Here is a 142,568-nt window from a genome sequence, read left to right on the forward strand (position 1 = left end):
GACCTTAGTTTTCCATCTTGGAGATAGAGACAAGTGTCCCGCTTTTGACCTTGACCTTGACCTGTCTCTATATTAACTTGGGGGAAAGGACTTGCATTTAGGTTTTAAATGAAAAGTTTCTAGTAACATAGTTATGGGCATACCCATAACTAAAACAAACCCAAAGAGACATTACATTAAAGCACAGAAAGAAAGGATATTATGTGACTAGACAGTCGAGGATTTTCATTCCTCTTTTTTTTTTTTAATTGCTCTTCAGTAGCTAAATACAGCAGGCATGGTGTTTCCACTTCAGTGGGTGAAAATTTATTGACATCTGTCCCAATCCTTCATTAGTTAAACCCACACTAAATAGGTTGCATCATTTTGTCCATGAAATGGAACTTATAAAAATTATGCTAAGACATGAATCCTTCCTTTCAATACCATTTAAATTCAAGAAAAAAAGCGTTTACCAAGGAGTTTGGGGAGTGTTCATTATTGCTGGGATTAGTTATATTTCTAAAACTGGAGAAAGACATAATTTCTAGAAATTAAACCACGATTGGCCAAGTTTCCAATGGGAAGCAACCAAGATAACTCGCATCTGCCGGGGCTGGGGGGGTGTCAGCAATTGATTGGTGATGGCTCCATTTCAAAAGAAGTGGGAAACCTTCCATGTACCTAGTATGACACGGAACTCTATCCCAGTTGATTTTAGAGGGAAACAGTAAGAAAACGAGTGGCAGGGCGGGACCAGAACTGGGTGGACCCCTGAGCAATGGCCAATGAGCAATTAGCCATGACTTTGCACAGCCAGAACTGGGGAGTGACAGCATCAATCCTGAGTGATGAGAGCCTGACATACAGACACACTTACAGCCTACCTGGATCCAGCCCGTCCTCTGCCCGCCATGGAGTAGCAGGGGCCCTGGCAAGGGGCAGCCATTCCGAAGGTACAAATGGTACCCACCCCACACTGCAGTAAACCATCTACAACCCAGACTCCGAGCAGCCTGGAAGGCAGTGGACTTGCCTGGGGAGTTTTCTGGGTTTGTCCAGCGGAGCTAACAGACCCAAGGGCTCCAGCAATGTGACGGAAACGGGTAGCAAGCTATTAGATACACAGAAAATGGGTAATATGGGGAAGACATTTCCATCTTCGGAAGTCGGCTGAGCCTCTGAGACCTGGCTTCCAAAGAATGAAGGTGTTACCTTGACGCGATATGGACATCCTCCCAAGTCTTGGCCCGCATGAATCTTTCAACATGCTCTCCTCTGTCCGCAACCTTCCCTCCGTTGTCACCCTCCTCCTCTCGCTGGTCTCACATAGTTATAAATATTGCAGTTCCCGAGCACTTGGTGCCCTTCCACTGGCTGCAGAGCCCCTCTCCCTCTGCTTGCTCACCTCCACACACCTCCCACCACTTTCTGTTTGACCAAACACTACCTGTGGTTTTCTTGTAGTTTCCACCATCCATTTAGGTACTCCAAAGTGTTGGATTATTGTCTTAAATGCCTCCTTGAAATCAAGACCAAATTCCTTTCTGAGGTCAAAGCTCAGCTTTCTCCTTGCCCACGGTGACCCGTTATTTGGCAATCTCCTGTCCTCCATAAAAGCATGCTGCATGCACTAAAGTGGACCGCACAGTAATAACCCTTTCCTGCCCCCGAGCTACAGAAATGCTTAGCTAGGCTTTACCTTCCCCTCTTCTAGCCTTCACAAGATGCCAGGTACACACACTTCTTAAGTGGTCCTTCTCTGAAAATCCAAACAACATCAGTGTCACCAGCTACCCAATTGTCCCTTAAGAAAAATTATGTTCAACAAAAATCTAGGGCCACCTGGAGATCGCAGCTAAGGAAAAGCATCTGAGTACTTCCAGAGGATTAATTAGAAAACCTGAAGCACAGTATACATCCTTTACACAAGCAATAGCACGGACACTTATAGTCAAATTCTATCCCGGATGACAGTACAGATGTCTCAGCCTGGGAACCGGCATATCAGACTGGCAGATGTGCTTTGTTTAGCCCACCCAGGCTTGTTTGGTTTTTAAGTTAATTGGGTTGCCAATACATAGAAATCAGATGTCCTGACAACAGGAACCACACTCCTATGTAGTGACAGGATGGTCACTATATATCCTTCTGATAGAACATGCATTTTCCAAGGTTTCCGGAACCCACTTCATGTCTCTTAAATACATAACCTGTGCAACCCCCAAGGGTTTGAGTGGTCTACCCCTGATCGATAAACTTTTTTAAAAATCAAGAAAGTTTTGATGAATAAAAAAATCAATACCTGTCTACTTATAGTGTTTAATGTTTAAATTTTCAGCATACTTTTTGTACCTGCTCCTTATATCCTCATCAACCACATCCTCATCCAATGACTATACCTATTTCCCTTTTCTAATGATGGGAAGGGGTCAGTCCCTTTGTATAACTGGCATTGGAAAGAAACCATGAGCAACCATCAAGGGCATTCCATGTTAACCCCACACTTACTGTATGAAGCAAGGATCATAGCCTCATAGACTAACCCAACTGTTGATCCATAAACAGTGTCCTCATCTAGAAGATTATGAAGGGAGGTTTATCAAAGAAACCACCAGCAGCATCACCTTCAAATATTTACAAGTATCTAACACATTCATGTGTCTTATGTCTTGGTTAATTTATTTAATGGACGGGAGCTGTTTTTACGCGTTCAGGGTATTTCAACCCATGGGCTTTGTATTCACATCTAGAATATCTATCATCTATCTATCTATCTATCATCTATCTATCGATATGCATATATATATGCATATCTTTTCAGATATAACCTTACCCAACCTCCTCAGATATTACTACTAACAATTTCAAAAATACTCAAGCAATAGGGTAGGACCGGGGCTATCTGAGTGGCTCAGCAGTTCAGCATTTGCCTTTAGCTCAGGTTGTGATCACAGGGTCCTGGGATCAAGTCCTGCATCAGGCTCCCCACAGGGAGCCTGTTTCTCCTTTTGCCTATGTCTCTGCCTCTGTCTCATGAATAAATAAATAAAATCTTTTAAAAAAATAGGGTAGGACAGATTCCTCAGGAATGGGACTAAAAGAAAATTAATAATAATAATGAGACCAAGATGATACATTCTAACTGCCTTGTTTTGGGGAGGGTGCTTATATAGAGACTAAGTCATTCGTGAAGGAGTATAAACCATATTAGACATTCAATCATCCCAATCTTCAACTCATTGTTCCACTTTTTCTTTCAATATATTATTTCCATATGATGCCCTTTTGCCCCATCAGCAGGATTCACTGGGAAGGCATGTTCTTTGATAAAACAAGGTCAATAATATTGTCATTTTCAACTGTGCTATCATTTTCACAGGTCCAAGTTGAAACGAAATCAATTAGGAGAACAAATAGCACTGTTTTATCACTAATGAATGGATTTAGCATTGTTTTCCACATTCCCACCACTTAAAATGGAAGAAATAGAGCAAATGTGGCACAGAGAAAGCTCAAATAGTCCATGCTAATGGTGGAAATACTTAAGTATCATCTGTATACAGCTAATATAAACCAAAGTGGTTTATTACCACAGTTCCGTGATTTATGACTCACATTATGACTTTATTTTGAAATGGTCGCATAAAATATTAATGTGTGGTGAAAGAACACACAACAAGGAGCAGGGATCATGTTTTATCAGATGTAAGGCTGCTCAGTGATTTATTCCTCTTAATACACTGAACTCAAGTCTTCGTATCTCTTTGCTCTCTTATTATAATCAGCCCTTCATATTCAAGCTTTTCAAGGTGAGGCAGCCTTACTTTTGTCCCTAGATTATAGGTTGTGTACCGTTAATTTTTAAAGGGATGGAGTAGTTTATAACAAATGTGAATAATTTATAGCAAATGTTCTCAGCATTGATTAGTGTTCTTTTGAAATAGAATGTCTTCTTGATATGCATCATTCCTTTAATGCCTTATGAAAAGTCAGAAGACCTGTTACTGCACTGCTTAATGGACAAATCAACTTTAATTTTAGTCATATATAATATGAAAGATAAGTACCTATGTTTTTCCCTGTTTGGAATTTGCCAGGCATTAACACGAAACATTAGCTCAAAGCAATCTCATGAGAAGTTAACAATAGGACCGAGTTGCTCTCCCTTGGAATTTGCATTTGATCTGGTTTCTGCAAACTTTGGAGTTGGTGGTTTCTGAAGTCTTTCATTACACTGCATGTTAGGTGACTCCACACCCCACTTTACGAAATTCCAAATTCCACAACTTCACTGCTCAGAAAGTTGATGTAGACCGAGTTCCTTATTTCATTTCAGTTTGATCAATGTAGCTGATTCCTGAAAAACTGAATATCTTTTTGAATCTCCATAAAAGTTACTATGGCTTAATTTCTATTGTATGGAATTCACCAACTATGATTTTATCCTGCTGTTATATTATGTATTTTAAAATATCAACTGATATAAATTTTAAAAAACGTAAATAAGAATAGACAACACCGTGCTTTCTACATGTCTGATATACACTATCCATATATTCTCACTTCATTCTCCCAGTAACCTGTAAAATACTCTAATGCCTGTTATATAAAGAGGAAACTGAGGCACAGAATCAGTAAGTCATTTGCCCTGGAGTGACAATGCCAGCAGCAGAATTGAAATTAGGAACTTCCGTGGTTTGGCTTCGGAATCCACATTTTTATCATTACACTCTTCCTATTGCCCTTTGCTCAGAAACACTGACTACAAAGATTTTTATATAAAAACAAAAATTAAGAGGTCCCGTGATTTGAGCTTTGAGAGAACAAAACCTAACTTTAAGAAGGACCAATGTTAAGAATTAAGTTCAAATGATGAGAAGTGAAAGAGGAAGAGGACTGATTTTGCATTTGAGATTCCTTAACATGTCTTGAATATCTAGGGTCATTCAACTGGTGGGGTGGCCATCTTTGACATCCTCCACGGTCAGTACAATGTACAATAAAGAGCACTTGGTGGGGAGAATGGGGATATGGATCCATGCTGCACCGCTTCATACCTGAGTAATCCTGAGATTATTACGGAACCTCCCTGATCCAAGATTTCTATCTCCAAACTGAGATTATAACACCCACTAGTAGAGCAGTCATTACGATTAGAAATAACATCCAGAGTCTAGGATGTGGTAGGTATTCCATATGATAGATATATAGTATCTGTGATCAGTTTCTGTTCCATTAATTGGTATTCTTTCAACAAACCCAAGCTCAGAATGAGTCACTGCAGGAATGCAGAGGACTCTGTCCTTCAGTCATCTTAAACCTTAAGATCTTAAATAACTATCCTTCCCCTCACTCTTGTCATTCAAACTTAAATCGGAACTCACAGAGTTAAATACACGTGAATGCTTAATTTCCAACAGCCATTGAGAAAATCAGGAAAAAACCACTGTGCTTGCACAAGAAGTATTAGATGTTCCACACAGACACATCTCCACTCGGGGGGACACCCTTGCAGGGGCGACAAGTGGCTCTCAGCTGCGTGGTTCCACTGGTGGATACGTGACCATTGGCATTCCTTGTTTGCTATGGACCAGTCCTCTCCTCACAAAATAAGGGCTTGAGACAGTCAATCGAACTAAAAGGAAAGAAGAGAGAGCATCAGCATCCTTATGATTTGGGGAAAGAAGACAGATGGAAACCGAGAGAGACGAAATGAAGAAAGGAGAGAGAGGGAGGAAAAGTTTCTTCCAGAGAGAAAGGGAATCAATAGCAAACATTTCCACAGGAGCGGCTGTGGTGGAAAGAGAATGGACACTGAGCCAGAGTCGCTCAGTGTTTTGTGCATTCACTTATACAAAGTTGTATGAATAACAAAGGGTTCTGCCGCAAACACTGAATTTCCTCAAAATACTAAAGGGCCATTTCATGGAAGCAGACCATTGCTATAGCATACACACACCCTTTTTGTTAATAAAATTGTACATCACATTCCAGGCTCTGTTGGATTTGGGACTTAGTTGCCAAAAGACAAGGGTACAAGGTCTGACAACTGTTCCTCCTGACCCCACCAGAAGAGGATGGAAATATAAATTTTCATGCACCTGAAGGCATCATTCTCCAAAAAACGATTTCTAAAGTTGCCTCCATCTCTTAAGAGATGTGCATGCAGTGAGAAATGGCCTGTCTATTGCAATTATCAAATGCTGCTTAGTTTTCTCTTTATGTCTGCCACTTTTTTTTGACCCTCCTGTCTCACAAGGATCATGACATATATTTTTTTTAACTTCTGCTACTTCCTTTTTCTCATCTTTCTTCCTCAATTTTAATTCTTCCCTGAGAGCAGCTCAGAATCCAAGACCTATTACTTTGGTCTGGACCCTTTGCAGCCCTCCCCTTAAAAAACCCAGTGGCCTGACTGGGAGTGAGTCAGTGCCATAAGAAAGAAATCTGTACAAATAACTAATAACATGTGCTCTATGATGGAAATGTCTAAAGCCAAAAAGGACTATTTCATATGGACCACTGCACCACTTTAAAAAATCCTTTTAAACATAACCACTCATGTATCATCTCAAATATTACTCCCCTAGAGATGCTTCACAGTTTCTGGTTCAAGTGTTGTTGACCATTTGGCCAGAAGACTCTTAAATACACAAAGTTGTCCATGAATCACCCCCATGCACTAAAAGGCAGGAGTTGGCAAATGTACACATTATACTTGGGCTTATCAAGAGTATTTTTAGGCTATCACTTTTGGGTTATTAAAAACTAAAATTGACTTTCGTAGAAGGGAAAAACTCCCCAGGGTACTTGGAATATTATGCATTCCAGGCTGAGAAAAGAGTTTTAAGTTCCAATTTCAACAAAAATTTCCTTACCTAAATAGGAAGCTGGGAGGGTAAAGGAAGGAAGAAAGGAAGGAAGGAAGGGAGGGAGAAAGAAAGAAAAGAAATTTACTTTATAACCCAGGTCATTTTATTTTCCCAATAAGAAAACAAGACCCAAAATAAAACAAAAGAAAAACAGTTTCTAAAACTCATATGAGGATACAGAAATGTCATCCTCATTTTCAGATTTCCTTATCTATTCCTTGGGAGGTAACTGGGTCCTGTCTTCCCTCCAAAATTTTCTTTACAAGAAATTTCCAAAGACTCTCCATTTTGCGAATAAAAAATACACCTCCATTCATTTACTAGTTCATTTAACAAATATTTTTGGAAGGCCTACTATGTACCAGGCACTGCCAAAGCCGAAGATACAGCAACAAACATGAGATGATCTTTGATTTCATGAAGTTTACAAACTCTAGGGAAAAAGGAGAACATTTTCTTAAATTACTTGCAGTATATTTAATTTTTATGCATCCTTGTAGATGTGTTGTAATTCATATTTTTAAATGAAAAAAATTATGCCTCACAGTAAATGAAAAGATTTTTTTTTTTTAAAGAATTGCAATAGTGAGAATTCGTGAAGAAATTCAGAAGGCCGCTGGAGCTGAACAGCATTATTAAGCCATGCAAATAAGCTAAGAGGACACTGGGGTATGCATCTGCTTCTCCCAGGTGACCCATGGTTATTTACCAATGGTCTTTTCAAAACAACAGCTCTCATATTTGGTCCAACATAAGGAATGATTTATATGGTGGAAATCTCAGACCCAGTAGAGGAATGTCCTCCCCCACTGCCCCAAGAGAGGATGATTTTGGAAAGGCAGAGTTTTCAGAGATGATGGCATTTTATAAATAAGCCAAACCCTTTTCCCCAAATATAACTCAATGCCTCAATCTACCTCCTACTGAAACCACTTTCAGTACCACCAAAGCTTGGGTCTATGAAACAACTTAGAACTCATTTCTGAAAATTGTCCTAGCATAGAGATAATTTTATTTTTTTATTTAATTTATATTTATTTATGAGAGTCACAGAGAGAGAGAGAGAGAGGCAGAGACACAGGCAGAGGGAGAAGCAGGCTCCATGCACCGGGAGCCCGACGTGGGATTCGATCCTGGATCTTCAGGATCGCGCCCTGGGCCAAAGGCAGGCGCCAAACCACTGCGCCACCCAGGGATCCCAAGATAATTTTAAAAAGAACATACAAAATATCAGAAAAGCAAAAAAACCTAAATGAACAAAATATTTGGGGCTGACGTTTTCAAAAGGATGGGCATCTGATAGAAAAAAAAAAAAAATCAGCCAAAGCAATGTAGTAAGCAGCTCCTCAGGATTTCAAGAAAACAGAAAGATAAAATCATTATCACTGGCATCTGACATCACTAATGAGGGGGAAAAAAGAGTAAGGAAGTTCTGTTAATGGCTCTAAAAATTCCATTACTTGGACAAGAGTCACAACAGAAAAAGCTCTTCTTATTTCAGAGAATAGTAAGTATCAGACCCAAAACCCAAGATCTGCTTAGAACTCAGAAGAGGGTCACCATTGGTGTTGCCTGTTTAAGGAGGCGACGGTGGATGGCATTCTGTCAGATATATGTTGTTTCTTTCTTTTTCTCCCCATGGCCATCCTATGTCTTTGTAAATTCTTTGTAACACTCCCTTCCCACTACTATTCAATTAGCTTTCAAATAACTGAAGATGACCCATGCGCCAAGATTGCCACTTTACCAAGTATCATCACAAGGGTTCCCAACCAGCTGCTTTAAAGTAATTGGCATCATAATGTGCAGAAAAATTACTTTTCTAATGGTTGCCTGGAAGATTTATATCTCTAAAATGTAATTAAAAAGTAGATTTAGAAATATGCTCAGCAACCAAAAAGATTAAATATTAATGTGGAGTGTAATTAATAAATTATACATCTCTTGATTACTAATGGCTTATTGACTGTAAAAGCATAACATTATGGAATATTAGGCCAAACGAAGGCTTTTGGGGAATATTGTTCAGCTTCAAAGATGAAGCTGCTGCTCTTGAATTTTCAGAAGAAACCCTGATTTTGCAGATAAGATAAAAATTTGTCTAATTCTTCCCATTATCATTCTTCATTCTCTCTATGCATTAGAATGAAAGCTTGCCATTCTTTGTAAAATGAAAATTTGTAGTTCCCTGAATCATTTTTTATTGCATTAAATAACATCTATTGCTTATCTTATAAGCTTCCCAGTTGAAGTAGTTTCAAATTTGAGGCCTTTGAAAATAAAATGTCTAATACCATTACAAATGGCAGCTGAAGAGAAACAACTGAAATGAGGTAAGTGTGTAATGGGCAATCCTTGTAGGGCACTTAAAACTTCGGTGTAGGATAAAACAATAAACAGAAATAGTAGGCTTCCAATGGTTTCAATGACACTTTAGAGCTCCAAGTATTTCCTGGTCTTAAAATTTTTCAAGACATTCATCAGAATCTTAGGATGCGGGATCCCTGGGTGGCTCAGCAGTTTGGCGCCTGCCTTTGGCCCAGGGCGCGATCCTGGAGTCCCGGGATCGAGTCCCACATCGGGCTCCGGGCATGGAGCCTGCTTCTCTCTCCTTCTCTCTCCTCCTGTGTCTCTGCCTCTCTCTCTCTCTCTCTCTATGTCTATCATAAATAAATAAATAAATCTTAAAAAAAAAAAAAAAAGAATCTTAGGATGCAAGAGTTGTAAACAGTCCTGGAGGCTATTAGGTCTACCACCTTAATTTTTTACAGGAATTTGGTATTCTTTTCTCCCAGGCAGTAACATGATTCACACAGACTTCAAGGGTCACCCATGGCAGAATAGTAACAGTAACTCAGGTCTCCCCACTACACCAGCCCAAAGATTTTTTTCCTTTATTTCACATAAGTGAAGAATCAGAACAGCCAGATTTGTAAGGATCTTAACTTACAAGTCTTTTGGTTCTCAAGTGTTTCTCCAAGAAATTTCACAAAAATATACACAGAGGCAAGTCATGTCCAAACCACCAGAACCACACTTCAGATAGCTACCTCCCAGGAGTCCTTTCCAACTCAATGCCCACTATCCCTTGGTTTAAGGCAATTAATTCTTTATGATGGAGAATCTTCCAGTGGAGAAAACTTAGCAGAGAAAAATGTGACCAAGGACCTAGAGGTTCAGTCTCATTTAATTCTTCTGAATCTAGATAGCATCTTATATTCCTCAGAAACAAGAACAAATGACTCTCAAGTCAGCACTTAGAGCAATGAAAGAAGGACCTTGGCAAGAATATCTGGGTAATCTTGCTCAATAAGTTTTGCTCAAGAAATATCCCAGAGAGAACCTGATGAGCGCTAAGGAAAGTTAATGTGATTCCTGAAGTGGAGTGCTTCCTGGATCAGAGTTGATTGAGGACGAGAACTTCCCTCCCATGCTTCCAGAAACCTATGAGCAACTAGACTTTGGTTCTCATCTCAGATTCAATGTTTCTCCTTGAGGTCGGGCCTTTCCATCTGCACACTTTCTTCAAAGTACACATCATAATTATGCTTAACTTTTTGTCTAAAAAGTCATCTGTTGTATATATTTATTTCATATACATTTTAATCTATCAATTTATTTTATCTATTTATCTGTTTTCATGTTTGTTTGTTTTTAGAGTAGACGCCAAGTTGCATGAGGGAAAATACCTTCTTCACTTCTTTAACCACAGCAAAAGAAAGAATGTTCATAAATATCTGTTGAGAAATAGGGGCACCCACAAGGACAGAAAGTTTTAGAAAACCACCAAGCTGGCCTTTGCCCTTCTTGGTCTTGGCAAGCACTGTTCTTCCATTTCAACATTGGTGTCTCTTCCATTTTCCCTATGCAGCCAAAATACGAGGAAGGTGGAGGTCTTTCATCACTAGGAGGGTGGCCATCATCACTGTGGAAAACTCTGTGAGGATAGGAATTGGGTCAATATGCTCCAGAGCAGTACTTCATCACAAGGCCAAGTAGACAAAGCGGCAGAGCAACTTGCACAAAAGGCCAATCAAAGCAACTTCTAGAATGGAGCAGATGGTCTTTCTCCAGTGACCATGAGAAAAGGACAAAAACTATAGCTCTGAACAATAAATAAAATCAGAGGGGAAGAAAAAAGTAAATAGGCAAAACTTTTCCAAGTTCTCTTGGAAATTCAGGCATTTAACAGATACTTAGTTCCATTAACTTGATGTGAATTTAGTTCACAAGTTCTAGTTGATAGAGTTCTCCTTGTCTGCTTATAAAGATGCCATTCATATATTTGTACCAATGTCACTCTGTAGGATTCTTTGGTTGGATTTTTAAAACTTCAATGTAAGCCCAAAGATGTCATATTTGTTGACCAAACAAAACAAAACAAAAAAGGTCTTTAACATTTGAGACCATGACTTGACCTCCCTTGTTGAACAGAATTACATCTCAATCCATATTCTCTAAACTGTCATTTTGCTGTCATCACTTCAGTCACTGTCACCTCAGTAGCTAATGATGACAAAAACACAAAGTAGTGTATGGACAAATTGACATGGACCCAAAGACTCCAGAATACAAACTTATTAGCTTAGCTCTAATGAAATCAAATCACTGGAATTATTGTTTTTAATTTACAAATAATATTATCATCAATAAATCCTAATACTTGATTTCTTCAAGCTAACCACTTAATTTTCACCAGTAACAGTACCTATTAACAAAAATATTTCTTCATCACTTAACAATCACTAGCTTAGACATTTCAGAAAATTTCTAATTTATAGAGGAGAAAGTCAAGTCCTCGTGGGGTTCAGTGACTTGCTTTAAGTCCCACAGTCATCTGTTAAAATAAGTACATTACCAAAATGGTACTTATTTTGATGTTATAAAGTATAGCTCAGCAGGATCTTGACAATTATTTTGTTATTAAGAGCTGTATTTAAGCCATGTGACAGGATAGCTCATTTCTGTTGTGTTCTCTGTATTTTTGCATCCTCCCTCCAAGATAGCAGTGGAATGCCATGTTCTTTGAAATGAAAGTTATAAAGGGAGTAAAAATACAAAGAAAAATACTTTTTATAATTTTAAATTACAAAAGACAAAAGAGATGTCTAGATTGAGTAACTTACATGTACTTCTAAGGCCTAAAGGAAAACACAAAAAGATTTGTTCTGTTTACAGATTTTTAAAATTTCTACCAGTTTATTACTTATTCAAACACAAATTAAAATTTAATATAATTAAGAACACATTCCAAAACAACAAGTGGAGACTGATTGTTTATTCTGGATAGAGACTGCAAACAATTTCAGCAAGCGGCGTCTAAAAATACAAAATCCTTCCCAGGACGGAATTGTGTGGCATTTTATCAAACATGCAGTGGTTATCTGATTTGACTCTCCTTCACAGTTTCTATTGGTAACATGAACATTTTGAACCTTAATTATGCACATTCAACAATCCCTTATGACAATTCCAAGATCCAAAAGTTTCTGGAAACTGAAACTTTTACACCAACTCATTTAGAGCAAAACTTGTCCTGAAGTGACATGTGGCTGTGGGAATATTGATGTATTTGATTAAAGATATATTAACAGGGGCGCCTGGGTGGCTCAGTCTGTTAAGTGTCTGATTCTTGATTTCTGCTCAGGTCATGATTTTAGGGTCTGTGAGATCAAGCCCTGCTTGATAGGCAGTAGGGAGTCTGCCTGAGATCCTCTCCCTCCTCTCTCTCACTCTCAAAATTAATAAATCTTTAAAGATGTATTAACAATTTAGATTGGTAATGCCGCACACACTGTCAAGGCTGTTCCACAATGTGTGTCATGCATATTAAATTAGCTTCCCAAATCTGAAAACTTCCAAATTTCAAGACACATCTGGCTCAAGGGTTCAAGGGATGGATGGTGACTCTGTGATCTATCTTATTTTACTGTTTAATGTCAATACACTCTAACAACAGCATCAAAGTCCCTTTGCTGAACTGTCTGTCCTCTGTGATCATAAACCACACATGGCCCAAATTTCACAAGCCCTCAGTGCTAATCACCTGACAAAGTACCAGCAAAATCAGCACAGGGAAATTATCTTTTGTGGTTGTTGATGGCTTGTAGGAAATCCACAGAAACTCTGCAGACCTTAATTCACAAAAGTGATGACAACAGAAATCTTATTTATACCACTTTAAATACTCAGCTGCCTTATATATTCTGGAATCTCTCAACAACATATGACACGGATGACTCCAAAGTGTTTCCTATCTTAAAATAAATAAGTTTCTTTTATTTGGTTTTGAAATAAAATTATTTCCCAATAACCAAGCCACCCAAAATGCCAAATAGCCTAACTTTTCAGGCTTATACCAAGGTGCTCCAAAAGTGGGGAAATAGGTAAAAGAATGAAGCTTGACATATTCTAACTTGTAAAAAAATTTTTGATGACAATAGCATTGGTAAAAAGAGATGCCATTAAATGTTCAATTCTATGTGGCTTCATGCATGCCTGTTGAATACTGAATATTTACGTTGACTTGTACTTGAAATAAACCATTATTTTTTCTGCCATCTTATAAGTAAACCTTTTTCCACTTCTTCCTGTGTAAATTCATCAAGTTTACAAAATGAAGAGGCATCACGAACACAGACACTGAACTCCCAGTGATTAAAATACTCCCTGGATAAGTCGTATATTTGGGGTAACATTATTAACTCTTGGGAAGCTACTCAGGGGCCATTTAGCATATTTAAATAATAAGTAAGGAAATCAACATCAATTAATATTTTCTCTGTGCCCGCAGGGTACTTGGCACCGGCTGTTGGACTCGGTGGGAAACAGTCATTAACTGTCCCTGTTCTCAAAGGGCATTTTCTGAACAGACGGTAACACCAATCTCATTCTTGTACCAAACCGCAGAAAGCAAACAGAAAAATGTAATTTTAGCCAATTAAGAGACTTTGTTTTTTAATGAATACTTTACTTCAGCTGGCTTAAATCTTTGTCTCTGAGGTGGTGGAGGAGGGATTGGGGAAAATAGGAGGATAAGACGGAGGATTGATGGCAAAAGGAAGAAAGCAGGAGAGTGCTGAGTGGTCCTGCTGAGTGGACATGAGATGTTCCTTTCTCTAAGCAGCCAGCTACCCAGCTCGTCCATTCATTCAACTCCACACCCCGCAAACTAACTCTGTGTCCAACACTGTCCTGAGTTTTAGGGATAGAAGGGTGAATCAAGGAGCCCTTGCCTTCAAATATCCAAGGGGAACTATAGCGATTCCTTGCTCGGTGGGTTATTGTGAAGATAAAATGAGCTAACATGCGTGACGTGGGTTTTTTTTTTTTTTTTTTTTTGCGTGACGTGGTTTGAACAATGCCTGGCACGCGAGCGGGATGGCACAGAGGCCGTAGCAAATATATGCTGTACTATTGGGGAAAATGGGCACAGAAACAGACATTTTCTGTGCAGTTTGATAAGGGAGAGTAGAGGACACTATGGAAGGCTGCACAGAGTTTTGGGGTGGGTGGGGTGGGGGGTAAGCAGATTAGCTGGGACTCCTGAATCCTGTCCAGGTATCTGTGTGTTATCCAGGGAGCTGCAGCTGCACAGCTGGGCTGCCCCCAGAGCAGGCATTAATCCTGCCTCCCCAAACCATGTATCCTGGCCTGGAGCCATAGGCACCAGAATCAAGGGCATCTTCTCTTCCTCTCAGCAAGCATGGCATCCTCCGGGAGGGGAACTTCCCAGGCTTTAAGAGGGAGAACTGATCAGATCTGTTATTTTGAATAATTACTCACCACGGCCGACTCTATTTTATTCTATTTTCTGATCCTCCAGACACTCTTTTTTTGGTGTAGTTACTGTAGAGGGCTCTGCCCGTGACATTTTCTTGTCCCTTTTCACAACAGCCTTGGGGACTGAGAGAAGGACCCAACTCTCTGGCAAACTGACATCACCTAGAAAACCCACCTGGGCAGGGCCCTCCAGGAGGCACGCTGCCACTACCCGGTTCCCAGGTACCTGGATATGAACCACCTGTGGGCCAGTGTCTTGAATAAAGAAGGGAAAATGAGAATCTGGCTCTGACTCTAGAGTGTTAAATAAAATCGCTGATTTGGCTCATGTTCCATAGGTTAAAGTCTAGAGAGTGAAGGGGAGGACGGTGATCCAAAATGATTCACCTAGGGTATAGCAACGTGAGACACTTATTAGGCAAGATATCAGCAATGCAGTAAGGAGTGGGTATCACAGGCCGCCATGTTCCCCGCAACTGTTCAATGAGGGTCAGGAGCCTGCTGTGTGCCAGGCCTTGAGCAGGGGCCCAGGGAATCCAAACAGAGCATGGCTCCAGCCTTCAGAGTACATATTCAACTGCATTGGATGGATGCTCAAGGACTCACACTAGATAGTTGTAGGCACAGGTCACTACTAGTTGAGGAGGATATTCTAAGCAATTTATGGGACATTGGACATTGTATGTGATCTACTGACTTCACCGGAGAAGGAAGAGCAGACCTTAGATGATAATAAGGGTATATTTGGAACCGCATTTCAGAAGCCTTCTATGAATGGGCTTTAGGAAGTCAGGGGTAGGGATCCCTGGGTGGCGCAGCGGTTTGGCGCCTGCCTTTGGCCCAGGGCATGATCCTGGAGACCCGGGATCGAATCCCACATCGGGCTCCCAGTGCATGGAGCCTGCTTCTCCCTCTGCCTGTGTCTCTGCCTCTCTCTCTCTCTCTCTCTGTATCTGTCATAAATAAATAAAATATTTAAAAAAAAAAAAAAAAGAAGTCAGGGGTAGGTGTCTCCCTAGGTTCCTCAAAGCCTGTTCTAGAGTCACATGCCATCCTCTGCAGCATCTATTGGACCCCATCCAGCTCAGGCCTGGGGTCCTCACTCAATATCTCTCATAGGGTCTTCCCCAGCCTAGCGTGGCAATGTCTGGGCCACAGACCAGCTATGGAACCCCTTCTAGAATGGGGCCCTAAGTTAAATCCCAAACTCCAGAGCCCCTTCTTTCATTTCTTTCCTGAGTCTCCCTCCTACCCCAAAGTCTTACCTACCCAGTTTTAAACAACAAAAACAAAAAATATCTCACTTCAAAGTTCAGGGATTGGGGGAAGTTAATTTCAATGTCTCAGAGCATTTTAGAGGAAGTAAGAACAAAACCAAACCACAGGGTTTAATCTCTCTCCCATTTACCAATCATGAAATGAAATTCTCATCTGATTCACAAAGGTAGAGTGAATTAACCTCTGGGTTTTATTTATTTTTTTTTTTTTAACATTCAAGGGTCCAGAAGTCCATTTCCTTGAGAAGTTCTCCATGCCATATACACCAATGATTACTTTTACTATTTAAAGGAAAAGACTTGGAGGTAATCTTTGGCCCCATAATCCATAGACTGGGAGCCTGGATAATGGTAGGATGTGGATGGGGTTTGTTTTCATTCTTCAGTTATATACAATCAAGTAGAGAAAAATTATGAGTTTATAGACACTTGAAAGAAAAAAAAAGATGTCTTTGGTGCATAAATGTCAAACCACTATCTCCTGAGTATATTTGGGGGCCTCAGATCAGATTTTTAATTCCAATTCTAAAGAAAGTACTTAACAGATAACTTTGGCAAAATTGTTTAACCTCTATGAGGTTCCATCTTGCTCGTGTATAGAAAGTGTGAGGGAGTTACCTCTTTTGTGTACGGGCTCTCACGTGACAGCGTGGGTGTAGATCGTTCTACACTCTCAGAGCCGGGAGCGCAGAACAACACCCAGTTATTGGCTCCTTTCCTAATGGATGGAACACTCAGCATGAAAGCGCAAAGGCCCAAGTCCTTGCACATTTTCTAAAGATCTGCCTGCTTAGTGACCTCAGAGGCCAAGGTATAACCAAGGGGAAAGTCCAAAAATCCAAAATTAAGGTTTATAATCTTGTGAAGAAAACATCCTGGGGCTTTAGGGGATTTTGCATTAATTCCTTGTCTGCGCTTTCTCACAGATTCCAACCTGCAAGCCCAGACCTTCACCAGTTTTGTGCAGATGCTCAGAGAAACAGACCGGCAGATGGGAGCAGACGCACGCCAGGTTCCTCAGGGATGAGAGGGGAGGCATGCCCCTTCCCAGCATCAGCATCACCAAGTTCACATAATTGTCAGGAAAAGAACAGTCACGTAGCTCCCAGCTGGACTCATTGAGCACCAGCTATGGGCTAGCCCTGTGTGAAATACTGAAATGCTTTACTCTTCCCAGCATCCCCTGAGGCACTCAAATGCACACCTCTAATTCCTTAGAGGGAAGACTATAAAAATGTGTACACCGACTTACGCATATAAGGCATGGGTTAAGCCTGACTCTTCCTGAGAATAACGATGCCTGTTATCTATTAAGCACTGACTGTATGCCAGACTCTGTGCATATACTTTCCACCTATTAATTCTGATATTCCTCACCCAATTCCACGTATCAGGGATTATTATTATTCCCATTTTACAGATTAAAAAAACTGATTCTCAGGAAAGAGTTGTTTGCTCAAGGACATGGAGCTTGTGTGATTTAAGCCAGAATTCATCTTTTCTCTGCTCTACAATTTCCTCAGGAGAAAAGGTCCACGCGTTAGCATTGATGGGGCAGGGCATTATTGAAATAACCTGTAATTATTGATCTACATAGACATCGGAAATGTCCCAGGCAGCCACTTCCCAGCCCACAGACCCTCATTTTGTTCAGGCAGCAATATGTCACTCTGGATGATTTAGCTCATCTAACTGAACGGTGTGGCAATCCCAATCGATTTAGCCAGTGATTGGTTTAGTGGTTGCCATTTAACCTTGTTCTGACCAAAGAGATATAAGAAATCTGTTCTGGATTTCTGCATAAGATTTTCCTCCCTGACAAGTAAGATGAAAGCCCCAGAAGAGAAAGCCCCTTTGTAACAGCTCCTCCTACTGGTTGCAACACAATGTCAGCAATGTGAGGACCCAACGACTGGAGCAGGGGCAGCCATCTTGTGAGCATGAGTGAAGGTGGGGTATTTTTCTGAATGGGTAAGAAAAATGTTTAGGGACTTGAAGTCATTGTTAGCCATCAACCCTAACTCTGGGACCACCTACCTACAGAGTTTTTGTAATGTAAATAAGTGTTTTTATGGTTTAGGCCCCTGTTAATCGTTTCCTATTACTCTAAACACATCCTAACGGATACAGTTATGAAGTCAAACCAAAAGACAATTTGTCGTCATGTTAAAAATGAAATTTGAGCATGTTCAGTGACTAAATGAATTATTACCTACTCTGAACAAAGTTCTAGATCTCCAAATCACTTAGAAGGACAATGAATGACTTGGCATTTTGACTCAGTCATGGTTCTTCTGTAAGGGAAAAAGAGTTTTTCCTCTGCTCTTACCTCACTGGGACATGCAATTTTCTTAAGTTTATTTATTTATTCATTTTTAATATTTTATTTAAATCAATTTGCCAACATATAGTATAACACCCAGTGTTCATCCCATCAAGTGCCCTCCTTTAGTGCCATGCAAATTAAATGAACGACAGACTAACAAGAGAGAAGCATACAAAGTTTATGTGATATTAATATTTTTATGTGACACAGACGGCTTCACAGGCAAGAAGTGAAGAACCCCAAAATTCATTTAGACTCCGGAGCTTATGTACCATTTTAACAAAAGATGATAAATTTTTGGAAAAGCAAATAAGCAAAGAAAAAGGACTTGGCTTTCAGGGGTGGCTGTGAGAAAGTAACTAGGAAATATATGAAACTAATGGAAGAAAAAGTTGATTTTAGTAAAGCTTGTTTGTGCAGAATTATCTTGGCATCAGTTCCCCATCTCCCATGGTAAAAATGTTCTCTTCTTCCCTGTACCAAGAGAGTGCCTTCCTCATGGGAAATTTATGTCCTGCTTTTAGGCAGAAAGGGTTAGTGTGGAGAGTCTTCCTATACATGCTCTTTCTCAAATGCCTTCAGCCAAAAATGATCAATATATCAAAGTGGCATATTTTGGAGTGACACACTCTAATTCCCTTCTCTTTCAAATAAATGGTGTATATAGGGGCATTTGGTTGGCTCCATGGTTGAATGTCTGCTTTTGCCTCAGGGATCGAGACTCACATCAGGCTCCCCACAGGGAGCCTGCTTCTCCCTCTGCCTGTGTCTCTGCCTCTCTCTGTGTGTCTCTCATGAATGAATAAAGTCTTTTAAAAAATAGCGTATTTGTTATTTTACTTTTATATTTAAAATATAAATAACTTATATTCTGTGCTTGAATTATAAATATAATTAAAATACTTAATTTTACAGTATTATAGTATTAATACAAAGGCTACTGGCATTTAATCACAGGCTTACTGTACATCATATTTAAACTTTTAATATGAATATGTATTATTATAACTTAACCACTACAGAAACGCATAAAGCTGAAGTGAAAGTTGTCCCAGCATTAAAATGTACTAAAACTTCTTTTAATAGTTACAAAATTAACTGTAATTTACATTACACATCAACTTCATCCATATCATGTAATTAATGAGTGGCATTGTATTGTACAAACATATCATAGTTTCACTCTTTATTTTCCTGCTGATGGACATTTAGGATGTTTCCAGTTTGAGGCTGTTATGAATAAGGTTACTATCAACATTCTTGTACAACTCATTTTAGTGGACTTCCCCCCATTCCTTCACCCATTTTTCTGAGGTAGAGAAGAGGCAAAACCAAGTTACAGGGCTGGAAATCAGAACTGCACCCCTAGGGATGGCACAAAGGATCTTTCTGAGGTCATGTTCTGTATCCAGAGTAGGGCAGTGACTATGCAAACATACACATTTAACAAACGTCATCAATCCATACCCTTAAATTAAATGTATATATATTATATTGCATTTTTTAAAAATCATAAAAAAGAAAAAAGAAAATAATCCAAGAGTGTAAGATGACAATGAATAGAGAATCGACCTCAGCTACTTTCTCGTGTTCGTCCCTAAACTGCAGACAATGGGAAGCTAAGAATCCTGTTTCTCAGATTTTCTTGAAATGAGGAGTCACACTAAGCTTCCTCAAATAGATGTACTCCTGCAAGATTTGCAAAGGAGAAGGTAAGCAGAGATGAGGTGTACGCCTTCTTCCCACTACTTCAGTGTTGCAGAAGGTCTAAGTGCTGTGGTGGGCAGTGAAGGGGGATCTCTTGCAGCTGGGCCCTTCACCAGTGGCCAGGCCGGCTGTTCCGTGCCACCGCCACACTCACCATTCCAGAGTCAGTCACCAGACTCATGTATCCCAAGGGGTAGTCGGCACAGTAGTCAGCGCAGAGATGCCACATGTAGCAAGCCTGTTGTGTTTCTGTTTGTTCCTTTCATTCTGTTCTATGATGAATCTTTTCAAGCACACAAAATAGTTGCAGGTACCGTATAGTCAATGTCCAAATATCCGCCACCGAGATTCTACAATTGTTAACCTTTTGTTATAATTGCTTCATCACCAGATTTCACACATCACTCTTCATTTCTGAGAGTGCATATTTCACCCCAAGGGTTCTGCTGGTGGCCTCCTCGCTCCCTCCTGCCTGAGTGAGTGACTCCTCTAGAAAGCCAGGGCCCCTGACTTGTCTTCAGAGCCCCTGGGTGGCCAGCCTAGCACTCTCTCCTTCACCTCCCTCAAATTCTGTAGATTCCCCCACTTTCTGTATAGTCTCTTCTGCCACAAAGCATCTCTCTAAGATTCTGAAATACATTGCTCATGTAGGATTGGAAGTCGGGGGATGATCACACTGTAGGATGACAATTGTCTTGATTCATATACAGTTTTTCTTCCAGCAAAAAGAGCAGGGAAAGAAAAATCTTCAACTCAGCTGCAGGATGCTTCTCAGCCCTCTGCTAAGAAAAGTGAACACGACCGCCTACATGAAGGTGCCCTTCATGACAAGATGCATGTCTCAGTCTTGCAAAGCTTTGCACAGAATAGGTTGCTCTTTCTCCTGGGTTCAGAGCTTCCATCTGCACTTTCTCAGGCCAAAAGCAAATATTTTTACTCATTTGTTTCTGTTCATTTTTATCATCCCTGAGGCTAACTCTGGCCGTGTTCAGTTGCCTGTCCAAGATCCCTCTGAGGTTCCCAACCATTGTATTTGCTGGTGCTGTGGAGGCAAAATTATATAGATTTTGAATGGTCTCACTGAATCTGTATGCTCTGTTGTTAATTTTAAAGAACACAAGGTTTTTCAGGAACATCTACTGAGTTACAAAAGAAATAACGATTACATCGATTTCTGCTTAACAACTATAGTCACTCCCACTCCTGGAATTGAAACCTGACTGATACAGAAATAAAACAATTCTCCCATCCTGCTCCAGGGGTCCACATGAGGCTCAGAAATAAGGCCCCCCAAACAGGTTTTTGGATCCTTCCACCTATGGAACCATTGGACCTGCTGTTTTATACTGGACTCCTTTTCAAAGCATTAGCTGGACACGTAGTCTATCTCATTGTCTGATTTAGCGTGGTTTATTTAAACAACCTTCCACCTGTGACACTTCAGGTGTTTTGACTGTTTGTTATCATAAAACAATTCTGTAATGAGCATCTTTCAACATACTTCTTCATGGACCTAGCTGAGCATGGATGCAAAATGCATTGCTAAACTTCTAAAGGAATCCTCGCTGTCACCCTGCAAAAGGATGCTCCTCTGTGTCCACATCAGGCCGGTGTGTACAAGCAGCATCACTGGGCAGCTGAAAATTTGTTTTTGTCTTTGACAATCGGGTAGATTAGAAAAACTAGCAGCTTGATTTAATTTGGGTTTCTTACTATTGAAAAATGTTAAATAGTTTTTGTTTATTGGCTTTTTACCATTTCTTCCTTCTGTGGATTACTTGTTTTTAATAACCAGTTGATTTGTAAATATTTTGTATAGCAATGAAATTTACCTTGTTTTATGTATTTGAAAATGCTAAAAAAAAAAAAAAAAGAAAAGAAAATGCTATTGCCAGCTCACCATGTGTCTTTGGTTTCACTTATAGTAGGTTTGTCATGCAGAAGCTTTCAACTTTTAAGTAGTTATATTCATCACTTTCACGTTATTCTACTTCTGATTGCTGTACTATGCTTACAAATTCCTCTTCCTTTCTAAGAATACATACAGAGACATGTGCATACATAGATACACAGAAAGAGATACGGATTTAAAATTCTTTAGTAATATAGTGCTTTTATGGTTAAATCTTGGGTCCATTTGACATTTGTTTGATACTGGGAGTAGGAGGTTTTTATCCATAGGTAGAAACCCCTGACTAATCCATGATGCCATTTGTATTTAGGATCTGAATATTGACTTTCAAATATAGGTAGGTGGAAAAATATTTCCATACAGGCTTTACATTTTAAAATTCTATCAGACACTTTAAGGAAAAATGAATATTTTAGCAAAAGTAAGGATGAATTTGATATTAAAAATTTATGGTTTATGTTAAAATAATTATGAAAAAATATACTAATAGTTACATTAATGTGGAAAGCGGAAGATCTCATGGTACAGCTATTAAGAGAATGCTAGATGACATTTTTAAACCAAGAAATATTTATAGAAATTTAAGTAGCAGTGCAAATTAGAATATAGAAATCAAATGATATTGTAATTATAATCTATACACAATTGTTTAGTATGCTAGTCTTCACATCATTAAGTAAAATACCCATGAAGAACTGTATCGAATTTGCAGTTATTTGATTCCATTTAAGCCATGAATTTTTCAAGAAGAGGTCAATTTAGACATTCTTAATATCTGGTCAGAATGGAATGCATAATGTCAATTTTCCTACCTCAAAATTCCATGTTTTAGGGGGGAATCATACACATAATATTCATGAATAATTATCTCTGACTCAAAATAAAGATTATAAGAATATTTTTTAAAAAGAAAACACATCATAAAAGAAAAATCCTGCTCCTCTACAAAATTTAATTGCAAGTTAATGTCTGCTTTATTTGACAAATATGTCTTCTAGTGACGATAGGAACATCCAATCATTAACAGTGCCTCATTTCTGCACTATGTCAAACTTTTAAAATATGACTAAGACATATTTTTTAGGCTTTTTCATCTTGAAAAAATTTCAGACCTAGAGAAAAGTTTCCAGAACAGTACAATAAACGCTGATATAACCTTCAGGCAAATCCTCGTTTTCTCCCTCACCCCTTCCTCTGTCTCTCCATCCCTTCCTCTCTCTCGGAGTGACATGCCACACTGGGAAAAGCACCAGTCCAGAAATCAAGCATTCATAGGTTCCTGTTCTCAGTGTGCCTGAAAAAAGCAGGAAGACCTTGGCTGAACCTCCTTACCTCTATGGATCTTTATTTCTCTGTGTCCCAGATAAAAATGCTGTCCTGGAATCTCGCACACCACTTCACACCATTCTCCATAATCTGTAATGATTGTCTAAATAGAATAAAGGATGAAGGGGAAAAACCCAAAACCCACTGAGAAAGGATGAAGAAAGCAAAGTACAAAACAGAAAGCAAAGGCCTCTTAGAATAATAAGAAACAATCTTTTCGGAAAAGTGTTTTCCCAAACTTTGGGAAAGTTAGGAAAACAACTCTCTCCTTTCAAATCGACTTCCTTGGAAGGCACAAAGCCTGCCTGTCTGCTGCTGACTAAACATCAACACAAAGTGCAATAAACCTCATTAATTTTCCCTAATTGGGTGGAAAGTTTTGGAAAAGTCTGAAGTAGAGAAACATTTTCACAAAATTCAACCTAATTTCAAGTTCACATGGCAACAAGGATGACAGGGCCCCGAGGAAGGGAAACAGCAGAATGTCTTAGAGAATTTTTAAGAGTTTTAATAACAGATCAAAAAAATACATTAGCAATTAGAACATTCATGGTTTCACAGAAGCATTTAAATACCAAGTGGTTTTACACTTTAGTTTTGCACTTTATGAGGCCTTCAGCCTTATGAAGACTATATATTTCCCTTGTTTGTACTTTTCATTTGTTTGGCACAAACCCTTCCCCCCGCCACTAGCCCTATAATATATCAATGCACTTCAGCATTTTAAATTTATCCCAGATTCTGAGTTAGTGGATTTCTCAATGGCCAGGGTCATACTGTTCTTTTCTAAAAATCTCAATACTTTTATGCTCCCAGGAAATGCACCTGTCAACATGGTATGTGCGTTCTCTCATTTTCTTAAAAGCAGGAACTAGGTTTCATTTTTCACCCTTGATTTTAAAGCATTTGGAGAGCTTGAAAGAGAAGGGGGCCGTCAACGCGGGAGCAAATAAATCTAATCGTGGTGAAAAGGTGATGAAAGCCTTGCGCTTACATTTCCTCAATTTGTTCTTAAAATAATCCTTGACACACTCTTTGATTGAAGACCAACTCTTGATTTTCCAAGGCTGGGGTCACAGAGATCAGGAACAAAAGACACAGTTATTTTAAAGCACAAATTTGAGCAATTACTTCCCACCTTTTCCTCTCAATATTTCCAAAGATGTTAATAAGTAGCTAAATTGACTTCTTTGAATTCTGTTTTGCTCCTTTCCACTGCCTACCATATAACAGGTACACTGTTCTGCAGGACGTTGGTTAAGAGAAATTGACAGAAGGGAAATCTAACCGAGACTATCACCACCAGCCATTGAAGGCCTATGGACGTTTCTAGTGGGCCTGACAACTCAACTGTGGGTTGAAAGGAAACAGAATAAACATGGGTAATATTGGGAGGAGAAAGGACTAAAACTGGGGAGTGTGGCAGATGCTATCAACATCACACCAGTGTCCCCAGGCACTCCCCGGGTATACCCTCATCCATACATGATACTTGATTCTTGCTGTAAGCACCTGCAGCTCTCACCATCTGCCCCCATGGGTTTCTCTCTGGCAGTGTAAGGGAGGCTGGAGGTACTTGACGGTGAATGCCCCTGGATCAGCTCTCAGACCATAATGAAGGAATTGTTGGAGAAATAGTTACACTTCTTCTCTGTAGGGTGGAATAGCTCTGAAAGCATCTTCCACCCTGTCTCCCAAAGACAAATCTTGCAAATGAGGCACTGACCATTCTTTGCTCTGGACACATTTTTGAGGATGTTTGTGTAGCAAATAGCTTTGTATAGCAAATAGTTTCCCTCAGGAGCAAAGGGCAAGAATCTTACTGTTGATTATGCAAGATTTAGGTTCCCTAAGCACAGAGTTCTAACCCACTACCTATATAGGCAAAGTCAAGGCCCATCTGGACCATATCTATGTGACTAGGATCAAGGACAGTCAACACACTAATGCACACACTGACTACAGAACCATAAGTAATAAAGTCCTTTGCTTTTGATACAGGGATCTCATATCTTCTATCAGCACCTTTGAAATTGTGTCAGGACAATCTGTTAGCTTGAAAGTATGGTGGAGATCTTGGACCCCAGTGATCTCCCATCACAGAAAATGACCAATTGTGGATTGAATTTGAATTTGGCCCAAATTAGAATAATCATTTTCTAATAATGTTCGTTTTAAAACTGCCTTATTGTTTAGATAGGATCCTAATTAAAATGGAATATTTTGAAAACTAATCTCCAGTGTTTTTCTGGCCACAAAACTTGGAGTTGAACCATTCACGCCCCCAGCTGTTACCAGGTTTATGACAGGCTATAGATTTAATAAGATTTAATACACTGATTCTCTCAGAGAATGAAGTTGTTCAAAGATCCAGGTGACAAGTACAGCTCCCTCCCTTGAGAATAATTGCAGCCTTAGGAACTACCAGGGTAACCATCAAATGCTCGTTACTTTTGCTTCTTACTTATGGAACTGTGGGTCAATATGTGTTTGTTTGTTCACTTCTTTGTGACAGCATCCAAGAGTCAATCTCATTAAGCATATGCATTAAAATAGCAATGGAGGAGAACATATAATTAATGGTAGAAAGAAGAAAAGTCATTAAGACTTTTGCAGGTTGGGATGGAAGGCAAGCACCAGGCTGACACTGGGATGGGCAATATGCATGAAGTTCAAAAGGTTTTCCCGTTCATTCATAGGAGGACAAAGGGTGTGAGAGCCCCATATAAAGAACAGAAGGAAAAATGGTTGAGAACTTTATCAGCTTCCTGCAGCTCCATGGAGAGTAGTTAGGTTTATTTTACAGGTCATTGGAAATGCATCAGGGCTGTCATGGCTTTCAAATACACACACACACATATACAGGAATTATAACACATACAGGAATCATTACATTATATAGTTACATAATTGTGTAATGATATACATTAGAATTATGTGTAAGAATTATATATGACACACACATATATATGACATATGTAGTTTACTTCAGTGACATTAGTATAGTCATTTTAGAAAAAAAGCTCTTTCTAGACTGCCCGTAAAAACAGAGACTTTCTTTACTGTTACTCATTCTCCATTTGTATTTAAACTCTGCAGTCACATGTCAGTTATAAAATATACCGTTAAGATAACATCAAAAAGGTTAGATTAGTTAAACTGCTCTATAGGTATGATAATCTACATTTCAAATCAGAGACCAAAACGACTCAAAACTGGGGAAATAATTTCTGCCTTGCCTAATATGCTTTTCAGATTAATCTAAGAATGACACCAAAAGGCCAAGATAAGAAATGCAGGCAGCGAATGCAAGCAAACTCCTTTTTAAAAGAGCATCTTAATATTAGAAATGAAAATACTCATGTAATAAAATGGTAGGTATTAACAGTGTCCTAAAACACTTCCGTTTTCCACCATTTTATTTGTTTAAGAACTTTCAGTTTCAAACAGAAATTAAATGAGCTTTTTCCTCTGCAAATAGAATATTCATTGCCCAACCTAATTTGGACATTGATTTTGTAAGTTATTTGGAGAAGAACAAATATTGAATACACAGTTGCTTACTTAGCACCTGTAATGTACCAGGTGTTGTGCTGGTACACGGATTCAGAGGGATAAACACAGCTGATGCCCTTAAGGAGCTCAAATTCAGGTTTTTCTTTTGAGATAAAAAAATAAATGCGTGACTTGGTCTTTTCTCCAGCAAAGCTTAGACAAATCGGAATTTGTTCCAAATTTTCTGCAAAATAGAAAGCAAGGAGGAAATTGAGATAAGTTTTACTCAGTATATTACCTATTTATTCTACCTATGGTAGGAGTCTCCACTTTCCCTGCTGAGGAGGCAAGGGCAAAGATGTGAAAAGCTCTTACTTCCATAAACTTCTTTGAGGGTCTGTCTTTCTAAATTTAGGTGCTTGGTTTCTTAAAATTCCTTCAGCCAGGGGTAATGTGATGATCCTGGGTCTGCTCGGGCAAATGGGCTTGGCTGGGGCAAATGAAGGCCAAGGCCAAGAGCATCTCCAGATGTGATAAAAGGAGGGAATCTAGACTTTGTAACCCAGCTCAGATCCTCAGGACAGAAGACCAACTAAGGATTGAAGGCCAAGCCTCAGCTAGCCATGAAGTGGGCTCCTTTGCTTACAGTGTCCTTAATGCTAAAGACAGACTGTGAAGACCTAGATGATTTTGTAAATATATTCCACAAACTGTCCTCTCTTACGCAAATGATTCCAAGGAAAGTATTCCACTTCAATTTATGAGGCTGGTATAACCTAGACTAGATATCAAAACTGGGCAGGGACATTACAATTAAAAATTGCTATAGGGAATTCATCTTATAATCATAAATACAAAATTCTAAGTAAAATATCGGTAACCTAAATCTAGCAAACTATTAAATAAATACATTATATTAGGTTAACATTAGAAAATCTATGCATATAATTCATAACCCAATACAAGAGAAAACTATATGAAGATAACAATATGTAGAAATACACGAAGATTCAATATCTTTGAGGATAACAAAACAATTACCCTAAACAAGTCAAGAATGGAGAGAACTCTTTTAATCTGATGAATTGAATCAATCTAAATCTTACATAATGGTGAAGAATCAGTGGCACTCCTTTAAAAGGAACATGTCAGGGACAAGAAAGAATGCCTTTTCTCACTGTTTTTATTTAATCTTGTACTAGAGAGCCTACCCAGCACAATAAGGCATGAAAAAAAAAAAACTGCTATAAGCATTAAAAAGAAAAAATAAAATTGTCATTATTTGTAAACTATAGGATTTTTTTTACATGAAAAATTCAAGACGAACTACAACTTATTAGTGAAAAGAAATAGAAATAGAGAAATAGGTCAAACAAAGTGATTAGGGAAATTTACAATAAACCAACATGTCCATGTGCATTTCATATATGATCACAGTGATGATATAAATCAGTAAGAAAGATCAGACTATTCAAAGAATGTTTCTGTGTTGATTATCTATTTGAAAAAAAATAATCTTTGCTTCATGCCAGATACAAAAATAAATTTCACATGGATATAAACTTAAAGATTTTTTAAACTTAACGTTTACAGAAGGAAACAATATAGAACAATTTTAGAACTCCAGTGTACAGAATCATTTCTAAACCAAGGCACAAAAATGACAAGAGGAAAGAGTGATACATTTTTGGCTGTCTTAAAAATTTAAAACTTCTGTATGACACCATAAAAGTCTATAAAGCAAATATTGAAGAAGACATATGGGCACAAAAACCCACAAAAGAGATTTTCTTTCAGGTCCTGTTGGCCAGAAATGTGTCAGATGATTACCAATCATTACATATTCACAGAAGCTTAGGGAAGACATGTCTTCCTCTCTTAAGACATTGTAGTCTCACACCTCAATCAAATCAGGATACTTTTAACAAGAAAGAAGGTAAATGTTGGTTGGGTAGACAATCTACAGCATCTGCCAAAGACAGTTCGCAAGCATTTGACAGAAGAATCAATCAGAATGACTAATAAACCAATGAAAAGTAGTGGACTTCACCAGTAATCAAAGGGATACAATTTAACTGGGGGTGAGAGGAAGAGGAGGGCAAGAGAGAGCACCATACAGTCATCAGATTGAAAACATTCTAAAACATAATAACACCAAGTTTTATTGTTTTATGAGGCCCATCTCCACTTGGATGCCTCTCAATTCAATGTACTCAAAACAAAAGTCCTTCCTTCAAACTCTTTCTTCTTCCAACCAAAGCCAAGGACACTATCAACAACTTAAAGGTAAAACTGAGATCATCCTTATCGAACGCCATAGCTTCACCACTCATATCCAGTCACTCTGACATACCTGTAAATCCTTCCTTTCTCTTTCCACACCTCTGGAATCCATCTCCATTGTCTGGGAGATGTACACATCTTTTCCTGTATGGAAAACCTCTTAGCCCATCTTTCTGCCTCTTACCTTGCTGTCTTCCAACCATTACTCAGCAGGTAGTGGGGCTGTCTCTCCCATGCTTAAGTGTAGCCAGTAGCCTTTGTTATAAAGATCAAGTTAAAATTCTAAGTGAGATGTCCCTTAATGATCTGCCCATATCTCTTGTAGCTTCATCTACCACCCTGTCTTGTATCCCACACATTCCTATTGGCTTCAATTTTCTTTTCCTCAAGTACACCCATCAAGAGTTATTTTAGTGAGGGTCTATAACCAGTAAATTTATCCAGTATTTATATACAATAATTTTTATTTTGCTTTCATCTTTGAAAGCAATAACTTGCTTTCAAAGCAAGTTGATAACTATTTATTCAAGTTGCCAGATACAAAATGCCAGATACAAAAATAATAATAATCCTCCATACTTTGAGTCCAAGAAAGTTCATTAATCATGGTGCCAAGGACATGGACCAATGATGCAGAGCCCAACAAAAGACTCAGCTTCCTCCTCATTTCTGTCTGGGACCAACTTTACTCATAAAACTGGGTCTTTTTTCAAATTTCTCCAAAAAAGTCTAATCAACTTCTTTCCTTTTTTTTTTTCCTTTGACTACGCTAATGTTCCTCCAAAAACCAAGCCATAGAGGCACACTCATATCTAGCTTTGTAAAGTAAGAAGAGCTTAGGAGAATTCTTGCACATTGCCATACTTCTAACCAAAGCCAGCACTGTTATGCCTAGCTTCTAATTTTAAAAATCCATAAGTTAAATAAATATCTTATACTTTCCATTTTAAATCCACGTGTCAAAGCCAGACATGGGACTCAATGCTTAGGACACTAACCCTAAGCATTATTCACAAACTGAATCTAGCAATGTATACAAAAGGAAAATACATTACAGTAAATTTGGGTTTAAGAGGGCAAAGTTGGATTAATATTAGAAAATCAACTAATGTCATCAAGTGCATTAATTATTTTTATAATTTTGTCTTTTACTTCCAGCTAGTAAACTTAAGTACCTGTATGTTATTCACTAGATTACCAGTACCTCACTTTGGCAAAGTTGGGTAACTCTCTTTCATCTCTAAATCACCAATATTTGCGGCTAACTGAATTGATTTATACCAAAAATGTAAATGGAAACTGCTCTGAGTTTTATTTCATCACAAAACGATTACTTTAGTGTTTGGAAGCGAAAGAAAAAATGTTTTTGAGAAATTAAAAAGGAATAAGGGATCCATTAGCCCATGAAAAACATACCAAGGAGGGCATAAACATACAAACTTCTGAAAGAGTATGAATTTAAATAAAATTTCCTTAAGAGAAGTAGGTATTTCCTGTTTTTTGTAAAAGATATATTTGATTTAGGGGTGCCTGGTGGCTCAGTTGGTTACACATTTGACTCTTGATTTCAGCTCAGGTCATGATCTGAGGGTCATGGGATTGAACCCCACACTCAACACTGAATCTGCTTGAGATTCTCTCTCCCTCTCACTCTGCCCACCCCCCACACTCACTCACTCTCTCTAAAATAAATAAGTAAATCTTTTTGAAAAAAGATATTTGATCTAAAAATACATAAATCATAAATATTTACATTCTAAGCAACCTAAAAATATTAATTCATGTTCTCCCTTATTTGTCATTTCCTCTGGTATTCTTGCATGCAGTCTGAAATCCACCATATGGCATAAATGCAGTCTTAGAATTGCCATCTTGAAATCTGAATGTGTAGAAGACTTGTCTCAGTATAAACTGACTATACATTGATTTTTGTTGTTGCTATTATTCTTTCATTATTAGGAATATCTCGTAATACCTATTTTGATATTGTGTTTAGGTTTACACAATGGATTGGAGTTTCCCAAATGCTACACTTCCTTTTACCATGCAGTATTCCTTCTTTCTGAAATAAACCAATGAAATACTCCTCTCATGCTCCAGGAAACAGATATTAAAAATATGGTAGAAAGATATTATGAGAAATGTTATGCCAATAAACTCAACAATTTAGATAAAATGAACACATTCCTTGACAATCACATCTTACCAAAGCTGACACAGGAAGAAAGAGAAAATATGAATAGCTCTGTATTTATCTTAGAAATTATATCTATAAATAAAAGTATTCCCACAAGGAAAATTCTAGATCCAGATGGTCTCATCTTTGAATATCTTTTAATTATGTAAAGAAAAAATAACATCCCTTGTACACAGAACCCTTCAGAGAATAGAAAAAGCTCAGCTTAACCATGTTACCAAAGCCTGCCAAACTTACTTATTGGATACGAAATCCTGGAGAAATTATTCACAAACTGAATCTAGCAATGTATACAAAAGGAAAATACATTACAGTAAATTTGGGTTTAAGAGGGCAAAGTTGGATTAATATTAGAAAATCAACTAATGTCATCAAGTGCATTAACAGATTAAATGTGAAATCATCATATGATCTTTCCAATAGAATCAGAAAAATGATTAAACAAAATTCAATGTTCATTTGTGTTTAAAGAAAAAAACTTTCAGCAAACTAAGAATATGAAGAGACTTCCTTAAGCTATAGAGAAAACTGTGACAATAATCACACCTCTTGGTAAAAACTAAAAGCTCTCCTAGTGGAATCAGGAACAGGATTCAGATGAATGTTACTATAGTTTCTATCAACATTTTAGTGGAAGTTCTAGCAAGTGCAAGAAAACATAAACACATAAGGACTGTTATTAAAGAAACAAAACTTAAAAAAAAATAAAATAAAGAAAGAAAGAAACAAAATTTTCATTATTCACAAGTGATCCATAATATTTTAACATCTACGTTCATGGGTAATTTTGCATTGTTACTTCCCTTTCCCATTCATATCGGGTTTAGTCAAATTTATGCTAGACTTTTTCAATATTCTGGAATAGTTTATGTATATACTAGTCATGTCTCTTATTTTTCGGATGCTCTGACATGGAGGGTGTTTGTGGGGAGCTTGCTGACCCTGGAGGGACTGCCCTTCCCCTTCTTCCCTGGGTTAGCTAATCTCAGATAGTAAACAACTCACTCCTGAGAGTGTGTCTTTCAAATGCAAACCAACAATCCACAGCCAGCCCTCACCCTTAACCACCTTCCTCAACATGTTTCCACACCCCAGGGTAAGGTATCAAACAATAAGGACATCTCCTATGCCCCAGAGCCTCTTGGAATTATTCAAACTAGCCAATCTTAAACCTGCTTACCTTGCCTCACGCCTTCCTTCCTGAGATGTCCCAATAAACTTTCTGGCCATAGATCCCCTTCCCTCTGTCTCCTGACCAAACCTGGGGCTTCTCCATGCTCTGCTCCTCCCCCGCCCCCCCATGGTATGGCATGCCCCCTCCTTTTGGGATCCGAGTGTGTGTAACAAGGCATCTTTTCAATGGCAGTTATCTTCAGATCTGCGAATGTTGCCATATCTAAATAATAATAAAGTCTATATTTTAAAGCAATACAAAGAATTATTTGTAGAACTTGCCAGTAAGTTCTGCAAATGAAATAACACATTCTTTGAAAATCACATCTTATTTGTAGATTATTCTACAAATAATCTGAATATTTTCTTTGTGGGAAGTTTTGTTTTTTTTTTAGGACACTTGGCTTAATATTGAAATACTAATAAAATGATCTGTTATGACTATTTTCAGTAATTCAACATTTCTTTTACAAATGCCTCATCTACTCTGAATTTCTCCAACTGCAGTACATGGTGCACTGGACCATAATGAGGATAAAAACAGTTACCATTTATTAAGCACTGTGGGAAGTTTTTTTTAACATTCTTTCATATTTATAGAATTATTAATAGAATAGGCTTCCTATTTCTGCAATTTATATTATGAGCTATTTTTGTTTTCTAAATACTTTTTCTAATATTTTGGTAGGTTTCTTTTTAATTTCTACCACTTTTTTTCCTAAACATTTTCTAATTGCTATAATCATTTCCTCTATACTCCAACCCTGGGTAGTTTCATTTGCCTTGACTTTAAACACTTTTCTATTTATTAATTATTTCAATTATATATCTTCAGCTCCTGACTCATAAGCTGACCATCCTACTTGATGTTCACATCTCAACATCTAGTAAGTATTCTCACACTTGATTTCAAGCAACAGTCTTTATTTTTACTCACAACATACTTTACTTCACACTCTTTTTTTCCAGTTGTTAGAAATAGAGTCATCCTCGATCCCTCCATCCCCTTCCTCCTCATGACTAACCACTCTCAAGTCCTATACACTGGAACCTCACGGGACCTCCCTTGCTGGATCATTTCCCTTCCCCTCTGCTACTGTCTAAATTATGGTCTCCCTTTCTCACCAGGATGCTGGTGAGGCCTCCCAGCTGGCATCTTTCTTCCCTTCTTCATGCCCACAATTCACTCTGCATGGAGCAGCCAGACTTATCAGATAGGTCTCATCCCTCCCCTGCCTACCTGTTGAAATGTCACCCATTACCAACAGAGTAAAAGCACTTTTCCCTTTCTTTTTAGATTTCATGGTCTTCTTCCTTGTCTTCCCAGGGCTCCCACTTTTCCTTCTACCTGTAATCTCTTTCCCTAGAACTAAGCTGGCTCCTTCACCACCATCTCAGACAAGTCTTCCCTGGCTGCTCCATCTAAAGTAAACCCCTTGCCTGCAGCCTCCTTTCTCTACTTCATCACTACTGTTTTGTTTTGCTTTGTTTTGTTTTGTTTACTGTTTTATTCCATTGTACTTATTGCAACCCCAAATTACCTTATTTCTCCTTGGTTTACTTTCGTATAGTTTATTTCCATGAGAGCCAGAAATCTTGTCTGATTTTTCAGTGTTTTAGCCTAGGATAGTACTTGGCACACAGTACATGCTCCTTATAGGGGTTTGAATGAGAACACGAATATACTCAAAATAGACCATGGCAGAGAAAATAGTGAGGAGACCATACCCCTTAACGGCCAGTGTTGAAGGGATGATGGGGAAATGATGGGGAACCCTGCCCATCAGTGGGATAGTCAGACAGGTTGGAACATATACCCTGTCAACAACCTTTCCTGCTCCAGCCTTTGCACTGAGACCCAGCATGTGCCGGAGGCTTACAATGTATTTGCTTCTTATCTGTTCAGTCCTCAGAACTGTGGGGCTCAAATAATCGATAGGGAATTTTCTGCTAAGTGACAATTTTTAATTCTAGGAGACCCAAAATGGAATTCTATTCTTCCTTAAACTAAAAGGAGACATCTCAGAAAATGAGGTATTTAAGATAAATATCACCCAGCATCAATTTGAGCATTATCTGAATTCTGACATCACAAGCGAAAACAATTTCAGCTCCACTTAAAAAGATGTCAAATTCAGTCAGTTTTACAACAGGAAATGGAAAAAGGTTAAGGCTTTAACATGATTCAGGTGTCATTTGATATATATACATAGGAAATTAGGTCACTGAAAATAATTTTTTTTAATCAAGAAATTCACAGCTCAGAATAAAATGTTTCAATCCATTTTAACCAGTGTTTCTACTCATTCTCACGACATCCGTGTCTCTTAACATTACCCTACACTGATCACTTAAAAGATACGAACAATAAAAAGTTCAAAGACTTCTGTGCTTCTTTTATTGTTACTAATATTTTAATGCTAGTAAGATTAAAACTATTGAACACAGCCGTTTTAATGGAAAAAAAATTGGAGTCAGCCATCTGCTAAATCCTGAGTGACTAGAATAACACAGGAGAGATTCATTAGCATCTACATCCTTGATTCATGCAACAAACAAGAGCAAGCCAGGAGGGTGTGGAGGAGCCTCACCTACTTTTGCTATTTCTTTATAAATATCTATACAAGTATTCAGGACCCAACTCAAATATCCCTTGTGTGTGAACACTTGCCTTTCCCTCTCATGCAGGCTGGATCATTCCCTCTTCACTTTTCAATGTATGAATCCCTCTATTCTTATATATACTTTATGACGTTGAGACATGTCTCTGACACTTCTACTTTCTTAAAAATAGGAATCCTTTTTTTGTCAGCCCTGAATCTCCAGCCCCCAGCACAAGGCCAGCATTCAAGAAAAGCTTATTGGTGGAACAAAGTTAAAAAGTATTTAACTGAGGTCCTCCTACGCATACTAAGTGATGATCATGGTCACAGCTAGAGTAATTTTTAAAACTCTGATCTACCCCTGCCCTCGTACTTCGTGTTCTGCTTGTGGAGTTCAAAGAGAAGAAGGGCTTGCTTTCTATTTATCCCCTTGCCTTCACTCATCCAGTTTGTCAGGAGCATAAGGGCAACCTGTTTTTTTCTGGTACAAGGGGTTTATACTCCAAATCAACACACATGGTCATAATAATAAAAAAAGATCAGAAAATTGTTTCACATCACTGCAACTAGCATGTGAATATTCATAATGCTGTCTTCTAAGTTAAGGGAAAAGATCCACAGCATTCCAGACTGTTTTCTAAAGAGAAGCTCCAATTTAAGAAATGTTTCAGAACATGTTTGCAATGTTTTTTTAAAGAAATTTTAAATATAATGTGTGCAAGTCACTATACTAATTTATTTATAAAATATACCCAGGAAAGAGCTCCTTCTAGGCATAACTTAAACATTGAATGTCCTGCTATAAATCAAGAGCACTCACCATGGGGTGTTTCTAGCAAAATTGTCCCACTCCCCATTAATTTTGCTGACTGGAATTTCACTTGAAGATTAAGTAGTTGATTTTTCAAGTGGTAGCACAAATTCTCCCTTCTCTTAATGGAAGATGGCAAGAAGAGTGTTTTTCACATTTGTAGTCCATGTGGGGAGACAAAACTATTTTATTGTATCTGATTGCAAAGTAATGATCCTATTTGGATAGATTTTTTTAATCACTCATTCGTGTAGTGTAGAAGTTGAGAATTTTCTTATTCAAGGGAGTTATAAAATATATTTTCAAATGGAAAAAATCTGCCATACTAGAGATATAAAAGCTATGTCATCCAATGTGTGAAATAATGGTGACTTAAAATATTATGTTCCATTATCCCCATAAGAACCCTTACACTTACCACACGTTAGGTTTGATTTGAATAATATGGATGTTGTAATGTCCCATCACACCAGGTCACCCAAAATGATATGTAATAAAAGCGTACTGTAACTCAGTCTTCTCCATGGGAATTAACCCCACTCTACAGCTCTGATTTTATAAGCAGACCTCAGTCTAATTTCACTCTTTTAGAAAGCTCCTTGCTATAAATTTCCCACCAGATAATCTTTAAAATTATTGTGAGTTTATCCACAATGTGAAATTCCATGGAGTTAGTGATAGATCTTTCCTAAATCCAATAATCAAGTGTCTTTGAAACACTGTTTACTAAATATTAATCTCTGTGTTTAACACTAGCTTTTCTAAATTGTTTTCCTAGATCCTGTGGAAAGCATTCCAAAATAATGTCTTATGCAACACAAGTGCAGAAGTGCAGCTCATAAACAAAACAACTAAGTATTTATACTCTGCTTTCAATTTATTCAAAATACATGGTTCTCCCCTAGTTAAAGGAGAAAATGATTACATATTCAGTTATCTTGAAATAATTAAAAGGTCATCAATTTCCTGTCATGGAAGTGATATGGTTTAATTACATTCTATAAATGTATTGACCGGGCCATCAGGGGAGACTATCCTGCTGAGAGATTATTATCTTAATAACAAACTGATGTCCATAGAATGGGATATAAGTATGTATATAGAGACTTGTGTATTTGTGGAGATTCAAAAATGACTGTAGAGACTATGAATGGCGAGAGTTGGTTGGAACCAGAGTGAATTTAAGATTTGCTCATATTATCCTAAGCGAGAGTATATATTTATTCATAAAAATAAAGAATGTACTTATATTAACATAACATATAAAAACATTTCCCTAGCAAAAACTTTGAACCACATCAGACTATCTTTTTTTTAAGATTTTATTTATTTATTCATGAGAGACACAGAGAGAGAGAGAGGCAGAGACACAGGCAGAGGGAGAAGCAGGCTCCATCCAGAGAGCCCAACATGGGACTTGATCCCGGGACTCCAGGATCACGCCCTGGGCTGAAGGCAGCGCTAAACCACTGAGCCACCTGGGCTGCCCAAAACACATCAGACTATTGAAGTTGGGTAAAGAAAATGGCACTGACCATCTAGAACATCAAAATGTAATGTTTCTGCCCAAAGGTTTCATTACAATGAAGGGTAGCATACTGTTATTAACAATGGATTAATAATTCATAAAATGGACTTTTATTGTCCCTCTCCTCCACATCAATAGTGCTGAAATGTACCAGGTTGCTTGGATCCCTCTACAAAAGCGTCACTGCTCCATTCATCTGAGCCATCCACTGGGTATGTGTCCCAAATGCTATTTTGTCCTCTTTCCTAGCCCCACTTGGTAAACAGACTTAACTCAGACATCAAAGTTCTTAGTAAAGCTCTCAGAGCTGGGCATTTCTTCCACTGCTTACCTCAATCATACAAGGTGGCCCAGTATATGGAAACACTGGACAAGGAATCAACTCTCTCTCTGAAACTAACCAGCTTTGTGACCCTGAGAAAGCTTCCAAACCACCCCAAGCATTGGGTTCCTTATCTGTAAGACTGGAATAATGACACATAATTCAGCAAGTCTTACAACCAATGAGAGAATATGTGAGCCAAGTACAGTGTATGGTGCACAGAGGCATGCAGCAAATGGTAATTCCCCGCCCCCCCACCGCCGTGCCCCATGCCTCCACGTATTTCTGCTCCCCTTCAAGGCTCCAGGGTTTTCTCCAATAAACCTTCAGCCAACCAGAGTGGAGGCCGTGGAGATGAAGCAGCCTATGTTAGGTCAATACCCTGTTTGCTGCTCCCTAAAGTCCTATGTATACATAGGATCCCTTTTGTGTGTTTCATCCTTCTCTACCTCATCTCTCTGCCCAACTAATTCCAGCTTCCACCCACAGAGACTGCAACTAAAATAGTGCAGGGTAGGGTCTACAGCTGAGTATTTTGTTTTGTTTTTTTTAACTTCTAGGGATTATTCTAATGTGCAACCAAGGTTGAAAACCAGAGTACCCCTCCATGGCCCTTTATGTACCTCCCACTAAGTAAGACCCTCCCCAAATGAACTGAAAGTGTTTCCTGGCTTGTTCATCCTGCTTTCTGTGATAGACTTCAACGCCAATGCTATGTCTTGCTCATCTTCAAATCAATTGAAATGTAGCACAATGCCTAGCCTTTTCCCAATCCTCTGAATCTTGATGAATAAATAAATGAATAATATATAGGATAAATGGCTTTCCCCTATCTTGTCTTTTTTATTCAGGAAAATGTGTATATTGGTTCTTCTCCTATCTGCAAAGATATTGAATGGATAAATTGAGTCAAAGGAAAGCATCTGTTTAAAAAAATATATACCACACTAAATTATAAACACACACACATATATATACCACATAAAGCATAGTATTGCTAAACTCCAATAAATGTGTTCAAATTCACTTGATACAATAGGTAAGCAGCAAATAAGAATGTTTAGTGAAAACTTCTATCAATACAGTCATTCAGCATTCACTCTTGAATTCATTTCTTTTTTAACTTGAGACTCTCAGGGGTAATCCTGAAAGTAACTCCTATAGAGTAAAATTAATTCTTGGCCACCGTGATTTTGAATTCATCTCCCAAAGACTGATAAATGATGAGCTAAACTTCATTTGCAGACAAAACCAGAACATGAAGCTGTGGCCTTAGAGAAAAAAGGATTATGTGTGTAGGAGGTTCTGCTCCTGGATCCAGAACTGGACCAAATTCTGAAAAGCAGAACAAAACCAGAAGCCACTCTCTTTGCATCACTCTCAGGCAGAGTTTGGACAGCTCCCACCCTCATCCTTTGGAAGAGAGTTCTCCATACCATACCTGACGGGTGCTCTGGTTAGGTATGTTATTGTCTCTAGATGTGGGGGAGACCAGTCTTACTTTCAGAGTGCTGCTGTAACAATTTACCACAAACTTAGTGGCTCAAAAACAAAACAAAAACATTCCCATAGTTTGTTTTTGTTTTCACAATTCTAGAGGTCGGAAGTCCAGAATGAGTCTTAAGTAGCTAAAATCAAGGCGTCGACAGGGCTGACTCCTTCTTGAGGCTTCAGAGGATAATCTGTCCCTAGCTTCTTCCATCTTTCAGTGGTTCCTGACTCCATTACTCTAATATCTTCCTCCATGGTCATATCTCCTTCTCCAGGTCAAGTTTCTCTTTGTCTCCTCCTTACAAAGACCTTTATGAATACATTTAGGACTACCTGGATGACCCAGGACAATCTCTCCATCTCAATATCCTTAATCACATCTGCAAAGTCCCTCTTGCCATGTAAGGTGACATTCACAGGTTCTGGAGATTAGGATATGGATATCTTTGGGGGCCATTATTCTGTATCTATTACAGATATAGAATTAGATGAAATGAGATTTGTCCACAAACAACTGTAGTACAAGGAAGCAAGTGAGTAATGATGAAGAGAAGTACCAGACATTGCCATGCAGGAGAAAGAAAGGGAGTAAAGTTCTTTCCACCCAGAAGGACCAGGAAAGACTCTGTGTGCTGCAGAAATGGGAAGAATTTGGAAAAAGTAAAACTCAAACTATGTCAGTATAAAAGTCAATAATCTATACTCACTCCTCCCATGGCGTGCACACACACATACCCAAAGTAACATAAAACAAAACACCTTCTTCAAAAAGATTAACGTTGGGAAGATTCTGCACCAGACAGCCAATGACCAATGGTACAAACTGATAGTAAGTGAAACACTGAAATTCTGGAACAAGCTTAAAGTGAAAATTACCAGAACATAGTATCAAGAATCAAACTCTCTCATAAATTAAAAATGTGTCTGTATATAATAGTATAAGAAACATTTTAAATGAATGAGGAAGGGTAAGTGATTTCATGGGTAAGTCCCCTTGGTACAGTTGATTATTCCATGAAAAAAATCTACTAGATGCTCACCTGAAATTATTCACCGAAATAAATTCCAGGAAATTTAAAAATTAAATATGAAGTGTCAGTATAAAAAAATCAATGAGAATTTTTTTTTTAATTTACCATCACTGGAGGAGATACAATTTACTGAATGTAGAATAAAAACAATCTATTTTACTAAGTTAAAATTTTAAGCCCGTGTTCATCCAGAATAAATAAATAGAACAAAATTAAAAGACAAGCGTTGTATTTGGGGGAAAAGAGTCACAGGAAATACTATATAGACAAAGTACTAATATCCTACATACAAAGAGGTTAATCAGATTGAATTTTAAAATACTGAAGCTCTAATAGATAAATTGACAAAGGATGTGAATAGGCAATTTCCAGAAAGGAAATATAACTAATCAACAAATGTGTGGAAAATGCTTTCCTTCACTGGTAATCAAGGAATGGTGCATTAAAATAACAATGAAGTCACATTTGACCCCTATCAAATTAGCAAAGATTTTTTAAAAAAATAATAGTATCCATTGCTGATGTGGGGACTGTGGAAAGGGTACTCTCGAATATTGCTGATATTTTGGGATAAGCCTTTTGGAAAGCAATTTGGCAAAGAGCCTTATAATGTTTATACTCTATAACTCAGGAAGTCCACTTTTGAGAATGGAGCCTAAGAAAATAATCCTGAATATTGAGAAGCATTCAATAGCACAAAAAAATATTTCAAAAGTAATCTAAATAGCAGACAAAAAAATATAGTATTACACAAATATGTGTACTCACTTCACTTATTATGACGTAACTTCAAAAAATTATGTTTACAAATAATATGCAATATATGGAAAATATGTTATGTTGAATTGAAAAGTGGGATAAAGATAGTATATGCATGACATTTAGATTGAAAACAGAATAGGATTAGAAAGAAATACAAGAACATATTAACAATGTCTGTTTTTGGGTAGTAGAACCATGGATAAGATACATATACATTTTTTTTTTAATTCAAGGACCTCCTCATTATGAGATATCCCTTTTCTGTCACTGTCAATTTCTTATAATATATCATATAAAGCTTTATTAAAAACCATATTTTTAAATACCCAAAATTAAATTGTTTTTCCTACTTAGGATTTTCAGGAAAAAAACTTTTTCCATTCTTTTAAAATAAGAACTGTCTTTTTTGTTGTTGTTGTTGTTTAATTTTGTTATTGTTGTTGGAAGGAAATGACACAAGAATTATATGGAATTTCCCTCAAGAGGGTACCCAGACCCTTTCCTTCTAGGACAGTAATGTGTACAGCATTTTAAATCTCCATTGATTATAACACAGCCCTCATAAAATATTTCTACTTGCTCCTAATTTCCCCCCACAAACCTTGAAATTCAAATAAATGATGTGATTTTTTAAAATTTCTAATCTAGCTTTTGACATATATTTACCTAGAGATAAAAGCTAAATTAAAAAAAAAAAAAAGCTAAATTGACTTCATGTTTTTAAAGAGACTCCCAAATATCATATATAGTTCTAAGCTTCAAAGCAATTAATTTTTAAACTATTTGCTCATTGAATGTAACGTTTTAAGAAGTGATTTTTCAAATCATCTTAAGAAATCCATCAAATGACTCCCCACTGTTGGGTTTGGCAGAAATGGAGTTTGAGGTTGAGGGAAGGGGAGAAAAAAAAAAAAAAAAGGCAGGGTCCAGGAGCCCAGTCAATTCAGGAACCGGAAGTCTTCATCCCCGAAAGGGGTCTTGTCATTCCTGGAAGCCAAGAGCTACTTGCCATTGTGAACCCAAAGGAAACCATTCTGTCTTGGAAACCAGACCTGGGATGCAGCCCAGAGTGGAGCTTGCCTTGGGGTACTTTTAGAAAAAGTAACCCACTTCTCTCCTACACCACCCTTGGATGGTCCCTTCTCATGTTGGAGCTTTATAGTGTCCTGGGCAGGAGCCATCCCCGCAGACCAGCATCCAGGCCCTCTTGCCACAGAGGGGAACCCCACTTCCATGGACCAGGAAGGGTGCCCTGTTCAGACACGATGGTGTCTTTAGGACATGGGCAAAACTTTGACTAATTCTCTTGAACTTCTCTGGCTTGGTTTGTGTCCTCATTGGATCAGGCCAGAGACTATGACCTCCTGATACACAGTGTCTTGACAGAATGACATTCTAAACGGCATTGGCAAACCTCACCTGATCACAAAAATCTCAGTGTTCTAGAATTGAGCTATCCAGTATTGGAGCCACTACTCATACAAAGCTACTTAACATCAACTTCAAATGAATTTAAATTAAATAAAATTAAAAATATAGCTCCTCAGCTACATAAGCCTTAGTTCAAGTTTAGCCACAGGTGGTTGGTGGCTTCCACATTGGAAAGCACAGGTATAGACCATCCCTACCTTCCCAGGAAGTTCTCCTAGACATGCTATTCCAGAAGATACTGGTTCTAGCAGAGTGAATGGGCCTTGTTTCTCCATTTCTAAGACAATAAAACTTAGACGATCTGACTTTTAAAAAGAACAAACAAACAAACAAACACCCAGGGAACAGGCTTGCAGGCTGTTAGCATTTAATTAATTAATTAATTAATTAATTAAAATTTGCCTTCAGCCCATATAAAATATACCCCTGACTGTGGTCAGTGGTTACATGCAGACTTTGTCATTTTGCTTACTGACCACACATTCTCATTGATCAATTCTAAATTGGATTATTGTTAGTTTTAAAAGCGCCTGAGCAGCAGAAAGTGGCTGTGGTGGCAGGCAAAGGGGAGATTGATAGCAGAATAAACAGGGAAAGTGACAAGATTCGGGGCTGAATTGATCACTGTCAGCGGGTCCGTGGTCAGCTGTCTGCCCTTTAGTGCCCAGAGTAAACATCAGAATAATGTTTAGACAAACACATTTGATTTTTGAGGTAATGGGTATGTCAACTAAATGACAAACCTTAGAAAGGTCAAAGGGATATCCATTTTTCAGACTTTTTCAACCATTAATCGTTGATTTTGGTAACAGTGCACTTGTAGGCAGAGCAGGGAAAGAACGCCAGCTGGTGTGTGCACTGCATGATGTTCAAGGCAAACCTCCCCAGGATTCACTTGGACATCAAAATTTTCCATGATCAAATTACATCCTTTAAAAATGGCACCCTCGCTGGTGCACAACTATAGTTGTCTAAAGACAATCCAAAATGCAAAAATTCCATTAATCTTCAGAAGGGACCCAGTCTGTTAGCATCCACTCGAATCATATTTATGTTGCCTGTTATCCATAATAAAACAAAGCACAGCCAATCTATTCACAGTTGTCCATTAGTCTGTGAGAAATTTATAATGTTGTCCCAAAAACAGAATATCATTGGTGAATAACAAGTACCCAAAATTACAGTTTGGTACAATTCACCATTTGCTGGGTCATTTTTTAAGATTATTTATTTATTTATTTATTTATTTATTTATTTATTTATTTAATATATTTATTTGAGGGAGAGCAAGAGAGAGCACAAGCAGGGGGGATGGAGCAGCTAGAGAGGGAGAAGCAGGCTCCCCATTGAGGAGGGAGATGCATGCAGGACTTAATCCCAGGACCCCAGGATCATGACCTGAGCCAAAGGCATATGCTTAATTGATTGAACCACTCAGGTGCTAGGTCATTTTTAAAGTGATTTTTTTTCCCTTTAAAATATCATACCTGGGTGGCTCAGCAGTTGAGCCTTTGCCTTTGACTCAGGGCGTGATCCCGGGGCCTTGGGACAGGCTCCCCACAGGGAGCCTGCTTCTCCCTCTGCCTGTGTCTCTGCCTCTCTCTCTCTCTATGTCTCTCATGAATAAATAAATAAAATATTTTAAAAAGTAAAATATCACACATTAGCTATGACTTGGCAGCCCAATCAGCATTGATGGTGACAGGTACTGAGAGTCCCAGAAATAACCTGGTTCTCCTGACCACACAGGCATTTTTTTCCTCTTACCTGGAGGGATGACAGATGAAACCAAGTGGGAATGGAATGTGGTATAGAAATTTGCTTACCTCCAGAAGGAGCTGAGCATGACTCTGCTTCTCACAGAGGAGACCCATAGTATGCTGGCAGTTGCCTCCTGCATATCATACTTATCAATCTACTGAAGTCGTGTCATTTGCCAAAATGCTGGGGCCCTCTAAATTCATCAAGTGCATCAATGTGTTGAGGAGGCAGATGAATGTGAAGTATGTACTTAAGTTCTACCTGCAAATCATGCTGCGGCACAGGATGCATATCACCCAAATGAAAGAATGTAATGAGAGAAAGCACAAACAATACAGGTTCTACTTCCTTTGCTGTTTAAGTTTCCCAGCAAACTTACTGGGAAAGTTGAGTTCTTAGGAAATAAGTCTTAATATGTTTGCAGTGTGGGCTTGCAGTCGGCTCCTGCTGCCATAACATACGCTGGGTTAGACAACTGAATTTCATTGTCTCTCAATTCTGGAGTGTAAAAGTCCAAGGTCGAGGTACCATCATGGTCTCTCCCTAGCTTGCATACAACTCATTTCTCACTGTCTTCACATGGCAGGAGGAGAGAGAGAGAGAGAGCGAGTGCAAGCTCTCTGGTGTCTCTTCTTACAAGGGCACTAATCCCATCATGAGGGCCTCACCCTCATGACCTCACCTATCTAAACCAAATCACTTCCCAGAGGCCTTACCTGAAAAACCAACACAGTGGAGGTTAGGGCTTCAGCATACAATTGTGTGACGGGCACAATTTAGTCCATAGTATGAGGTATGGGGTTTCCAATGTTCAGAGGTGGATGTTGCTGATGTTCATTAGTTTCCAGTTCTGGTCTATTTCTGATGAATTGCTAATTATACTTCTCCACCCTCTTGAAATTAAGGCTGCATATGTGATTAGTCATGGCTATTGAAATATGAACATGTTACTTCCAGGCCAAAATGTTTCATTGCTGTGTCTCAGCTCTCCTGCTGTCTTTTATCCCGTCAGCAAGCTCTGAACCCATCAGGGAGGAGATGGTGTATACCAGTTACCATTGCTGCAGAAGAACTAAGCAGCTTAAACCAACCATCAACTTCTGCTCCTGGATTCTGTGGGTCAAACATTTGGACAGGGAAAGGCAGATGACTTATCCATACTCTGTAGTGTCTGAGACCAGGAAGACTCAGTGGCTGAGGTCTAGAATCATCTGAAGGCTTGTTCACACACATATGACTCAAAGGCTAAGACTGCCCCCTGGAGTGCCTGCTATAACCTCTGCAGGTGGTGAGGACTTGTTCACAACATGGTGACATCAAGGTGTTGGATTCCATCTGTGGCCACCAGGGCTCTAAGCAACAGTTGTCCCAGCAAAGGAGGCAGAAACTGAATGGCTTTTCTTGAGCCAGTTTGGAAGCCACGCAGCAGGACAACTGCCATGTTAAAGTAGTTAAAGTAGTAATAAGCTGGCTCAGATTCAAGCAGAGGGGAAACAGATGCTATGTCTCTGTTAGAAGAGTGTCAAAATATGCATGCAGGACTTGGAGAAGGCATTTTAAAACCACCAAGGATGGTGTGGAGTGACTGTGGGGTGCAGAGCCCCCCACCTCTCACCCCACCAACCTACGTGAAATAATAGTAAACTCTGTAAAGCCATTAAGGTGTTAGTAGCACTCGTCCCGGTCCAACTCAAATAGAATATCTCTTAAGACCTTAAAGAAAAAAATAAAAATAAAAATAAAAATAAATAAATAAAAAAGACCTTAAAGAGTCAATGAGCATCCTCTCTAAATATCAAATTGACCAAAGCAGGAAAGAATTCTACGTTAGGGGAGTATATCTCCAGTACTAGATGAATGCTTCAAAAGCCATCAGGTCACTTAACTTTTAGCCAACATTCCCCAACCTGTGTTTAGAGGAACACTGAATATATGTATTCAGTCTTTTTTAGCAGGAAATTGGAGGTTCCCATTTGTACCATGATAGCAAACACCTGCCCCATGTCCCCACTGCCCACTGAGGAGCCACGCCAAATACTGCTGACCAGTCTCAATACCAATCAGTGAGCCATCCACCTGACTCCCCAAAACTACTCCCTGTAAGAATCTAGTGCAGTTCCTTTCCAAACTCACTCTGTGTTTGTATCTTCGTATTTTTAAGTTCCTGGCTTTGGTCAGCTTTGGTTCAGAAGAGGTGGTGCAGAGTCGAATGCCACTATTTTATTGGTTACTTCCAATTAATATTTCAAAGTATAACAATTCTTTAAAAATAAAGCTGAGATAAAAGCTGGGGGTGGGGCAGGGGTCTACTGAAGAAATGTAAAGCAAAGACTAAGATCTGAAGTCCCATTCCATCTCCCTGGTGAGGCAAAGTATGCACACAAAACCATAGTTAATAATATGACCATTCATGAGAAGGGCCTGAAGGCAAAGCACAATAAAGCCTGTTGTCAGAATTGTGAGCAAGGAGATGAGATTTGGTTGAAGAAAAAGAAGACTTTCAGGAGGGAAGTGGGTTGAGCTTGATTTTGAAGGGAAGACAGATTTGACCAAAAGGAAAGGAGCAAAGAAAGTGCAGAGGCAGGGATGCTAAGGGCAGGACCTAGTGCAATGAAGAAACTGGACAGGCTGGGCTCTGCAGTGTTCTCCAGAAGCATCAAGCATTGAAGGCCATTCTAGAGACGTCAGTGTGATCTAACAGTCAGTCTCACTCAGCTCACTCCCTGAGGACTTCAGATGATGAAAAGCAAGGTCTTCTCTTAGTCTCTGATCTGGAACAGCTTGAAAGAGGCAAGCCAAGTCAAGAGCCCCTGAGAGGTTAAGCTTTGAAGCAGGGAATCTTGGGCACCAGTGCAGCTCTGGCTTTCACTCGCTGAGGACACCGGATAGGTTAACTACTTAACCCATCTGTATCTCTGTTACCTCTTTGTCAAATGGCCCTGAAATTCGAATTAGCATGACTTCTCTGAGAATTAGATTTAACAGTGGGTGTAAAGTTCCAAGCACTATGATGGTTACCCAGCAGGTGCTCAAGATATGTACCATCATCACCACCCCCATTGTCATTGTTGACATCATCATCATCATCATCATCATCATCATCATCATCATCATCTCATTAGTAAAATGAAGGCTCCCAAGGATAATTCCAAGATATGCTTTGGAAAGGAATAAATTAGGATGCTAGGGATCTGTGGAGAACACAGGGCCTATGGGTACTGAGTCAGTAATAGAATGTGCTTCGATTGGGGTGACTGGGTGGCTTTGTTGGTTAAGCGTAAGCCTTTGGCTCAGGTCATGATCCCAGGGTCCTATAATTGAGTTCAGCTTTGGGCTCCCTGCTCAGCGAGGAGTCTGCTTTTCTCTCTGCCCCTCTCCCCCTGCTCATTCTCTCTCTTTCTCTCTCTCTCTTTCAAATAAATAAATAAAATCTTTAAAAGATATATTAAAAAATGAAATAAATTTTTTTTCAAAAAGAATGCTTCAATTAAAAGCTTGATGTAGGGGTACTTTAGTGGCTCAGTTGGTTAAGCTTCTGCCTTTGTTTCAAGTCATGATCTCAGGGTCCTGGAATTGAGTTCAGCTTTGGGCTCCCTGCTCAGCAAGGAGTCTGCTTCTCCCTCCCCATGCCCTTCCCTACCCCCTGCTCATGTGTGCATGTGCTCTCTCTCAAATAAATAAATAAAATTGAAGAAAATAAAATAAACTTAAGGTGTGATTATTATTTAGGTGTCATGCTTTGACATGAATAAACATTGAAACAGTATGCTAAGTGAAGGAAGCTAAACACAATGAGCCACATATTTTATGATTCTATTTGCAGGAAATGTCAAGAATAGGCAAATCCATGGAGACAAAAGACAGATTAGGGGTTGCCAGGGGCTGGAGAGAAGGGATAATGGGGTGACAAAGTATTGGGTCCAAGTTTCCACATGGGGTGATGAGAAAGTTCTGGAACTAAATACTGATGATGGTTGCAAAACATTGTGAATGTAAAATGCACCGAATTGTCCACTTTGCAATTGTACACTTTTAAGATGATAGATTTTATATTAGGTATATTTTACCACAATTAAGAAGTGTGACATCCAAACCTATGAACAGAAAAACATCATCTGAAATCCAGGCACTAACTCCCACCTGCTGCTCAGAATTTAAAACCCTAAGTAGATTACGGTACAGTGTGGATCCATCACATTAAAAGTAACTGATAGGGAAATTAAAGAGCAATGAAAATAATAAAAAGCCCAGATAAGAGACACTGTGCCAATAAGTGGCTGGAGATGGAATGACTAACATGGACCAAGGGCAGCAATAACACAAGGAACAGAAGAGGTTATCAGAGATGACCTGACCTATTCAGGCAGGCTCTTAAAATAACAACAAAAATGGTGTTTTGGCATAAATCCTCACTCTAACTCACTTCAGCCAGTCTCATCCCAGAACCTCAGGGACGCTGAGTGCCAACTACACATAAATCGTGTATAGCAAAACCTGAATCAATTTTCATTGTTTTTCCAAACTTCAATGCATGGTGAAACTCTCCTCCTGGTGTAATATTTCCAAACCCAGAGAAAGCTGATAGTTTCACCACTTGGAAGGTGGGGAGCAAATCAGTGTTGATTGGAGGAGGAAGGTGAAAGACACCTTCCTGTGAGCAGGAGGAGAGCCATGGTGGGCAAGTACCTCCATACAACAGCCAGCCACCTGCCAGAAGCAGCGAGCAGAAGGGCAGATGTGCAATCTAATCTCTGTATTAGGGAAGCCCTTCACTGGGGAGGAAAACTTTGCTGACATGGAGCAACCAACGAGCCACACCAGAACCGTACCTGAGGTGACCCCGAGAGCTCTGTAGGGAAAAGGCACCTGCCGTTAGGCTCAGATGAGAGTCAGCAAACAAATACATAATTTTCAAGTTATTTCTGGCATGTCCCACTGTAATAATTTTGTTTCTATGCTTATAAGGTTTTCACTTTGGAATTTGTGGACTATCAGGCAGCGATAGCTCCGTGGATCTGGCTGCCTGAGTTCAGTTACAAATATTTTATCTATGGTGGCAGCAAGTTGGTATGAGGTTCAGCTTGGAGGGAAGACTGGAAAAGTTTCATCTGGACCACTAGCCTTCAAACATGCTCCTGAAAATATTACCAATGATTCTGAAACATTCACAGACATACACATTTCACACTATGAGCTTCTTTTTTATTTAAATTCTAGTTAGTGAACATATAGTGCAATACTGGTTTCAGGAGTAGAATTCAGTGATTCATCACTTACGTACCATAGCCAGGACTCATCACAACAAGTATCCTCCTTAATGCTCATCCCCCATCCACCCTATCTCCCACTGACCTCCTTCTATCAACCCTGTTTGTTCTCTATTATTAAGAGTCTCTTGGGGATCCCTGGGTGGCTCAGCGGTTTAGCGCCTGCCTTTGGTCCAGGGCGCAATCCTGGAGTCCCGGGATCGAGTCCCACATCAGGCTCCCTGCATGGAGCCTGCTTCTCCCTCTGCCTGTGTCTCTACCTCTTTCTCCCCCTATGTCTATCATGAATAAATAAATAAAATCTTTTAAAAAAAAAGGGTTGTAAAAAAAAAAAGAGTCTCTTAAGGCTTGTTTCCCTCTCTCCCTTTTTTCCTTTTCCCCCTTCGCATATGTTAATCTATTTTCTTTCTTAAATTCAACATATGAGTGAGATCATATGCCTTATTTCACTTAGCACAATATACTCTAGCTCCATCCACATCATGGCAAATGGCAAGATTTCATTCTTTTTGATGGCTGAGTAATATTCCATTATACGTATAAACACCACATCTTCTTCATCTATTCGTCAGTCGATGGACTTTTGGGCCCTCTTCATACTGTGGCTATTGTTGATAATGTTGCTATAAACATCAGGGTGCATGTATCCTTTCAAAAATGTATTTTTGTATCATTGGGTAAATCCCCAGTAGTGGAATTGCTAGATTGCACAGTAGTTCTATTTTTAACTTTCCGAGAACCTCCAAACTGTTGTCCAGAGTGGCTGCACCAGTTTGCATTCCCACCAACAGTGCAAGAGGGTTCCCCTTTCTCTATATCCTCGCCAACATCTGTTGTTTCTTGTGTTGTTAATTCTACCCATTCTGACAGGTGTGAGGTGATATCTCATTGTAGTTTTGATTTGTATTTCCCTGATGATGATTGATGTTGAGCATCTTTTCCTGCGTCTGTTAGCCATCTGGATGTCTTCCTTAAAAAAGTGTCTGTTTATGTCTTTGCCCATTTCTTAACTAGGTTATTTGTTTTTTGGGGTGTTGAGTTTAATAAGTTCTTTATAGGGCAGCCTGGGTGGCTCAGCAGTTTAGCGCTTGCTTTTGGCCCAGGGTGTGATCCTGGAGACCTGGGATCGAGTCCCACATCAGGCTCCCTGCATGGAGCCTGCTTCTCCCTCTGCCTGTGTCTCTGCCTCTCTCTCTTATGAATGAATAAATAAAATTTTTTTTAAAAAGTTCTTTATAGATTTTTGGATTCCAACCCTTTATTAACCAGGTTATTTGTTTTTTTGGGTGTTGAGTTTAATAAGTTCTTTATAGATTTTTGGATACTAACCCTTTATTAGGTATTTCATTTGCAAATATCTTCTCCCATTCCATAGATTGCCTTTTAGTTTTGTTGTTTCCTTCCCTGTGCAGAAGCTTTTTATCTTGATGAAGTCCCAATAGTTCATTCTTGCATTTGTTTCCCTTGCCTCCAGAGACTTGTCTAGTAAGAAGTTGCTGCGGCAGAGGTCAAAGAAGTTTTTGACTATGTTTTCCTCTAGGATTTTGATAGTTTCCTGTCTCACGTTTAGGTCTTTCATCTTTTTTGAATTTATTTTTTACACTCTGAGCCTCCTAAGGAATCTTTTTGGGAGAGGGCTTATTGCACACCCTGGATTTGGATTGCAAATCGCCACCTGCAGAGGAAGGAAGAAAGAGATCCATTTAAAAAGCAGATTACCAGAAAAAGAGTGGGAGAGAGGGAGAAACAACAGGGGGGAAATGGGATAAAGTGATGGGGTGAAATAGGAGGGACAGAGATGGAAATAAGAAAGGTCCTCAAAGTGATAGTTACTTCATCTCTACAAACTCGCTGGTGCCCTGATGGAGTTATGAGAGATCCAACCATGAGGAAAGAGTCAAGACACATGCATTGGCTTCCAGATTTGTCATTCTGGATTTGGGCATTGTCCACCTCTCAGCTGACATGTCACTTGCCCACAGGCTTCCCCCAATCTGATACAGGTGTGAATGCTTGCTGGCCAGCACATCAGCATGTCTGTAAGAGCTTGCCATGGAAAAATGAGTGATAATATGCAGAATGCTCATGGACAAAGAGTCACTCACTTACCTGCCCCGATGACATAAATTGCACAAAAGGATACTTTGTCATCATAGAGGAAGAACATCCGCAGCCATGCTGATATATGAGCTTGACCTACCTACCTAGGGCTTGGAAAACCAGGAGCCCCACGAGGGCTCCAGCCCTTGGCACCAGGGTACATCATTAACACTCTCATCCACTCACTTATTTCTGAACTCCCAAATATTCTGCAAACCTTCCTAAGTATTAGCACCATGGGAAATACAGTGAGCACCTTGAGAAGAGAAAGGGTTTTTGTTTTTATTAAGGTTTTCTTTTTTCAATTTGTTCTGATTACACTTATTTTTCAGGTCTGCTACCAACTCTTCAGAATGGAATCAGACTTCCTTCCATGTACCACAAACAGGACCCTGGCTTTACCCTCCCCCCCAAAAAAAAACTTCTAGAACTTCTAGAACCTTCCTGACACAAGTTGCAGGCAGGAAGTTAGAAGCACAGAGCTCTGGAATTATGAGGATGGAAAAGACATAAAGGGTGCCAACCTGGGGCACCTGGGTGGCTCAATAAGTTAAGCATCTACCTTCAGCTCAAGTTGTTGTGATCCTGGGGTCCTGGGATCGAGCCCTGTGTCAGGCTCCCTGCTGAGCAGGGAATTTCTCCCTGCTTGTGCTCTCTCTCTCTCTCGCAAATAAATAAATTAATTCTTAAAAAAAGAAAGGCCCAACTTTCAGTCTTCTGGACTATAACTTAAATTTAGTGCTTAAAACAGCAACTTCATCCCAGAAAGAGGAGGCTGCTGCTCAGGGCAGTGGGCCATTTCCTGGCTAGAGCTGCTCCTTTCTGGGCTAATGCCAAAGTGCCTGCTGTGTGAGCCCCAGCTAGACACTCCTTTGTGTTCTACAACTGTCTTTTTTAAAACTGGCCACAGCTGAGGTCCATCCACTCCCCCTATTGTACCTGTTTTGTTGGCATCCCGGGTTTCTATTAGAGAGCTATCCCCTCAATATATTACTTTTTTTAAAAAAAAGATGAAATAACTTAGTTTCAAGAAATTTAGTAAATGTCCCTAGCTGAACCAAAAACGTAAAAACCAAGGAGGATATAGAATTATCTATACAATTTTACTGTTCAGTGACCAAATGATGTATTGTTTGCTTATTGTGACAAGAGGCTCTTTGGCTACATATATAAATCTCCTTAAATGGTCTCAGTGATTTCCAGCTTCATAGGAAATCATCTAGACGTATCCTAGTGCAAATTAAAAAAAAAAAGTTTTAATTAAAAATAAACTAGAGAGAGTAAACGTAGAGTTAGAACGTCCCAGGAATCAAACACTCTGGAGACCAGTCCCAGCTACTCTGCCATTGATGATCTGAGACCAGTTTCCAACACTTCCCCTACCTCAACTTCCTATGCCCATGAGACTCTGGTAAGGAATCCTGCCCTACCTGCTTCACAGTGCTAAAATGAGGAAATGGGAAAGTGCTAGGAATTATAAAGCACACAAATGTGCCCTCCGATTGCTGCTAAGACAAGCTGGTCCAGTCCACAATAATCATTGGGAGACTTAAAGGTTATGTGTGAGTCTGTGAAACAAAACATAAGCAACCTCCTAGCTAAACTACTATATGATCTCCTCCATAACCTAACCATGCATGTGCTTTTAGTATGCTGTTACATGGGATTTTATCTATGATATTTAATATCTGTTTTTGCAGAAAGATAATAGTAATGCACTCATTTCCATCTTTTTTTTTTTTTTTTTTTTGAAAAGTCAAGATGGGGCACCTGGGTGGCTCAGTGGATTAAATGTCTGCCTTTGGCTCAGGTCATGACCCCAGAGTTCCAGGGATTGAGCCCCTTATCAAGCTCCTCACTCCAGAGAGTCTGCTTCTCCATCTCCCCTTCCTCTTATTCATGCACTCTCAATCTCTCTCTCTCTCTCTCAAATAAATAAAATATTTTTTTAAAAAACAAAAAGTCTAGATAAGAGCAATTTAAAAAATTATTTCACTTATACAGTAAAGTTAACCTTCACTTTTTGATGTACAGTTCTATGCATTTTAACACATGCATGGATTTGCCTAACACCATCACAATCAAGACACCCAACAGGTCTATAACCCTAAAAATTCCTATTATAGTTACATTCTACCCCCCACCCCAGCCCCTACACCATGGATCTGTTCTCCTGGTCTATTCTGTTCCTTTCCAAAAAGGTCCTATACATGGAACTATATGATATGTAGCCTTTAAACCTTTTTTTCTTTTTTCATTTCAGTGTAATATCTTTGAGAATCATCAAAGTTATTGTCCATTCCTTTCTTTGCTAAATAATATTCCATGGCTTCTTTAACTATTCACTTGGTGAAGGACATCTAGTTCATTTCCAGATCTTGGTACTTATAAATAAAGAGGCTATAAACATTCATGTATAGGTTGCTGTGTGACTATAAGTTTTTGGTTCTCTAGGGAGAACACCCAGTTGTGGGCCTCCTGAGTCATTCAATTTTGTTTTAAACAAACTGTGACTTGCAGATGTCAACATCATTGTAAATCTCCAGAACTGTTTTTCAAGTCAACCTTTTAAAATCAAAGACTAGTACCACTATTAATCTACACTCAAAAACTCATGTTTTAATACTTTGGGGGAACTACTGTTTTCCATAGATAGTAACAAAAAATGTCATTGTAGCACTGTTGCAAAAAAGAAAAGAAAAAAAACTTCAGTGATTCTATCAAGAGTTATTTTTATTGGCTAAGAAATGGTCCCTCCATTTTCCAAAATAAGGTAAAATAAAATAAAGCTGAGTCGAAAGGGGTTTTAACATCAGGCATTGAGTTAACACACACCAGGTCTGGCCCGACGTAAAAGCCAGGTGCTAAACTGGAAAGGACACACCATCGTCCCTACTCACCTTGGAGTGTTTGAAGAGACTTTGGGGTGTGGCCCAAAGGCCTGTGTTTAGCATTTGTTAAACAGTCTAGAGGAAGCTGCCTTCACTGGGGTTCTGTGGGCCAATCAGTAACTGGCACCTCTCACCCTGTGCCTCATGGGTCCCGTGGGCCCCAGAACAATCTATATTCCCCCGGTTGAAGATGATAGCATAATGTCAGTGTACTTAAAATTCAATTTCACTCTCCTGATCTATGCTCCATTATGCAGGCCTTTGAAATAGTCTCCAAAGAAGGTAAGCCTTCTATTGATTCCCATTCTCCTACAGAGCAACTGGTGTGTAGCAACCCATAGCATAATATGAGGGGGAGAAAATATTGATTCTAGGAAACTTAATATTATTAAAAGACAGTTGTATTAAATCTCTTTCCTGGACTTAGCTGAGCGCTTTTTTTTTCTTTCCCATTTTCAGAAAATCAATGAAGCTAATACCCTTGTTAGTTTTAGAGTTTCTACTACAGCAGTTTCATGTCATCGTAGAACCTACGGAAGGTTTGTAGGCTCAGCATTTGAGGCTGGCAGTCCTTCACTGATCATAACCACAGTTCTCTCTTTAGTGATTCACTCAGAGGGGGCAAGTTATACTTAAATCACATGTTCCACATATTCGTTTTCATCAGTGTGTAAAAGTCTCAAGACCATGCTTAGTCTTAGCTACAAAATGCCTAAATTCTTAAGATAAAGTTCATTGCACAAATGCAATGTTCAGGTTGGGAGGAGTCTAAAGAAATAAAAGCAACAAGAATCCGTGTGGGGAGAGGGTTGTTTGATGGGGAACACCTGCCAATTGAAAACCCCAGAATCTGCTATTTAAGACTGTAAGTCACATTTGCTTTTCTGTGGATCATCCTTGAACTTTCCATTTTATGAGGAGCAGCTGCTTCTGATTTGTGACAAGATTAAAGCATTTTGGAATCTCTCTCCATATAGCCAAGTTCTGATAGAATGTCTGCTATGTCATTATCAAATATAACAAGACTGTAATATGGCTCCAGAGTCAATGAACCAAGGACCGGAATCTTCTTCTAATTATATAATATGAAACTTCTTGTAATTCTGATGCCATGAATTTGGAATTTGTGATTAATATGGGTTAGACTGCTAAGCAAGCGTTTTCTTCACAGACCCTGCAAACAGTATTTTAAAGAGAAGATAGCAAGAATAATGCTGAAACTATGTGAAAAACAAACTTTTTTCAAACCCCCTCAAAGATTTTAGAAGCCACAATTAACATGTAAATACTTGTGGGGCTTTTTATTGTTATTTTATACCCTTTCTTCTGGCTTCTCTTGAGAGTGGTATTCTCAGCTCCCAATTGACCAAGTCCACCTGCATATTCCAGACAGCATGAACTTATTTGTCCCAAATTGGATCAGATATTTGTATTCTTGCTCACTCTCCATCTTCCTGTTTTCCCAAGTACCACTACAAGGCTCTTCATTTCCATCTTCATTTCCACCACCATCTAAAAGAGCAATCAAGGACCATTGGTTGACATTGTTTTTGATTCCTTTCCCCAGAATCCAGCCTGTTGCTGCTTCCTCCTCACTCATCTGAACCCTGCAAGCCCTCCTTCAAGCCTACCAGTATCTCTTGCCCACCCTCTGCTACTGGAGAGACCCTTCTGAAATCAACAAAATGCATTATGTCCAAGCATATTGAAAATTGCCGTGGGCTTCACATGACTGATCAGATAGCCCACCAAGTCATCAGCACTGGGTACTGGGAAAGCTCTGCAGATGATGCAGACAAGCCTGAGCAGGCACAGGAGCAAAAACACCTATGTCATGTTTGGGTGATGGCAAGAAGACATAATTGGCTTAAACAGGAATTTTTTATTAATGATAGCTATATAAGACTGGGACATAAAAGTGAAGGAGGTTCAGACCTGAGACTTGAAAGTCAGGCTGAGATTTCTGAGCTTTATCCTTCCATCCCTGGGGAGCCATTGTGCATCATGACCAGAAGAGGCAGATAAGGCAAAGTCCAGTTGGAAACAACTATTGCCTCCCCTGCTGCCAAACTGGTGGATGATACCATTAGGCTGCTAATTATTTTTGCTAGTGACAAACTTTGTCTTTCACTAGGAAAAGGAGAAAAAGGAGAAATTTATTGATGAGTAATTCTTTAGGTGTTTCTCTTTAATACACTTTGAATTTTTAAGTAACATTTCATACTGGCTTTGCAAATATAAATACCAGTTCAGAGATTCACAATATGGTAGTAGTAGTAGTAGTAGTAGTATGTAATTAAAATGCACTAATCCTTTTTCCGAGGCTAAGAAAATAGAAACAAAACACATCACTAGATAAAGTACTAAGGCATTCATGAGCCGACTTCATTTCTTTGAACCAAAGAAAACAAAAAATATGATGAAGAATGCACTCTTGAGGATTTCAAGTGCAAGTGCCAGAAATTCAAATGTTGTTCCCAAATATGTTAATTGCTTAAGATCAGAATTGGATATGTTAAAACCTATAGATCATCGGAGCTGCCCTCTATGCTGACCATGAGAGTGCAACCTCAGTGCCGACCAGCCACCTCTCCCAACATATCTTTGGGGCAGCTCCAACTTACCATGGCCAGACCTGAATCCATTACCACCCACTCCAAACCTTCTTTCTCTCCATCAAAGGTATTTGTGTCCATCTGTCCACCTAAGCTCGAAACACTGTCATCATCCATACTTCTCTCTCTCTCTCTCTCTCTCTCTCTCTCTCCCTCCCTGGACCTCTTCATCCATGGGGCTCCCCACTTATCTTCCGAATGTCTGCCTGAATCAGCCCCCCTCAACGGTCACAAAATCTTGCCTTACCATCAGTCTGCCAAGATTTCAGCTACCTTCTAAATGGCTCTCACTACCAATCTGACAGCCGGTGGTGTCTTCTCTTTTGAGCACTCCTGGAATCCTCTCTCCCTCTTTCTTCTCCACCTGTCAAATGCCCCTCACTCTTTTAGCTTGAGCCAAATGACATTTCCTTGCACTCTCATTATTTCCTACCTCTTTCTCCAAAAGTGAACAGTTTTCTCATCTAGATTCCCTCTTATTTTTTCTCTTTGATTATAACACACATCCAGTTTCTACTATGATTTGATGCTTAAGACTCTTTCTCCTCTGATAAATGTGTATTTCTTCAGGTTTGGGACCACATGTTATTCTTTGAGTCTCTGGGGAGTGTAGCACTCTCCGAGAAACATGGTACACTCTCTCGAAATTGCTGAATTCATGCCATCTTCTCTCTGAAAAGTGACATATCTGATCCAAAATGTGATCATTCCCAATTTAAGCTTTTATGATTTTTCTGGCTGCAGATCTTGCCTCACTTAAGTTATTCTTGCTCACTCTCCCCTGTGGCTATGTCTATTTGGTCTTTTTAAGAGCAAATCACTTTCAAGCAGAACTTGGTATAAGATTTTATCACTAGCTAGATGCCTACAGGAAATACAGATGAAAGAGTAGGTACAGTGAAAGATCTATGTGTACCTCAGCACTTAGTTTAAAAATACCCTATACATATACCTATAGAGATAACCCATGCCCCAACCCTGGCCTTGACATCTAGAGAAAATAGCTGCATGTAGAGAGCCACCTGTGTGCTCCAATGAGGAGACTAGAGTGTTACATGACTGATAATTATCTGTGGGCAAAAATAACAACATGGTCCCTGCAGCGATCGTTCCTCATGCCAACTAAACAGCTTTCTCAAACCCACACCTGCCTTGAATTAGTCAATTACCAATGTTGAGAAAGCAGGAAATGAATGGCTCATGGTTTTAAGCATCAATAATTAAAATAAAAAAGTCATAAAGAGTCATTCTTCTTCCTGGAGTGTAAATGAATGAGACTCTAAGTGTATGGTAAAGACACTATAATTGCCAGCAAATTAACTCCCAAAGAAAATGAAGAGGGAAATCTGTCTCCTTGACTCTTGGACTATTTCCTTCCAAAGGTATTTTATTGTTCCACTTTAGGAGTGGGAACTCAACTCAGTATAGACAACACTCCTGTAGTGTGATCACCAGGCAGCCACATGGGAGCATCTTCTATCCACGGCATCACTTGTATCCACTTGGGCCTGTTAAGGTTATGCGCTCTGCAACTGAGGTCCTCATCCAGTGAAGACTTGGTCCAGAGATGTGCTGGATAAAGAGAAGGCAGGCCTTCTCTTGCCCAGATCCTCTTTTAGCACTAATCTTTGAGAATAAGGGGTGTGTATGTTTTGATTCTACACTCAGCAATGCTATGTTACATTTAGTCAGAGAGAAGCCATAGGAATCATTTCCTAGAACTCAAACCAGAGTCAGACCTCTACTAAATTATATGTGGTTCCACCCCCCTCCATCCCTCCATCACTTCTCTGTAGTTTGAGAGTCCCCTTTCCCAGGCAATTTTCCCTGGTCCTTTTAGTCCAAAGTAATTGTATCAGATAAGCTCTTTCAAAGAAATATATCAGTAGTTGTGGTCCTATGCGTTATCTGCTTATTTGAGGAGATCATTTAAAAATAATTTTAAAAGGACTTCATATATATATTCCACAGTCTATTTATCCAACCATCTATCCACTGATGAACATTTGGGTTCAGCCATAAAAAAAAAATCTACAATATGAATGAACCTTGAAAACATGATGCTAAGTAAAAGAAGTCAGACACAAAAGACCGCATGTTGTATGATCCCATTTATATGCAATGCCCAGAATAGACTAATCCATAGACAAAGAAAGCAGAGAGTTGGTTCCCAGGGGTTGGAGAGAAGGAAAATAAGGAATGACTGCTTATTGGGTACAAGGTTTCCTTTTGGGGTGATTAAAAATGCTTTGGAACAAGATATAATTGGTAATTATATGATGTGCATGTACTTAATGCCATTGAATTCCCTTTAAAGTGGTTAATTTTATAATATATGAACTTCAGCACAGTTTTTAAAGGGTGGAGGAATCTGTAGATGGTCATCCACGAGTCTCTCTTGGTGAAATTCCAGATATAGTAGCAATAGGGTAGAGCTCCCATTAAAGAGCTTTCTCAGGGTCCTTAAATCACAGGAATTTGTTTGCTTTGTCCAACACTGAGCCTGCCTCAGATGGGAAGCCCTCATTGTGGCCTGTCTGGGAAGCCAAGGTTAGCTCACAAGGAAGGAAGCAGAGTTGGCCTCAACCTTTCATTGGAATAGATCCAACCTCTATGGAGAAAAAGAAATAATAAGTAGCTAATGCTGACTGGAATTATTATTATTATTATCATCCTTCTTCTATGCTGACCTTTATATTCTGTGACCTAAAATTAGATTGTGTGTTGTTTATTTAACTTTTTCTTGGGATTTTGTGGGGAAGTTTTTTGTTTTTTTGTTTTTGTTTTTGTTTGTTTGTTTTTGTTTTTGTTTTGTTTTAGTTTGTATTGATTCCCTACTGCTGTGGCAGCAAAACCAAGCCAAGGCAAAAGAGCTGGTGGTTACACACAGTTCACTTTCTGGTTTCACCCCCAGCCAGAGACTGAGGCAGCAAGACTGTTTTCTGGTTACTGATGACACGTGTGCTTCCTCTTTCTTTCCCATGCCCCCCTCACCCACTAATCCGGGAATCCTCCCTAGGGCCTTACCCACGGAGTCCCTGGTTATTGAGGCTCAAGATTAGAAAGTCTAGAAGTCTGAGACCTGAAGACCCCCTCAGCCTGTTCCCATTGGATCTTTGATAAGAACACCGGCCTTTCTCAGGACAAGAAATTAACATACTAGAGCTAAGAATAAAGAAGGGGATTCAATGGAAGTGAACTTTGAGTAGGTATGGTTTTGCTGTCCTACTTTCTGATTTGAAAGGATGGACATTTCAACTTTGACTTTCTACAGCAAAAACTACTAGAAGGAGGTCATATCCATCAGGGTCCAGTCAAAAGAAATCACTCTAGTTATTTTAACAAGGAAAACGTGATATAAAGAACTGTTAATTATAAAAGGTGCTTGTCTATGAAAAATGACTAAAAATGGACCCCAAAGAAGTAGCATGTGTGAAGAGTAGCTCTTATCTCCAGGATGAGAAAGAACAGATAAAGGGACTAAGGACTAGTTGCGAAACCTCTGTCCCTAGGCTTGGCCACCCTCAAAGCTGAGACTCAGACCTCATCAGAGAGCCTAGCTACTATAGGAATTCACAACCCACTGGTGAGGTTAAAAAAATAAACCTTTCTGGAAGACAAAGGCCAGAGATGGCCTGGAGAAGCAGCCTATCATTGCAGGAGGTATGGTGGGAAAAGCTTCTGGGAAGTGGCCAGCAGTGGAGAGAGTATGGCCTTGAGGGCACAGCTGAGCTCAGCTCCATGGGCCACTGGACTACTGGAATGAACAATAATAGTGGGGGCCCAGAACTCAAAAACAAAGTTCCTTCACCTTGCACTGCACTCTAGAACCTTCCAGTGATGAAGTTCATATTCAGCAAGTGGACAAAAAAAGGCATGTTTACAGGGTCCAGTTCCAGCATTACAGATCAGGGTGGAGAAGGGTGGATCTGGAGCTGAGAGACAACAAATTGAAACTTGGCCCAGATGGAGATCCCCATTCCAGATCTGGCTTGGCGTCCAGGGCAGACAAACCCTTCACCTTGGTGAACTGTTATCATAGTGTCTTCAGCCATGGGAGGAACACAAACAACATGATTCACCACTCCATTAGCTGGTACTCAAGAATATGTCCAAGAGGGTCAAGGAATATCATTCAACTTTCAAAATCATTGACTAATAAATAATGTCACAGTGTCTTAGGAACAGGAAAAAAGTAAAGAGAACTTTCATAACTTAGGTGTGGCAAAAAATGGCTGTATTTTCATTAATCTAGTTTCCTTGTCCTCCTGAGGACCCAGATGGACTCTGTTCCCAGCTTCCTTTTGCAATTAAGTAGAGCCACATGACTGATCCTAGCCAATAAGATGTAAGGAAAAGTAATACATCCCACCTCCAGGCCTGCCCTAGAGCCTTCTGACACAATTCTGTGTGCTCTTTCTTCCACAACCTACTAGCCACCTACAGACCAAGAGTCCATGGTCTTTGAACCTGGCAGAGATTCTAGGGAAAGAGCCTAAGTCCCTGACTTACCATTTGGAGGAGAGCATTCCCAGAGAGTTGCTCAACCAGAAATACCCCCACTGGACTATGATGGTAGCAAGAAATAAGCCCATAAGGCACTGATTCCTACAGTATGATCTCCAGGAAAGCAGCATTAGCACTGCCCAGAAACTTGTTAAAAGTGCAGATTCTCAGGCCCCAGTCAAAACTCAATCAGAAACCTGGAAGAGTAGACCAGCAGTTTGTGTCTTATTTGTCTCCTTATTAAAGGAGATCAAAATGCTCTACAGTTTAAAAACCATTGCCATATTGTATTAAAAAAGGAGTTTACAGTTTAAAAAAAAGGAGTTCTACAGTTTAAAAACCATTGCCGTATTGTATAAAGATACTGAGATTGGGAAGCTCTTTGTTAAGGCACTTGGATAACAATCCAGGGAGTTCCAACACAAAAACCATAAACCAAGTCTTCAATAACCTATTAGAACTTAACATCACCTCACTAGGAACCTTTGACATGGCTCTGTCACCCATGAGGCTCCTGTAAGTTCCATCAGGGGGTTGATCACACTTGTGTTGCAGACTTTTTGCTTTTGAACATTTGGCTGTTCTGCTATTCTTATGACCTACTTTGGATCTGCCCATTTATCCCAAACTGGGACCAAATTGATGAGGTCTTTGTAAAGTTGAAGGTTTACCAACCTCAGGTATCACCTGTGACATTTGCCAAGAGCCAGAAAACAAGAACTGCATTTGTTGAGTTCTTCTGGACAAGTCACTTAACCTGCTCACCTTATTACCCTCTGTGAAAAGTTTGATTAACTCTAACCCCTTTACAAGTCACCTGGAGGAAAAGTCTTCAGAAAAGCATAACCCATAGATTATATGTCCATGGTTAGAGAAATTCCATATAACTGTATATCTTTCAAACTTTACACAACAGAAAACAAAAAGCAGCCCCTCTTCACTCTGTATACAACAGCTGGAAACAAGAAACTGTGGAGAAAGAAACTCTAGATTGACTCATTATAAGTTTAGAACTATTCAAATGCAAAATTTTCTATTTCCTTTTTTTAAATTTTTTTTTTAAGTTATCTCTACACCCAACTTATACCTGGAACTCACAAACCTGAGATCAAGAGTCACATGCTCTACCCACTGAGCCAGCCAGGTGCTCACAAAGTTTTCTTTTTCAATTGTTGACCAAAATGTGATATCACCTCTACAAAATTTGAGTTTATTTGCCAAATATGAAGTGCAACTAGTGTGTGTGTGTGTGTGTGTGTGTGTGTGTGTGTGTGTTTAAGTCAGATCTCCTGGCGGGGGCGAGGGGAGTCATCATTTAAGGAAAATGCGAAGCTTGGAATGAGCATCTGTTATCAAAGCAATGTGTTTAATTAGCCACATGGGTAAACAAGTGTTGCCAGGAATGTGGTGGCTCAAAAGATGTGGCATTTAGCTCCAGCTCCATGCAAAGCCACATCTTCAGCACTTAGTTCAAAAGTAATTACCATCTCACTGGCACTTGGGTAGAGAGAGAAAAGAAATCACTATATTCATCTTGTGATTAAATGGCAATTAGCAACTAAGTGCCCTGCAACAATGTGGCACTAACCACCTCATCACAGCATCAGTAGCTTCCCCGCCAATCCGCCAGTCCTCTGGGCATCAGAGCCCAGCGCACCAGGAGGAGGGTCCTGGGGAAGACCCACACACCAGCCCACGCAGGCGGGAGTGAGGCACAAATGAATGGTTAACAAATGAATACTTCAGCTAAGCTATGTGGGTTCCAAACACAATCCCATCACTTATTAACCTGCCAACTTGGCCAATTTACTTAAACATTTCTTGTCATCAGTGTCCTCACCTGTAAATTGGGAGAACTAGTTGTTCTTAACATATAACATGGTGTGAGGCTTACGTGAGTTAATAGGTGCAAAGCATATAAGAGAGCTCTTGGAATATGGAAAATCCTCAAAGATGGCTAGTGTCTCAATGCTTCAGTTACTTCTCCCACCAGGCGAGGTAGATTAACTCTTTCCTGCCATATGCCATTTAATGCTAAAAAAAATCATTTAAAACGTATTGTACTGCCAAAACCCAAACCCAAACACAAAACAAAAAAACCCTCTCTATGCCAGCACGCCTCTTCAGTCATGAATTCTGGTTCATGCGGTACCTGAGGAACAACCCCCAAATTCCAAATTGTGAAACAAATAGAAGCAATTTCTGGGAAACCATGAACAGAAATTGTGTATTGTCCAAGAAGAACAAGCCTACAAATTCAGACAAGAAACTCAGAAGTCCAAACCCTGCAGACAGAAATGAATGAGGATGGACCAAAGTAAGACCAAAAGGATGATGGGTATGGCCAGCTCTTCATTATGAACATTTATGGTCAAAAGGTTGCTTCTCAACTGGCATCTCCACTCACCTTAGTTATTGTGAATTTGGTGCACAAATTATTTCTATATTAGCTTTAAAACATAAACAGGTGACAAAGCTGTTGTAAAACCATACAGCTTTTTAAAGTCTATCCCTCTGTGGTGGCAGGTGCCCATCTATTCTCAGATGCCTTCCCAACCTTTGCCCTGATCTGTTCTGTGCCACAGGAATCTGCATCTCCTGTGCCCCTTGCCAACTGACTTCTAATGAATTGGTCCAATAGGAGGCAATGGTGAGACTTGAGAGTCTTTCTTACTCCTCTTGTAACAGGGCTTCCAACTGTATCTGAGTCTCCTACCTAATCGCCTTCCACATTGAGTTTCCAGATTCAGTCAGGGGCCCCAGTTTGATATCAGATCCTCCCAATGTCCTTCCAGCCCAAGAGGCGGAAGTGGAATGTTCTTAGAGCTAATCACTGATTGCTTAATGGCTTTCTAATGGTTTATTAGCTCTTATAGCACATGTGTATCCAATTCCCTTTCTTAAATTCCCTCTGAAATACCTAGACTGGATTTTAGGAATCAAGGGACTCTGACTGGTAAACCGTTGCCTCATTTACATAATTTTCCCTTCCATTATCTTAGTAGGAAAAGCACTGAATAGGAATCAGGAATGCAGAGCTCTGAGTTCTGATCCCATTTCAGCTGCTAATTGACTACATAACCACAGGCATTTCTCAGTGCCTCAGTTTCCTAATACATAGGAATATTGGACTGGGGGACTTCTAAGATCACTTTCAGTTATAATATTCTGGGACTTGACATTATGACCAATGTCACTGGCATCACTGTCACCTGGCACTTGAGAATGTGCAGTGGTGGGGACTGGGGGCATGCACTTACTGAGCTGCTTCAAGCACATGTGCTGGCAAGCCATTTTAGATCAGTGGCTGAGTTCAATCAAGGTGATCCAATCTGTTTCATGGGTAAGAGTAGGAATCAGGGAGGGCTGGGGTAGATGGGCTGGGTGCATGGATGGTGGGCACACGTACGCTTGTATGTCTTACACAAGTGTGTGATTGGCTAAGAAACTCATCAGTACATGAATCTCTATGTGTTGTTCCCACCCTTTATCTTTTACATTTAAAATTATAAAGAAAAACAAGTACAAAAATGAAATTATAAAGAATTTAGCACTTTAGCATCACACGATGAGGATCAGTAAGGATGATACTATCCAAATTAATTCCCCATCCAAATGAATATAAAGCCACTAGATACTAAGCATGACTATGTGATAAATTCATGGCCTCAGTAAGCAGATTTCCATTCTCCTTCTCTTCCCCAAACTTCCCCAAATCTTTTTTCCCTCACAACATGACAATGTATGGGTCACACATGAGCAGAGCCATGCAAAACTCCCGGTGTGCTGTCTGTACTCTGACCCTTCTTGCTTTTTCTAATCATTATGAAATGTGCCTATAACATTTACATTGTTAGCCTTTAATTGGTTTTGGGCTCAAAGTTGTGATCAGTAAATAGTAAAGCGAGTTATCATGTTCTTTATTGATAAAACATTAAATATAAGCCTCTATTGCACATCACATACACAAGTGCACACTCAACCTTGAAGATATTTTTACAGTAAAAACTCCCAAAAATTTTTTCTTCTCAAGAAATATAGTCCTAAACTTCACACAAAATAATCCAGTTTAACTCCTCAGGGCTTCTTTAAAAAGATTGCTCTATCCTTTTTGTCAAAAGCAAATGCTGATATATTCCTCTATAACTAGTTGCAATTTGCAATGTGATAACCACTAAACACATGCTATTGAGCACTTGAAATGTAGCTGGTCCAAATCAATTTATGCCATAAACGTAAAGAACACACTAGATTTTGAAATCTCAATGTGAAAAAAAAAAAAGGCCTAAGACATCTCAGTAACTTTGAATATTGGTTGCATTTTGAAATTATAACATTTTGGATATTGTGTTAAATAAAAGATACCATTAAAATTCATTTTATCTCTTCATTAGACAATTTTAACTTCCATTGCTCCATCTCTCTACTGAGCAGCACTGATTCTAGGAGTTAAAGGAAATGCAAACATACTTCTTCCACGTTTTTCTTTCTTACTAGACGATCTTGATGAAAAGCAGCCATACTGACTACAATTGATGGGGGGGGGGCACCCAAATTTACAGGAAAGATGGATGTGCTGTAGTTTCAACTTGATGACACCCAAATCAAACTTCAGTCTAAAAAAAAAAAAAAAGCTTCAGTCTATACAGAAAATAGCAAAGACTCAGTTAATGGTGCTGTTCACTGGAAAGAGCATCATTGTGTTTAAAACCTTGTGCTTCAAAAAAATAAATAAATAAAAAAAATGAAACCTTGTGCTTCTTTCAAAAAACCAAGGGAGGGGAGGGCTTAAGGCAATTATTCGTATTAATTGAAAGCCAAAGAAGGTAAGGACCCCAAGTTAAAGTTTCAGAGGATTGACTTCACCCACAGCTCCTCCATGTCCTTACTATTCCAAAGCACACATCAAAAATAAATCTTACGGGGGTGCTTGGGTGGCTCAGTCATTTAAGGTTCCGACTCTTGATTTTGGCTCAATCATGATCTCAGGATTGTGAGATTAAACCCCATGTCAGGCTCCCTGCTGGGCAGGGAGTCTGCTTAAGATCCTCTCTCTCCCTCTCCCACTTCCCCTCCTCCTATCTCTCCTCCTCTCTAAAACACACAAAAAAATAAAAATAAAAATAGATCTTATGGACATGCAGGAGGCTTTAAAGCTTTAGGATGTTCAGAGCAGAGGATCTCATATGTTCCGTCTTACAACTAAATAATTTTATTCAGCATCTTAATCCCTGGCCTGAGCCATGGAGCCTGGTATACAGTAGGTGCTTAAGGATATTTGCTGAACTGAACCAAGCAACTGAAACACTGCAGTAACTGAGAGCTAGGGCCAGTCAGCTGTTGATAGCAAGGGAACAAAGACACAGCTCCAGAAATTGAGAAACACAATTACAGAAATTACCAGGAACATGCCACAGTGATTACAACTACGAAAGACTGAGTGAACCATTTTCCGAATACCACATTGTCACTCTAAGGAACTGAGGACCTTGGTTTTTCTTCTGGGTCACATAATAATCACCTTGCTAGCTTCATATTAGTAAAAAAAAAAAAAAAAAAAAGCCAGGACTCTTTGCCACCTCTGCTTTGTATTCTTTTGTCCAAGCATTCACACTTACAAAAAAAAAAAAAAAAAAAAGAAAGGGAAAAAAAAAATATATATATATTTATATTTATATATATTTAAACTTTGCATTCTTTTTCACCTAAATGGATCACGTAGGGACTCGGGTGGACCTTGGGGGCTTTTGGGGGGATAAGACCAATAACAGGAATTGCTAATGTAGTTTCTATTGAATGTGATGGATTCATTATGTAGAATCATTTGATAAATCAAGAGTACTACATTTTTACTCCATTCATCTTTGTCTTTTGGATTGCAGGGTGACATTGCCCACAGTCCCACTTTGAGCCTTGCTTGAAGCAGCTGGCCTCAGGGGTGAGCGCGGCCATGCCTCAATTCTCGTGAGCCTCTGCATTCATAATGCTGGTCTCTTGCCTTGAAGTCACTCTGAAGCTACACCCCACAGAAGTGCCCTCTTTTCTCCCAGCGAGTACAGGGACAAGCCTCATGCCTTGGAGATTGTCCTCGTCTCTCTGCCACATACTGGATGCAACCAGCGTGATCTTTAAAAATCACAAGGGTTATTATTTATCAGGTGTAGTGGGTTGAATAGGGCCACCTTTTGGGCTCCCCCAAAATATATGTCTACGTCCTAACCTCCAGAATCTGTGAATGTGATCTGATTTGGGAAAAAGGTCTTTACAGATATAATTAATCTCAGGATCTCAAGATGACATCATCCTGGATTTAATGTGATCCTGCCTAAATCTGACAACAGGTATCCTTATAAGAAAAAAACAGAGCGTGTTGACACACAGGGAAGAAGGCATGTGAGGTGGAGGAAGAGACTGGAAGGCTGCAGCTGCAAGCCAAGGAATGCCAAGGATTGCGGAAGCCACCAGAAGGCCAGAGAGAGGCATGGAAGAGGTTCCCCCTCCTCATGAACTTCCAGATGAAACCAACCCTATTGACAGCTTGATTTTGAACTTCTAACCTTTAAACCTATCAGAGCATGAAGTTCTGTTGTTTTAAGCCACTCCATTGGTGGCAATTTGTTACAGCAGCTGCAGGAAATGAATATATCAGGTAAAAATGTTCAACAGAACCCAGGGAATAAATGAACCTGATGGTTTGCACAGGGAGGCTAGAGGCAAGTTTACATTTGCAAAGTCTATGAAGAGTGTAAATTCTGCTCAGCACGTTGTGTTTTCCATGAGACTAAAGCCTAAGTCGCCCCATGTGTCCTAGCTCCATTATTGCTGTTTATTCATGATGTCACTCTCCCTATTCGCAGCCACATACCTCTGGGGAATTCACCTCCTCCTACAAAGTCACCCACCTTCAGGCTCCCCTCTGAGCCTCTGGAAAGCAGGCTGTATTCTCAAGCTCCTTATGGCCCCAGCTTCCAAAGCCATGTCCATCACAAACAGGAACTTGATAAATGTCTGCTGAGTGGACAAATGGAACCAACCTTTGATTTATAATGTCCTCTTTGTATTGAGCATAAATGGACCTCCCCAAAACACCTGTCTCCATCCTAACTCCTTTCTGCAATACCCTCGCCAGGTGAGCTTTGTCATGGTCAATATGGCACTGCTTTCCTGGCCAGTTTGACTAACAGGCTTCCTCGTGTAGACCCTTTGCTGCTGAGCAGAGGCACTAAACACACGGTGTTCTCCTCTATCTTTTTGCCCTTATAAGGCTGCCTCTTCTTTGTTTTTGTTTGTTTTTTTTTTATTTTATTTATTTATTCTTGAAAGACACACAGAGAGAGAGGCAGAGACACAGGCAGAGGGAGAAGCAGGCTCCATGCAGAGAGCCTGACGTGGGACTCGATCCTGGGACTCCAGGATCACACCCTGGGCCAAAGGCAGGTGCTAAACCGCTGAGCCACCCAGGGATCCCCGTCTTCTTTGCTCAAAATCCTATTCCTTCAAATCTCAACTCAAAGGCAGTGACCTCTGGAAAGCTTTTCTGGATTTCCCTAAACAGTTTAACTTTTACCTTCCTTCTCCACTGCATTATGGAAAACCCTTAGCATTGAAACCCAGTAGATTTCAATTGTTGCTCCGTACCCTTTGGTGTTGGAAGGGGTAGCATCAAGATGAGGACCCTCTGCCGGGTGTCCTCCCCTTCATTACACCAATTATCTTGTTTTATTGTAACTCCTTGCATGTTTGCCTCTCCCACTATGGATTTCTCCATAAGCCATTATAAATTGAGTCTACTGTTTAAAAAATATTATCATCTCAGAGGAAGGAGGGCTGCCTTCAGTGCCCATGGAGCCAAGCCACCACAAAAACCCTGGTGGAAAGTTTTCTTAAAGACAAACTGACAGGCAGGCTGAGTCTGTAGAGGAAATGAGCCCACGGCATGAGCATGGGAATGCAACTCTCTGCCTAGACCCTGTGGGACAAAATCTGGAAATCTGCCCAAATGAGAAACCCCAAGTGCAGTGTGCAGGGGATTTCACACAGAATATAAGCGATACCCTAACTAGTCAGAACTGCGCCCTAGGGTCAAGTAGTTTCATTCTTCTTCACAGGGGAAAACTTGGAAAATGAGCCCTTTCACCTTGCCTAGCCTTATGTTTTTATTGCTTCCTTGTTACCCCTTCAGAGAAGTCAAACTTTTCTCTGATGATGACGGCATCTTCCTAAAAGCTTCTTCTGAGTTATTTTCGAAGAAGCTGGATCCATCTTAATATTTTCCTGCCATAATTGCCTCAGGCCAATTTCTTCTAAAGGAATTAAAAATGCAAATCTAATATTCTAATTGCATAATAGGATCATCTTGGCAGCTCGATCAATACTATCTCCCACTGTCAATAATATGGCTGGGCTGCGTGGATGTCAGAGCCCACCAGTCTCACTTTATCACTGGCCCCATGGCCCATCCACATCTATAAGATGTGACATCTTCTCCGTGCCCTTCTATCAATCAGCTTTAATTTGTGCATCACAGAGATGCACATTGTCATCTTCACATCCACATTGCCTTGGGCACCAGACAGCCCGGAGTTTGAGCGTTCGCATTTCCAAGGACTTGAGTTAAATGGCAGAAAGAGCGTGGATGACAACCTCATATAGGATCTTTTTTTCTTTCTGGCTACCATCCAACGGAATTGGAAGCACAGGACCTACAACAACAGGTGACCCCAAAGATCCCAGATCTGTCAGTGCAGCTACAGATCATTGCAAATGGCATGGGCCTGGAGCCCAGAGTCCCTGCTATGAGCTCCAGCTTGGCCGTCCCTCAGTGAGTCCAGTTGAGCAAGTCACCTAGCTTCTAGGTGTCTCAGTTTCTCCTTTTATAACAGATGGTGTTAACTTAGGTTGAATGCTGAAGTCTCTCCCAGCCTAAAACTTATTTTACTTCTAGAAGAATAAAGATCCTACTCTGTGTAGCAAGGATGAAAACTGTCAGCTTGATTGAAATAACTGACATTGTCACTACTTCTGGGCAATTTGCCAATTAACAGTAGCAATATTGTAATTAACACCTATTACACAAATTCTATTTCCATTGGGAAATGCTTTTTCAATAGACGTCCTTCACCCTTTCAATATTCCTTCTCTGGCTGAATTTGTTTTTCCAGGTTTCAAGTACCGTTCTATTTAATCCAAAATGCCATCATTCAATTTATCCACTTCAGCCCGCAAAAAACACCGGTGCAAACTATATCAAAAATCTTAAATTTCCTGAGGTAGAAATAAGCAATGGGGGTATACCAAATTGAGGTTTTTAATAGAAACCTTTACCTTTAGGTTTCTATTAAGTCCGATTTTAGGGTAAGCTAATTTTGTGGGTTGTTTTGTTTTGTTTTGTTTTGTTTTTTAGGGTAAGCTAATTTTGAATTGGCAATCAGGCCAAAGATTTTTAGATTCTTTGAGGAACATCTTTCTGAGATTATGACAGCACAGTGAAATTCAAAGTAATTTATTTGGCTTCCTAGAGAAGTATTTTGTGGGCATCTGTGAGTACCTCATGCAATTATAGTAAAATTCCTTATTTATATGGTTCTTTTTAGTTCATTCAATCACTCTATGCTGGGCTTGGGTAAAGAGCTTTCATACATATTTTCTTATCTGGTGTTCAGAGTGACCCAGGGCTTAGATGAGATTGGCATCATTTTCCCCAGAGGAGGAAATCAAGGCTGCAGGACAGTAAGAGATCCCCAGGAAATATCAGGAGACACGAAAGTGACAGAAGACACAAGGATTATTCAAGAAACCAGGAAGAAAAGAAAAGGTTCCTGCAGACTTAAGGCAGGCAAAGTGTTCCATTTTCAAAAGAGCTGGCAGAGGTCTTGAAGTTAAGGAGGTAGAGAGTGGAAAGGAAGGGATATTCTGTGAAATACAGACCAGCGAGCTTAATATTGATCCCTGGCAAAACACAAGAACTAATCATTATGGGTTGATCTGTGCGCTCAGGGACAAACAGTGACTGCCAAGAGGCTGGCCGCTCTTAGACAAGTCACCCCAATCTAATCTCGTTTCCTCTCTTGATACGGTTATTAGCCTGGTTGATCAGTGGATCTGGATTTCAGCAAGGCACTTGACAGAGTTGCTCAGGATATTCTTGTGGACAAGAGGGAGAAATGGGAGTGGGACTGGAGTATAGCTAAGTGAATTTGTAGCTGGTCAGACAAGCGTATCCAAAGTGTTGATTAATAGAGTGATGTCAACCTAGAAAGAGGACCATAATCATGTGCCCTGGGGCTCTGTTTTTTTGGCCTTGATGTGTTCAGCAAGCTCATCAGTGTCTGGAACAGTGTTGTCGGAGGCATGCTTGTTAGAACATTGACTGACACGAATGTGGGAGGGATGCTAATACGTTAAATAAAAGAATCAGGATCCAGAATGCTACCCCGCTAGTCCAATGGCCCCAGAACCATCCAGAAGAAATGTCATAGGAATGAATATAAACTCCTCTAATATATTCCAAAATGAGGAATAGAGAATGTGAGAATCTTAGCTTATGAGAAAAGACCTGGCCCCACGCATCATGTGCTTCCATGATTTGCTGTAGCCAATAACAAACCCAAGGGATTTCGGGCTGCCTTGGTAGACACTCAGGGTTCCCTCAAAAAGTAGTTCTGACCCTGCTATGTGGTGGGCTGGGAGAGACCCGGGTTCAGGTCAAGCACTGCATTTGGGAACAGATAAGAGATGATTCACTTGAGGGGAACAATACCCGTGACAGATGTGGCTGCCCCAGTAAGTGACAAATAGTTGACATAGTTGGGGATATTTACCCAAGGAAAGGCAAGGATGGCAATCTTCTAATATCAGAAGAGTGACGCAGGAAGAATGAGAAAACACAGTCTCCACTGTTCTGTGAGGGCAGAGGACATTATAGAAGCTGAGAGTTTCAGGCCATGGATGTTGCCCCATGAGCAAAGGAGTTCCCAATATTGAGTTTACAGGCTGGGTTTCTGGAGTGAGAAATTGCTCTGTGTAGTTCTACAGGGCAAGATTTTGGTGTGTAGAGATGTGTTAACAATCAAATTGCCATAAACATGGCCAGCTGGTTAAATCCATCACATAAGCACTAGCCAGTTATTGCTTCAAGGTATTTTGTGTACATCGGGAAAGTGTGACGGAAGAATAAAAATGAGCATGACGCATGGCTTTCCCTGGAGGAGCTTAAAATCTAAAGTCAGTAGTTGACTAAGTAAAAAGCAATGAAATCAGTTGTAATAGAGGCACAAAGAAAGAGCTGCAGGATGAAGAGAGGGTGATGGCTAACTTTAGGTTGGATTGGAGGCCATTCAAAGAAAGCTTCGCAGAACAGGAAGCATTTGACCTTGGTGGATGCTGGAACTCCAGCCCAGGCCTCCCAGAAGTATGACCAGTGCCATTCTAAAGACTCCCAGTCCTGCAACTTTCCCCATATGTACCCTTTTGAGATTTCACCTTCCCTGTCATTTCTTTGACAAGATGTTGTTCTCTGCCCACACTTGGCAATGCCGCAGTTTAGATCTCCTTGACTTGCTGACTTCCTCGTCACCTCACTGTTTCAAGGGACCTGACATGTGCCAGCCCTGCCTGCTTTCACAGTGGACAGAGTCCTGGGTCAGGAGTGGCATTCCATCACCTTTACCATGTCAGGTAACCTGATCCCAGGAGCGTCCCTTTGTCAGCTTTGCCATATTCTGTTGCTCAGAAGTCAGAGGCCCCTCCCACACTGGGTGGGCATACAAAGGCCACCCAAAGGTCTGTCTGCCACAGGTGCTGGACAAGAGTCAGCAGTCTCCTGGAGCAAGGGGATGGAAAGACGAGGCAAGGGCAGAGCTGCATAGTCAGTTCACAGCTGGGCTCCTGGCCCCGAGGGAAGCCTTTGGCATGCTCTTACTTTCTCACCTCTCTTGCACAGACAAATGGCTTGCTATCCTGTGAGTGTCACGGGGGTGTAGTTTAGGCACCAGGTCACCTCTGGAGTCACCTCTGAAGACTTGGTTAATTATTGGTAATTAAAAAGCCAGCAAATACTTTCAGAGCATGAACGAATTCCCAGCACAGCAGGTGAGATGAAACTGATCTCAACCAGCCATCTTGAGTTCTTCCCATTCTGGAAGCCCCTGTGCCCTTAAGGGCTCCACCAACCCACCCAGCCATGGTGGCTGACACTGCTGGATTTAGAGGGCTTGGCCATCGTACAGGCCCCCAGCCCGTGCCTACATGACAAGCCCAAGCCCAGCTGCCCAGATGGAACATTTCCTTTCCAGCAGTTTCAATTCCATGGAGCACTCAGAGACTATTGCTGGAAGCATCCCCTCAGCTTTCTCATGATGCAAGGTGTCACCTCCCCTGAGAACCAACCATTTAGAAATTAATCACCATAATGTTTCATTCTACAATAAAGATCCTGTTCTCTTTGTTTTTTGTTCTTAAGACCTGCCCCTAGAGATCTCAGGGGAAGATTGATTTGTATTTTCTCCTTCTGTCAAATGGTGTGAAACTGCATAGGAAATCATCACGCGGCACTTCCAATCCAAGCCATTTGCTCCATCCAGACATGGTGCCTTCCTTGGGGAGATAGTGTTTCCAACAGTGCGTAACCACCACAAGTCTGATGCTCTTTGGGGAATTGACTAGTGCAAAGAATGGCTCTGTGATAGACTGAAAAATGGCCACAATCCTTTGATCCTTACGAGAGTCACACCCTTTGCAATGTGACTTGGTGACACTTCCCATCAAAAAGTGGAATCTACTTCTTCATCCCCTGAATTTAAATTGTTGTTATAACTTAATTAAGGCAAAAGGATGAAGTGGGAAGGACAGTTTGGAAATCTGGGGCCCAGGTATCAAAAGGCTTTTTATTAAGTCCGCCTCTCAGAATCCTGCAAAAAGCAAGCCCAGGCGAGCCCGTTGGAGGATGAGAGACAATGTGTAAGAGAAGCTCGTTGCCTCATCTGATGCCATCCTGGACTGGCTAGGCCCCCGTCAACCCAGCCACTAACTGCAGACGGAGTGAATCCAACAGACACAGGAAAAACTGTCCAGCTGAGAGCCCAGACCAAGCTACAGACACCTGAATGAGCCAATTGGCTATGATTTGTTTATTAGTTTGTTATGCAGTAAAAACTAACTGTTGCAGGCTCCATAGTTTATCAGCATAAATATCAGGGTTCCAAGTTTGAACGAATCCACTCCTTAGCTCGTTCTTAAACACCCAGTAGGCTGGGGATGTCCCTGCTCCTTCTGCCACGAGGTCTTTTGGTACCATTTTCTTGGGCCACCAGGACCTCACATTGAAATGAAGGAAAAACCTTGATGGTGAGGCGGGAGGTTTGAGCTGCCATGTTTTCCTTTCACAAAAGCCCTTGCAAAGCATATTTCTTTATTTCAGCCTTGGATGATTGCCTTCAATTCTTTGTTTCATAAGCTTCTATTCTTCCAAAGAGCCGTGACAGCATTGATTTCAACCTATGATTACTGGTGAAATATTAAACCTTATTGATTTGAAACTCAGGATTAGTTGCAAGTTGGATACTCTGCATATTCTGAAGATGGGCAATTTTATTTCTTCTAGTTGAAAAGTAAGTGCAGCTCCACGATATGTTCTGGGGGATGTAGCACGTCAAGTCAGCTTTCTTATTTTGTCTGCCCCCAGATTTCCTAGGATAGGAGAATCCTAGCTATTCCTAGGCATTTTCTCATTACAAGTATTTTTGAAACTTAGTTCATACCCTCCCCACCCCAAATTAATGAATAATTCCTTCTATGTGTCAGTAGCTACTAAAATTAATTATTCAAAATAAATCACACATCACATTCAAGATTAAAAATGGAAATTTAGTATTTTTTGATCAGTTGGGGAAAATATTATTGAGTTCCAATTCCCCTGAAATTAGATACTTTATTGCAAAGGATGCATATTTATTAGCAAATATTTATATACCACAGTGCCTTTTTAATAGATGAGTAATTTTTTAAAAAGTAATAAAAATAGAAACATAACAAACATAGAAACATAGAAATATAGCATTACTAGTATGTGGACATCTCATTCATTCTGTAACGTTTGGTCATGTGTTACCCAGAAATGCTACTGAAAGTAGCTAATAATTAGCTATCAGAGAATGAAAGTATGGTCTTAGAAGACAAACGAATACCCAGAAAATTTTTTTTTAATTATTTGAAGACTTTTGAAATACCTTCAGTTCACTGTGTAAGGTCCCCAACGGCAAGAAGCACCTGTGTTTTATTCCCTGAGACATACCACTTGGCAGAGTGACCAGCATAGAGTAGGTCCTCAAGACACATTATAGTTGAAAACATTTGGCCACGAGTAGTAGACATCTCTTTAATCTGAGCATCGGAGTTAGGGCATTTAAAAGAAACCTATCTGACAAGTATGTAATCGATATTTCTGATGGGAACTCAGGGCTGCTTTTATATTTTAGTGCCTCATTAAGTTTTTCAACTTTTAAAACTTAATACATCAAGGTTTATTGATACCTTATATATCTTTCCATCAATCATAATACAAGACTAGTTTCAATGCTGGGAGCCTACAATAATCCACGTTCCAACTAATTCATTAAGAAATTCCCAAGGTTGGGTGAAATGAATAAAAGCAGATATATTTGCTCCCCCATTGGCATGGCTGTGGGGAGAGCTCTTCTGAATGGACGTGGCATTTGGTCTTTCCCTTTAGGACAAGCTGGGCTGGACAGCTGATCATCTTCTCTCCGCCCATCAGTCAGCATGGCCTGTGTCGGCTGAGGCTCCTGCTACCTGAAACTTCCAGAGACTTTTTCCAGAAAGGGACTCTGGTCAACTCCAGCAAAGTGTGGGATTCTAGAAAAAGAAGCTGAAGGCACTCACAGAATCAGGGGGATGAAGAAGGAACCTGGAAAGACCAGCTCTGGTACCAGCCTTGGTACCCCATGGGAAGCCCTGAGACATTCTCTCAGACATGGAGGTAAGATGACACAGCTCTCACAGGCCTTCTGTCACAGCGTGTGGCACCTTTGCACATTTAAAAAAAAGATTTTATCTATTTATTTGAGAGAGAGTGAGACAGAGAATGGGCAAGGAAAGAGGCAGAGGGAGAGAGAGAAGCAGACTTCCCACTGAGCAGGGACCCCGATGCCAGGCTGGATCCCAGGACCCTGGAATCCTGACCTGAACCAAAGGCAGATGCTCAAACAACTGAGCCACCCAAGCACCCCTCTTTTTATTTTTAAGATTTTATTTATTTATTTGAGAGAGAGAGAGCACAAGCCAAGGAGGGGCGGCAGGAGACTGAGAAGCAGACTCCCTGCTGACCATTGGGGCTCCATCCCAGGAGCCTGGGATCCTGACCAGAGCTGAAGGCAGTTGCTTAGATGCTTAACCGCCTGAGCCACCCAGGCACCCCACACACACCTTTTCACATTCTTAAGAGAGTCAGACAGCCATCAACCTGCAGCCACAACAGGGTCACGTGTCCACTTCCCAGTGGGAAGGAGCCCAGAGAAGAAATCTCAACATGCACAACTCACATTGTCCCTAGAATAAGGCACTAGAAAAATGAGCTCAGGTCACATATCAGCGGGGTCAAACAGGCGCTGGCTCAGGGTGTACTCCTGCAGAGGATGGATGCTGAGACTAGTAATGATGTTATTGTTAACTATTGTTATTATTAGGGCTTCCTATGTGCCAGGCACCCTTCTATTTTTCTCTGGTTACTAAACCCATTGCTCACAACAACCCATGAAGTAACTCTTTGACAAATGAGGATGCCAAAGCAGAGAGAAGTGAAATAACTTGCCGAAGATCTCACTGCCAGTGAAGAGAGCTCAGACTCTAACCCAGTCACCTCATCTCTAGAATTATTCTCACAGTGAGTCACACCTATAGGTGCTGAGGAACTTCAGCCTACTGACGTCCCAGCTGACTGAGTAACCCCAGAAGCTCCAGAAACACCTCTCCAGAGAGACTGAAGAAGCTCTTACACTGGTTAAGCCCAGATAGTGGCTGTGATCCCCACCCCTGGTGTCATGCTTCATGCAACCTCTTCCTCTTGGCTTATAAATGTATATGTGTGTGTGTGTGTGTGTGTGTGTGTGTGTGCTGTTGCAAATCCTGCTGGCCTTGGAGGAGCTAGCTGCCTCAGACCTACACATGACACACTAAACTCTACCAACCTCCAGTGAGCTTGGGAGAGCCCCAGCCTCAGGAGAGTGGACATTCCAGTGAGCCTATGAGAACCTGAGCAGAGATCCCAGGTAAGGCATGTCCAGACCCCTAGCCAATGAAAACAGTGAGATAATAAGTATGTGGTTTGGGAGGGTTTTCTAAAAATTTTATTTACTTATTTACGAGAGACACAGAGAGAAAGAGGTAGAGACACAGGCAGAGGGAGAGGCAGGCTCCTCACAAGGAGCCCGATGCAGGAATCGATCCTGGATTCCCGGGATCACGGCCTGAGCCGAAGGCAGATGCTCAACCGCTGAGTTACCCAGGTGTCCCACAAGTATGTGTTTAAACCACCAAGTTGGGTAATTTGTAACACAGCCTGGAAACCTAATGTAGACACCGATAAGAACAGGGGCAGCCCCACCAGTAGGACCATTCCTGTGGGGTACTTCGGAGGAGGAGAGAGTCCACCACAACAAAATGCCCCACCAGGGGGCTCACTGTGTAGCTAACCAAGACTTTGGCGATTGATCTGGGAACCCTGTTGCTTTCAGCCTTTTCATAATCTTAAGAACACTAGAGATCACTCCAGAAAAATGCATTTACGGGCAATATTGTGTACACCTCGGGTGGGCATTCGGGCAGGTCCCTGAAATGTCCCCTTGCATCTTCTGCATTCATACCCAGAACTCCTGCTCGAGGGCACACCTTCCTGATGAGGCATGTTGTTTCCAGATATAAAGTGGTTCTTGGGGAACAAAAAAATATTTTTTAAAGCATAAGGTACAGATATACATATAGGACATAAGCAGATTTACAGATTCTCTGTGACATTATAATTTGTTGGGAGACCATTAGAAAATGTCTTAAAAAGCTCTACAGGGGGATCCCTGGGTGGCGCAGCGGTTTGGCGCCTGCCTTTGGCCCAGGGCGTGATCCTGGAGACCCGGGATCGAATCCCATGTCGGGCTCCCGGTGCATGGAGCCTGCTTCTCCCTCTGCCTGTGTCTCTGCCTCTCTCTCTCTCTCTCTCTCTCTCTGTGACTATCATAAATAAATAAAAATGAAAAAAAAGAATTAAAAAAAAAGCTCTACAGGGAGCAGACAATGAAAAGACAAGGTGGAGAAACAGTGATCTACAGAATAACAGTTCGGGGCCAGAACACAGCAAGGCTTCCGAAACGCTAATAATTCTACATCGTGTCCTGGCTGCTGGTTACATGGATGCGTTCACTAGTTAAAAAAAAAAAAAATCCGTGAGCTGCTGGCTAGTGACTGCACACCTGACTCTATGGGAGGCAAGAGGCCAAGTTTACCCCCAGGAAACTACAGTCCAGAGTCCCACTACCTCTAGCTGAAGATGCTTTCATGCCAAGGTCAAGAGTAAAGACTCCAGGCAAAAGCCTGGGCTCTGTCCCAGCTTCCCCCTTTCCTAACCGTGTTACTTTGGCAAAAAATAACCACCCTGGCAAGCCTCAGTGTTTTCATCCAGAAAATGGGCTTAATAACACAACCTACCTCAAAGTGCTCCAGTGCGATTGACGGAACGTGTACCTGAAAAAACACTTAGGACAGTGTCTGAAACAGCCAACAGCCCACAAGTTTTGCTGGTTTGTTTTCATTGTAGCTCTTTCTGCCTTGTCCTCTCTCTCTCTCTCTCTCTCTCTCTCTCTCTCTCTCTCGATTTTAGGTTTCTGAAAAACAGCAAAACAGAACAAAACGAACGAAAAAAACCTAGCGATTCTCCTTCCCCACTGAGCCCTCAGTGTGGCGCTCAGCAGAAGCTAGATGCTTCCAGGGTTGTGGTCAAAGTTGTGGAATCATTTACTTTCTTGTGGCATTTTGATACAGTTCAGAATTATTGATCTTGGTTTCTGGGAACAATATGGTTACATATTAGATACTTTCAGACCAAATTTTGTTTTCTCCTACAAAGATGGGGTAAAGGGTCACAGCTTCCCAGGCTTGACACAAAAGAATGATCCTCTGGGACCCAGGAGCCCGGTTCCATTTCCACCTCTGCTGGCCACCAGCTGGGGGATTTTTAAAAATAAATCCCCTTGCCCACACAGACCCAGGCTCTCCCATCTGGGCAGCGAGAAGGGCTCCCTCTGCGGGGCTATAGGGTGAGTAATGACAGCAATAGCAAACTCGCCTCTCCTGTGTGCCAGGGATGAGTTGGAACGCTCTGGAATTACTCCTTTTGTCCTCATGAGGGAGCACTCTTGTCATCCCCATTCAACAGCTGGGGAAAGTGAGGCACGGGAGTCCCACTGTTGGTAAGTGGTAGAGTCAGCAGCTGGCTAGGAGCCTGTCTTCCCAACCATTACCCAGTCCTGCCACATACAAGTTCATTAAGTTCATTAAGAAATACTTAAGGTGGAGCATTTGGGTGGCTTAGTCAATTAAGCATCTGACTCTTGATTTCAGCTCAGGTCATGATCTCGGGGTCTTGAGATTGAACCCCATGTCAGATTCTGTGCTCAGTGGGGAGGCTGCTTGAGACTCTCCCTCTCCAGCTGCCCCTCCCCTCCTCAAATAAATAAATGAATCTATTAAAAAAAAGAAATACTCAACGTGCCTTCCCTAGAACTACATGCATTTCAACCCTGGGGCTGGTGTGGTGGTCATGGTGTCTTGAGTTGGCTCCTGTTGCTCTATATGAATTGTCTCATCTCCCCGGGCACATGATTGGCCTCTGGCATCAGAGACTGTCTTCCTGTATACGGGCTCTCCCTTGCTGAGACACATAGTGGGGTTCAGCAAATACTGGCATGGTCAGAGTGTCCCACATAGGCAAATCCATCTACTGATTTAGCTGAGAGGGTGCTGGAGGGGGAGAGAAGAAAGCCTGGTGCTCCCAGGGGTCAGTAGTTTGGTGAGACAAGTCTGGCACCAGAGGAGGACCACAGGTCCCCAGGGAAGTCAGGACACGCCTGGTACAAGGTGTGGTGAGGACAGTCGAGGCTGATTTCGGCGGCAGGCTGTAAGACCGTGACACCAGACAGACACCAACTCGCCACAGGAACTTCCTGAAGGACCCTTCGCCCGCAGCCTCCAAAGAGTTGCCCGGAGGGACAATGCATCATTCACAATGCCATTTCCATGTTCACCTTTTTGAAATATTAATGGACCTGGCTGGCCTTTGTTCTGCTGACCATGGACACAGCACCTGTCCCTAGAGAAGATGGACTCAGAGGCCAGGATTGAAATTCCATCAAGTCTTTGGGTCAATGGAAATCCTTTATGCTGTGACAGTGACGCAGGCCCACTCCTTCCCTTCACTTAATTCCAGAGGCTTCAAGCAAGATTTGCTCATGGGATAGAATAGAGTTCCATTTCAATTATAACCCCAAACGCTGTGGTGAGGAGAGAGAGGCTTGCCAGCAGAATCAAGGGTCTGCAATGAACAGCCCACTGGCTGCTGGCAGGTGTAGGTACAACCGTCATGCATGGATCCCCCTGGACGTCAGCCCTGCAGCCTGAGAGGAAAGTTCACTCCAGGATTTATACTGGGAGTACACACGCGGGAAGAGGCTCAGATCTTTCTGCACTTCTGATTTGAGGCTCTGTGTCCGCACCCAACTATTAATATCCGAAACACACCTGAATCACCTAGGGTTGTGTCTCGATGTCAGCATTGTCTGGAAGGGCCACGGGAGGCTCAGGGCTCCAGGTTGCAAAGCGGTGGCCAACAAATGCGCATCCGACTCTAGAGCATTCAGTAGTTTGCCTGCATCCTGCCCAGTGACCAACTATTGTCTATCACAGTAGACTCTGTGGTTACAGGCCACCCGGTAATTCTAAAGCCAGCACACACTAGCGCTGACACACACACTGTGGCAGACGCTGAGGGCACCTGTCCATATCCCCTCACCCCTCCCTGTCAGTGCACTCCAGCCCAACTTCCAACTCCCAGCACCTGTACTTATTTGCCTGAGGGCTTTCTGTGGCCACTGGAGCCTGATCGCCACATAGAGGAGGTTGGAATGGACAGAAGATCAATGCCACCAGGAGCAGCTCTCACCCACTGACTGGCTGGTGGGTATTGGTGGGTATTGGTGGGTACATACACCACAAGGCGGGAAAAATCTAACATTCAACATTGACTCCTAGAGTTCCTGAGTTATCAGGCTCTAGTTTTCCACAAAAGTAATTTATAGACTTGAATCTTTGTCTCAGAATCTGCTTCTAGAAGGACCTAAACTTAGATGTCTATCTTACACACACACACACACGCATGCACACTCACATGCATGAACACACGTGCGCACAAGCACACACACACATACCACTATTCACGGAAGGGTTTAAATTGTACAACACTCTGATTACATTACCTTATTTATTTATGACTGTTCTTATTTCATTTTAGAAATTGGGAAACGAGTCTAAAGAGGCTAACAGATCACCCAGAGTCAAGTATTGGGCTCAAACCATTTCTAGCTATTTCCAATGCCTTTGGTTTTTCTATAGCATAGTGCTGCCCCAATGCAGGTGACAAACAAAGAAGACTTCCAAAAATCTCACTTATGGTCAGTGTGTCTCTTGGTAAAATCTAAAATTGGCAGACTAAACTACTCTAATATTTGGAGTGAATCAGTGCCTACCCATTCCCGGCAAGGCTTCCCCTATCATCTACTGGCGTGTACTACAAACTATAGTGGTGTTCAATAAATACATGGTGGATAGATGGATGGAAGATAGATGATGGATGGTGGATGGATGGGTGCATGGATGGATGAATGGGCAGATGGATGGATGGATGGACGGATGGGCAGATGGGTGGATGGATGAATGGGCAGATGGATGGATGAATAACTGCCTATTATCAGTCCACAATGAATGCCTAGATCTCTTGCATTCTGAGCAAGGACAAGGGTGAAGTTACAATTTATGAAATGTGATTTGCATGTAACCTATTGCCTATGTTCTGTCCTAGCACCAAAGACATCTGAAAGGAGGTATATGAGGATGTCGTCTATTGGGAGTATCAGAAAAAAAAAAAAAAAAAGTTTGAGAAAAACAAGTTTCAATCGTTCACCAAAAGCTGGGGGTGAAACAGATCTTGAACCTGAAGCAGTGGTTTTTATGCCTAAGTGAGAACAAAAACCCCCTGGCAAACTCGTTGGAAATGCTAATTTCCTGCTATACATCCAAGGTTCTAGTTTAATAAGAACCCAGGATCATGTATATCCTCAGGTAATTCCAAAGACATCACAGGGATTGTGATGTCCTGGACTGGAATGAAGGGACCCTCCTCCCTTCACAGAGATCTCTTCTTCCCTTTAGTTTATTGTCGGGGTTTGCCTTTAAGTATCAGCATCACAAATACACCTGTGACTTGTAGAAGTGGGATATAAAAGGCACTACTCCCGCCCTGGGTATTCACTGAAAGTGGCAAGGAAAAACACAGAAGCAAGATCTTAGGGTGAGAGGGGAAATTGGGGGCTGGGAAATTCAACCCCAGACCCAGAGTATCAATCCCTCATAATGCTGCCCACAGAAAGCAGTCTAGCTTTTGCTTGAACACTTCCTGTAAGAGGAGGCTGTCTACCACCCCAAACTGTCCATTTATTTTTTAACTGTTTGGTTACAAAGTTCTCAGTGGTTTCAGGTGTGTTTGCTGAGGCCACAAAGATTAGGTCCAGTCCCTGTGCACCGTGGCAGCTCATGGAATATTTAGGGACAAATGGAATGGCTGGTCGTCCAAGATGAGCACCACCCTTATTTCTTAAGCATCCATGTGATAGAATATGATCACTGTCAACACCTGGGTGATGCCCTCAGACCTGCCTTTGAATTCGGCCTTCCAGCTGTGGTCTGATAAGCACGAGGAGAGAAGGTCTACACACCCTTTATTATGGACACTCTACCTCCATTATTGCCTTCTGAAATCACATTAGCTGATCTAGTAGCCACATCCTATTGAGCCAAAACTCAATTAAAACCCCCAAAGTCTTTTTTCACTGAGAACCTCTCTGTGTGTGGCCATTGATCCAGTTATCAGCACTCTCTGAGTAAAGCTATTCAACCATGTTGCGAATCAGAATCTCACTACTTGGCCTGTGTTTCCACATCTTTCCATCAGCTCCACGTGGGAGGAGGCCCATTGCTTCTTCAGTCTTCCTCCGTTTACTAGATCTGGGTAGAGTGACCAAAATCACCAGAGGCACACCGACCGTCACGACACCAGAGGAGACTTTTGGTCTGGGATCTGATCACACCCACAGAAACACACGACAGGTAACACTTCATTTCCAAATCATCAAATGAAGTGCTCTTGTCATGAAAAAAAATTCTCTCTTCCCATGCTGATGGTGGAAAATAGGCTAACACGGGGCTCTCTGAGAGTATCCAAGGAATGAGGGAACTTGTGTCCAATCTGAAGCTCAGCTGGTATAAGAAAAGAGTTTAATCCACTTTTATTTATTTTAATAGCTGATCACTCATTTGGATCTATTTTTGTGGTCACTTCCCTGGCTTTGTTTCTTCTGTCTCCTTTTTTTCCTGCCTTCTGCTCTGTTTTTGTTTCTTTTTTTTTTAAAGATTTTATTTATTTAATAGAAAGCACACACGTGTGTCCGAGAGCAAGAGGAAGGCACAGAGAGGGAGCAGCAGACTCCCTGTTGAGCAGGGAGCCTGAGGTGGGGCTGGATCCCAGGACCCTGGGATTATGACCTGAGCTTCAGGCAAATGCTTAACCAACTGAGCCATCCAGGCTCCTCTATTTTTGTTTTGTTTTTGTTTTTTTTTATCCCTTTTTCCTTTCTATTCTTTTGGAATCATATATCTATATTTCTATATTTGCATTAATATAGTATTAAGTGTACTAGGCTATCTTTTTTTTCAGATTGTGATGCTAACCAATACCAACAAAATAAGGATTTTAGAACTCTTAAATATCTCTCACAAATTCTGTCCTTTTATCATCCATCATGTTGTTGTTCGATATTTTCATTCCTTCTCCTTTTAAATAGCCTCTCACATATCATTCATATTATCTTTATGGTAGATTGGCAAAATGTTTTTACCAGTTTCTTAACTTGCCCTTGCTTCTTGCAGCGCAGATTCCTTACAGCTTTCTTTCCTTATTTTCAGTACTGCATTACTTTATTTTCTCTTTCAGGTTGTAAGTCTCTTAGTCTTTGTCAAAAACACCTCTATTTTGCTTTCACTCATTATAGAGCAATGGGTGAAACCATTATATCTGAGAGGGTTTTAGAAGGAATGAGATAAGAGGAAGTGAGGAGAAGAACCGTGAGGACCCTGCCAGCATCTCAGGCTCAAGCTGCTAGGAAAGCTCCCTCCCCTGTGAACGATCATTGAACTGAGTATAGATATGAAGCTGATTATTACTTTTCTTTTTTTAATTTTTTAAAATGTATTTATTCATAGAGAGAGACAGAGACAGAGACAGAGACACAGGCAGATGGAGAAGCAGGCTCCATGGAGGGAGCCCGAGGTGGGACTCATCCGGGGTCTCCAGGATCACGCCCTGGACTGAAGGCGGCGCTAAACCTCTGAGCCAACAGGGCTGCCCTAATTATTACTTTTCTTTAGCGGTTAGGAAACAGTATTTGATCATCTTCTGACATCTGTTGCTGCTAATGAAAAGTCTTCTTTTCTGACTGCTGCTCCATTGGAGGTGCACATTGTAAAGATTTTTATATCACCTTACACGTCCCGCAGTGTCACTGCAGTGTGTTAGATAGATGTGGGTTTATGTTATGTAGCCTCCTCAAGGCTTCAGATGCTATTGCAAACTGATCTAATGGTTATTAGTTACAGAAAATTCTCCAGCAATGTTTCTCTATCGTCTCTTCTCATTCTTTCTAAAACTGCCTTCTGCAACTCCAATTAGCTAGAGTTGGAGCTTCTTGATTTGTGTTCATTGTCTCAACTTCTGCTTCATATTTGCTATCTCTTTGTCTTTTTGAGCTGGATTCTTTTTCTTTTTAAAAGATTTTATTTATTTATTAATGAGAGACACAGAGAGAGAGAGAGGCAGAGACACAGGCAGAGGGAGAAGCAGGCTCCCCACTAAGCAGGGAGCCCTATGCGGGACTCGATCCCAGGACACTGGGATCACGACTTGAGCCAAAGGCAGATGTTCAACCACTGAGCCACCCACGTGCTCCTGAGCTGGATTCTGAGTGTTTTATTTTTTCAGTGTTATCCTCAAAATTACTTATTTCTTCAGCTGTGTTATCAGTCTACTTTTCTCAAACCCACCTGCTTTGCTCTCATTGTGCATTATAAAGTCAATTCCTCACTTTTCTCTTTGAACATCTATATCATGCTCATTTTCAAATTCTTTGGACATTTGTCTGCAGTTCTTTGTGAGGGCTTCCACTTGCTGCATCTGTTGACCCTCACTCCAGGGGTAAATATGTCTGTGTGTTCTGTAATCCTTTTAGTTGCTTGGTGGGGGGGGAATCAGAATATACAAGCGTGCACAACGTGTCAGATGTAAGCTTGTCTTTGGCATATTTTGGCTCCTGAAGGAATGTCACCAGCATACCCAGGGTTATGGAGGTGACCCTCGACAACAGTGCAAATGTGGTTCCCGCAGACCCTGTGGAGTTCCAGGCTGTTTTTAATGGGACTTGTTTTTAATGGGATTTCTTGGCTTGAGACCTGGCTGTGAGCATTTAGTCTCACACTCACACTGTGCTGACTGATGTTTTCTGCTTTCCCTCAAGCAACTCTTTCTACCCAGGTCCAGAACAAAAGTCCATAATTGGTGCTGATGGTTGGAGCCTTTGATCCCATTTCAGTGACAGGATGGTTCTTATGACTGTGGGTTCAGTCTCACCTCATCCCTCACAGATCTTGACACCTGAACACATTCCCCATCCACTGATACAACCCAGGCTTAGGGTATGCCCACGTCCAGAGTCCCCAAGCTTCCTTCTGTTCCAAATCTGGCTTCTTATTTCTGGCACCTGGAGATCTGCCTTTCCAGCTTTTGGACTCACCTGTGGATTTTCATGTTATTGTTATTTTTGGAGTAGAAGGGGGAAGACTGCCGCAATTACCTCACTTGGCGATCTTAACCAGAAGTTTAAAGGACCTTTCCAACTTTAGAGGAATTAACTCATGGGTAATGCTTTACCCTCAGCCTCTAATTCATTGTCTTTCTGGTCATCCACCTCTGCATCCACTTTGCATCCGAGTCCTACAAGAACAAACAAGTGGCTTTATAGCAAGACAAAAAATCCCAACACACTCACTAAGGCAAAAGCTGAACCTCACAGAGACTCATCTGAAACCAAAAGCACCATATGCTCAGCGAACACTCGTCTTGGTATCCTCAGGGTGCTGACCAACTAAAGATGTTAGCGAAGCAAAAGGGAAGTTTCTACCCAGTGTGCTCCTGGCTCAGAAGTGGAAGGACCCATATTATAAGAAGCAACATTTACCAAATACAATTTTGACAAGAAGACTTTTTGCAACTCCTCATCCTCACCCCAACCCTGGTTGGAAACTCTGAGCAGTCGCACGTATATGCAAAGCTGAATGAGTCTGAAGCAGAGCCGTTCAATAATATATAATAGAAATGTTAACTGCCGTATTGATTTTTTATTATGTTTGTATTGCCTGTTTAATTTTATTTCCCTTACAGGAAATTTTTTAATCAAAAATCCAGTTATTGAAAAGCCCCATAAGCTAACAGATAGTAGCGAGATGCGAGGAAACACAGGCACTAAATCACTCCTGGTTATTCCCTCCTCCACCTTCACCCACCCCCAGCAAGAGTTCAAAACCGAAAGCTCCTCCATTTCCAACAGAGAGTAAATGCGTGTGACCTTCAGTTCCACAGAGGTTAACCTACTCTGATTAACTTTTCCATGTTATTCCATTAAATAAAAACAGTTTTGACACCCAGAGACTAAAGCATCCTAGAGATAATACAATAACCCTATGCAATCATTTCAAATTGGATTGTAATAATTCATTTAGGTGACCATACATATTTGTTATATGTAATATGAAACATCGCAAAATGAAATCAATAGAAATGTTTCTTGTTAATGAAGATATACTGGGCTGTTATGTGTGGGTTGCGGACTCAATACCACAGAAATCTTATTTGTATTATAAATTTCAGGGTATCCTGAGAGTTACAAATGAAGATAGCATTTCTTAAAGAAGCGACGGCTGGTCATTTAGAAAATTATATCATAAATTTATGTCGTTTCTGGGTCTTTCAAGTCTTTGCACAGCAACATAGTCTTGTAATTCAGGTAAAAATTCAAGCGGAGTGATTATATTCAACTATCTGCAAATGAACTTTTACCCAAACTTCCATTTTAAAATAACAGAATTCAAAATAATTTAGCTTTGGTGAGTCTAAAGATGTCACCCCAGGATATTTTAATGCACAATCTAGGGTATAAAAAATTGCAGGTAACTGATATAGAAATAGAGAGATAGGTGTAGGTCTAGATATATAACCATACACACATCCACCGATGTGACTGTTACGAACTCCACTAGAATGCTTTCCTTAACCTTCTATATGAAATATAACATACTATAATATTATATAGTATGATATAGTATTAATATATTGTATTTAGATATATTTATTTAGACATATAGATCAATATAATATGATTGTTTTCAAATTCCCATTTTAATAGGAAGTCTTGCATTTTGAACAATATTATGGTGACATTTCAGATGCGTAGTTAGCCATAAAAAATTAGTGAGGTCACGAATTATGAGTCTATTTACACTCCTCTTGTCAAAGCTCGTATGTTTACTGCTAGTGAGACCTTCACCGTGAACAAGACCCATCAGAACAGCACCTGTGCCTTGGGGAGAAAGGAGAGTCATCAAATGCACAGAGTTCTTCACAGCAAAGAAACGGTCACCCTGGTTAAGTACAGTTAAAACAGATCCACAAAAAATTAGTGTTGTCATTGTTTCTCCATTGGCTGTCCTTTTTCCTGGCGTCCCTCTCGCTCCCTTATCTGCTCTACCTGCTGCAATTCCTCAATTTTAGAGGAATATGGGATCACAAGGAGCAGTTCCCCTAACCTGCTTTCACTGATTCACAATTTTCAACTGACATCTGGATTGACAGCCCCCTCCCCGCCCCCGCCCCCGCCGCGTGAGCCTACTGGGTTTGGCAGACCCCCAGAGGACTGTCCAAATGGACTGCCTTTCCTTCCCGCTTTCCCAGTCTTTGAAGTACTTTGAGTCTTGGGCCTGTAGGCTCTGTGGCCTCCTAACTTACCCCTGCACCATTTCTACAGTCCCCTCTTTCAACTCCCCACACTCACTGGAGACTTTGGTTGGCATGTTTGGCTGTGTTAAGAGTCCATATGGACACCTCAGTTCCTTGAGCTTCTCCATGCTCTTCCACGAACCACACCTGAGACTAACACCGCTCTGATCTCACTGCTCCTACCTGGTGTTTGTTTCCCCCTTCCTCTGCCTCTGAAATTGGAAACTCTGGGATCTTGTGCTTACACTCTCTGCCCCTCACCTGTTCTTCCTATCTAGTATCACCCACCTCCTCAGGGGCTCCACCTTTGCATCACCACAGGCATCTGGAACCTCTCCCTTCTGACTCTACCCACATACTGATAATATCCTAGCTCTGCCTGCCTTAAAAAAAGAAGAAAGCCAATTGTCTGGGTCTAGACTCCAATTGCCTCCCTAGCTACTTATCTCATTCCTTCACTTCCCAGGAGGATTCCTTGAAGGAATAGCTCACACTTCTCTCTGCTTATACCCCTCCTTCTCACTCCAAAATCCCCACTACCACCACCCTATGAAACTGTACTGGTTGGACTCCCCAATGCCCTTTTAATTTCCAAATCCAATTGAATTATTTCTATCTTTATTTATCTCTATCCCCTGTGGCCATGAGTTCCTATTTTCCCAACATTCTCATTCCACGAGCTCATGAATTCCCAGACTGATGGTTGGCTGCATCTTTATCCATGGAAGTCTTCTCTTCCTCCATCTGTGGGTTGTTTTTTTTTTTAATGTTTAAATTTTATTTTTTTTTAAATGATATACCCTTTCAAACATTCATAAAAGTACAGAGAATAGTATGTTCATCTCGAATTCTCTCATTTTCTCACCCCCTGGGTTGTTCTCGGTGATTTCATCCATTGTTCTCTACCCCCTTCCCCTGGAATAGTGTTAACTGCAAAGTTTTTTTCCTATGATTCGGTCCTTCTCTGCATGTCTGTGCATCCTCCACCTCCAGCCACAGACAACTTGGATGCCCTATGGATGGCTCAACCACACTGATCTCTTCTCCACCCACTGGATTGCTCCCCTCTTTTACTATTTGTACTAGTGATTCTCTGTCTCGCCAACCAAGTTGGAAACATCGGCAGGCTTCAGGCAACATTCTGTTATCACATTTCACAGACATTGTTTTTTGTTTTTTGTTTTTTTTAATTTTATGATAGTCACACACACAGAGAGAGAGAAGCAGAGACACAGGCTCCATGCACTGGGAGCCCGACGTGGGATTCGATCCCGGGTCTCCAGGATCGCGCCCTGGGCCAAAGGCAGGCTCCAAACCGCTGCGCCACAGACATTGTTATACTCTATCCCTCCTCCCATGCCCCAAACATGGCTTTAATCCTGGCTCTTGCATTTCTCACTGGATTTGGTCTAATAATCTCATAGGCCTGGCCCTCAATCTTGCTCACCAGACCCCAATCCAGTCTCCACCCATCTCTACACTCTACTCTCATTTTTTTTCTTTATACAATTAAAATCCTATTGCACTGTTTCCCTACTTGGAAGGTATTGAGGTCCCTCCTTGAACTCACCATAAGGTCTAGGCTATAACATGGATAACAGCTCCTCCTGAGCAGTTCCTGGCCCCCTACTCACATACTCTCTGCTCCTCCAACCTGTCCCTCCCAGAAGACCACTCCTCTGCTCCCCTCTCAGTCACTGGGCTCACTCTAGGTCTTCCTTCAGGAGTTAAGGACTTTGAAGTGTTTCCTTTCCTGGGTCACCTTGTGGAGGTCTTGATTCCGGGGCAACACTGCTCCTCCATGAGTACGTCTAACACCGCTCTGATCTCACTGCTGCTACCTGGTGTTTGTCTCCCTGACCCATCTGTGTGCACCCAGAAAAAGCAGGGAATGTGATCTCTGCATAACCAGGATTTAACACATTTCCTGGCATCGAGTAAGTGCTCCCTAAGTACCCAACATATCCTGACTCAAGAGCTTGTTCATATGCACACAGATGGTGTGCTGGAATTTAATAGAAAATCAATGAAACAGCTAATGATTGTAAGAACCCCACTGAGGGCACACGTTCAGTATAAATTAAACAAATCTTTCTATTCAAAAGCTATCATTTCAATTGCTTTAAGGCAAGTCGCGTGCAGTTAGCATTATAAATCACTCCCAAGTCCTGGAAAGCTATTACTTAGGAACCCATAAGCATATAATCAAATGCTCACTTAAAAGGCTGAACCCTTGTCTTATCACAGGAAACTGAATGCATGAGGTGATCCACTGATGATAGCCCTTCATCCCCAGGCATGACTACAGAATTGTTTGCTTTGTGCTGCCAAGGGCAGGAACTGGGGCCTGGCTTTTTAGATGTGTGTGTGGGGTGGCGGGGGTGGGGGGGGGGGAGGAGAGAAAGGAAAACAGGTTCTAAGTCAGGAGGCCCCATCCCAAGGGGCTGAAAACCGGGAGTCACCTGAGCCCCAGAGTTCAAGGAGGCTAAGAATTCTTTTCCCCCATATCATGGAACATATATTTATATCTCCCTGCTGCCTTGCTGGATAGAGGAACTACATTGCACCAAAACAACTTGTTTCTTTTTTTAAGTGACAAGATCAAGCTTATAATTTACCAAAAGTGAATAAATTATTATGAATTCTCCAGAATGGATTCCTACCTAATCTGGTTATTCTTTGTTTCTCCAGATCCAGTCTCTGTCCTTTTCTCCCCTGTTCCATATTCCAAGAGGCTGGTCCTGTGAACGTTTCCAGTGATGTTCCTTGTGCCGTGGCTGTGGGTTGGTCCCACAATGGGAGGTCCTGGCAAGAGACTGGGGTTGGAGGAGACCAAGACCAGGATGCTTGTTCCCTCCACACCTTCTTGGCCAGCCCTCAGTTTTGCCAATGGCCGCACTCCTCTGCCCAGGTCCCCAAGCTTCATCAGGGGAGGTATCCCCCATAGATCTCATTCCTTGCCCTGCTCCTGTAAGCCTATGGGCACTAACAGATTCCCACTGATGCTCACTCCTGGATGCACCACCTTCTTGATTCCTTTACCCTTTACCTTTCAAATGGTCTCTTCAATGGATGCCTGGAGTGCGCCATCGGTTTCCTGCCAGGAACCTGATGGGGAGAACTTCCTTGATGCTCTCCCTCACCAGAAACCTGACTATAGAGCCACACACCTCTCCAAGACAGTCGTGCTTGGCGCTTGAGGTCACTAAGCAGACAGATCTGTGGTGGTCCACCTCGATGTCCAAATCTTTCCCCAACTCTATGTTAGTCAGGTTTCTCCAGGGAAGCAAAACCAATAGGATATTTTAAGGAATTGGCTTATACAATTGTTGTGACTGGCAGTCCAAAATCTATAGGGCAAGCTGGCAGACAAGAGATTCAGGTCAGAGTTGATACTGCAGTCTTAATTTTCCTACATGACAGTCCTGAGGCAGGATTACTTCTTCTTTGGGGAACATTAGTCTTTGCTCTGAAGGCCTTTGATTGATTGAGTGAAGCCCACCCACATTATGGAAAGTAATATACTTTGTTAAAGTCAATTGATTACAGATGTTACTCACATCTAAAAATATCTTCACAGCAATATCAAGCGAGTGTTTGACCAAACACCTGTGCACCATAGTTCAGCCAGGTGACACAGAAAATCAGTCATCACACCCATCTACCGCAATAGATTCAATTTCCTTCGGGTAAGGAGGTTCCTCTTTATCTCAAAAGCGAACGGGGGTGTAGAACAATTTGTACTCACCTCTATTCTCTGATACAAAAGATAAGGAAGTGTCTAATGACATAACAAAGACAAACACCTCCATGCTACCATCCAAACACCATCCAAAAAGCCATCAGGCTCTGCATAGAGTAAACCCTGTTACGGTTTTTTATTGACACTGATTGGCTTGTGCTTGAAACTGCCCAAGAAATTTAGAAATATGGACATTAGGATTAGAAGGAGTTTGAACTCTGACCCCAGAGATCAAAGCCTGACAGCTTGGTATGCTAAACTATATTAAAATGTATGACTGAAGGAAGAGGTCAATATTTTTTTTTCTGTTTGTAAAAAGCCTGCAGTAAATGATATTGGGGAATAAGCAGCCTGAGAAGGTAGACATTTCCTAAGGATTCCACAACTTGTAGTCACACAAGGAGACCATCTATAGAAAGGGAAAACATAAAGTCTTCTAGAAAGAATAGCTGAAACATTTGCTTGTTTATTTTAAAATCAAAAAGTATTTATAAATTATTTATGCTTTAAAAACCACATGACTGCCACAATGGACCTGACCCAACCCTCTTAAACACAGTGCAATACAACCCTAACTTTCTCTTAGCCTGTGTGCCATGGAAGGTGCCAGCAGGAGAATGGGGGTTTGGGGAGCAAGTCCAGGGCATTTATTCCTTCCATGCTGCAGTTTTGCAATGGCTGGGCTGTAGCACCCCTACCTATAACCACAAATCCCCATCAGGGACCCCTCTCACCCAGGTAAATTCTTCCTCCCGTAGCCCTCCATGCCTAAGGGAGGTGCAGTCTTGCTGCCAAGCACCTCTCCACCCTTCCTTGCAACCAACAGAATCTAGGAGAAACGACATCCCAAGAATGGGAAAGTACGTAAATCCTAAGAGAAATATCAATACCATTAATCCCATAAATTCTTCTATCTTCTTCCAATACGAGGTCTTTTTTCTTTCTTTTTTTTTTTTTTTTTAACGTGGTCTTTTTTCTAGAGCAAGCGCATTAAGGAATTGGTCACTCTAACAGTGTCCCTTTTTGAACCTGTATCACAATTCCCTTTACACTTGCTCGTCTCTACCTTTATCATTCTGTCTCTGTGTCTATTTGTCTCTCTCTCTCTGTCTCTCTCCTCTTCTCTAGTAGTTACATGCTTGAGCCCAAAACCTAAATTTTCTTATTCATGCACTATAAGAAGAAGGCTTTTTGTGTAAGAAACAAATATGAAGGGAACTGTCAGACGTATTAATAAAAGTCATTTGCTTGATACTGTGATTTCTTTAAATATATCTCAAAACGTTCTTCTGTGAAACATTTTTCTTTCATCCTTTTCTTTGATTATTAAGTGCCCTCACATGGCTTTGGCTCACACAGTCTTCAACTATGGTCTCACACTACAAGGTGATGTAAGGACTGCCTACACCTAGAGCATCTGAGCCACCATGAGATGGAGACGGATTTTTCTTCCCTTCCTCTATGAGATCTCTATGCCGACTTAGTAGATTGAAGCCAACAAGAGCCAGAAACTGGGCACATAAGGCAAAATGCTTAAAAAATATCTTGGAAACAAATACTTTCCTTTCTCTTGATAGAGAGATGCAAGCTACCTGGTATCACCAGGTGTCATTGACAGACAGGTGGGGAGAGCGTGCCTACTGGATTGCACCAGTGTCAATTTCCTGGCTGTGATAGTTTACGATAGACAGGCAAGGTGTTATCACTGGGACAGGACAACTGGGTAAAGGGTACACTGGATCTTCCTGTATTGTTTCTTACAACTAAATACGACTTTACAATGATCTCACAATAACAAGTGTAATTCCAATAAATAAATAAAATCAAAAAGGTAAAATACTAAGAACTGAGCTTATCATGGCAAAAGGGAAGGTAGGCAGCAAAATGGTAAGCCCAAGAGTAATTAAAAAGCACAGAAACACAAGGCCATCTCCTTCTGCAGCTGTTGGCAGTAGTCTGACAGCTTGACCTAAGCTTCCCAGTGACCATACAGGGAATCAGCTGCAAGGATCACAGCGTCCATAGGTTTGCTTTTCTGTTTTTGTTTTGTTTTGTTTAGAGACTGCAGTTCTGATCCTGTAGCCTGGGAGGAGTTTGCACCTCAAATTCCGGTGCTGATATGTTGTATTACAGCCAACAAAGTGCCTACAAGAGTTAAAACAGAAAAATCCATAAGACTGTCTTGTAACTCCATGTACATCACAGGAAAACAAAAATTCTGAGGGGCCAGTAAATTTCACCTACAAGTAATGAAAAGAAACATGATGACGTCAAGTGACCACTTTTCTGCTATCATTATTCACAGTTATTGAATTACATTTTCATCCTGACACCATGAAATATACGTTCTTTGGGATCAGTGGGCAAAGGTGATGCTTCGGTACATTTTCTAGGATCCTTCTTTTAAGCAAAAATTAACTACTTGCCAGCCATTGCCTGTCCTCCCCCATTCTCCCTGGCCGTCCCCACCCCCAGTGCCATCTCCAGCGCTATTTCCTGGCCACGTGGCTCCAAACACAGCTCATACAGAAACTGGTCAGAGCCCTGATCAGTCTCTGCCAGTCCCTGGCTGAGGAGCAGGGTTGGTGCTGCAAAGCTCTCTCTCTCCTGTGAACAAAAGCAGAACTGGGAATTTTTAAAGCAATCCTTGAGCAGATGTTTCCATGCTGGTTACTACTGCACTTCAGACAGGCACAAACCCAGCGTGTCCTCTCAAGCACACGCTGGAGAAATGGGAGTAGAAGGAACACCTAAATGACTTTAATAAGCTCAAATTCTACTGGTTGGTGGGGATCAAAAGGCAAAGAATCAAACTCATGATCTCTTAATATCTGAAGTTGATTATTTGTCCAATACTGAGCATCAGTAAAGGTCCTGGAGAAGTTACACAGAACAGAATCACATGAAAAGCAAAATCCTATAGACTCAAGATGCAAATGCTCGGTTGGAGAGAGCAATCTGGACAATGAAACCAGGAAGTGAGCTTTAAATGGGGTCTTGGAAAGAGGAATATATACAGGCTGCCAGAGAAGAAAGGATGTTCCTCAAGTGAAGTATAAGAGAGACAGGAACGTGAAAGTGGGGTTTGCAGCTTATCCTTGGGAGACATGATGCAGATTGACTTGGTTGGTAAAACAGGGTAGAGAGTAACAGGGGAGAAAGTCAGAGAGAGAACCAGCTGACGTCTTTGTGTACTAGACTATGGTATTCAGAGGGCTCCCAAAGAATGATATCAGCATGTATGTGCTAGCCTAACAAAAAGTAGAAACAATGGAATGTCTTGTATATCAGAGGTACTCTGCCTAAATTATTTTTGATCTATTGGCACATCTTTTATGATCTACTAAAAAATTTAATTTTTCATTCATCTATTGTAGTCAACAAGCACAAGTTGCAAGCCCAGATTATTGATGATGTCAGATCTTGTATTACTAAAACAAATGCATACAGGTTCCATTTCTGATGACAAAAAGAGAGTCATTTGTTTCAATCATGGAGGACAATCTTATTAAACATTGCCAACTTACTGCCAAGCTGGCTGGTCACCAATGTGCAGCTACAGAACAAATGGAATGTGGAGGACTGTCAATCTTCAGACAGTGTCACTGCCCCCAAAATAATAAACTTAGGAGGAGATAAATCTGTTGTGACTTGGACACTTTTACTTCTTAATTCTGGAGTCTTTCAAGTTCAGCATTTTCATAATCCTTTCATGTAGCAAGTAAGCTGTTTGGCAAACGCTAGTGAGGGATGGGCTAAAAGGGTCTTATCCACTCTAAACCTTATACATAACTTGGATAGACTGACTTAAGCTTTCAAGAAAATAATTTAGTAAAACAAAAAGCCTCTAAAAAATGTTAATATCCTTTGACCTAATAATCCTACTTCTCAGTCTGGGGAAATCATCTGAAATGCAGAAAAGGCATTGCACTCAAGAACGTCCATTACTCTGTTGCTTCTAATGGCCAAAAACGATAGAGCCAACCAATTTTCTGACAGGAGGAGCATGATTTAATAAAGTATGGCCCAGTCACAGAAAGAAATGCTCACAGAATGTTATGCCGTACACACTACGCTTCCAAGTATATAAACACGGTTCCCAGAAAGCATATAAACACAGTTCCCAGAATGAAGACTAAAAGATAATTGCACCAAAATTTGACAATGGTTCTGTGGGTGTTGAGACAGGATGCATTTGTTTATTTTTTCTATGTTCTTTACTGTATTTTAAAAACTGTCCCAACAATCATTTATCACCTTTAAATGCAAACAGGACTCTTAGAATCTTTCTGAACAGGTTCATCCCAGAAGGTGTCTGAGTCATAAGGTAGCAGGAAGAGTGAACAGCAAAGCTGAGGGCAAAATGCAGAGGTGAGAGCAGCTCCCATTACATGAGAAGGATAAATGCATTTGTTCTGGGCTTGCTGAAAGGAGCTCAGAGGGGTTCACGGGAAATGAGGCCAAGGTCAGAGTGCTGGCCAGGTCCTAGAATAGGTCTAGCTCCTACCTAGGTGGCCTTGAGGTAGAAGCAATAATAAAAATGCCAATTAGTTTGAGGGGGTCCAAAAAAAGAGAGGATCTTGTACCCCAGTTTCTGTCTGGAATTCTGGAAGGAGAACATGTTGTGGGATGCCCAAAGGCAACATGAGGTGGTTCCAGTAAAGTGAAATGATACAGTGGGGTCTGGAGGCTCTGAAATAGTTCCCACTCCAGATCTTTAGCCTGAGCAGCAAAGCCTAGAAAGTTCCAGAAGTTCCCATGAGTGTTAGTGGTGGAACTGGGCAACAGACTGAAACAACCTAGAGTTGGGAAAAAGAAAAGCCAAGTAAGGACATTAGTGACCAAAGGGCCCTGGCACCGGCAGCAGATGTTGGCACACACCTAAGACCAGGAAAGATTCACTGTGTTTGTTTGGTTTTAACCCTTTGAGCCACGGATGCACAGAGCTGAGTTAAACATCCTCCTAGTTAATGGTAGGCCATCATTGGCTTGTGTTGGATTGGTAGCTGATTAATTGATTAGTGGGTTGTCTTTTATTCCCATTCCCATAGTCATCTCTCTCTCCCACCGTGGGTGGTCACCAAATTGTGTTTGACCAGTGTTGAGTTTGGATGTATCCTCAAGAAATATATACTGTTAATCTACATAAATGGTAATGCCCTAAAGATAACATTCTGGTTTTATTTTCTTCATGCTGCTTTTAAAGTCTATTCATTCCATTGTGTGTCCACCTAGTTTGGCATCCGCATAGTATTCCTTGCTTTATTTATACATTCCCCAAGTAACAAATACCTCAGATGTGTTCAACTCCAGCACAAACAGTGCTACAGTGGAAACTCTTTTGCATATCCGCTCATGAGCCCTTAGGAGAATTTCTCTGATATTTATCTCCAGAACTGGAATTTCTGCATTATAATAGACGCACCTATTTAACTTAAGGACTTCTCATTGCTATTAAAAATGGCTCCAAAGGGACGCCTAGGTGGCTCAAAGGTTGAGCTTCTGGGATTGAGTCCCACATCCAGCTCCCTGCGTGGAGCCTGCTCCTCCCTCTACCTGTGTCTCTGCCTCTCTCTGTGTCTCTCATGAATAGATAAATAAAATCTTTAAAAACAAATAAATATATAAAAATAAAAATGGCTCCATAAGTCTTCATTTCCATTAGCAATATTTGAGGGTTGCAGTTTTCCCCCAGCTGCATGGTCACGCACACTCATACACATAAACACACACACGTACACATACACACACATCCATGTTGGACAGAGCTGTACTGCCCACATCTTTGAGAAAGGACCCACTGCCCAGCTGCAGGGAGTGAGGTCAACTGTCAGCCCCCAGCTGTCAGCTCCTGCAGGGTCTGTCTCACTTGCAGAACATCTGATCTCCAACCTCCTGAAGTTCATTATCTGACCGAGGCCAAATACAGATAATGACCTAGCCCCAGGTCTCACCCTTCCCAGGGCAGCTCGCAGCTGGGGGTGTGAAGGGCCAGCTATTTCAGCTGGATGCTGGCGACCCTGAAGGGTAATTTCCACTCCAGAGACCCTGGCTGGGCTGCCTGAGGCTTTGCCCTGCCTCCATCACACCTCAGCTTCTCCTCCTGCCCAATCCTGCACCCTCCCACTCCTGTCTCAGCTGTGGAGCTCTAATAAACATCTACACAAGCTCTGTCTGAATGTCTATTCCTGAAGAGCCCAACCTGCAACAGCACCAATCAACTTCCTGATTTTGCCAGTCGGTTATATGGAAAACACTATCTCACTGCTCTTTTGACTTTCATTTCTCTGCTTTCTAGTAAGTTGGAACATTTATTAATATACTTATTAGTTGTTCAGATATCACCTCCTCTTAATCAATGTATTATATCCCTTTTTCTTGATTTTGCTGACTTTTTCACACTAATATGTAGGAATTCCTTGATTATCCCTTATAAGCCTTTCAACTTTAGAGTCACAAATACCTTCTCCCAATTTGCCATCTGACTAATAACAATGTCTACAGGAGATTCTACAATGAGTTATATTCTTAAGTTTGATGCAATAAAATCTACCAAGTTTTTACATTACATTGTGATATCAAGGTCCAGTTTTAGAAGGCTTCTCTTATCTCTAAGGTATAAAGATATTATCTCTTTTTTGGGGGGGCTATTAAAAATGGCTCATGTTTCAGTTTCTAATTTATCTGGAGCCTACCTTTGTATATGAAATAAGGTTGGGATTCAGTTTTATTTCCACTCATCCAGAGAAAATGTTTTCATAGCAGCAATGGAGGAAAAAGTAGTAATCCAGCTGTACGGGGTAGGGGGGAGGTGGGCAAGGTGCTGACAGCAACCAGTACCATTTAGAGATATGGGCTTGAGCACCAAAAGTAATTAAAAACAGAAGCAGTTAAAGTTTGTAAAGCCTTGGGGTATAGGGAGGGGCAGACTGGGACTAGGGGGTCAGTGGGCAGACCAGGAACTACCACTTGTCGTATGACTTTTCTTGCTCTCTCTTTTATCACTTCCACAAATTTGTGTAATTATTATTGCACTTAAACTTTTCAAAAGTCCTAATTGTTACGAATCCTTTGCAAGCAGACTCTGATCTCTTCACCCCAGTCCCCACCAACTCCACTACATGTCTTCATTTTAGAATGAATTCTCAAAGGCGAACACCACCCTAGGCACTTTCCATGATACCACCCATGAGGATGAGATGTCCATGGACAGGAAAGAGTGCTGATTGTCCCTGATGGGAAAAGAAATTGACACACTGTGGGGTAAGGAGGCCCAAGGTCTTAAAAGATGCAGGTTTTGGGGCAGAGGGCTGTGAGCCTTTGTCATTTCCCCCCAGTACACGTGTCCTTTCTGAATAGAGGATATATTCTTAAATTTTCTACAATAACTTATCTGTGTATATATGATACTCCTCCCCCCCCCAAAAAAATTTTTTTAAATAGCCCTTGATACTGTCTAGTAGGTCCAAATCACCAAGAACTGTCATATATTTTGGCACAGGTATTTTATTAGAACACTCTTGAAATGCCTTAAGGTGTATATAATCACTCACCTGTGTTTATATAAGAGGAATTTTGGTACTTTGGGAAGAACACTGGACTGAGAGTCAGGAGAGCTAAAAGTTGGCCATAGGCTACATGACTTCCTACCTACCTCTATTAGCCTCAGTTTCCTCTAAAAAAATGATTATGGGGTAGTTTCTAACACCCCTTCTCATTTAATTGCTTATGATTCAAATAGACAATTATATTCCTAGAGAGTTGCATAGTACCAGACTATGTCAGAAACACGCTTTTTACCCAGCAACTGAATTTCACTGAAATTTACTACCAAGTGAAAATGTTATTTGTGAATCTGATTACTCTTTCAAAATATATCCCTTAAATGCTATTAACTGGTAAACAGCTGAAGTGGTCTCAAAATCTAACAAGTGTACATGATAACCTAACAAGGCTCTACTCAGAATAGATGAATCCTTCAATTATTTATGGTTCTTGGGCATTTACAATACTGCCAGCTCATGAGAGGGATGAACTACAGTACTTCTCATGGGCTCCAAGTTTTGTCATCAGCCCAAATACCTGACCACCTGAAGGAAGGAGCATGTCTGTGGGCCAACCTTCCCTCTTGTGGGCACATACCACTTCCTCAGGCCTATATAAGAAATTGAGTTCATTTTGTATCTTGCAAATCAGGTATAGCCTCCCTAGGCCTTTCTAATCATTAGTCAGACCCATCTGGAAAAATCCCACACTGATTACTAAATTTTCCATCTCTGGATGGGAAATTCAAGAGAGCCAAACTCTTCTATTTCTAACACTACAGTTTACTTAAAAAAAAAAAAAAAAAAAAAGAATGTGGCTTTTTCCACCCTGCAAGACTCCCAGTTATGGACACGGTTGGTATCTCAGGGTATATTTAAACAAGTGATTGGCCATTCCTATGTATCTGTGTATTATTGCTTTTCTACAAAAAAATGGGGGGGAATATTATAATGCTGGCTATAAAATGGTATAGTAATGGTATAACTAATTAAACCAAATTTAATTGTTGGGCACCTATGTCATTCCAGCTTTCTATTACTATGAACAACCTAAGACTGATAGAACCAAATGCCCAACTCAAAGACAATCAGAAGGAAATTTCTTCGAATGGAAAGGAATGAGAATTTCATTGCCATCAGCATGTGCGACAAAATTTAGTTCTAGGACCAGAATGAAGAAATTGGAGAGACACATACCAAGCTGCCCCCTGGCCTGCTCTGGAACTGAACTCTGAATGGTACCATCATCTTCAGGTAGTAGCTCTGAAGGCTCCTTCCTAGTGTTGTCCCATCCATGCCTGCGCAGCACTGAATGCTATAAAACGTATCTTCCTTCTGAAATTGCATCCTCTTCTGGATTTTGGGAGAATTCTTTTGGACCACTTTTTCTTCTACTCATAACCTAATGCTGCTATTCACCAAGGAGCAGCTTTTTCCTCACAGCTTTTCCAGGGCAAGTTCATCCTCTGCAGGACCAACTATCACCAGGTCATGATGATTCTCAGAGAACTCTTTACAGAGTTCCAATACAACATGTTCAGTTGTCAATTGTACACTCTCCATCTTGCATTCTAAAAACTTAAATATATCCCTTCCTCACTGATTCCACACAAACACACACAAAATCTGATGCCTTTTCCAAGTTTCCTCGGTTGCTATCACTATAATAAATCCATTCCTTTGGATTTGGATCTCAGAACCACTCGAATTTTGCTTTATTCCTGTATTCTATCAGTTACCAGCTCCTACCAATTCTGTGGCCTAAAAATGGGTCATATTTTGATTATTGATGTTGAATTAACCATGATTAAGGTTGAGCAGTAGGCTGGGACCCCTTTACCACTCCAGCTGAATGAGAACCCTCCTTGTTGGCCAAGTGCCAAGCTGGGAAGAAAGAACCCAAAATGCAGAAGAGCTGCCTTTGATGTCAGCAGGGAAGAAAGACTAGAGCTCTATCTGGCCTTCCCATCTCAGTCTCCTTCCTCCACCTCATGTGGCTTTCATTCCAAGATTGGTCCCCAAGCACAGACACACAGCATCCATCAGCTGACTTGTAGTCAGTCATGTTCCGACTGTCCTCTATGTCTCAGCCCTACTCACTCCACCCCTAGAAAACCAAAAGTTGGTTTAATTATAACTAGGAACTAACGTTTTCTTCTGTACTACCATTTCTCCCAATTAATAGAATATGAACTATAATCCTAGAATCATTCTCCTTCTTTATCACTATAACCCTAATTCAAGTCTTTAGCATCTCTCCTCTAGGTTATTATATAAACAGCCTACTAGTCTTCCTTGCTTGGAGTCTCTCCAGTCCAATTCAGCCCCACTTTAAGTCCTTGTAATATACACTCTGATCATATTGTTTCTTTTTTGAAAACTTCAGTGGTCAACTACCAACATTCCTTAGATACCACTAGTGATGCTAATATTCCTACTTCAACAAGTTCTTGCTTATTCATAACCCATTTAGAGTAAGAAAAAACACTGGCAATAACCTCATTTCCACCAACAAGGAAATGTTGAAGAAATTCTAGTATATCCAAGATATGGAATATTAAGCAGTCTTTTGAAACAATGATATGGTAGCATACAAAGGTACCCACCATATACGTGCCTTAATTTTATTATTTACAAGCAAAAAAAAAAAAATGGAGAATAACACATACTGAACAGTTAACCTATAGGTAGGTGCCACTGGAGAGAGAAATCATATATACACGTCTATGTATAAAAATAAAGTTCAACAATGTAATGTACTTACTAAACTGTGTTCTCTCTCTTTTTTTAAGATTTTATTTATTCATGACAGACACACAGAGGGAATGGCAGAGACATGGGCAGAGGGAGAAGCAGGATCCATGCAGGGGAATGATGTGGGACTCAATCCCAGGACTCCAGGATCACATCCTGAGCCAAAGGCAAACACTCAACCACTGAGCCATCCAGGAGGCCCTAAACTATGTTTTCATCGAAGGAAAAGTCTGGTCCAATTCATCTTTGTATTTCCCCAGGATGCTTTGCATAATCCCTGGCTTTTATTAGGTGATTTATTTTGCTACCAATTCCTCCATTAATGCAACACGTTGGTACATGGACTGTGGTTCTAGAATCATTCTTCTAATGCTCTACATAGTCCAAACAAAGCAAGCAAGAGAGAACATAAGTGGAGGAAGGGGTAGAGGGAGAGGGAGAAGCAGACTCCCTGCTGAGCCGGGAGTCCAATGTGAGACTTGACCCCAGGATCCTGGAATCATGACCTGAGCCTGAGGCAAACGTTTAAGCAACTGAATCACCCAGGCACCCCATCACTGACAATCCCACCTTGCTCACTGCTGTGAGAACTCCAAATCACCACATGTTCCAGAAAGGACGAGAGCCATTCAACAGAAAATGGATCATCAGGTCTGCAGCCTGCAACGGTAAGCACAGGCCAGGATTAACAGGCTCACGTGTGAGCCTGGGCCATATGGGGGATCAAGCATTTCAGCAGGAAGTCTCTTTCTGTGCAACTGACAATGGGGAGCTCCACCCATCCTGAGCTGGAGAGCCTGAGAATCCTCAGGGAGGCAGGAAACAAATTCCCAACCCCAACCATCCTAGCTGGAAAGGGAGTGTTCACTATATACACTCATGTCTCTGAAATCCTGCCCAGTGATTACAAAGCATTAGCTGGTGTTTAACTAGATATTTAAAATCTTATAGAGGCAAAAGGGATTGCCATAGAAAGGAATAAAGAAAAGCAAGCTCAGCTTTTGCTGGGTGGCAGTTGAGTTCTCCCCCAAACCCTGGGCAGCTAAGAGGTGGAAAGTCCAGAAACCGAATCGAACATGTCTAATCTCTTTTATAACAATGTTCTTATTTTAACCCATGCCATCAGGGGAAATGGCTGAAAATAGTGACAAATACGACATCAATAAACATAATAATAATTGATTTTCCAGAGATGAAAAATTTGAAATTAGTGGCCATTTCCCCCCAGAGCATTGGTTGATTAATTTAATGTTCATCTTAGTCTTTCAAAGATATCCTCTTACTGCTGATCTGCTCTGCCACACTTTGTGATGGGTTTGTGGTTAGGACTGGATGCTTGAAGTATATTGCACAGTTCTGCAGTTTTAAAGAGAATCCTGATAATTTAAGGGTGGCTGCGGCCAACAAGAACAACAAAAGTGAAGTCGTGTAAAGCAATTAAGTTTCCCAAGACAGGGAATTCAGGTTTTTCAGGTAGGCTAAAGTTTGGTGACTGAGCTTCTCAACATTTTTCTTTTTTTCTTTTTTTAGATATTATTTGTTTATTTATGAGAGTCACAGAGAAAGGCAGAGACACAAAGCAGAGGGAGAAGCAGGTTCCCTGCGGGGAGCCCGATCCAGGCTTGATCCCAGGACCCCGGGATCATGACCTGAGCCAAAGGCAGATGCTCAACCACTGAGCCACCCAGGTGCCCCCAGTGTTTCTCTAACTTAAGGAGAGAGTGGAGACTTCCCTGTGACACTTTAACCTGAGTGGCTCTCTCTAAACAAGAGTCATGGTCAGATGGCAGCTCAGAAAGTCACCCAAGGGCCAAGGTCCCTAGGTCAAGGGACCATCAGGCATCAGCAAAGGACTCTAGTATATAAATGAAAACATTTCCCAGAGGAGAAAAATCATCACTTGCAAACACTTAAGCATGCATTTTGTAAACTTTCTTTCATTAAGATATGTCTTTCCAAAATGCATCAAAAACAAAGAGGAGAAAAATCTCCTTACTTCCTTTCCTAGGCTCTGCTCTTCGGAGCCGTTGAGGCAGAGTGATGCTGGGAATAAGCAAAGTCATACAAACAGGGAGGGCTGAGCCAGGGAATCTAGTTATAGACACAACCTGTGTCACTGAGTCACAGTCCCCAAGCACAGGCCCCATTTATAACCTGTTCTTTAACTTTGTTTATCCTTGCAGATATCCGCAGAAGCATCTTACTTTCCAGAAGTTGGGGCCCTATAATCATTACTTGTCTTTGGAGCAAACGAAATTACACGCCTTTAATTCTTCTTCCAGAAGGTCGACATCATAATAGGCTGCTCTTCGCTGACCTCCTTCCTCCTCCCCAGCCCCAGGTGGAGCTGCTGTATTTTCACATGTTCTTTTTGTGCCTGGACACTATAAACACAACCAACAAAGAAGGGGGGATCTTTGATCTACACCTTAATGACAACTGAAAGGGGATGGTGGGACTTCTCATTTAGGGTCTGTGATGGAGAGCCCTTAGCAGTTCATTCATAAGAATGAACTCAGGTCTGCGGAAGGGCATCCATACATCCAGGGTGCCGGCTTGTATTCGCTTGCTATGGCAGCTGTAAAGTACCACAGGCTGGATGGTTAAAACAACACAGATGTATTGTCTCACATTTCTGGAGGCCAAAAGCCCAAACTCAAGGTGTCAGAAGGGTCAGCTCCATCTGAGGGCCTCTAGAGAAGGATCTATTCCAGGCCTCTCTCCTTGGCTTGTGGATGGCCATCTTCTCCCTGTGTACCTTCCTTCTATGCATGTCTGTCTCTATGTCCAAATTTCCTCTTTTAATAAGGACAGCATTCATATTGGATCATTAGGCCCCCCTAATGATGTGACTTTAACTTGATCACCTCTATAAGGACTCACTCTCCAAACAAGGTCACATTTTGAGGACTAGGATTTAACATGTGGATTTGAGTATTCAATTCAACCCATAACACAGCTCAAATAAGTTGTCCCAAGTTCTAGGGATTAGGTTTTGGTAAAAAGTGACTAGAAGCAGCAAGGGATTTCCTACCCATGTCCTGTGTACCACACAGTTTCCCACCCTGGCCCCTGCCCTATGCCACAGAAGATCTGCAAAGTTGCCAGTAGATGTCCCCTCACTTTAGTAGAAGCTCCGCTCCAGGTGGTAACTTCAGGACCATCAGGGGCAAGCCTGTGAGGACAGGTGTTGGCCTTCAGAAGAGGCTCTCCCATAACAGCCCTTGACTATGGGAATGGGAACTTTTCAAAGCTAAACTCAAATTTCATTCATTCATTCATTTGACAAAGCATTTCTTGGCATCGGCCATGTGTACGCACTGTACTGCATTCTGGAAGCCTAACTGATGAAGAGCCATCTCAAGGAGCTCATAGCGCAGCATGGAAGTCAGGGACAGCAGGAATCCAATACAAATGCAGTGATGGGGGGCTCCTTGGGTACTCAGAGGTGGGTGGTTCTGGTGAAACTGCAGAAGGTACAAGAAGACTCCTGGATTTACCAGGACGCTCTGACAGCTTTGCCTGGACAAGTTCTGAGGTGATATGTCCTCCTGCAGATGTGGTGTGACATGAAGCCAAAGAGAAAATGAGGATGTAGGAGAGGGGAGGGCATCAGGACTCAAGTAGCCAGTGGCCCCAGCCTTCCATCCTCACTCCCACCATAGGACCTCTCCTTCCTCTTCTTTCTTTCTCCCCAAAGGCCTCTCTTTCTGGCCTGTGCACATGGATCATTCTGTCTTTCCTCATGCCCCAAACTGCATCTCAAAGTGTTGTCCTAACCATATTAGTTTCCTATGGCTACCTACCCTTTACAAACTTAGTGACTTAAAACAACCCAAATGCGTTATCTTGTCACTCTGGAGGCCAGAAGTCTGAAATGGGTCTCCCTGGGCTAAAATGTGGACAGCGCAGCATTCCTTCTGGAGCTCTAGGGAAGAATCTGTGGCCTTGCTTTTTTCCAGCTTCTAGTGACTGCCTAGATATCTTGGCCTGTGGCCTCTTCTTCCATCTGCAAAGACAACAGTGCGACATGTCTAAATCTCTCTTTCTGACTTGGACCTCCTTCTTCCACTTATAAGGACCAACATGATGGCATTGGGCCCACTCATGTAAGACAGGAAAATCTCCCCACCTGAAGGTCAGCTGATTAGCAAACTTAATTCCATTTGCAACCTTCATTCCCCCTTGCCATGTAATATAAAATATTCACACGTTCTGGGATTGGATGTGGATATCTTTGAAAGGAGGGAAGGCAGAGGAATGGCATTACTCCACCAAGTTACCAAGCAAAGATAAATTCCTTCCTATGAAGAATTTCAATGACAGGTGTTATGAAAATAAGTCTTTTTATCTCATTACATAAGGACTGAAAAGTGTCCACTGGGTTTTTGAGCAGAAAGAGGACTCAAGTGAGGGTAGGGTCAGAGTTCAGTTAGCTGAAACTTGAAGGAGGAGTCGGGGAACATGAAAATAAGTACAGACATCACTGGTAAGGATATCATTTGTTGATAAGGCCAGTAAATGAGTTCTTGATATTAGTAAGTAGAGCAAGCACCAGGGCTGGGGTAAACGTATCAGATTTAAAATCTTGATTATAGACTCCCTGCTCATGAAGCATAAGGAATTAGCATTCCGTGTTCCGTACATCCTCATCCCAGCCCGTTCAGCAATCAGCTTTCTGGAAAGACTGGCACAGGAGTGCTGAGGCAGTGATGTGCTGCCCATGTATCCCTCACAGCATGATTGCACAACATCCCAGGGTCCTTGATCTTGGAAAAGTGCTCTCAAATCAATAAATTCTCCCTTCTCCAAGCTTGTGTCTCAAGCTCCATGTCCCTAGAGCCTTTGGAACCAGGCCCACAGATGCTCCCAGGTCCTGCAGGTTCCTGCTGCCTACATCCTGCAGCTCATTTCTTCAGTTGTCAGGACTGTCGCATCCTCAGCTAGGGCATGCCATGATGAAACCCCAGGTAGAGGCCTCAGGGCCAGGAGGGGATGCACTTGCCCTGCATCCAAGTGTGAAGGAAATGCTAGTTCTTCAAAGGAAGCATAAGCTACTTCTGAAGATTCAGTAAGTATAGAGGAATCTGGAGATTCAAGACTTTTGAGAACATCAAAAAGGTACCGAATTTCCCTCGGCCCTGTATGGGCGCTGTACTTGCATGGCAGAGTGAACGCTCCCTTAAACCACACCCTGGGTGCCTCCTTCACCTCTTCCAAATCACTGCCCTGCATCCATGTGTCAGAGTCCCTTTCTTTCCCAGCCAGGGCCCTGACCTTGACATAGCAGATTGACCTTGCTTAGTAAGGACCCCAGGAGATTATGCATTCTGGCTGTTTGTATGGCACCTCCAAGCATGGAGAAAGGGACAGCCCAACTTAGTGAGGTTCGAGTCACAGTGCAGCCCAGATTCAAAGGTAGGGGCAACAGACTGATTCTTCCCTTTGATGGGATAGTTGCAAAAATCACATTACAGTGAACAAGGATACAGGGAAAATTAAAGGAGTGAGGCCATTTTTGTAATCTACTAGTCTGTTAGATTGTGTATCAATTAACAGTTGTTGGAGGTCCCGGAGAAGAGTGGCCCCAAGAGAGGGAGGGAAGTAGGGACTTGATCAAACTTCTAGGGCAGTCATTTCAAGGCAAGAATCAGAAATCCCTAAACAGATCTGATGTCCCTCTATTAGAAACCCACCAGCACAAAGCCCTGACCTTCCTGGACTCACTCTGAAATGGCCTCTCTGTGCCTCATTTAGAGTCAATTTAGAAATGACTCCATGACTTCTGCCATCAGGGAGCAAATCTGTAAACACACCAGAAGGGGTGTACCATTTATTCAAGCAAAATAGGAATGGGTTTCTATAATCTACCTGGCATCCTCATGCATGATTTTATCATATTCTTCCCTCCAAAAGAGAAGAAAAACAAGGAAGTGGTCTGACACGTAAACTGCACTAAAATGCTATTGTCTGCACTCACAGAGAAACAAAAAGAAGGAAAGAAGAAAATCCTAAAAATATTGAGGTTGGGTGCCAAATGTAGCATATGTTCTTGGGAATCTGATCTTTGCAATGAATCTCCCAGACGGCCCCTGAGTGAGCTCTGCGGGGAGTGGAATGAGGTGATAAGAAGCGGTCCATGGAAATCTCCACCCTGGGTCTCACCAGCAGAATAACCATGTGTGAGCTCTCACTTTTCTCCTCTGACGATTGGAATTTGATGAAGCAAAGCATAATTTTCTAAACCCCACGCCCAACTTTTACTTTTATTTGCAAAATTCCTTTCTCTGCTCCTTTCCTTTCCCCGATTCTCCTTTTCCTCCTCCTTTTCCCTCCTCCATTAGAGAACAGGGATTTTCAAGCCTTGCTTCCTTGTTAAGTCAGAAGGCCAAAGAATAAGAACTCGGGGGCCCTTTGGTTTCTCTCTTTCCATTTCAAGAGATGATGAGGTCAGGGCGATTTGCAAGGTGGAGTGGTGCTGCATTACCTAATCATGGCTCCAAGTATAGGAATTTGGAAAGAAAAAAGGAAGTAATTAGGTCTCTCCCTCCTAAAATGCCTTTTAAAATGTGGATTTAAGAAAACATGTGCCCCAGAGTCAAACAGAAAGAGCTGGAAGAGCTTTTAGATTTCAAACCATAGTGAGCTTGGGGCTCACAGGGAATTTAGAAAGCCTTCAACTATAAGCCAGTCTGATCCCTAAAATTAGCCAGATCCCTGCCTGAGCTCACAGAGACACCGTCCCCAAGAGCAGCCAAGCTGAGGACAATTCTTGGATAGGAATCAGTAAGATGCTCTAAGTCAAATTTGCCTTAATGAGCCTTTTATACTCACAAAGACCAACCAATGGGAGGTGGCCTAGCCTGATGGTGAAGAGCACAGAGCCGGGCCAGATTGCCTGGGTTCAGTGAGTTGTGTCCACTCCCCCGTCCTTCCCCAGAATTTGTACGTTGGAGTCGTAATCCCCCAACACCTCAGCACCTGACCTTATTTGGAGATCAGGTCTTTATGGAGGGAAATTAAAATGAGGTCATTAGGGTGGGCCTCTGATCCAACATAACTGCCTTCCTTACAACAAGAGGAAATGTGGACCCAGACACACACACAGTGAAGACATTTCATGAAGATGCAGGCAGAGATCGGGGTGATGCCTCTGTGAGCCAAGAACCCCCCCTCAATTGCCAGAAACCATCAGAACCGGGTAGGGGGGAGGCCTGGAGCAGGTTTTCCTTCGTGGCCCTCAGAAGGAACCAATCCTGCTGATCCCTTGATCTTGGACTTCTGGCCTCTAGCACTGGGAGAGGGGAAGTTTTTGGTATTTAAGCCCCCAGTGGGCGGTACTGTGTCATGGCAGCCTCGGCAACTAATACCCCTGGTCCCCGTCTCTCTGCGTGACTCTGGGCACAGCTGCAGGCACATATGGATGACCTAGCAGTGTCCAGCTCAGACGGACGTTGGCAGGATTATGGATCAACGTGCACAAGTGCTTCAAGTAGAAGTGGACACAAAGGAAGAGGAATGCGAGTGTTGAGTAATTTTTTTCTAAATCAACATCACACAAAATCATTATAGGAATTATTAGTTAATTCGTCTGGCTTTGCAACCAGTGTGGTATTAAGGGGAAATTTTAAAATCCTTTAGAAAGCGTAAATGCTATTACTTATTCCAAGCATCGTTGACGAATTGTTATAATTAGAGCTGTGCTGTTTTCTTCGTTTTTCTTTCAATAGTGTGATCAGGCCGTGCCTCGGGCCGTTAGGCTTCTAATAAATTATTAATCTGGGAGTTAATAATTCATGTTAATTGGTGCTGTAAGCCACTTTCTCTGGCAAATGCGAGCAAAGGTCATAACTTCTTCATTGCAAAGGTGAAACCTTTTCTAAGTTTTTTTTTTCCATATTCTATCATGGAAATATTAAGATATGGAAGGCAAAATTTAACTAACGCTGGGAAAGTGAGCTAATTCCAAGGGTAGAGGTCAAAACCTTGAGTCTTAGTTGGCGGGCCAGCACTGCCTCCACAGCCCTGTCGGAGGGAGAGGAGGGCTGCAGGGAGCTCAGCGGACCCTGGAGGCCCCACGGGAGCCCCCTCAGGAAGGAGACTGCGACTGGGGTTTGGGACACTCCAATACGACAATGTAGCGCAACCGTGAGTGTGACTTGTTGTTGATCAAATCTTTTTTTTTTTTTTTTTTTTTTCCAAATGATAAAACAAGGCATTTGAGAGATTGGCTCACCAATGGGATTTTTTTTGTAATGAATGTTGATTCTGCTAAATGACAAGGCACAGCTTTAAGCACAGAGGACCATTCATTGACACAGGGTGACACCCCCGAATCCCAGGCAAATCCCTGTCACCACTGATGTCTTTGATTCACATCAATGTATTCAGTTTTGTCCTTTCTCTATCCCCCAGAAAGAATTTGAGGAAATTCCTGATTGCAGACCACGGAAGACAAGGAACCAAAGGCTTTCTCTTAATAAATCTGCATTTACTTCGCAACTCATTGGTTCATCCTTGGGTCTATGATGTGGCTGCTAGCAGCCTAGATGTTCTGGGTGTTTTATACCTTTTTCAGCCTTGATAATGACTTGAATGTTTCACATCAAGCCACAGACTGATGCAATGAAGTGAAATTTTCCCACTTGGAGAATAAAATTATTCTCAGTAGTGGGTTGGGTTTTTTTTTTTTTTCAATTTTCATGAGAAGATAGACATAAATGATGCAAAGGATCATGTCTGAAGACGAAGGATAAAATTTAAGTGCAAACTGCTAGTTTAAGGAGTTTCAGGGCCAGAAGTCAAGTCCTCCAGCTCTTTTTTCTTTCTTTTTTTTTTTCTTAAGAAAATTTGAATAGCATATGCTTTTCATTGTGCTCCTTTCCAGTCATTTACATACTGGGGAAATGTATATTTGGCAACAGGTCCTATTTTTAGTTGTCCTTGAAACTTGCCCTTTGAAAATGTTTTCATTTCTGGCACATATGTGTGTTTTAAGCAGAATGAAAACACAAAGCAAAAAAAGAAAAATATGTACAGAAAGGAATGGTTTTTCCAGCCCCCTTGTAGCACAATAAGAAAGCAATCATTCAGTTGTGACTTTAAAAATGGATCGGTGCCTGGATTTTCCAAGTATTTCCTTCTCAATGACCGTTTCTCTACAGAACTGAACTAATGTAAAGAGACGGGTTGTTCCAGTGCCAGAACTGAACAAGCAAAAAAAGGATGCAGGCTATATTTTCATAGGAGGAACTTGACCAAATAATACCCACTCTGTTTCCCTGCAGCTTCTTGGGTTGATTCAGAAGAAGGTGCCATATGCCCCCTGCGTGTCTCTGAGCATGTTTTCCTGGCCTGACTCTTGATCCGCACCAGACTTCTATTATTTGTACTCAGTAACAAAGATTCATCCTTGTGTCCGTCAAGCAACAAGGAGAATCTTTGTCACTTAGTGTAATTAATAGCTGTACCTCGCATGGGAAGACCAGAGAAGGGTGCCCTTCACATAGAGACTTTGGTGGACTCACAACAGGCTTCATAAATTTTTGCTGCCTTTTGACCAACTAAAATGCCAGAACTCCAGCGGAGGTGGAAAGATGGTAAGCCAAGTGTTTCCTCCAGGGCCATGTATGTTCCTACCTCCAAGCCCTGTAACTGTAGTCCAAGAGAGCTCTCTAACTTTTCCTATCCAACCCAATGAGCTTGGAGGCTCCTCCACCATGTACATCCCACACCCGAGCCTCACATCCTTCCTGCTACCTACCGCATTGCCTCAGTGAACCTCCAGACAGGTTCCATACAGGATAAAAAATAAAAACAGAAATGAGAAGTTGGATTGTTCAATTTGCTCAATAACCCTTCAGAGAATGTGAGTTACGCCCTGTTTTCAAAATGAGAGAACTGATAATGCAGGCTTGGGGATGCTAGTACTTGCCCAGGGGACACAGATGGAAACAGCTGAATCTGGATTCAAATCCAGACTACTTGGCTTACCTTACACTGAATCGTGGCCTTTTCTTTCACTCTCTAAGCTCCTATGTTTTTATAATTTTGAGGACCCCACTTTCTCTTCTTCCTCCTCTTCCACAAAAAATGGCTAGATTTATGTCACTTGTCCCCAGACCTTTAACTTGCTGGCCTCTATCCTGGGGCAAACCAAATCTTCTCTCTGATGGGTTCGGTTCCTGGTGCCCTTAAATACTAATAGTACCTTACCATCACCCCGCTTTCAATTGCTGAGTCTCCAAGTTTTCTTTCCAGAGGCCACTTTGTCACTTCACTTATCAAACAGACACAAATTTTAAGGCCAATGGTGCTTTTTCTTTTTTTCATATATTTTTAACTTGGCTTATCTGTCCGATATTCAGATGATGGTCCACCGGGCTTTCTTACCTCTCAACTCCCAGGAATGTCCAATCCAGCTTACTGGAGATGGTTAGGTCTCTTTTCCTGCTCTGTTGTCTCCCTCTATGCAACCAGCATCTACCTGACTCCCCTCCCCTGTTTAGGGCCCAGGACTCCCTGACACTTTCCTCTGAATGTGAATGTCATCCATCCCCCTGCTCCCCTGACCTCCCCTATCAATAGCTCTGTTTCAGAACCACCAGCTCCCACCCCTTCTTCACCTTTCCAGGGACTCTTTGCAATCATCCCACCATGCCAACTCTGTCCTACTCCACCTAACCATATTTTTAGGCCTCTAGAGTATCACCAATCAATGTTCATGCTGCTTCTCATCCAACCTACCTCATTGCCATAGGCTGCATCAATAACCGCTCTTAGGGGCTAGCCTCCATGAGTTGGCTCTGATTTGGGGTATGTAGTTTCATGCTGCATGCACGCTAAGAACAGGAGTTCCTGTTAGTCCCAGTGGTGCTATGAGTATAATAAATTATAACACTACTAGTATGCATTAAATCCTAATTCTATATGTTCATGTTAAATAAAAATCATTCCTTCCAAGCTCACAAATGTTCCTTGCCTATAAAAGGTGTTATTTTGTAGCTAAGGGCATTCCACATTTACACAGAAAGTTCAGCCCAGTTTGACAAGCACAATCAAGCACAATCTTCATTCCTACCCCTAAAGCACCACTTTTGGTTGATGTGCTCCTAAACTGAGTAAATATTCCCTTTGCCCACCCCAAACCCCTTTCTCACCTTATGCCATTGGTTTTGCCCAATGGAAAACATAAGGTTTCCTGTGACCCTGGTAGGCAAGATAGTGAGCTTCTGCTGTTATCCTAATACCTTCCACTCATAGAATCTGCCAGCCATAGAATCTTGAACTAGAGAGCAAGTTAAGGACTGAGAACTAAAGGACAGGCTGCCCTAAATCCTTCTGTTTAGCCCAGACCATTGCACAAGTTCCAGATTGAATTGCCTCTGAGACACCTCAGAGTGTCTTAGATGTCCAAGAGGCAAATGTCACCACCAAGGCGAACTTCCCTCCCCCTTCTGCAGGTAAAATCAGGCAGGGATTTGGGAGTCATCCTGGACTTTTCCTTTTCCACCATCCTTTGCCATCTCCAAGTCAGATTCAAATCTGAGGAGCTGATCTGAAATCCCCTGATTCTGTCCTCTCCTCTGCAACCCCATCATTCGCTCTCCAACACACAATTAGAAATAGTATCACAGTGCCCAGACCACCTTTTAACCTGCACCCAAGGATTGTTTGATATCCTCCCCCACTTCTCTGTTGTCTACACCATAAACTTGTGAAGACGTCTGAGCTAGACAGATGGCTCTGGAGGCAACTGGAACCAAGCTCTCAGTATTCCTTCTCAGCTGGCTCTCTAGGTCACCATCCATATTAGAGACTGGGCTCTCTGCTCAAACTCCATCTGTATTACAACAATAGCAGAAGCTGTTTTGCATCTCTTGGGGTAGCATAGAAGGCTTTCCAAGGTCTGGCCTCTGCAGAATGCTATTTACAACGATAGTAGATTGCTCATAGTTCTCCATACCCACCAGCCTTTGTATATGCGCTCTCCACAGGAAGATCTTTCCCCGACATTCTCACGTCGCTATACAATACCCCTCTCCCATTATTTATTAGAGGAAAAGCTATTTACAGATTTGCTTGGATATTACATTCTCTGAAATCTTTCTGACTACTTCATCCTTAACCTGCATCCCAAATACCCTCACAGAATGAAGCACACGACCTGTACACAATAGTATAAAGACTTCCATTGACAACTACTCTACAAATTAGTTTGCTGAGTATTTTAATATAGTGGTTATTATTCACAATATATGTCACTAGAATTATAGTGTTACATTATTGTTTGATAAGTAGAAATCCAATATACATATATATATTTTAATTTGAACCTCACAAAATTAAAAATATTTGTCCTACTTTTACCTAAAAATGTCAGTTTTGTAGAGCTAAATATATGTATGCATGTGTAATTTATCCTTATGTGTTGATTGGCCACATAGCTAATATAATTTAACTTTTATTTGCTATGTTCACTACTTGTTATACAAAACTTTTAAAGAAAAAGGTCAAAAACAACAAGCATGATTATCTAAACATGAAACTGTATTTTGTGAAACTAAGGAAGTTTCACTATTGCCATCAATCTGTGAGTCACAGCAGGAAAAAGACTTTCTGGACAGAGGGAGGCCCACTGCACCTGCCTTTGAAGGAACTACACACCCTACTCTCTCTCTTTCATGGATTACTTAAGACATAAAGGTTGCTGTTCTGGAAATGGATGGATGCTCTCAGGTATCACATAACAGGTAGAGTTTATTTATCTTTATCTTATTCATTGTTCCCTCTCACATACATACTGAAAAAATGCCAGGGATCACTAAACACCACTGGTTATGTGGTATCTAAGTCTTCAATGTTGACCAAGACCATTTAAAGTTTAATCTTTAATCCTACTTATATTACCTATTAAAAAAAACTTGGACTGTAGTCCAGATTCTTACTCCTTATAAAGTCAGTCTGTAAAATAATCAGATTAATTTGTAGAAGTCATAAAGGAAAGACCATTGAACTATGGTTACACCTCACTTGCTTAATTTATTCAGTGTCATGCTTAACTTCCACAGCAAGTAATAGCTGCCAACAGTTGTTGGTTGCGAAGCTGTAGAAAGAGCACACTTAGGGTAGTCCCACACCAAACCAGCCCACGAGCCCATGAAATGAACATGAGAGTCCTTATAATAACCTGCCATCTTTTGTGGCTATCATCTGAGGCAAATACTTAGGGTCTCCATTGTCCATGAGTTGGGCCCTTCTATGCATAAAAAATGACTGCTCTTGAGGAGTAATTACACGCTACCAATCCTTCCAAGTAGAAGTGAGCTTATGCACTAAAAGATAGGAATTCATCCACATTTGACCCCAGTGGACTAAATTCTATAGTAGAGAATTAGAACACCTCAACATTTTTCAATAAGTAAAAAAATGCTATGCTTCAGCTCCCTCTGCTCCATCCTTGCCTCCTCCCTACCCACTGCCACTGATCTATAGTGACTCTCTCTCTCTTCACCTAGACTAGGATTTCTTCTTCATTCACTTAAGCTTCAGGTTCCAGAACTTTCCTTATTTCCCATATTAGTGTCATCTTGATCCAAAATTCAAATGCCAGCTTCCCCAGTGTTTTTCTTTTTCATTATTCTCAGAAACACATTTTCTGTCAGAGTTCTCAACCAACCATTCACTCCACTCAATCCAAAAAGGGAGCCAAGCAGCTCACTCTCCACATGGCCTTCTGTTTGTTTTGGTGCTTCACTAGCTCTACTCTTTTATAAATAATTAACTGATAATGACTTCCAGAAACATTTAAACTTTAAAAGATTGTAAAGGAAACCCCCTCTTTGCCCTCTGCCATTTCCCATCTATCCATTAACCCTACTTTCCAGAGCCCAGCCTCTCCCTTGCTTCCTCAACTACTTCTCTCCTACCACTGGATTTGACTAACCCAATTCATCATATAGTGGCTTCTGAAGAATGGGACAGCAAGTAACCATAGCTCTTCCCTCTACCCTTCACTTAACCTTCTACCATACACACACCTTTCTTTATGGAATCCATAAAGACATGTAGCAAGCTGACTCTAAAAAGCCACTGGTTACACCGCCTGTATAAAAGCAGAAGAAATGCCAAAGAAATAATCACCAATAGTAATGAAAAGTGGAACTTCAAATTTGAAGGCTATTTCTCATTTCTTTGTTCAAGTCACTGGAAAAGGTTTTATGGGTTGGTTCATTTCCCACAGTAATGTGTTTACCATCCCAGAAACTTGAGAGAAACTTAAAAATATTAATAGAACTCTTCTTGTATAAAAATATGTTGCATTTGTCTGAGGACACTTGAACCTGAAAAAGTGCAGATGCAATTTGAATTCCAAAAAGATGCATTTCTCCACTATTTATTAAGAGATTTCCCTCAATTTTCACTTTCTTGATGTCCATACATTTATCAATTTAAACTTGAGGAAGGCAGAGAGTGCTTATCCTTGAGAAGTTTATGGAAACAGAAGCACCAGAATGGAACCATGAGATAACTTAGAAAAATTAACCACTTACCTCTAAATAGCATGCAAAAAAAGTAAACCATTCTAAGGGATGAACATTTTATTTCTTTTTCATTACAGTATCAAGTATCATAAATAGATCGATTTGGTTTGCCTCTGTTATTAAGGGCAATAAAGTAAGATTAACCTTTTAGTGCTTAAAAGTGTTCTGTCTTTTTAAAAATAAGCCTTCTGGAGACTAAAAAGACATACGTCTAATGCAATCTTAGGCTGGATCCTGTATTGAAGGAAAAAAATGTTATAAAGGCCATAACGGATAGCAGATTAGATAAAAGTATTATACTGATGTTAAATTTACTAAAGCTGATAAGAGTGTTGTGGTTATATGAGAATAATTATCTTTGTTCTTAGGAAATAAACACTAAATATTGAAGGATGGCAGGCCATGAGGTGTGAACTTATTTACAAATGTTCAGAAAAAAATATTACATGCACTTATGTATAGAAAGAGAGGGACAAAGCAAACCCAATAAAATGTTCACAACAGGTGAATCTACTTGTTGTTCTTTGTAAATATTCTTAATGCAATTTTCCTGTAAGTCTGAAATTAGCTCAAAGCAAAAAGTTTTAAAAATAGAGGGCATATAGTTTAAAAAAGAATAGTTGAAAAGTCAAGAGACCAAGGAAAGATGAAGTTGAAAATTAATGTCCTGGAAAATAATTCTCTGCAATATGGGAAGATGTCACCTTCATCTTCAGAGATGTGTTGAAGCCATAAACGCTCTTTGTACTTTTGTCCACCAGGCTCATTCTTATCTCTCCAGTCCTCATCAGCTAACAGCATTCAAAAGTATTCGGGTTAGCTCAAAAATATCATCAAACAAAAAAAATACAAAAATGAGCATCTTGGTGCAAACAATGTGTATCACCATCCTGGCTCTGAAATTTCTTTCTGCTGCTGATGAAATGGCCCTTAAATCAGGCAAGTGCGGTTCTATGCTACACCCATACAGGGGAGATCCTTAAGATTAAAGTTCAATGTTACGAAGCTCAAAACATCTTTCAAATAGATGGCTGTTTCCAGACCAAGTTACTAAATAATATTCTCTAATAATAATAATGATAATGATGATAAATAATAACAATTAGTATCATTCTATTCTAAGCCTTTTATATGTATTAATTCATCTAATCATCATAACCTTATGAGAGGTATTATGATTATTTCCATTTTACAAGTAAAGATACCAAAGCCCAGAAAGACTAAGTTAGTTGCCTAAGGTCACATAGCTAATAAACTGACAAATCTAAACCCAGGCAGTCTGACTGTAAATCTCACATCTTTAATGACCACAGTAGACTTCTCAACGTTATTCTCCTTGTACTCAGACATCTACCTGCGAGCCAGTTGAAACAATTTTAATTATCCTAATTGACTTGTTGTGACATCACTATAAATGCCACTTGTTTTTGTGTAAAATCCTATTACCTACGTTTCTTAAAGCAAATCTCCATTGAAAAGTCAAATTTACTCTATGACCACTATTAAATTTCTAGGGACAAGTTTACTGTTTTTTTCAGTAAGTGAGATCACCACTCCTGAATAAGCCGGGAAGATTAAATCATTAACTGCCTTTCCATGAACTCTTCAGTGATTTACTCATAACCCAAAATGATCTTTCCTTTCTAAATCCATTGTGAACCATTAGGTGGCATTCAGCTTCAGTAACAACAGGAAATATATTAGTTCCTTATATGTAATCCCTGAGTAACATGATCTAAAACTTATTTTGTTAGTTTAGCTAGTACTTCACATGAGTTCTCATCAAGGAAACTATTCTTTTCCTCTCAGGAGGGATAAGAGCTCAGGTAGGCCTTCCTAAAAAGAGCAACCATTTACTTTATAGGCTTCTTCCTCCCAAAGGAAATAACTGAGTGTGTGTGTTTGGGGCGGGGTATTCCAGCAGAGGTACTACTAGTAGTGATCATGATACCTAATGGTAGTAGTTGCTAACATCTCATTGAATAGCAGACACTGTTCTGTAATTTTATCTCCCCACATGCTGATGATAGAAGAATCATCAGTGTCCTGTTTAATAGATGAAGGAGTTGAGGCAGAGAACAAGGAAGGTATTCTGGCCATTGGGAAGTTAGATTTTGCAACACTTTGTATTGGTCAGATGGTCTAACTACTGTAACAAACAACCCTAAATCTCAGCAGTGTACCCTAATCGAAGTTTATGTACCGCTCATATCACAGGCCAATCAAACATGCAGCAGCAGCCTACTACAAGGGGATCAGGAACTCTGGCTCACTCCTTTTGGTAATTTCGCCCTCCTCTGGCCCTTAGAGTTCTCCTTGGGCCACATTCAGCTAGTGAAGAACAAAGAGGCCTAGTCTCCTGTGTGAGCCGAAGAAAATGAGCATCTTGGTGCAGACTTATCTCAAGATTAGAAAGATATGGAAGTGTAGGGTAGGTGGGGGCAAAGGAGAGAAAGCAAGAGAAGAATTTTGGTTTCTGGCCACCAGCCAGTGGGGCATGCCACACTTCCTTCCTTACCTTGCCCCACGCAGAAAACCAACATCCACACATATCTTCTGGGGCCAGGTAATCGCAATTGTGATTTCTTGTGCCTTCAAGACCAATCAATCCTTAGAGTTTTCTGGGCCAGGGTCTCCCTCAATAATTAAACAAAAGGAGCATCATGGAGTGGAAGTCAGAGGCACATGGATGTTCTCTGATTCATCTGAGCTTTGGTCTGAAGTAAACAGAGTGTTAATACATTGACATGGCCTTGACTCAGACAAGGAATTGCTTTGGATGAGTCTGTTGCTTAGTGCTTAGTCTGGGCTCGGCCAGACTGGATCTCACTCCGGTTCCCACCACACCTTATTTGATTATTAGGTCACAAGAGTTTCAAGAAGTGAAGTCAGACACATCAAGGCTTAGCCAGCTATAGTTACAGGCATCCAGGAAGAGCCCTGGTGATAAGGCACAGATGCTTGTCGAGGGTTGACAACCACCCCTCCTTGCTATTCAGTTATGTCCTATTTATTCTGAATTTTATTTGGGTTCATCAGACAGTCTTTGAAGGCATTCTTTTTCAATTATGTATAGTATGAAAATTTCCTATCAATAAACATCAAATTCTGGACTTTTACAGTCTTTCATTGTTTCAGAAGATAAAAATTAATGTTGCCTTAAAAATATCTGTCAAAGATCCTGACTTTGCCAAATATTATTGTTTCAGAGACAATATATTTATAATATAAATATTATATTATTTAATATAATAAATATATATTATATAAAATAAATATATATTATTTATAATATAAATATTATTTATATAATAATGCCACAACCCAACGACATCATAAGGTAGCATCACTGATCCAACATTTCCTTAGAATGTATGAGTCAACATAATCTTTCTCTGCCCAGTTGGTATTTCAATGTCTTTATCCTCCACTTAGTATAAAACCTTCAGGAAAAATACAGTAGTTAAGAACCACTGCAGTGTTCACTGAAGTACAGCACAAAAATTTTAAAGATAAAACACAAAAATAATCAATTGGCCCTCTTTGTCTTTTTTCTCCTTTCCTCCCCACTACGCTTCCTCCTCTTCCTCCTTCTAAGACTTTCAAAGATAAATTGAGAAGGGAAGAAAGCTCTCAAATAAAACGAAACAGGCAGCGGTGCCTGGGTGGTGCAGTCAGTTGAGTGTCAGACTCTTAATTTCGGCTCAGGTTATGATCTCAGCTCAGGTCATGATCTCAGGGTCGTGGGATCGAGTCCTGAGTTAGGCTCTCTGCTCAGCAGGGAGTCTGCTTCTCCCTCTGCCTTGCCTCCTCCCCACACTATCTCTAAAATAATTTTTTTTTAAAAAAACAATTTTTTTAAAGAATTTAAAACTAAACAGGCCAATTCATCAGTCATAGTATCTGTGCAGTTCTGTATGAATATCATTACATATGTGTGTCCTGACAGAGTCAGAGAAGACAACTGGCACGGATGAGCGAGAAACCAATGTAGCAGGGTGAGCCAAAAAAAGAAAAGGTGAGGTTTTAGGGCAAGGACATAAAAAGGCCATGAGAACCTGATGTGCTGGGAATCACAACAGGAACATAGCAATGTCTAAAATAAACTGATCCTGCAGCTGAGGAAACGGAAATTACACCCAGCATAATTCAGTTCACATAATTGTTCCGAGCGCCTACGAAAATGGGGTGTCATGTTACACACTGGGGTTGAACAGATAAAAAGGAAGTGATCCTTGCCCCTGAAGAGGGAGACAGACGCGTAATTTCCCCGCATGGTGGTAAATGTGACGCCAGCAATGTGCAGGGTTGAGAGGAGAACAGAGAACACTGGACCTCCAATCGTGTCTTGGGGACAGAGACAGAGAGACAGGGTCTGGGCATGTGGGAGGAAACCACTAATCCAAGAGTAGAAGACAGAGTGAAGGGCATTTGAACATGGATAAGAAAAAAAGATGAGCAGAAGGGATGTCATGGTGAGAGTATGTCAATATATAAAAGATCAGGGGAAAGTGTTGAAGAATCTGGCCTGATCAGCTCAGAGGCAGAGCAAGACACATGGAATACAAAATTTACCTGCAGACACTTCTAGAAAGCAGCATACTTATGACATTCTTCACTCACCTTAGCGGTAACTTCATCTATCAGAATGTAAGGAAAATAGTAAGTCCTACCCAAACCCAAGTTCTGATTAACCAAAATAAACTGTTTGGCAGAGGAGAAGGAACAGGAATCCAAAGAAAATTATTGTATGTCCTTGGGGTTTTGTAGGCAAGCAGAATACATTTGAAAAATACATCCCCCCCCCAAATTTTTTTAAAGTCAGAAAATAATTGCATAAAATTCCACAGGCAAACTCTTTATAGAAAAAAAAAAAAGAAGAAGACAATTCAAGTGAGATTCAAGGTTCTAAAAAAGTAAAATGGAGCATAGTGACACATGCAAAAATAATGACAATGGGATTTGGGGTTCCAAAACAACTTTGCTTTCATTAAAAACATTTTAGATATAATAACATTTGCAAGAGTGAAATTAAAACCACTCATAATTCCATGTACCAAAAATAGTCCTTTTTTTATAATAAATATACTTAAAGTGGAATAGCATAAACTGCATTTTACATTTTTTTCCACTGAACATAGCATAAGCATATTCCCATTAATTTAGTTTTCTTTGAAAACATGACTTTTCATCACTGAGACAAGTGTCTGTTGAATGGACAGTACTAACATTGATTTAAGCATCTCCTAATTGCTGAAGTACAAGTCATTAATAATTTATATTATAAATAACTCTATGATGAACATCTCAAGGTGCCACTTAGTTATTGACATTCCTTCACAACCGTGTGAGCCCGGGCCCCTCCTCAGCCACTGTGGGGACGTGGACTGCCCATTTGCCGCCACGGGCCAGAGACAGTGTTCCTGGCTGGCCCATGCATCTGTCTCAGGGAAATATTACAAAGCTCACTTTCAGTTATCCTTGAACAATGGAGGAGGAAAGAGATGAAAACCATTAGGCCCTATTTCAAGCACTTTCTGCTTGGCCTGAAACTGTGAAACTGTGAGAACAGATCCAGGGAATTCCTAGACACTGTGGGTGGCCTGGAGGGACTATTTTTACCATCGTTAATTTTATGCACTTTGTCTTGTGCCAATCAGAAGTTTGGCCAATGAGACCTTTTGCCCTCTCTCTCCTAATCTGAGAGATTGGGCAACTTTGTAGTCTACGCACAGAGATTTTTTTTTTTTTTTAATACAAGTCACAAACATGGAAGAGAGAAAAGCACAGGAGGGGGAAATGCAACTATTTTTGTCCAGATTTTTCATGAAATTGTCAAGCCAAGGGGAAAACCGAAAAGATTGTTGGGTGGGGAAGCAATATCAAGAGGCGAAAGAGTGAGATGGTGTGATGGGCAGAGGCACGCACGCAGTGGGTGGGCACCCAGCGAGTCTAGAGAACAAGTGAGGACAGGCCGTCCAGGGACTTGAGGCAGAGGTTGATGGCCTATAGGGGTCAGTAGGGAAGGGGATCACTTTTTGTCCATAGTTTCAGGGAACTTGCTGGTTGGATGCTGCTCCTTCGAGGCAAAGTCCAGTTGAAGACCTTCATGAGACCTGCGACTGAATCCCTAAGGGAAAGCATCCATGAGAAACCCAAACAAAACCAGCAGTGAAGTGCTGGACGTTGTTGGTGGCAGAAGGTGAGGCAAGAAGACCTACAGAAAGTAGGTCCTGGGTCCTGGCTCAGCGGTTTGGCGTCGCCTTTGGCCTAGGGTGTGATCCTGGAGACCCAAGATCGAGTCCCACGTCGGGCTCCCTGCATAGAGCCTGCTTCTCCCTCTGCCTGTGTCTCTGCCTCTCTCTCTCTCTGTGTCTCTCATGAATAAATAAATAAAATCTTAAAAAAAAAAAGAAAGAAAGGAAAGAAAGAAAGAAAGAAAGAAAGAAAGAAAGAAAGAAAGAAAGTCCTGTCCTTCCTACTCACAAATCTCAGAACTAGCTCAGATTCATGGGAGCTTTGTGAAAACAACAGCACTCCTCAGTGGGCTTAGAACCAGCCCATTGCTCACCACTAAGAGTGAGGTTCCACCAGCAAAGGATAGACACACATCTGTCATGATTCCATCTCAGAGAAGTTTGTCCTTCCTGAGAACCAAATGGGCTCCTCCAGACAACGTGAAGTTCTCCCATCCAGAAGCTTGGGAGAATTCCAGAAGGGGAGGGGAGAGAGACTTTGAAATTGCCTCGTCATACAATGAGTCACCAATGGCTCGCTGAGCCTTGTTCTTTCTTTCCCGATGGCAGTAAGGGCCATCACCGGGCAGAGGGGCACCCCATTTCAGGCCCCGGCACTGGGGACAGGAAGAGGAGGAAGGGGCAGGGAGCTCAGAGGCTCAAGTAGCAGCCTGCTCTTGGCAGGGGCCACTGCTAATTTTCTTTGGCTGGCTCTGACTACCTGTCTGAAAGCGCTGCAATGCAGGAAGGAAATTTTTCAAGAGATTAAACTATGATTGTTTCCTGTGTGGCTGTCTTCGCTGGTGTATGAAAAAAAGCTTTAAGGGCACTTGAAAAGAGATTTGTCTGAATAGCAGGGTTGTTGTGATTCATCTCCCCCAAGTCGGGATTTGGCCAATTTCCTCAGGAAAGTGGTTGATTAGGACCCATGGATTTATCCGTGGCCTAAATATAAGATGTCATAAAGGTGATTAATGGTGAGCTCACCATCAGAGGGAGTTAAGAGTTTATAAAAGCTATTTTTAACGGTTTGGAAGGGGGGAAAAAAACTCACTTGTCACATTGCCAACGTGTTTCAATAGTTAAAAACCTCTTTGTGGCCCCTGATAATTCATGCTACCAACTGTTAAAGGTCGTTGTATTTTCTGATTTTACAAGTTGGTTTGAAAAATTGATTCAATGTGTTTTGCTGTTTATAGAAAAAGCACAGGAGGGAAGGAAAATAAAATGTATTTCCACTGCGATTAGTGATTGCTGTTGCTGGTACCACTTAAGTACAATAAACTTGTTTCTTTTTTCCACCCTGCCTTGCCGCTTACCTGCCTGCCCTACAAATAGCAATTGACAGAGGATAGTCCAAGATCCTCAAGAGCCCAAGTAAAACCAGGCTGGGATTCCTAAATCAAAGGAAATTGGGTAGCTCAGGCAGTAGATGGCCATGGGCAGGGTGTAGGGTGGCTCAGTGATGTCACGCTACCCAGAGATGCTCCAAAATGTGACTTTATTGTCATGACAGTTCCACAAGGCAAGAGCCCTCCTCCAGTCACAAACCAACCAACTTTGGTTAAAGGGGCACAGATAATCAACCTCTTTTTAAAGGTGAATTTACCATTAGGTAGTTAGAGAATTCTCAGAAAGTGGTATTTAACCATCTGGCCCGATCTTGTGTTAGCACCCTGAAAAAAAGATTTGCTGAAAATTAAAGGTTGTCACCATTGGCTAGATATTTGGGCATTTTATGGATGGTAGAAACACGGAGGCATGGATGCATTCTGTAAGCCGTACAAGGTGGGAACAGGGGAGGGGTTAGTTGTTGAAATACAATTATTATCAACTATCAACTATTACCAACGACTTGCATTTACAAATGAGATGCTTTCTGTGCTCCTTGCACCATTTTGTAGATTGACCCGATTTGACATAGGAAACCCAATGCAGGGTTTCCCTCCCTGTTTGGCAAACACTGTTGGGGGCCTTCTGACGTGGCAGGAACACGTTACTCGGTGCTGGAAAGGCAAATATGGCTAAGAGTTCATTCAGTGAGCTCCACAGTGAGCCTGGTAGGTAAAGAAGGTTCTTAGAACAGAGTAAAGTAAGTGATATGATAATATGTACCCATGCATATGGACTGGCAGTCAGGGAGAGGTAAAAGCTTTTCTCCCAGAGTGCCAGAAGATTAGAGCAGCTATTATAGCTAACTAGAAGCTTCTGTTTAAAGGGAAAACCCAGAATTTGCAGGAGTGGCTCTCTTTCCTTTCCCACTGGTCTGAACTGACTCTGATCACCACCCCCGACTACACAGGAGGCTGGGAAATGTAGTCTCAAGCTAAGTGGCCATTACTTCCTAAAGTGGTAGAGTTCCCATTACTATAAGGAAGACAGAGAATTCACTACTGGGCAACAGTTAGCACTTTCTGCATCTGTCATGTCAAACCATTGTCATGTGGGAGTCCAAAAGGGACCATAACATCAAAAGCATCAACGAGTAAGACCGCTTTTGTTGAGTATGCAAGGCACAGGGCTGCATGCTGCAAAATCTACGACAAAGGATAGGACACTTGATTATTACATTTTGTAACAAAATTGCCTAGTAATTTACAATTAATTATTTATAAGATATAAATATGACAAAATTTATTTTCACATTAATATAAATAGCGACATAATGTGTTTAGGTTTTGTTCTAAAAGTAGTCTAGAATTGAAGGACAAGAGGAGCAAAAGGAAGTGGGACAACCTTCAAATCCTAAGAACTCAAGGGAAGAGAGCAAGAACAAGAAACATCTCCCAGAATCAGAGCGAGCTGCGACTGCTTCCTCAGCCGTGTGAGCTCTTCCAGCAGAGGGCTGCATGTTATTCATCTTTGTGTCCTCTGTGCCTGGCATAGAGGCATTTCCTGGCATGTGTTGGCTCTTGATTAATGTTGAAGAGGGGGAAGAACACTTTTTGGGGGGTTTTAAATAACAGATACAATGTACTGAGAACCATCACTGAAGGCCCATTTGACCTTGGCCTCATGACCACCAGGTCTCAATTTTTGACTTTAACGATGTATATACAGGACACAATATACAGATGACACACTAGGTTGAAAGATGATGACATTCATCAACCAACTTAAATCTCATGTTGCATCTCTTGTGGCCAAAACAGCTGATACATAGTGAATTGACTTTTATAAACCCTTTAAATGTGCCATGCCTGGAGTGCCTTGGTGGATCAGTCACTTAAGCATCTGACTCTTGATTTTGGCTCAGTTTATGATTCTAGGGTCGTGAGATTGAGCCCCACATAGGGCTCAGCACTAGGCATGGAGTCTGCTTAAGATTCTCTCTCTCCAGGCAGCCCAAGTGGCTCAGTGGTGTAGCGCCTGCCTTTGGCCTAGGGCATGATCCTGGAGACCCGATATCGAGTCCCACGTCAGGCTCCCTGCGTGGAGCCTGCTACTCCCTCTGCCCGTGTCTCTGCCTTTCTCTCTCTCTCTCTCTCTGTGTGTGTGTGTCTCTCATGAATAAATAAAATCTTAAAAAAAAAAGATTCTCTCTCTCCTTCTGCCCCTCCCCCCACTTGCATGCTTTCTCATAAGTTAATTAATTAATTAATATCTCATGCCTGACACAATTATACTGCATTGCAGGGTCTGTTTGGGAGTTTAAAACAATTTGTTTGTTAAATGTAAACTTAGATATCACAGACTATTTGCAACATTATGTCATCATTTCTTCCCTTTTTCGTTGTTGTCATTGGTTTGGGGTTTTTAAACATAGGATCTCAAAAAACTTGCATTATCCTGGACCTCTCTCAACCTTTTTAAAATCCTGTGAAGGGTACACTAAGGTTCCACCTCCAACTAATAGTCTTAAGTACAGAGCCTTGAATATCCTCTCTTCTTTTGTACTGGTTAGATTTGGTGACAGGGCTTTATCCAGTTTTCCAGGGTGGTCACAGGGTTCTGGAAGTGTCCTTGCTCTTTCCATCCTTCATAACCATTACTCCAAACTCTCGCTGGGCCTGAGCCCTCAGGATACCCAGGCTGGGACCCTGGCTTCCAGCTGAGTCCAAGCCTTCATGGTAAGAAGGTAAACAAGGAAAGAAAGTATGGACCCGGCCCCAGCTTCCTCTAGCCCCTGGGAGAGCCTGTCTGGACAGATTTTTGAGGTGCCTACCACACTCTCCACTCAAATGTGATAAATATGCACCTAACTAGACCCAAATTTCAAATCTCACACAAAAATACTTCAGTGCAAGCAATCTCCAAGCGGATTTTCTAAAAATACGTGATTTCCATATTCCATGCCAACCCCCCAGGGTTCATCCTAATAAGAACTATTCATAAAAGCAACACAAAGGCAAAAACACTTGACACAAACAATGACCTTTTCCAAGCCTGAGTTTCAACATGCACAGCAGTGATATGGGAATGAGAAACAGATTTTGTGAACTGTGCTCCAGGGCTTGGTCCAGACACTCTTTCCCCATCTATATTTCTCCTCTCTGTGACCACATTGGAGTCTGTGACTCCCATGAACCACTTCTGAAGAGGTGGTTTGACTTCCAAATCTTAAATTCCAGCCTCCACCTCATTCCTAAGATTCAGACTCAATGTAGATCACGGCCTGTTAGGAGTTGACACTTAGGTATCCCAACATCAAGCAACTCAAACTTAGCCCATCTCAATCTATGTTCATCACCTCATCCAAATCTGCTGCTCTTGCAGGTGCCTTGTGACATTAGAGGCACTACCACCCGCCTCTGTGCCCAAGCTACACATCTGTGTGTCACCCATCCTCAGATCTCATTAACCTCCAAGTCATGTTAATTATCTCCTAAACTGTTCTCAAATCCAACCACAGATACCACCTTTTCCAGGCAACTCTGATTCATCTTCTGAACAAAAATAACTTCCTATTGGTCTATCTACATCCACTCTTGCCCTAATTTAATCTGTTCTTTCTTCTGTAGCCAAAACTTGTTAAACATCTTTCTCCTTACTCTTTCAGCAAATATTTATGAAGCACCTATCATGTGCTGGGCACAGTGCCAAGCACAGGATATATAGTGGTGAGCAAAAGAGCCATGGATCCTGTCCTTGTGGATACACACCAATCAGATGGTGTCACCTCCAGGCCTAATATCTGTGGTTGGCAGAGTCATAGCCCCAAACATACCCACATCCTAATGGGAGGAGGACACAAGCTAAGAAATGTAGGTGGTTTCTAAAAGCTAGAAAAGGCAGGATGAAGGATTCTTCCCTAGAACCTTCAGGAGGAACACAGCTCTGTCAACACCTTTATTTTAGTCCATTGAGCCCAGTTTGGACCTCTAGAACTGTGTTATTTTAAACCACCAAGTGTGTGGTCATTGATCACAGCAGCCATAGAAAACTAATATCATGGTGTCAAAGTATTCATAGCACCTAAACAATGGACTAGCCTTCAACAGCTTCCCAGTGCCTTTGGGATAGAGTACAGAATCCTTACACACTGCTTCTAGCTACCCTCCCTTCCTGTCCCCACTGCTACCAACTGAACTTCTTCCCACTCTCAAAGGAACTACACTCCTCCCCTCTGAGGCTAGAACACACTACTGTCACTTCCTGGAACCCTCTTCTGTTTTATCTGCTGAACTCCAATTCCCAAATTCAACCTTTAAATTAAAGGTTATTTACTCAAACATGTCTTACCAGAACCCCTCAGTCTCATCATGTTAGAGGCGTCCATACTCCTTCTACTTTCCCGTTTCAAGTATGCTTCACATTTGGCTCTGCTGGTCTTAATGTCTATTCCCCACAAGACAATATAAGCTTCTGAGTGAGGAGCAGAGTCTAGAACGCTCTTATTTATCACTGTGCCCCCAACACCCACTGTGTGGGGTACTCAATACAGATTTGCAAAATGAATGAATGTATAAACGAATAATGAATAAAAGATACATTTCTCTTTCATCTGGAGAACAGTCCCACCTATGTACATCTGGCCATTTTTTTACACTCAAACCATTGCTTTGTCAGAGAAAATTTTTGACATCTTAAATTCTGATTCTTTGACTCAAACACAAGAAAAAAGCCACCTCCTTTTTTAAGATAAGGGAAACAGATAAGATGTATCAGCCACCTGATACATCTTATTTTTTTCAAATTACAGACCATTAAGTTTTTATCTACTGAGATTCTCTTCCTTCCTAGAGTCCTCTACAGAGTGTGGATGCACCTCCTGGGACTCTGTTTATTCATTCCAAGCAGAACCATCACTGAACCACAATAGAACCAGTGACCAGAGGTATTCAAAATAGCCAATGAGCCACAGCCCCTGGAAATTAGCTCATCTCTCCAGGAAGGTGACCTGCCTTCCCATTAGTGGAGCCTGCATGCTCTAGGGTCTTGCCTGTTGTAGTAAAAGTGCACATGAGGAAGTGGACCTCTCCTGCTTTCCACTCAGTGCAGCACCCCCTCTTGTGGGGCCTTTGCCTCCTTTCTGGGGACTCTCTTCCCTTGCAAGGGGATTACAGGATACTACCTCATTCAGTGAAACATCAGTCCAACATCTAAGAAATCTTTGTCAATCTTTTGAATCTTTGCTAGCATCTGTAAAAAAGTCAAGGAAGGATTTGTTCATAACTCACAGCAAAATCTAAAATCTTTTCCCATCTTTCTCAAATGCTCGCAGGCACAGCAGCCACACATCAGCACCACCCACCTCCCTCAACTTCCAAAATCTCTCCCTTCCATCACCCACTGCCCACCTGGTATGGGCCATTGTCACTCATTCTTTCAACACATGTGTAGTACGCACTGTGTGCCAAGCATTTCAAGAACAGGGATAAGCTGGAGAACATGTCACACAAAAATCTCTGCTCTCATGGAGCTTAAATTTTACAGCGGGAAAATGAACCTTCCAATTTTCTTGATTGACTATATTTTCTTCTACCCATAGCTTTCTGAAATAAATCAATATAGATATTTCTCTTTTCCCATCATTCAGATTCTGTCATATAAAGGTTTGTGTATGACCAGGAACATACAGAAATCTGTATGGAAAAAAAATGCTGTGAATTCTTCTAAGTGAGGAAGAGTTGTGAGTATCTATTTCTGAGTATTTTTCATGTCATAGATCCTGATACAAAATGACATGGGAATAAGAATTTACAATAAAGATATATACAGATAGATAAATATATACATATATATATATGTACCTCTACATCATACATGTACATGATGCCTAGATATGTGTGTTTGCATATATGCATGCCATGTGAAAGGCTCAGTCTCTGCAAGACTGAGAAAGGGCAGTTCAGTCAATTGAGTAAGAAGAGAGAAGTCTTCCTGGAGGACATTGCCTTGGAAAGATGAGGAAAATCTGCACACAGATGTGGCATTGTAAATAGGGAGAACCTTCTGAGCAAGGAGACAGGAAGGAAAGCTGGGGAAGCCAGCAGACCAGGAGTGTGCTGTCCTGAAGGCCTCGTGTGCAGGAGGCACAAGGGACCTCTGGTAGGGCTGGGAATAGACAACAAATGAGTTTGCATAATGTCTTCTAGGTCATGGTTGGCTACTGGAACTGGAGGTGGTGAGGGAGGCAGGACACAGAATCACTGAAAATCAATATAGGAAGAGAAATGAAAGGTCACCTAATCTTCCCACCCTGCTCACCCTGTATTCTATAGATAAAGTAACTGAGACAGAGTAGCAATTATAACCCCAAGGTCCTAATACTTCTCACTGCTCCTATCCCCATGGTCTTCCCAGCATACATCACTGTCTTATTGAGAGATTAAATTGATGCCATTGTGGAAAGAGAGAGTGATGGGGAGGGTGAGGGGGTGAATAGTAGAGGCCTATTTTAAATTTTCTAAGTTAGAACTAAGAATAATGAGATAATGGTCTAAAAATAAGATGTTAGGGATTTGGAGGACAGATGCAAATAATTATAAAAATAATAATTAGGCATGCATATGCACTCTCTCTCACATATAAACCCATAAATTGAGCTGGTATGGAGACCATGTAGAAGGAAGGTACCTCCAGACTTAAAGCCCAGCTATCCAGCACAGTCCTTGTTTTACAAAGAAAGTCCTCAGTGAACAGTCATTAAATGGAAGAATAAATATGTGATGGGAAAAGAGACAGTAGCCACTTCTCTTCCAGTCTTAACATTATGAGTTCCATTTCCTTATCATTTATTGTCCAGGAAAACTCAAAGTGATTTTTAATGGCTGAGTGTCCTATCCTTGCCAAGCGCATTCAGGTGTGACTGCCAGCAGCCCAGGATAGTAATTCAGAATTCCATTATTTTCTGGGTCTTAGAGAAACACAAAATGGTTCACATCAGATGCAATGAGGAAATAGCCAGATGCACAGCAGGCCCAGGCTGTTGCAGTCTCAAGCCTCCACCCCAGAGGTGCACAGAGACACAAGAGGAAGCACAATAGGGCCCCAAGTCTTCATGAAACACCTTATCCAGAAGCCAGACTCATTTTTTTTTTTTTCAACTCACTTTTTGATGGGACTCAGATCACTTACTGCAGGTACCCTTAATGTCCAAGTCAGAGTCCAACTACCAACGCAACTGTGTAGGCCTAGCAAGGGCAGCAGGGAATTCAAGCACTCTCCAAAAGGCAAGAATCTGTAGGTAGGATGGTTTTTCCAATGTGTGAATCCAAAAGTAAAACACTCTCTGCACCCCTTACCTGCCATATACCCCATCTCACCACCACTCCAATTTCTAGGCTGTGGGCCTTAAAGAAAGAATTCACATCGATGGCCACTGGGAAGAGGAAAGAAGTCATAAAGAGTGCAAGGGATAAGGGGAGAGAAAACTGGGATGAGGATGGTAGCTCCTATACATGTAAATGGGCCCTGAACTAGTTTTCATGTTCATTGAGGCACCAACTGTGTATGGTGTTACAGCCCATCTGCCAGCAGCAACATGAGACACCCCCACCCCCAATGAGGGGCAAGAGCATCTATTTGCTATAACAAATAGATCTATCTGGGCCAAGGAACTGGTTGGGGGAAGTCAGTCATCTCCAAACACCATCCAGCAGCATCATAAAGGATTAAGTGTAGATTTCAGCTCATTGGCAAACCAGATCCTTCATAAAGTAGTTTGGAACAGAAAAATGGAGGAGCTACATATTTTGGTAGAAAACTATATTCACAAAAATTCAAGAGGGAGGCATATTTATTAAACTAATTGCATAGTAAAATGACAGAAAAGGAGGAGAGAGAGAAAGAACATTTCCCTAGACACAAAATGTCTAAAAGAGGTCTGGGGCTGGACACCTGAACCTAAAATAGCTCTCTATTCTGTGGGTTCTGTGGTCTTTCAGCAAAAGTTAATTTTTCTGGCTTCAAGTTTATAACTGAACTCCAGTGTGAAATATTGAAAAGAAAATGACTACAGAGAACCTATTTAGACCTTCCTGGCAAGACCCAAGTTGGAGGACAGGAGGGGAAGGGCTGTTTATCTTGACAGAGGATTTCCTTACCAGAACATGGAAAACATTCTTTTTGTCAAATATAGTTAATGGTCACCCAGCAACACAAAGAGTAGTTTCAGTAGCTTAAAATCAACAAGGGGCCACTGGGAGAGGTGTGACTTGCCCCCCCACCCCAGACAGAACATGAGCTAACTCATGGCCATGTCTTGGACAGGGACAGTGTTGTTGATGAGTGCATAGGAAAAATATCATTACCTAATGCACTTTCCACCAAGGAAAATGTTGTCACCTACTTAGTAGGTAATGTAGACATGCCCAACCAAAAGTTAGGCAAGAGGCACTATTAACACATTTCCCAAAATGCCTTGAAAGACACAGCTGCCTTTTCAAATAGGAAGAACAGGGGATGCCCTCGCCCATTCAACTTCCCATTCTAATGGGAATGACTAATATTTTGCAGCTTTCCAACGGACTTCCTCTCTAAGCTTTGGGTATATCCTCTAAAGATAGGAGCCTCTGAACACAGCAGCTATGATACAAGCAGTATGAGATAATGGAAAAATCTTAGATTTGCAACTTGGTGATATAGGTTCTAGTCCTAACTCTACTACTAACTAGTTGAGTTTCCCAAGACGATTCAGTCTGTCTGGGCCACAATTTCCTAAAGGTCTTTTCACGTAAAGAACCAACACGTAGAGAATAGTCACAGAGTTAGTTCCTTAAAGATCATCTACATTAGAGATAGATCTCTGGATTAATCCACCAGTTTCAAGTCAAATATCCATACCAAGGCTTTATTTTATTTTCATATTAAGGTTTTGGTTTTTATTCTTTAGGCTTCAGAATTAGCTCAAGGAACATATGTATGTGGTTCATCTTATTGGCCCTTTCTTCCACGCACGCATCTTAAGGCACAGCTTTCTGTATCTTTTCTCTACATACACCAAAAATGTTTTAAAACTAAAATAAAATAAAAATGATTTTTGTTTTCATATTCTTCAAAATTCTAATTACCTGAAATGCTTTTCTCTTCCACCTGAGGTACAAAGGATCATTCATATTTCCGATTCAGAAATATGGTTTAGTGGTTTTTAGATACTTTCTTCTATATATCAGAATAAGAATATTGGGATGTGTGGAATGTGCTGAGCAATTCTTATCTCATTTGAATTTTGGAATTGGAATAACAAAAGCCTGAAGCAGTAAATTAGAAAACCAGGCTAAGTACTTGGAAGAGTTTATGCCTAGTATAGTAGATTTCAAATATGGTTCAGAAACTTTGTAGCCTCTCTCATTAAGGGATGGAATCTACTCCTGCATCCCTTAATATAGCCATGTGACTTGCTTTAACAAATAGAAGGCAGCAGATGTGATATTGGGCCATTCCTCAGCTTAATTCTCCAGAGGCCTTATTTCTCTGGCTTGATTTTAAGAATCTTGCCACCACATGAACAGACCCTGCTAGCCTACTGGAAGTTGAAAAACTTTGGGCATGATCATCCCAACATTTCAGCCTCTAGTCAACCAATCATATGAAAGAAACTATCTGAGACCAGCCAACACCCAGCTGACCCACCAAAGACCAGACTCACAAACCCAGTCAAGATCAGCCAAGCTCAAAGAAGACCAGAAGAGGCACTTACCAGAATCATGAGTTAAATAAATAGTTGTTATTTTAATGCAGGTTGTTTGTCATGCAGCAAAACTGATATGATACACCAACTGATACATTGGCTTATTTTAAACAAAGGTTGTCCTAGATATTATTATGCATTATATTTTAGATAATATTATAAAATAAGTAGTTTGTCCTCAGCAACCTCCCTGCCCATCCCGCTTTTGCCCTCACCCTCTAACACAGAGCCTTCTTTCCCAAAAATGTCTCCTGCCATCCCCAGCCTTCCTGTCCTAAAGGGAAAAATTTTTAATAAAACCAATTTAAACAAATATATGAACAGGAAGAGAGTTTTTGGATGCATTAGCTCACTAGATCTTATTTGACTTCAAAAATTATCAATTATCAATTATTCAATAATTATCATTCTCATTTTACAGATTAGGAAACTGTAGCTCAGAAAAAAAAAATCTTTCCTTTCCATGTCCACTAAAACAGTTAGCAGTCTCTCATTCTTAAATCTTACACTCCTCTCCTCCCTTTTAAGTTGTTTCTCTTTATCCAAGGTATTTGCATTTTAAAAAAAAGGAATTTGCATTCCTGGAGGATTGGCCCTACTGAAAATTCCAGCATTGAATGAATATTCAGTAGATTACAGAAAACATTTTGGGGAATCTATTCTGACATCCCTCAAATTACACAATTTAAGAAAGTGTTGACTGCTTCTCTGCCAGAGACCTGAAGAAAGCTATCCACTTAGATGGTATGTACTTTAGTTATACATTCAGAAGATAAGTGCATATTACTGTTTTATTGAAGGAAAGATTAAAAACTTTTCTTTGAGACAATATCATTGTCTCTTATTCATGAATGTTAACCTAAGACTATGGTTCTCAGAGTATGATCCCCTCACCAGTGACATCAGCTCCACCTGGGAGCATGTTGAAACCACAACTTGTAGGGTTCTACCCCAAACCCATTGAACCAAAACTCTGGAGATGGGGTTGAGCTTCTGTGTTTTAACAAGTCCTCTGGGTCATTGTGATGCATGGACCAATGTGAGAGCCACTCATTTATTCCATGGCACCTGTTCAACCCAATGACTTCCTAAGTGCAGGAGTTGATAACCTGCAAGCAAGTCCAGCCAGCCACCTGTTTTTGTAAATAAAATTCTATTGAAAAACAATACTGTCATTCTTTTATTTATTGTCTCCCCACTGCAAAGGCAGAGTTGAGTTGTTGAAATGGAGACCACATGGCTAAGAGAGCCAAAACGTCTATACTATCAGGCCTTTTACAGAAAAGTTGTGCTTATCTCTTTTCTGGAGGTTGACTACATTTATGTGCAATGGATAAGAATATAGGTTTTATATTCAAACAATATGATGTGCAATACTGGCTCTACCATTTACTAACAGGGCTACTAATGAACAATTTCTTAGCTACTCTAAGACCATCTCAACTTTGAGCAGGACAGCTCTGGAGGCCATTCTAACTCCAGAGTCCCCTGTGGGTTGACTGAAGCTAGAACTCAACTTCTGCCCTCCTCACTCCTGCCTCCCTACACACCCATAGCTGTTGCTTCCAAGAACACTTCTTAGTGAGCATTCTGCATGCTAACGACTGCTTGGTTGGCCTCTGAGTGAACCCAATCCATGCCAATCCCAGACTTGAAGAAGTTTCTAACTGTCTGATACAAAATACAATGTCCAACAGAATAATGTTCCCGTAAAAGATACCCATGCCCTAATCCGCAGAACCTGTGAACCAAACACGGCAAAAGGAAATTAGCAGGTATGAATCAGTTAAGGAATTTGACATGAAAGATTATTACCCTGGATTTTCTGGATTGGCCCAACTAATCACATGAGCCCACAAAAGCAGAGAACCTCTCCAGGTTAGGGTCAGAGGGAGGTAAGGCTACGTAAGAAGGATGAGGGAGATATGACATCGCTGGCTTGAAGAGGAAGGAAGGAGCTGTATGTGGAGGAGGGAGGGTGCATGAGAGAAGCTAGAAGAGACAAGGAAATGGATTCTTCCCAAAGCCTTCCAGAAAGAAATGCAGGCCTGACATATCTTTGTCTTAGCCCAGTGAGACCCAGATAAACTTCTGACCTACACAACTGTAAGAGAACCAATTTGTATTGTTTTAAGCCACCAGGTTTATGATAATTTGTTAGAGCAGCCATGGAAAACTAATACAAATCAAGACAATTGACAAATGTAAGATTCACAGTAATAGGCTATGGGGCCTGTCAAAGAGACAGAGGTCACTCTCTGGTGTCTCCTGAGGAGCTTCTGTGCTGGGCAATCAAGAGAGATGAGGCACAAGTATTAAGATTTCACAGACAGGAAAAAACAAGACAAACAGACAAAACAAAAAATAAGCAGGAGTCAAATGTGGACTTTGGACTTAAAGCCAGAAGTGACGAGGACAGATGCACACTTGCAATGGGATTGCTTCTCCCAGGGGATTTCCACTGGCGCCAAGGACAGGGCCAGAGGATCTCATTTTGATCAGTGATTCTCCTGGTAACACTGGTAGGTCAGCTGGTTAACAAGGAGGACTTTGATAATAATCACTACTTCATTAAGAATTATGCATCAAATTTCTGCAGTTAACACCAGCTTTCTTGTTCCACTCAGTGAGGCATTTTCACAGATCAGGGGAAAACCAGCGAAGAAAAATTGAGTTGCAACAGTCTGTTCATTAGGGCTGAGTCACTGGGCATTCACAGTGCTTTTATAAAGCCTTTTATTCATTCAGGACAAGATACAACTGCCCACACAGCACAGCTCACATCATTTCACAGCTGTCAACGCTGGGAGGAATCTCAGAATTATCTCGTCTAACCCTGTCATCCTTTGGAAACTAAGGACCAAGGCAATCATGTGATTCATCCAAGGCCACACAGCCAGTTCACATGGGTCTCAGGACTCAGTGCCAGCCCTTGGGCTGCTGGGCCAACCCTGTCCCACTCCAACTCCCTCAGGCTGGCTGGGCTTCTGGAGCAGAGAGGGCCAGAAATACGCACAAGGCCAGAGTAAACACGTGCTTCAGGTGCTTCAGGCCAGCCAATAATCTGAGCCCTTTCAACAATATTCTTTAAGCATTTGTTCTACATTTTTTGGTGGGGACAAGATTTGTTTAGGTTAATAAAAAAAAAAAATAGATACAGAAACCAAGGCACTTCCCAATTCACTTTCCCAGTCTGGTCCAAAGCGGTATCCATATTGTAAAAGAAATAATGACAAAACACCTCTCATTTTTCTGTCTTACTAACTAGGCAGATCTTTAGGAGGCATAGGAAGCGTTTAAAACTAATAGATTAAACCGGTTGTTCCCAGTAGAAAATATTGTTTGGGTTCAGAATTTCAGCTCGAGTGTTTTTATAGCAGATCTACCACAGATAGAGGTCTGGGCAAGTGGGAGTGGTTGGGAGTTTTTTAATTTTAATTTTTTGATAGTGGAGGGCACTATCTTTGGTGGCTCAAGTTAAACTTCCTTGGTTGTGTGAGTTGCAGAATAGGGAAATAAGTTAACTGGTACACCATTTAGAGAGATCTTTGGATTCACCGTTTGAGTTCAATGCCTAGGCAGCTCCCAGCTATCCTATCCCATCCCCTACTCCAGGTGCTCCTTCAAATCTTGGTAGATGGGAGAGGGGGTATCAAAGGATGCTTGGGCCCAGCCTCAGGAAAGCACCAGATTGTTCTAGAGGAGAATCAGCAGCTTGGGCGGATGCTGAGTAAAGACCCTCATAACCACAAGATCCAGATTTATCCTCAAAGTGGGACCTCCATACTAATGCCTATCTCTGTGGAGCTTGTGCTGGTAGGTAGTCTCCATTTTGAAGAAGGGGAAGAAACAGAGGAAGAAGAGGAATGAGAAGGGAAAAGGAAGAGGCAGGAAGAAAGAAGGAAGGTAGGGAAGGAGGGAGAGAGAGTGAGAGAGCAAGAGAGAGTAAAGCAAGAGAAGCAGACTTTCTGCCCATATCTGCCAGACTGGAAACTACTCAAATGCTCATCAACTACTGAACCTGAAATTTCATTAAGCCTATACCCTTTAGCCTGTGTACTTTTTTGTATGTGTGTTACACTTCAGTTAAAAGTTTTCACTTTTCAGCACAAGAGTTCTAAGCCTTAATCAGGTTTCCTCTGACCCCAGTACTAAAAGGAAGAACCCTCCCTGACTCCCTATGCAAAGAGGATCAAGTAAAAGAGGGGGCTTAAGGAAATCAATTCTGAAACTGAATCACCAAGATAATTCATGGGGGCAAAAAAAAAAGAAAGAAAAATGTTTCCCAAACACCTAATTGAAGCCTGGTGATTCCATCTACAAAGAAACATACTATTTGCATTATTATAAGTGAACTTTTTATTCCAAACCCTCTCAATATGCACATTTCCAAAAATGTGGCTCATTTCTCTAGAGAACTTTGTAAATGCCCCCACTGTTTACTAAAGACCCAGGCTTGAAGAGCAGGAAAATGTTTATAAGCTGCTAATGAGGGCTTAGCACCCTTTGGGGGACAAACAGCTCTAGTCAGCAGCTCCACTGAGGGAAATGAGATCTGTGGCCAGCAGGTACCAGCCAGGAGGCACAGTCATGCATTGATTGTTAGGCAGCGTAGCCAGAAGGAGGCCTGGTTAATTATCAGGCCGTGGACTCAGTGGAAGGTATCGTAAGCCTCATATGTCTGGGTTCTCCAAACATCAAGGCAGATAACCAGAAAACCACATGCTCACTATAATAATTGCTTGATTGTGACTACCATACGCCACTTTTTCTTTTGACTTAAGGGAAATTTTCTTGAGGAAGGGACCTAAGAAAGGCTGCATCCCATCTATTTGTTTGTCTCATTCACTCATTCAACAAGCATTTGCTGAGCCCTGCTTTAGCACCAGACACTCTCATAGATGCTTCATATGCAACACTGAACAAGATCTGCAAAGTCCCGGTCCACAAGGAGGTGAAATTCTGGTTGGCAAGACGGAAAAACAAAGAATCCAGTAAGTACCTAGTATCATTGTCATATAGCAATTGTTGCTCTGAGGAAGAGCAAAACCAGAGAGAAGACAGGTCTTGGTGGGAGCCTCTGCTTCAGAAAAGGGGATCTCATCAATCTCTCCCCAAAGAGGGGGCATTTACCTTGTAAGCTAAGAAATTTAACTTTTTCTTTAAGTTATTGGAAATTATCAGAAGTTTTTGAGCAACGGAATAACATACACTGATTATAGATTTGAAGGATCCGCTGTGCAGAGAATGATTTTTGGGGAGGCAACAGTGGAAATAGAGAGCCACAAAGAGGAGTGAGGAGATGGTGGCAGAGACATGGAGACACAGGTACGAACAGATCTGCAAGGTCTTACAGGTTGAGGCAACAGACCACTAACAAATGGAGCGTGGCTTCTGAGAGAAAGGAATGAAAGACAGCTTTTTGGCTTGAGCCAAAGTGGATGGTGGTGCCATTTCCTAGAACATTCCTGCCTCCTGATCCATATGAGGAAAAGGCCTTTTTTCCCCTATGGAGTTTCCTCTGTCTGTACTGTGTAAAGAAGATTCAACGGGCTTGGACATATTCCTAGCTAGAGAGAAATGGTAGCCTCATTATTTTATTTCAGCCCTTATAGGCTGTAATTTTGGGAGCACACAATTCATAAATAAATTCAGGGTAGCCTATTTATCTCTCCTTTTTCCATTTGATTGAAATCCTGGGCATTGGTTTCTACTGAGATGATGAATTTGGCTAGAACTTTGTCACATTTATTCAAGACTAATATGGTGTTATCTAGCACAAGAAACAGACAAGAAATCATTCCTGCAGGACTGCAGCTCAGACGTGGCCCAAAGGAAACACACGAGACATAAGGAAATCATTGGAACACAAACAGTAGACAGCCTTGTGCTGAACTAGAAAATGTCTTAGTTCACCCAGAATGTAGTATTTATAATCGTGGGCAAGGAGGAAGAAGGATTTAACTTGGGCACACGGTAGTTGTGCTTCAAAGGTAAATTTTCTTAGCATTGTTCAAGAGCATTGAACTTTGGATAAGCAAATAACCAAGATAGGAAAATCAGCCAGTCAACAAATATTTATTGAGGCATTCTGTCCTCCAAGTACCAAGGAAGGGACAATGGGAAGCAAAATAAACCTGCTCACTTCCCCTGTGGAACTGATGGTCTCAAGGCAAAGGTGGCATAAATGAAGTGATTATAAATTACAGAAGACTTACAAGGGAGAAATAGGGGAGCTGTAGGAGTACATTGTGGGGGGACCAACCTGGTCCAGGGAGTCATGCTGAGTTGGGAAGGGTGAGTAGGTGTCTACAAGGAGAAAAGAAAAGAAATACTGAGAACAGAGCAAACACCACCAATCAGGACCAAGAGGGAACGGATGTGGCACTTTCTAGGATCTCTGAGGATTGAAGAAAGAGATGGGAGAGGTCAGCAAGGGCCAGCCCAGGCAGTGAGAGCCTGCATGGTGTTTATTCTAAATGCGGGGGGGGGGGGGGGGGGAAGCTGCTAAGTGGTTCTAAGTAGAGGAATACATCCAGGGTGAGGTTTTGAAGATGGCTCTGACTGTAGGAAGGGAGGGGTTGGGAGATATGCACCACAGAGAGGGAGGAGGTATGATGGGGCAGGGTGGGGCAACAGGAGCTATAAAAGTGGGCGGGGAGCAGGATGGACAGGACTAAGTGAGGCCATGTGCAGGGTTGGGCAGAGGCAGGAGATGGAAAGGGCAAGGAGATGAGGTGGCAGGATCACTGGCATCCCTGGGTGTCTGGCCTGAACCTTATACTGACATGGAGAATTCCAGAAATCTGCATGAGTCTCTCCACCTACATTTGGAAAGTTCTGATTCACACCCTAGGTAACAAAAATGTAACAAGGGAATCAAGAAGGAAAGCCAAAGAAATCAAAGGGACAGAGAGACTTTTTAAGAGCCCAGTAGTAGATATAGAAAGTCAGAAAAAAGGAAAAATGTGGTAAGCATCAGCAAATATAATTAACCCCCTTCCCCTCTGACAAGGTGAGAGGGATACAATCATAGTGCGGCTGGTAGAGATCAGAGAAGCCAGATGTAGCAGCCGCCTGCCTTGTGGTTTTCTGGGTGGCAAGAGGTGAAGGCATCATTCTAGTCCAGGCACCCACAAAGGGAGGGCAGATGCCAGCGGAAGGAAAAGGTGGGAGCTCTGTGGAGCCAAAAGGGAACCTCTGCTCCCTTGAGTGGAGGCTTGGACCATGCATGGGGAGGCTGGACACAGAAACCAGAATCCCACAATTGCACTTGTTTACTCGTTCTTGGATAGGAATTAAAATACTAATGATTTGGACCTGAGGTGCAGAGGTTTTGCAAAAAAGAGGGAGCCCAGGGTTTTGCAGAAAGGAGGGTGCACAGTTATAGGCAAATGACATGTGATACTTCCTGTTCACCAAACATCTCAAATCTGTGAGGATGGAATTATGTTCCAGCATTGAGGTATACTCAGGGGGTGCTGGCAAAGGGGTTGTAATATGTCATTCATAAGATCCCATGGAACTGTTTACCAGGGGAATTTTTGGAAAATGTTGACTAGATGTCTCACTCCTGCAATTAACCTCTGCCCCGTAAGCGTGTTTCCTGTTTGCTTACAGAATCTTTTAGGGAAGAATAGGTGGACTCCGTTTATCCTTCCTGCTGCAAGAGGTCATGTTAATTAATAACCCAGAGGGTGTAAGATCTAGAACTCCAACCACCCAAACCATGCAAGCAATGCCTTGTTCTCAAAGGAAAGGTGAAAACATCAGGGTGACAGGCAAACCTTT

General features: G+C 41.1%; 1 long non-coding RNA gene across 2 annotated transcripts; it reads right to left on the bottom strand.

Moving 5' to 3' along the window:
• Window positions 1–55,630: 55,630 nt before the first annotated feature.
• LOC140621629 (uncharacterized) lies at window positions 55,631–120,307 on the bottom strand. Of its 2 annotated transcripts, XR_012021384.1 has the most exons (4): window positions 119,986–120,307; window positions 79,164–79,339; window positions 65,922–66,067; window positions 55,631–55,842 (listed from the first exon to the last, which is right to left on the bottom strand). It is a non-coding gene; the product is annotated as an uncharacterized lncRNA (long non-coding RNA). The 2 variants fall into 2 exon arrangements; XR_012021383.1 differs by lacking the exon at window positions 79,164–79,339 and having other exon boundaries at window positions 119,986–120,305.
• Between the last annotated feature and the right edge of the window lie 22,261 nt (window positions 120,308–142,568).

This window comes from Canis lupus, chromosome 30 (assembly GCF_048164855.1).
Source record: "Canis lupus baileyi chromosome 30, mCanLup2.hap1, whole genome shotgun sequence".
Taxonomy (NCBI): Eukaryota; Metazoa; Chordata; class Mammalia; order Carnivora; family Canidae; genus Canis; species Canis lupus.